Source organism: Choloepus didactylus, chromosome 27 (assembly GCF_015220235.1).
Source record: "Choloepus didactylus isolate mChoDid1 chromosome 27, mChoDid1.pri, whole genome shotgun sequence".
NCBI lineage: Eukaryota > Metazoa > Chordata > Mammalia > Pilosa > Megalonychidae > Choloepus > Choloepus didactylus.
The window spans coordinates 15,685,485-15,824,393 of NC_051333.1; the positions used below are offsets into that span (position 1 = coordinate 15,685,485).

Sequence of the window (138,909 nt, forward strand, 5' to 3'; positions counted from 1 at the left end):
CCCTCAGAACGTGACTGTTGACTGGCCTCGTCCCCAGTTCTGGGGAGACCCCCTCTAAATCTTTGGAATTTCCCATGACGGGAGAGTCTTTTGTTATTCCTGGAGGGCCTGGACCACGCCTGAGGGGTTATGCTGAGGAGATGACTCAGGGTTAGGGGGTTTGGGGGATTAGGGAGTTAGGACTTTGAGCCACATCAAGTGTCACATCAGCCAGACCGGCAGGGAGGGGAGCCGCTGATCCATCAATCGTCCCTACATAATAAAGCCCCATAAAAACCCTGGACGCCAAAGCTCAAGAGAGCATCCCCAGTTGGTGACACACCTTGGTGTGGCAGGAGACCGACCCATCCTGATGCCACGGGGTGAGAACGTGGCAGCGTTACATTTGTGGCCCTCCCTGACCTCACCCTACGTGCCTCTTCTGAGCTGTATCCTTTTTACCATAAGACAAATCTAAAAGTAAGTACAGCACATTCCTGAGTTCGGCGGGTTATTCTAGTCAATTATCAAACCTGTGGGGGTGGTGGGAATCCCCAAATCTGTAGCCAGTTGGTCAGAAGTGCAGGGGATCAGGATCCCCTGAACTTGGAGCTGGGGTCTAAGGTAAGGGCAGTTTGTGGGGGCCATGCCCTTGAACCGGAGAGTCTAAACTAACACGGGGTGGTTAGTGTCAGCATTGCAGTGCAGCTGTGACAGAAGTCACTGTAGTGACCTTACTTGGAAATAGGGTCATTGCAGATAGAATTGGTTAAATTAAGATGGAGGAGGGCAGGCCTTAATCCGACACATCTGGTGTCGTTAGAAGACAGGGGAGAGCAGACTCACACATTCACAGAAAGAAAAAGCCATGTGACAACAGAGGCCAGGATTGAAGCAGTGCAGCTGCAGCCAAGGAAAGCCAAGGAGTGCTGGCTAACCAGAGCCAGGGAGAGCTGGGAAGGGCGTGTCGCTACAGGTTTCGAGGGGAGCATGCGCCTGCCAACTCCTTGATTTCAGACTTCTGGGCTCCCAAACTGTGAGATGATAACTTCTGTTGTTTGAAGCCACCCCATTTGTGGTACTTTGTGTGGTCGCCCTTGGTGAAGGGCTAACACCAACCAAGCGGGACAGGGCTGGCGTGGAGGGAAGGTCGGGGGCAGCAGCCACAGGTGACCTGGGTGCAGTGGCCCCAGGTCAGTGGACAGCGACGAGGCTGAGCCGCTTGTGATGCTGTCCACGGGCTCAGGCCCCAGATCCTGCTCCAGGGGGTCCCCCAGCTCCCTCTCGAAGCTCCCACTGGGAAGAGAGGCCAGGAATGAGGGAAGGAGGTAGAGGGAGGGGAGATTTCATTCCAAGTCCTGGAACCTCGGGCTGGGGTGGTGGGGGGCACACACAGTCATAGCAAGTCACAAAGCAGGTCCAGGAGGTGGCGGGGGTCCATTCTTTCCCACCTGCCATTCCCTCAGAGCCACTGCGCCCAGCCGTCTCCTGCAGGAGTGGGGCGTAAGGCAGGGGCCCACTGCTGACCACTCCTGGGCCCCCTCACCCCTGCACCCCAGCTGGCCCCACAGTGCTGTCCCTGCCATTGTGCCCTGCTGAGTAAGCCACCTGGTTTTTAGGAAGATCCTTGAATTCTTCATAAGGCTGGAGGGGTCCTCAGGAGCCAATGGCCTCCCCTACCATCATCATCCCCCCTCCAGCCACCCCACTATCCCTGACTGCCCCGTGGCCATCCCAGCCCACACGCCCTGACTCCTCTAGGGCAATAATAAACCCAGTCTAAGTTTTGAGGATGTAGAACCCAGAACAGGGTGTTCCAAATTTTAGTTTGTGACCCATTGATAAGTCACGACCAGCACTAGTTTTTTTTTTAATGAAATACAATAAAAACATCAGAGGACACCACACATGGTAGGGGTAAATATTGCTTCAGGAAATTTCTGTCTACCTGTAGGTACTGGAGCACTATGTGAAATGTATTTCTTACTCAGGTTGTGGTTACAAAATTTAGAAACACATTGGCCTTGAAGTTCATAGCCCATGCTTTAGCATCAGATACCATGTGGAGTTCTAGTCCACTTCTACCATTTACTTGCTGCATGACCTTGGTCCAGACTGTCTCCTCTCTGAGCCTCAGTTTCATCATCCATGAAATGGGGATAATAAGAGTAATTACTATAAAGGATCATGTGAAGATTCAGTCAGAATGAGTGTGCCATGAGCTAATTACAAAGCAACCCCTGAAGCCTTCAGCCGCTCTGGAGGCATCTGTAGCCCCCAGTGGCCTAGAACTTCAAAGGCAGATGACAGTCTTGGGCTCACACGGGGTCTGATGTCAGAAGGGCAGTTCCTGGGAGGTGAAAAGTCAACCCAGAGAAATGCTGATCACATAGTGACAGATGATAAGTCCGGGAAACGTGTCTTGGATGTATTAAGTGTTCAAGGAGCATGAGGTATAAAACCTACTCTTGAATGTTTAGAAAATAGAAAGATAGGCAGACAGACAGATAGATGAATGTTGGATAGACAGACGGATGGATGGATAGATAAAATGATATGGCCAATGTGGTGGAATGTTAACACTGGTGGATCTGGGTATTTGGGTGGGAGGGCTTTGTTGAAGTTCTCTGTACGGGTTTTGTATTATTTTTACAATTGTCCCATAAGTTAGAAACTACTTCAAAATATAAAAGCCTCATCAGAGGAATTCCTAGGTATTAAAAGATTCCCACACCCTCTCTTTCTAGCTAAGCCAACTTAGCAGGTGAAATCACTGCCCTCCCTCCACGTGGGATCAGACACCCAGGGGAGTGAATCTCCCTGGCAACGTGGAATATGACTCCCGGGGAGGAATGTAGACCTGGCATCGTGGGATGGAGAACATCTTCTTTTTTTGTGGTTGTTGGGTTTTTTTGTTTTGTTTTTTGTTTTGTTTTAAAATTTCCTTTATTTCCTTAGATCTTAAAGAAACATTTCATCTTTTGCAGATCATAGTGCTTTATAACAGATTCATGGGTTCTTTTCCCATTCCCTTAATACAAAAAGTTTATTCAATCATCAGTTATTTTCATCTGACATTTCACTAAGTACAGGATTCACAATGTCAACATTATTAGATCAGTCATTCAGGTGGGTCACACAAGTATATCCTCACTGTGCCAAATACCTACTCAAAATAAGCTGAATAACAAATGCCTCCAGGTATATACAACAACCTTAGTTTCTTGAAGTGAATTAGTCCTGTTTAACAGGTCAAATTGCTAGTCTACGTAAATAAACCAGAAGACTCAAGTGTGCAGCTGTACACATCAAACGGCAAATTCATTTCAATAGGAACTTCTATAGTTAACCATACATTTGTACAGTACTCTGCAATCATTGCAAAAGCCCCTCCTGAACAAAGGTATAGTTTAGAATTCAAAACAAACTTGATGAGATAAAATATAACAGGTGGTTTTTCTGCAGCAGAAATTAATTACAACCATTTTTACTCAGGCAATTTTAAAGACAAGCAAAGTTGAAAATAAATATGTAAGCAAACAGTAAACTGAAGTCTACACTTAGAAATTCAGGTACAGAGCACAGCAGAGCCTATGACTGTAGAAGATAAATTAGAAATATAAACCAGCAGTGAAGCAATAATCTCTTCCAAATAGCAGGAATCAGGTTCTCCATACCACTATTTAGTGTTCATCTATTATTTGGGTTTTTTTTTAATCCTTTTTGCTAATGGTGGCATTTGACCGGATATACCAGCGAATACCTTAAATCATACTATATGAAACAAATGATCATTTAATTACTGATGAAATGGACAAACTCCTTGATGACTTTTCAGTTTTGAACACAGTAGGAAGATTCAAAACCTTTGTGGCTTTCTTTAAAATCCTTGTTCATATTTATGAAGCCTTTCACAATTAAGTTATATTATCTATTTGCTGATCCAAATTATTAATGTAAATCCCTTAGTGGTTTACAAACATTTATGCTTCAGGTGTTGGAGGGATCTGTTTCAAGTTCTCCGGGAAACTGTTTTGACTTATTTACTGCATGATATCACCCCCTCTCACTCCCCCCGCTACTGAAAAACCCACCTCTGTAATGAAGGCAAATTTCCGGAAGAAAACTCCTGAGGTTTTTCAGGCTCGATTTTTAACCCTTTGTGAAGAGGAATACCAAATAGAAATATGCCAGTTGTTAAATATTTATGAAAAAAAAGCAAAAAAAAATGAATTCCAGCTAAGCCGTACTGAGAATGAATGGAACATGATGAGACAGGTTAAGATATGACACATTTATCATCCATAATGAGAGACTTCAATTCCCTGTCTGAAATTGACTTGAAAAGATGGTACAAAGTCTACAGCTGCTTTTAAGAACTGTAAGATAACTTAAAAGCCCTTATAAACCTTTTGAGCCCATTTAATTAAATTTAAAACAATCCTCACATATTTTGTGGTTGCTTTTATCATGTTTTTAAAAAAGGATAAAGCAAATAATTTAAACCATTCTTGAGATAAAATAGGTGTGAAGAATCTGTTTTTTTTTATCTTAGATGTGTTCAGTAATTCTTAAGAACTTAAAATTATTTATTAAATATTTGTTCCTCAATGTGAAACTCTTCCAGCATAACTGATGAACAAAGAAATGTTCCTTAGGCACTGTAAGGAGCATGAAACCAGGCTGAAGAGTACAATTTGACTGAAGAGTACAATTTGATTATAACTACAGCAGTTAATAAGTGCTATCCTACCTGCTGACAGCAAGAAACGCCTTTACCCCAACCACACCTGAGATTCTTATCTAAAGAGGGAAAATTTATTTCAGAGAATCTTTAAAAGAATCCATAGATAATTCTAAGACTTGCACATATTTAGGGTATTAGAAAAGATGTTTTCTTTTGTAAGGCATCAATGATTACATGAATAGAATGTATATCTAACAAAAGATTAACACGGGATCATAAAACCATTTATCTTTTCTTTTAAACCTTTCTAGCTCCTGCTACTTTTACCAGCTTAAATTAAAAAAAAAAAAAAAGCCTCTTGGCCTAATCAACTATGGTTATAAAAAACTAAGACATCTGAAACTATCAGGCACATCAAAGATACAGTTTATGTAGTTCAAGTTTCCCTTCTTAAGGGGCATATGAGTTACCTGGCACATCATACAAATGGAACCATGAAGATCATCCACTAAATTCAATGTTCACATTTTTAGTCAAACTGAAACAGACATATAGTAATATTCAAACATACCATATCTTCAGTTAGAACTGAATAAGTGTAACATTTTACAGATAGAAGCTGGAATTTAAGTATGAGAAACCTTTGTATACTGTGCTAGTATTGGTCTCTTCCGTTTAGACGAAAGCCAGTCATCAATACTTTCAACACAGCAGATTAGAAGATAAACATCCAAAATAGGTGACTTGGTTGTAGTCCATAATTAAGCAATTCAATGCCACTGGCATCATAATGCTGTGGAGATCAAGGGTATCTCCATATTTTAGTCAGATTTGTCCTTTTTCTTTCCTGTGAAGGGCACTTTGTTTACAACAGCAGACCCAACAGCTGTAACACCTCCAGCCACAGCAGACACTCCCCCTTTCACCAGCCCTATTCCCAGGGAAGGCACAGTTGCAACAGCTGTTTTGGTCACCTCCAGACTCTTTCCACCAATCCGAGCCACACCACCAATGGTGGCACCAACAGCTCCCTTTGCAACACTGAAGACACCCCCAGTCACACGCGACAGCACGCCTGGTTGCTGCTGTGGCTGATCTTTCAGTGAACCTGCCGGTGGTTCCTCACTAAGGTATGACGGCATTTCTTGTTGGTTTTCATCTGCCTGATTCATGATCTCCGTCGGGGCCGGGCGGGGGGAACGGGCAGCACAGAGGAGAGCTGAGGGCGCCTGGGGCGGCAACGGCGACTGAGACAGCCCCCGGCGGGTGCGCGCTCCGGCGCCTCCGCAAGCTGCAGAGCGAAGAGACTCCGCGGGCGGAGGCGGCGGCGGCTGCAGCAGCGGTGGCTGCGGCCTCTGGCTGCGTATGTGGCGCCCCACGCCGGAGAGCATCTTCTTGACCAAAAGGGGGAAGTGAAAGGAAATGGAATAAGCTTCAGTGGCAGAGAGATTCCAAAAGGAGCCGAGAGGTCACTCTGGTGGGCACTCTTACGCACACTTTAGACAACCCTTTTTAGGTTCTAAAGAATTGGGGTAGCTGGTGGTGGATACCTGAAACTATCAAACTACAACCCAGAACCCATGAATCTCGAATATGTATAAAATGTAGCTTATGAGGGGTGACAATGGGATTGGGAAAGCCATAAGGACCACACTCCACTTTGTCTAGTTTATGGATGGATGAGTAGAAAAATAGGGGAAGGAAACAGACAAACAGACAAAGGTACCCACTGTTCTTTTTTACTTCAATTGCTCTTTTTCACTTTTAATTATTATTCTTGTTATTTTTGTGTGTGTGCTAATGAAGGTATCAGGGATTGATTTAGGTGATGAATGTACAACTATGTAATGGTAGTGTGAACAATCGAATGTCCGATTTGTTTTGTATGACTGCGTGGTATGTGAATATATCTCAATAAAATGAATATTAAAAAAAAAAGATTCCCACAGGAAAAAAAAAAAAAATCCAGTTAGGAGCATACACAAACAAAAACATGCACATGGAGTGGGTAGGAACAGGCCAAGAAGGGGACATGAGGGAGCTATCTGGGGTGATGGTAGTATCTTGATAAGGGTTTGGGTTGCACAGGTAAATGGATTTGTCAAAAGTTAAGATGTATGCTTTTCTTGGTATATTAATTTCACATAAAATTTTTTTAAAATGTAGACGAATATTGAACTCTAGTTCATAAGATGCTTGCTGAAGTATTTAGGAGGGAGGGAAGTGCAACTTAATTTGAAATGCATTTTTTTTTTAAAAAGCAAAGCTGGATGGATAGATGGAGGGAGGGAGGGAGGGAGGGATGATAAAGCAAGATGCTGGGGATAGACTCTGGGTGCTGGGTCCACTGGTGTTCACTGTACAATTGCTTCATCTTTGCTGGATGCTAGAAGTTGTCTTGATAAAACGTGGGAAACGCATGGAAGCAAAGTGGAGGTGCACCGGCTGATTCAGCAGTCCCATGCTGGGATTGGCCGGGCTAAAGACCCAAGTAACCCCAGGGGCAAGAGGTTCTGGGGACACAGCTCAGACACGAGTGAGTCCTGTCACCCTGCTGCTGACGCTGTGACCTCTCCCCACAGCTGAGGGGCTGGTGGGTGCCCCGGGCCTTGGACACCCAGTTGCAGCTTGGCCAGGCCTTCGTCAGCTGAGCCTCAGCAGGGCTGGGCACGGAGGGAGGGCCAGGGTGGGTGTAGCTCTTAAGTAAGCTCCTTGGCTTTGGGGTCAGATGCCTGGGTCCAAATCCTGGCTGTCCCCCTGCCATGCGGTGTGGCCTTGGGCAGTTCATTTCCACCCTTTGAGCCTCAGTTTTACTATCTGTGAAATGGGAAACACAACACTCCCTGCCTTCCAAGGTTGAATAGCTACAATCAATGTAACTGATACTACAATCTGACCTTCTCGGAGTGAGGCGCTGTGCCCAGGAGGCTGGAAGGCAGGGAGCACGGTGGGGAGAGCCTGGGCTCCCGAGCCCCCACCCACCCATCCTAGCTGGTACCTTGGGCAAGTCACTCCGGCTCTCTGAGCCTCAATTTCCTTGCCAGGAACATGGCAGAGGAGGGTAGATTCCAGTCGAGAGGTTATCAGCAACTTTAGAGGGCTGTCAGTAGGAACACATGCATGAAAGGATGTTTGTGGTTCTTTTTTCTTTTTTTTTTCTATTTTATTTATTTCTTTAGTCAGATTTTTTTATAACGAACATGTTATTTTAATCATCATAAAAATAGATTTTTTCACTTTGGGAAAAATAAACAATAGCACTCTGTACATTCCTCTGTCACATGTTTTTTTTTTTATGTTACCATAAGAATTATTTTGATGTAAAAGCATTTGGAAGGAAAAATCAGATACCTGTGCTCAAGGCACAATTAAGAAAGGCAGAAGAATAAGTTTAGTTCTCAACGAGGCTATAAAATCAGCCTCATCAAAAAGTTTTCGGTTATGCAATTTTTAACATGTTTATAAGAAAATTAAAGTATATTGTTTTGTTTTATTTTGGTGGTTTTTTTTTAACAGTTTTATTCCCACACTACACAATCCATCCTAAGTGTACAATCAATGGCTCCTGGTATAATCACATAGTTATGCATTCACCACCACAATCTGTATGAGAACATTCCCATTTCTTCCGAAAATAAATAAATATGTATCCCATGCCCCTCCCTTATATCCTCCTATTATTGACATTTAGCTTTGGTATAGTGCCTCTGTTACAATTAATGAAAGAATATTACCATGTTACTGTTAACTAGAGACCTTAGTTTGCATTAATTGTTCTTTTTCCAATACATGTCTGTGGTTCTTTTTAGGCTGCCTGGCCATTTTCCTGTCATCCCCCGCCAGGTGAGCCTTCCACAGGAGGCTGAGGCCGGACGCTCCCACTTCCTGCAGCCCGGGCGTGGACACACAACCTGGGTCCTGCCCACAGATGCACCTGTCCTGCTGGACAGTTAGGAGCAGGGACTCGGGGGTGGGGTGGAGAGGACGACATTGGACAATGGAAGCGGCCGGACAGCCAGGTACCCAGAGGTGGTGGCAAACAAATCAGAAGAGATGCAGGAGACGAGGTCTGGGAGGGCCTCAGGTGCAATTGTCCTCTCGTCTCCCCGTGGAGTCAGAATAAAACACCCTCCTGGCGCAGCAGTGTGAATTAGCAATCATTGGAAGCTCTTGAGCTTTGGCGTCTGGAATTTTTATGGGGTTATGTTAAGTAGGCAGGATTGAATGAATCAGGGCCACGTGGTTGAAATCCACCTCCAGCCCCCTCCCTTTCCCAGAACTGATATTAAGTGATATCAAGGCTGGTATTAAGTGGCTCACACCCCAATCCCCTGATCACATGCTCGGTCTTCCGGGTGTGCCCAGCCTCCACCCTAACCCTACAGGGGTGGCTGAGGCCACCCACTCCCGCTCCCCTGCCCTCTTCTCAGGGTTGTGGTTATCAGGTGTGGTCTAGGGGTTCTGCCAAAAAGAACAAAAGACGTTCCTATCACATAAAATTCCTGTTTAGCCCTAGGAGCCAGGACAGAGGCCAGACCTTCTTTTGGAGGCCAAATTCATTATGATAAACCAGGTCTGCTGAGCTAACAGTTTATTGAAAATTGCAACCTTGCACTCCAGCTGGCACCCACAAGCTTCGCCTGTTTGATTTTTCTCCACAGCACTTATCTCCAACCAATGCACTATGTATGCATTTTATTCATTATCTGTTTATCGATCTCGCCTTTGGAATGTGAGCCCCATAAGGGCAGAGAATCTTTCCTCTCTGCTCCTTGCTACAGCCCCAGTGTGCTTGGTGAATATTGGCTGAGAAAGTGAGCGCTCAGGGTTCGAAACATGGTGATGACTCCAGGCACAGGTTGGGTCTAAGGCTTGGTGGTGACTGCAGAGCCCCCACGGAACCTGACTGTGGCACCCAGAATCTTGGTTCGAGCAGTCAGGCCCCAAAAACAGAGTCTAACATATAGAAGGAATGTCTGAGCCACGGGCCCTGCTGCTTATCTCATAAATACCAGGTGTGCCATAAACTAAGGGTTAAAGGCTGTTTTAGGAATCCCAGTCACAGTGGCACCTAGACTCCAGGGGGCAGACAAGGCAAGATCAGATATCCCCATAAAGATGAATGACCGCAAACAAGCCAAAAGGCCTGCTTCCTCCACATAGATAATCTAGTGCACATCAAAGAAGAGTAGTGTGTTAGAACCCTGGTAACCAGTCAGCAGAAACTGATAAGCACTCACCCAGTCGAGGCCCAGAACACACTCAGCAGGGCCCTTCCCCCCCAACACCCAACGTGGGTTTTTCCTTTAAAAAATGCTGCTCTCAGAAAGAGGGCCGGAAACATTTTTCCTTTCTTTCTTTTCTGATGGCTCCCACTTGCTTTCTTCTGCTTTCTTCCTCTAATAAACCTTAAACTCTCTACTTAAACCATGACTCGCTGCGTTTGTGTGGATTCTTGAATGGCTCTGAACCTAACACGAGCCTGTATGGCAAGTCCGTGAGCTGCTCTGCATTTCCCTTCTAATGAAGTGCTTCTCTGCTTAAATCAGGCAGAGTGGGTTTCTTATTCTTGGAACTCAGACCCTGACCGAGTCACTGTGTGCAAAGTGCCAGGCCCACAGTAGGCACTCGGCCCCGTCGGCCTTCCGGAACAGGTCGCGTGTGGCTCACTCCAGGAGCAGGACACTCTGCACACGGAGGCTGCTGGTGTCACTGCTGTGACCGCAGAAAAGTCCCACAAAAACAGACACGCAGACAACAGAATATTATTCTGCTGTAAACAAGAATGAAGTACTGATGCTTGCTAAACATGCATAAACCTTGAAAGCATGATGTTGAATGAAAGAGGCCAAATATAAAAGACCACATGTTGCATGATTCCATTCATATGAAATGTCCAGAAGAGGCAAATCTCTAGAGACAGAAAATAGATTCTTGTTTGCCTAGGGCTGGGGGCGGGGAGGGGTTGGGCGGAAATGCAGGGGAGGGTAACTACCAAAGGGTCTGGGGTTTCTTTTAGGGGGGACAAAAATGTTCTAAAACGAGATTGTGGTGATGGTTGCAAAGTTCTGTGAATATACTAAAAACCACTGAATTGTACTCTTTAAATAGGTAAATTGTGTATGCGAATTATATCTCCATAACGCTGTTTAAAAAAAAGCAAGCAAACAAGGCTTCATGCTTTGAAGTACTGGGTGCGTTCGGTGCATAGTAGGTGCTGCACATAGTAGGTTCTCCATCTCTAGGCTGAGTGGACTGTCTCCCCAGACCCCTCTCTGTGCAGGGCTTGGTCCACCCCCTTCCCGTCTCCCTCCAGCGGCCCAGATCCCCCTCCCCAACGTGGGTCTCTTACCTCTTCTCCCCCAGCTCCAGGGGGCCTCTGAGGTTTTTAACAAGTTGAGTCCAGCAGGCCCATGCCCTGCCACCCTGGGCTGATCCCATCGTGGGAGCTGATAGATCTCCAAGGGACCCTCCAAAACCTGCCTTTTCATCTCTGGGTCACCACCCAGACATCAGCCTGGAGGGCAAGGAGCAGAGCCAAGCAAATGGTTGAGATAAACACAACTGGACGTCTTTTAACTATTTCTAGGGGTTGCTGCCAGGCCAGAATGCAGAATGGAGCCAGGCAGCAAACAGAAGGAGCTGATGCCAGTCCAGCCATGCAGCCTCCAGGGGCGCTGCAGGTTCCCTCTGATGTATTTCGCTGGCTGGAAAAGTCAGGTGAGGGTCTGATCTGAATCAGGGATGTGGGCCAGAGAACCAAATCTGTAGCTGATGAAGCCTCTTTTTAAGGTAACTACTTAAAATGGTTCAGCAGGCTTTTTTTTTTAATTGTATGATTCCATTTATATGAAATGTCTAGAATGGACAAATCTGTAGAAGCAGAAGTAGTTAGTGTTTTCTAGGGGCTGGGGGGAGAGCAGAATGGGGAGTGACTGCCAGTGGGTACAGGGTTTCTTTCTGGGGTGATGAAAATATTCTGACATTAGATCATGATGATGCTTGTACAACTATGTGAATATACTAAAAACCACTGAATTTAACACTTTAAAAGGGTATATACCTTTAAAAGGGTGTACACCTTTAAATGGTGAATTTTATGGGATGCGAAATATATCTCAATTTTTTAAGTTGGGTTTGCTGAGAACTATTGTTTTAACATAGTTGCAGAAATTTATAATTTATTTTTCTTTTGATTGGAAGTCTTCTCCCAGGACTTCAGCCCACACAGCTGAGGAACTGGGAGCCCATTTCTGGTTTTAGACATGAGCCTCAATATGATCTCAGTTATGGGCCCACCGGTGGGTGGGTGAAGGGTGCAGCATTGCCCTCCTTCTGTTCTAGGGGACTTTTCCTGCCTTTGATTGGGATTGGCAAGGATGAGTCAGTCTGTATGGTGTGAGGGATGTGGGATTTGAAGAATGAGCTGTCATCTCTGTCCTGATAACATCTTGAGTATCATGCAGTTGTAGGCCAAATATTGGTGCTGAACCATTTTGGAGAATTCCCTGGAAACCAGTTGAAGACATGAAGAGAGAAAGAGAGCAAACCTAAGCTAGAACAGCCAAGTGAGAGAGGCCACTGATAGTTATTCTTGAAATCATGAGCGAAATGGACTTTTTTTCCCACTATCTAACAATTATCAGTGGACTTCCTCATGGCTGGTATTGAGCTGCAAGAATAAAGACATGGGCCCTGTCCTCAGGGGGCTCCCAAACACACCCAGGAGGTGAAACAGACCTCTGTGATGCCAAGATCCAGGAAATAGCTCATAGGACTGTGCACAGTCAGAGGAAGGAGAGATGGCTATGAGCTTGGTGATAGGAGAGGAAGCCTGGGAAACCCAGCCTGAACCCAGGGGCAGAGGGTAGCATGCACCAGGCGGGGGACTCCAGGTTGAGCAAAGCAGGATACATTCCTGTCCTTTTTCTGCACCTGCTCACTTTTGCTCTTTGAGCATCTGCTCTGGCCTGGTTCTGCAATGGGCAAAACTGGAGACACAGATCTGATGAGACTTGAGCCCTACGTCTGGCATTACTTAATGTTCTGGGGGAGGCAGATCCAGAAACAGTTGACTCTAACGGCATGACTCAAGGTGTGTTGGCATCTGAGGCTACAGACTGATTGTGTCTTCTTTGGCTGCCCTTAAATAGCCATTGAGATAAGGTCTTGATGGAGGAGCATGTTAAGGTCATTGCCAGAAGATGACTCAGAGTTCCAGAATGCTTCTTTTGGAGTATGGGTTGTTTTGGGGCCTTTCATTTCATCCTCAGATTTGATGAGGGACTAAGGGGTCTGTGTCCAGGAATAGGTCTCTCTCTCTCACACTCCTTCCAAGCTGTGTTGGGAAGACTGCAAAAGGCCCTTCCCTAGTCTTCACATGTTCTATTGCTGTTTTGGAAAGATGAAACCCCAAAGTGACGCCAGTTGCTATGGCGCCAGAAAGAGGCGAGGCTTATAGCCTCAGCAGCCTTTTTCCCAGCACCCAGCCCAGCCCCACATCTCCAGCCAACAATTTCCCTCATCTCACCAGTAAAATCGTTTCCCTAAGGGTGTTTTTTTTAACCCCGAGAAGGCATAGAATCGAATAGAGATGAAATAAATCAAACCTAGAGAATTAATACTTTTGTGTTCTAGTTAACAAATCACCTGATACATTCAATATTTAAAATATTTGTAATTTTCCAGAGAATTTGGCCTATTAGAAAATGCAACTAGTTAGCCTTGTAAAATATATAATGGAGTGATTTATTATTTTAGACTTGTGATTTTTTCCTGCTGAAATGCAAAAGAGAATTTTACTAAGTTAATAAATAGTACCGGAATGTTTAAAAGATCTTGATAACTTTAATTTATTATATTTATAAGAGATAAGTACTTGGGAAGGTTTTGCTTCTTAGAAGCTTCTGTTGAGCTTTCAAAGAAAATCGAACAGTCTAAATTTATGAAAGCAGAACATTTAAGGAATTTAATTAACTAAGATTCTAAATGGGATGTTTGGCTGTTGAACTGGAGTTAATTGAACATTAATCAAGGATCTTCCTGAAAGAGCCTTAAAATTTTCTAGATTTATAAATAGAATAATATTTGAAAGTAGAACTTCAAAGCTTAAGGACAACAATGTTTTTAATTTGCAGTTTTAAAATATTGAAAATTAACTTAAAACATGAATTAATCAGTCTTTTCAGTGAAAAAAAAAAAAAATTCCATCTCCAATGATACCAGAAAGCTCACAGGGACATTCTGTCCCCCGTTGGTGGCTAGAAGCAATCATCCTCACTAGTATAATTTTACCCAACTTTCCCTGTACAGAAAGAGTGCTGGACACAGCTAGTTATCCCAACATCCAGCTCCTCATCTTCGGCAGCAAAGACCCAAGGCCTGTCAACAACCAGACACATAAACGTGGAGGAAGGTCCTCCCCCACAGTGGTCTTGAGATGACTGCAGCCCGGCGGACCCTTTTCTAGTAGCTTTGAGGGAGACCCTGAGCCAGAGTCCAGCACCCCAGACTCCTGGACATGGAAACTGTAAGATAATAAATGTTTGTTGTCTTTAGTCACATTTGGAGGCCATTTATTACACAGTGATAGCTAACTAATACAGCAGTCATAGAATCTTAATGGACAGAAGGTGCCCAGAAGAAAACATTACATTTCCCAGTCTTCCTTGCAGACAGGTGTGGCATATGAAGTGTGATGGTTATGACAAGGATCTCCAACCACACAGACAAAACCAACAATGAGAAGGAACCCAGGTCCCTGACTGTTGTGAAGCAGAGTCACTGTATAGGCCTGGAGAGAAAAGAGGAATAGGGAGCTAGAAATAAACTTCTGACTTGTTAGCCTGGACCTTTATTATAGCAGTTGAATCTCAGCTTTTCCCAACCCTCCCCCCATTGTCACATTTTAATCTTTTAATCAGTGCACTCTGTTGTGTCTTTTGTTGTTGTTGCTGTTTTTAGTTAGCCCCACTTTGATCAGTGATAACAGAATTCTTAAAGGTTTGGTGTGTTCAGTACATGTTTTTCATATTCCCCACTGTTGTGGTTTGCTAAAGTTGCCAGAATGCAATATACCAAAAATGGATTGGCTTTTACAATGGGGATTTATTAGTGCACAAATTTACAGTTGTAAGGCCATAAAAGTGTCCAAACTAAGGCATCAACAAGAGGATACCTTCACTGAAGAAAAGCCGATGGCGTCTGGAATACTTCTGTCAGCTGGGAAGGCACATGGCTGGTGTCTGCTGGTCCTTTACGTTGCTTTCAGCTTCTGATTCCAGTGGCTTTCTCTTTAAGTGTCTGTGGGTTCTCACTTAGCTTCTCTGGGGCAAACTCTGGGCTTCATCTCTTAGTGTAGCATCTCCAAATGTCTTTCCAAGAATCTGGGTCTGTGTCGGCTCTGAGGTCTCTCTCTCTCCCTGAGCTTTTTTAAGAACTCCAGTAAACTAAAGCCCACCTTGAATGGGCAGGGTCACATCTCCATGGAAACAACCTAATCAAAAGATCTCACCCACAACAGGCCTGCCCCCCCCCCCACAAGCATGGATTAAAAGAACATAGGCTTTTATGGGGTATGTAACAGATTCAAACCAGCACACCCCTGGTTCTGGTTTGCTAATGCTGCCTTTTTGCAAAATACCAGAAATGGATTGGCTTTTATAAAGGGAGTTTATTTGGTTACAAAGTACAGTCTTAAGGCCATAAAGTGTCCAAAGTAAGGCATCAACGTTAGGGTACCTTCACTGGAGGATGGCCAATGGCATCTGGAAAACCTCTGTTAGTTGGCAAGGCATATGGCTGGTGTCTGTTCTGGAGTTCTGGTTTCAAAATGGCTTTCTCCCAGGACATTCCTCTCCAGGCTGCAGTTCCTCAAAAGTGTCACTCTTAGTTGCTCTTGGTCTATTTGTCCTCTCTTAGCTTTTCTGGAGCAAGAGTCTGCTTTCAACGGCCATCTTCAAAATGTCTTTCTCATCTTCTCTCTCTCAGCTCCTGTGTGTTCTTCAAAATGTCCCTCTTGGCTGTAGCAAGCTTGCTCCTTCTGCCTGAGCTTATATTGCTCTAGTAAACTAATCAAGGCCCATGCCAATCAGAGTCATCACCCGCAGTTGGGTGGGTCACGTCTCCATGGAAACAACCTAATCCAAACGTTCCAACTTAATCTCCACTAATATGTCTGCCCCACAAGATTGCATCAAAGAATATGGTTTTTTCTGGGGGACAGTCAAACCGGCACAATCGACTTATCAAAATTAAAAACCATTGTGCATCAAAGGACTTAATCAAAAAAGTGAAAAGACAACCTACAGAATGGGAGAAAAATATTTGGCAACCATATAACTAATAAGGGTTTAGTATCCAGAATATATAAAGAATGCCTACAACTCAACAACAAAAAGGACAAACAATCCAATTTAAAAACGGTCCAAGGAATTGAATAGACAATTCTCCAAAGAAGATATACAAATGGCCGATAAGCACGTGAAACTATGCTCAACATAATTAGCCATTAGGGAAATTCCAATCAAAACCACAATTAGATATGCTTTCACACCCATTAGAATGGCTATTATTTAAAAAGCAGAAAAATAACAAGTGTTGGTGAGGATGTGGAGAAATAGAAACACTCATGAATTGTTGGGATTGTAAAAAATAGTGCAACCACTGTGGAAAACAGTTTGGTGATTCTTCAGAAAGTTAAGTACAGAATTGCAGTATGAACTGGCAATCCCACTTCTAGGTATGTACCCAAAGCAATTGGAAGCATGGACTAGAACAGATATTTGTACACCTACGTTCATTGGCTATTCACAATAGCCAAAAGGTGGAAATAACCCAAGTATCCATCACCAGGTGGATATAATGAGTTCTATCAATACAGCAGAATATTAATCAGCCATAAAAATGTATGAAATAGTGATACATGCCACAACATGGATGAACTTTGAAGACATCAGGTTGAGTGAAATAAGCCAGACACAAAAGAACAAATATTATATGATCTCACTTATATGAAATAACTAGAATATGTGAATTCATCATATATTAGAATACAGGTTACCAGGAGCAGGGGTGAGGTGGGGAAAGGGGAATTAATGGTTGATGGGTACAATGTTTCTGTCTGGGGCAAAGGAAAATTTTTGGAAAATGATGGCCACACAACACTGTGAATGTAATTAACGCCACTGAACTGTATACTTGAAAGTGGTTGAAATGGGAAACTTTAGGTTCTATATATGTGACCACAATAAAAAAAATATTTAAACTCCATAGATCCACATAACACAAAGAGTGAAACTTAATGTAAACTATGGACTTTGGTTAATAATATAATTATAATACTACTAGTTCATCAATTGTAACAAATGCACCACACTAATACAAACTGTTAATAATAGGGAAAACTATGTGTCAGGGGGGTGGAGATAATAAAACTCTGTACTTTCTGCATGATTTTTCTGTACACCTATGACTGCTCTAAAAAATAAAAAATAAATGTAAAAAATCTACTGGCTGCCTTTCTTCCTAAACCTGGAGCTTCAAAGCTTCAAGGAAGATCCAAGTTTAAACACTTAATATCTGGGAAACACTGCCTTAGAGACAGGCAGTGCCCAATCTTCCCCCGGAGGAATTATTTGCACAAGTATGACATCAGCCAATGGTTTTCAGACATTTCCCCTATTTTCCTGGCACCAACAGGAAACTCCTCAGTCTTTAGTTTTCTAGAATCAGATGTGCTGGGGCAGGCCCACTTCACAGAATGATGTCAGGAGCAGTTTCTAGAGGGGCCGAGACCTTTCGATAGGGTTCAATTTACAGGACTCGTGTATACACAGCCTTGGGAAGCCTCTGTCAGGGAAAGTCGCCTCTGGAGATACCTGTGGGGACCAGACAGCCTCGAGTGGGGGCTGAGGGCTCCAGGGTCAGTTCAGGGAACCTCCTCTTTCCAGCTTTATTGTCCTCACCTCTGTCTTTGGGATAAGAATGGTTCCCACCTCACAGCATGGCTGTGAGGACTAAATGAGATCCTGTACCTCTCACGATCATATATCACTAATGCATAATAACTTCTAAGTTGATGACTAGCAACTATTCCTATAAAAGAATTATGGCCTGGATAGGCTGAATGGTCTACCCCAAAGATTCCCAGGTCCTAATCTCTAGAAGTCATGGATATTACTTTACAAGGTGTTCTGGTTTGCTAATGCTGCCTGTTTGCAAAACACCAGAAACGGATTGGCTTTTATAAAAGGGGGTTTATTTGGTTACACAATTACAGTCTTAAGGCCATAAAGCGTCCAAGGTAAGGCATCAACAATCAGGTACCTTCACTGGAGGATGGCCAATGGGGTCCAGAAAACCTCTGTTAGCTGGGAAATCATGTGGCTGGCATCTGTTCCAGAGTTCTTTTTTCAAAATGGCTTTCTCCCAGGACATTCGTCTCTCAGCTCCTGTGCATTCTTCAAAGTGTCCCTCTTGGCTGTAGCAAGCTCGCTCCTTCTGTCTGAGCTTATATAGTGCTCTAGTAAACTAATCAAGGCCCACGCTGAATGGCGGGGCCACGCCTCCGTGGAAATTATCCAATCAGAGTTAACACCCACAGTTGGGAGGGTCACATCTCCATGGAAACACTCAATCAAAGAATTACAATCTAATCAACACCAATATGTCTGCCCACAGAAGATTGCATCAAAGATAATGGCGTTTCGGGGGACACAATACATTCAAACTGGCACACATGGCCAAAAGGATTTGCAGGTATGATTACAGATCTTGAGCTGGGGAGAGTACCCTGAATTATCCAGATGAGGCCTAAATATAATCAGGGGTCCTTATAAGCAGGAGAAGGAGGGAGAGTTAACTAGAGATGTGACACTAGAAGCGAGAGGTTGGAGAGGCGTGAGGAGGGGGTCACAAGGACAGTGGCCTCCCTCCCGGGCAGTCGTTGCCCTGTGAAAGTGCAGGCCCAGGGCTGCCAGGCCCTTCCGTTTCTCAGGAGAAGCTGGAAGATTAGAATTTTATATGGCATTGCCCCATTTTTCAGTCTTTGCAACCAATAAAACCCTTTAGAGAACATAGCATGTGACCGGTCACCACAGAAAAGTGGGCAACGTGATCGCAGTCCTAAATCATGCGGAAGGAAATGCAAATGGCTCTTAACCACATGAAAAGTCAGTTGCCTCCTCGCCAGGAGGGAAATGCAAAGCAAGACCACAGCAAGTTACCATTTTCCACTTCTTAGAGAAGCAAAGATCGAAAATGTCAGATGACACACGGTATCGGCAGACGTGTGGGGGCCTGAAGTTTCAGATCTTACTGGTTGATGAGAATAGAAGTTGGGGTTTTATTAAGTCACACCGAGGACAGGCTGTTGATATAATTGGATAGAAACAGGCTCTGCTCAAGACAAAGAGCTGCAGAGTGGGTGTGTCAGCCTAGGCTTTGTGGGAAGACATCAGAACAGGCGTGACTCTGAGGGGAAAGCATGACAGGTCATTAAAATAATAATAATAATAATAAAAGCCCTGTCTTCTGTTCAGAGCTAATCAAGTGGTGTCTCTGAGAAACAGACCAAGTTCAGTGCGTGGGCTGCAGAGTTGTATGCTCCCCGGTCCTGGGCCATTAACCATCCGAAAGTGGCTCTCATCTACGCCCAGAACCTCAGCGGATCTGCAAAAGTTACCATGACTCTAAGTTGGGCAAGTAAAATCCTACTCCCAACAGGAAAGAAGATAAAAATTGAGATAGCAAAAATAAACAGGTTCAAATCCATGGTAGCAGCACATTTGTGACAGGTTTCAGTGTAAGTATGCATGAATGCTGTCATTATTACACTCTCCCATGAGTGCCTCATCTGTTTTTCTAAGGTATTTAAATCACCTGCAAACATCTGATATTAGATTTCTGAAGGTGTGAAAGGCCACACAAAGACCCTCACTTCTGACACCAGCTACAGAGTTTGGGGGCTCCCAAGACTACTCTCACTTCTGACACCAATTGCAAGATCGAGGGTCCCTAAGACCCCTTCAGCTTCAGTAATTCACTAGAAGGACTCATAGAACTCCCTGGAAGCTATTATTCTCACAGTTATAGTTTATTACAGTGAAGGGATATAGATTAAAATCAACCAAGGGAAGAGACGCCTGAGGTAAGTATGGGAAAGTCCCAAAACAAAGCTTCCAATTGTCCTCTCCTAGTGGAGTTGTTGACAGGACTAAATTTCTTAGCAATAATGTGTGACAATTCACATGTAGTATTGCTGTGTTAGTCACTGTTCTCCAGAGAGATATATATGTAAATACATACATATGTAAATATCAAGAGATTAATTAAAGGAATTGGCTCACACAACCATGGGGATTGGCAAGTCCAAAATCTGTAGTGCAGCCCACAAATTGGAAATTCTAGTGAAGGTGGAGTTTAATTCCCCAAGAGAAGCTGGCTGGCTGGTGCAGTGGAAGCAGGAATTCTCCTTTTTGTCTTCTGAAATTCTCAGCTCTGGCTTGAGGACCTCCAAGTCTCATTGCTGAGAGCCATCTCCTTTGTTGATTATAGATGCAATCAGCTGTAGATGCAATCAACTGACTATAGTTGCAAATTCATCTATGAAATACCCTCAGAGTAACAATCAGGCCAGAACGTACTTGCCCAAACGACTGGACCCCATAACCTAGCCAAGTTGACGCATGCAATTAACCATCACAACTGCCAACCAGGAAAGCCCACCTGAGCCTCCAGAGTTTCACTTGGGGCTCAGAACATGGATCTGCTTGGCTGCCCACATGGGTGACCTTGGTCTCCAGCCCGTCTGGTGACTGCATGACTGAAAGCCCCCACCCTAAACCACAGTGTTGGACTATCTGGTATGGCCCAAGATCCCCAGACAAACCAAGACACTGTTATCTCAGGACATTCCAAGGACTTAGAGATCAACTCACAGGAGCCAAAGGTCAGATCCCTCTTTGGGTAAGGTTAACTCTTTACTATTCAGAACAGTTTAAGTGAGTACATTTGGAAGGAGTGTTGAAATAGTTATAGAAGTCTGGTGTAAAGGAATATTTGGAGGAACAGCTGTTTAACAAATTTACCAAAGGACAAAGATTAGTTAGTATTCCTGTCCATTCACAAGCCTTATGGATGTTAAAGAATCTAATAATGTGGGGAAATGTCTGCTTGCCCACATTACTGGTGAGTAATGAATAATTTTTCAATAGCTGTTGAAGTTTTTAGTGCACATACTTTTTTCTTTCAGCGTCACTTTTTATTGCTGTGTAGAACATGTAACATAAATTCGCCATTTTAAAGTGCATAATTCAGTGGTTTTCAGTATATTCACTATGACATGCAACCGTCAACACTATCTAATTCCAGAACACTTCAAAAAGAAGCTCTGTTCCTATTAGCAGTCATTTGACACTTCCCCTATTCTCCAGTCCCTGGAAGCCAATAATCTATGTATTATTTCTCTATGGACTTGTTTATTCTAGATATTTCATATAAATGGAACCGTAAAATACATGGCATTTTGTGGCTGGCTTCTTTCATGAAGCATGATGTTTTCAAGGTTCATCCATAATGTAGCATGTATCAGTTCTTCATTCCTTTTTATGGCTGAATAATATTCCACTGTATGGATATACCATGTTTTGTTTATCCTTTCATCAGTTGATGGACATATGGGTTGTTTCCACTTTGGGCTATTATGAATAATGCTGCCATGAACATTCATGTACAAGTTTTTGTGTGGACATATGTTTTCAATGTTTTGGGGCATAGACCTGGTAGTGGAATTGCTGGGAATTCTATGTTTGACCATACGAGGAAGTGCCAGACTGCCTTCCAAAGCAGTTGCACCATTTTATGTTCCCACCGGCAGTACATAAGATTCCAATTTCTCCACAACCTCACCAATACTTTTTATTGTCCATTTTAAAAATTGTAATCATGCTAATACCTTTTAACCCAGCAGTTCCACACTTCTGGAAATGTATACCAAGATTACAGACACTATCATGCAAAATGATGTATGCATGAGGCTATTTATACCAACACTGCCTATAATAACAAAATATTGGAAATACCTTATATTTCCATCCATAAAGTACAAAAGAAAAGCATTATGGTACCTCCATAAAGAAAAAAAAAAAAAAAAAAAAAAGAATGAGGAAGCTCTCTGTGCAGTGATATGGGAAAATTCCAAAAATATATTAATGATAAAAGCCAAGTGTTGAACAGGGAGCTTGGTGTGCTACTGTTTGTTTAAAATGTGTGTGTATATGTTGTATGAATGTCCTTGAATATGTATAGAAAATCACTGCAAGAATACATCAGAATCCAGGGGAAAACTGGGGTGGCTGAGGGCAAGGGTGGAAGAGGGATTAATTTTTCACTGGAAACCTTTTTTGTAGTTTTTCAATTTTCTGCAATGTAAATATATTACTTATTCAAAATAAATACAACCAAAAATAAATAAATATAATGACAAACTTTAAAACACTGAAAGAGAAACAACATATCTGTGGGCCTCATATAAACTGGAGACTGCCAGACTGTGACCCCCCACATCGTCCAATTTGACCTTCATATCATAAGGAAATTGTTGCTGACAGGGCGACACTGAAATGAGACACAGACACAAAGTTAAGATTTAAGGGAGCAGGGGACCCACTGCATCTCGTGCTAAGTGGGTGCTGATGCACCACCTGTGCTCCAGTTATTTATTCGTTTGTTACACAAAGCAAGACTACACTACATGATCAAAAGCATTCAGGGTCTCTCAGATATTAATCTTTACATCCTGCTGCAGATAAGAAGGAACAATCTGGGGTCAATGGTTAACGCTGCTGTCATAGTCACAAGACACACATCTTTACAAGGCGTGCCTACACGGCTTTCCATGCAGGCTTGTGGCCCAGCATTCCAGGCCACCACCCCGGACATGGTCTAAGTGACATGAAAGGCTTGGTTCCCCACAGGAAATTGGCATACGATAAGGCAAAATGACTCACCTTAGGTGATCAGGAATCAGAGGTGTCACTGTCACCAGGGGTCTAATTATGACTCTAGAGCCCACAGTTTTAGTACAGTAAACACATCCTCATTGATATAAAGTAATGAATAAAAAAGGCAATCAACTTTGTGATGATGAATGCACAACAATATGATGATACTGTGAACAACTGATTGTACACTTTGGATGACTTGTATGGTATGTGAACATATCTCAATAAAACTGCATTAAAAAAAAGGCAATCCACCTTCACTAGCTGTTAGGGAGATGCAAATTAAGACCACAGTGAGATACCATCTCACACCAATTAGAATGGCTGCCATTAAACAAAGAGGTCACTACGAATGCTGGAGAGGATGTGGAGAAACTGGAACTCTTATTTATTGTTGGTGAGACTGTATAATGGTTCAGCCACTCTGGAAGATAGTCTGGCAGTTCCTTAGAAAATTAGATATAGAGTTACCCTTCAATCCAGCAATCACTCTTCTTGGTATATCCCAGAAGATCTGAAAGCAATGATACGAACGGATATCTGCAGGCCAATGTTCACAGCAGCAATATTCACGATTGCCAAGAGAAGGAAACAACCCAAATGTCCTTCAACAGATGAGTGGATAAATAACATGTGGTATATACACACGATGGAATCCTACGCAGCTGTAAGAAGGAACGATGCCGTGAAACATATGACAACTTGGATGAACCTTGAAGACATAATGTTGAGTGAAATAAGCCAGGCACAAAAAGAGAAATACTATATGTTACCACTCATGTGAACACTGAAAAATGTAAAATAAATGATTTATAATGTAGAATGTAGGGGACCTAGCGAAGGATAGCAATTAGTGATGGGGGGATGATAATCTAATAAGAATAGATAAGTTATTGTGGATAAATTTAACGTTCTGGAAACACTCACGAATGATTATGGTTTGTTAATTTCTTGTGGGTATGGTAGGAACAAGTTCACATAAATGTAGTTATCTTAGGTTATCTGTTTTTTTTTTAATTCCTTTTCTGGGTTATAGTCTGTATATTTTCTTGGGGCAGAATAGGAACATGATGGAAGTAATTCTAGGATGTTTGTTTTTTCTTATTCCTTTGTTTTGGTTTTTTAATTCTAGGATATTTGTTTATTCTTATTTCTTTGTTTTGGTTTTGTTTGAAATGGTTTTTTATTGTCTGTTTTTTTAATTTTTTGAGCAAGTTAATTTAAAAAAAAGAAACAGAACCCCCCTGAGGAGCTGGGGGAAAATGCAGAGGCGTTGGGCTTCCTTATCCAGATGGTTGCTGATGTTCTCACAAACATTGAGGACTGGCGGGTTAATGTGCCAAACCCTCTATCACAGGACTTGCCTTTTAGAAAACTGTTACTGCAAAGGAGAAGATAGGCCTGCTTATAACTGTGCCTAAGAGTCTCCCCCTGCGTGCCTCTTTGTTGCTCAGATGTGGCCCCCTCTCTCTGATTGAGCCACCCCAGCAGGTGATCTCAGTGCCCTCCCTACTATGTGGGATCTGACTCCCAGGGGTGTAAATCTCCCTGGCAACACAGGATATGACCCCCGGGGATGAATCTGGACCCAGCATTGTGGGACTGAGAACATTTTCTCCACCAAAATGGGGATGAGAAATGAAATGAAATAAAGCTTCAGTGGCTGAGAGATTTCAAATGGAGTTGCGAGGTTACTCTGATGGACATTCTTACACACAGTAAGTTTAGTTTCCTGTTGCCACTGCAACAAATTACCACAAATTTAGTGGCTTAATACAACACAAATTTATTCTCTTATAGTTCTGGAGGTCACTCGTCAGAAATCCATTTTGCTCAGCTGAAGTCAAGGTGACATCAGGGCTGGTGCCTCTGGAGCCTAGAGGGGTTTCCAGTCTGCTAAAGCTGCTGGAGTGCAATATACCAGAAATGGATTGGCTTTTACAATGGGGGTTTATTAGTTCACAATTAACAGTTCTAAGGCCATGAAAATGTCCCAATTAAGGCATCGACAGGACAATAGCTTGTCTGAAGAAATCTGCTGGCATCTGGTGCTCCTCTGTCATATAACAAGGCACATGGCTGGAGTCTGTTGGTCCTGTCCCAGGTTTAGCTTCTGGTTTCTGGGGCTTTCTGCAAAGTACCTCTGGGATTCTCTCAGCTCCTGTGTGTCCTCCTTGCTTCACCTGGGGGCAAACTCTGGATTACTTATTTTAGCTTCTCTCCAAAATGTCTCTCTCAGCCTCTCTGAGCTCTCTCTCCGTGAGCTCTCTTAAAGGACTCCAGTAAAGGATTAGGGCCCGCCTTGAATGGGCAGAGACACAGCTCCACGGAAACAACCTAATCAAAAGGTCCCACCTACAATAAGTCTGCTCCCATGAGATTAGATTAAAAGAACATGGCCTTTTATGGGGTACATAATAGATTCGAACCAGCACAAGGGGAGAATCCATTTTGTTGCATTTTTCAGCTTCCAGCGGCCGCCTCTATTCCTTGGTTTGTGGCCCCTTCTTCCATCTTCAAAGCTCATCCCGCCATCTCTGCCTCCGTCTCACATGGCCTTCTCCTCTCCTCTCCTCAGCTCTCCCTCTGCCTTCTTCTTATGGGGACACATTTAGGTCCTACTCAGACAGTCCAGGATCCTCTCCCCATCTCAAGACCCTTAACTTAATCACATCTGCAAAGTTCCTTTTTCCACATAAGGGAACTTCCACAGGTCCCAGGGATTAGGAACTGGATATCTTTGGGGGCCACCATTCAGCTTACCACAGAGACCAGCCACAAATCAGATTCCAACATGTTTTGGAAGACAAATCAGGTGAGGATGTAGGGACAGGGATAGAGCAGAGAAGGCCCCAGTGCTCAGGAGGGGCTGGTAAGAAAGGGAGCCCAGACACCCAGGCCGTCAGGTATAGGCTGGCAGGACAAAGAGTAATGGGCTCCTCAGAGAACATTCCTGGGCCCTGACCTCCCCCTGTCTCTCCACCCATCCCCACCCCGGGGCAAAGGAACCCAACAATCATGTGCAGGGAAAAGGCACTTTTCTGGCACTGGAAGCACCAGGGAGGGGCAGCCAGGAGCCTCAATCTGGCCTCTCACCCATCCTCAAGTGAGGCCAGGCTGTCTGCACCCCCGCTCCTGGACACAAAGCTCCCATTCATTTTCCAACCCAGGGCAGAGACCTGGAGGAAAACAGTCCATCATTTATAACAAGAGCACATTCCCCATCACCTACAGATACCAGCTCTTCTGGTTTGCTAAAACTGCTGGAATGCAATATACCAGAAATGGGTTGCTTTTTCAATAGGGTTTTATCAGGTTACAAATTTAAGTAAGGACATTAAAATGTCCCAATTAAGGCATCAACAGGACGAAACCTTCTCTGAAGAAAAGCCGATGGCATCCGGGGCTCCTCCGTCACGTGGGAAGGCACATGGTCACATCTGCTGATCCTTCTCTCCTGGCTTCTATTTTCAATGACTCACCAAATGTCTCTGGGTGTTTCTGGTTTCAAAATGGCTCTCTCAGTTTCTGTGGGTTCTTCTTGCTTCTCCCGGGGTGTTTTCTTTTCTAAGCTCTCTCTCTCTGTGAGCTCTCTTAAAGGACTCCAGTAAGATCCACCTTGACTTGGGTGAGTCACATCTCCACGGAAACAACCTAATCAAAAGGTCCCACCCACAACAGGTCTGCACCCACAAGAATGGATTAAAAGAACATGGCATTTTCTGGGGTACATAACAGTTTCAAATCAGCACACTTTGTCCCTCATTCAAGAACATTAAGGTATGAGCAAGGATCACCAGGTAGGAAAAGAAAGCCAGCACTGAGCAAGACAGAGACCAAAGTAAACACGCAATTCAGGACCTTAGCTTGCCAGAGCTGCTGACATATACCATGCAATGAATTGGTTTAAACAAGAATTTATGGCTTCTCAGTTTGGGAGGCTAAAAGCCCTAAATCAAGGCATCAGCAAGGCCACGTTTTCTCCTTGGAAGTCTGTGGCATTCTGGTGCTGGCTTGCTGTGTTCCTTGAGGTTACTTGGCTTGTATTTCTATCCCCCTTCACATGGCAAATCTCTCTCCTTGGGTCTGTTTTTCCAGTTTTGGCTTCAGTAACATGGCTTAGGGCCCACCCTGATTCAATGGGGACACACCTGAACTAGTAGTATATCTTCAAAGGGTCCTGTGTACACATAGGTTCACACCTCCAGGAACGCGCAGAGTAAGATGAAGAACATGCCTGTTTTGGGGGGTACATAATTCAGTCTACCACAGGGCACAGTCGAGATCTGCAAACTGCATTTGGTTATGTCTCTTTGGTCTCATTTCTGGTTTTTCATACCTTGACTTTTTTGAAGAATTCAGGTCAGTTATCTCACGGATGCCCCACATTCTGAATCTGTCCCATCGTTTCCTCATTATTAGATTTGGGTTAAACATTTTTGGCAAGAATCCTACAAGGGTGATTTTGTGTGTTCATTGGGTCACATCAAGAGACAACCTCGAAAAGAAGAAGTAAAACTGTCATTGTTTGCAGATGATATGATCTTACATCTGGAAAACCCTGAGAAATCGACGATACAGCTACTAGAGCTAATAAACAAATTTAGCAAAGTAGCGGGATACAAGATCAATGCACATAAGTCAGTAATGTTTCTATATGCTAGAAATGAACAAACTGAAGAGACACTCAAGAAAAAGATACCATTTTCAATAGCAACTAAAAAAATCAAGTACCTAGGAATAAACTTAACCAAAGATGTAAAAGACCTATACAAAGAAAACTACATAACTCTACTAAAAGAAATAGAAGGGGACCTTAGAAGATGGAAAAATATTCCATGTTCATGGATAGGAAGGCTAAATGTCATTAAGATGTCAATTCTACCCAAACTCATCTACAGATTAAATGCAATCCCAAGCAAAATTCCAACAACCTACTTTGCAGACTTGGAAAAGCTAGTTATCAAATTTATTTGGAAAGGGAAGATGCCTCGAATTGCTAAAGACACTCTAAAAAAGAAAAACGAAGTGGGAGGACTTACACTCCCTGACTTTGAAGCTTATTATAAAGCCACAGTTGTCAAAACAGCATGGTACTGGCACAAAGATAGACATATAGATCAATGGAATGGAATTGAGAATTCAGAGATAGACCCTCAGATCTATGGCTGACTGATCTTTGATAAGGCCTCCAAAGTCACTGAACTGAGTCATAATGGTCTTTTCAACAAATGGGGCTGGGAGAGTTGGATATCCATATCCAAAAGAATGAAAGAGGACCCCTACCTCACACCCTACACAAAAATTAACTCAAAATGGACCAAAGATCTCAGTATAAAAGAAAGTACCATAAAACTCCTAGAAGATAATGTAGGAAAACATCTTCAAGACCTTGTATTAGGCGGCCACTTCCTAGACTTTACACCCAAAGCACAAGCAACAAAAGAAAAAATAGATAAATGGGAACTCCTCAAGCTTAGAAGTTTCTGCACCTCAAAGGAATTTCTCAAAAAGGTAAAGAGGCAGCCAACTCAATGGGAAAAAATTTTTGGAAACCATGTATCTGACAAAACACTGATATCTTGCATATATAAAGAAATCCTACAACTCAATGATGTTAGTACAGACAGCCCAATTATAAAATGGGCAAAAGATATGAAAAGACAGCTCTCTGAAGAGGAAATACAAATTGCCAAGAAACACATGAAAAAATGTTCAGCTTCACTAGCTATTAGAGAGATGCAAATTAAGACCACAATGAGATACCATCTCACACCGATTAGAATGGCTGCCATGAAACAAACAGGAAACTACAAATGCTGGAGGGGATGTGGAGAAATTGGAACTCTTATTCATTGTTGGTGGGACTGTATAATGGTTCAGCCACTCTGGAAGTCAGTCTGGCAGTTCCTTAGAAAACTAGATATAGAGTTACCATTCGATACAGCGATTACACTTCTCGGTATATACCCGGAAGATCAGAAAGCAGTGACACGAACAGATATCCGCACGCCAATGTTCATAGCAGCATTATTCACAATTGCCAAGAGATGGAAACAACCCAAATGTCCTTCAACAGATGAGTGGATAAATAAAATGTGGTATATACACACGATGGAATACTACACGGCAGTAAGAAGGAACGATCTCATGAAACATATGACAACATGGATGAACCTTGAAGACATAATACTGAGCGAAATAAGCCAGGCACAAAAAGAGAAATATTATATGCTACCACTAATGTGAACTTTGAAAAATGTAAAATAAATGGTTTATAATGTAGAATGTAGGGGAACTAGCAATAGAGAGCAATTAAGGAAGGGGGAACAATAATCCAAGAAGAACAGATAAGCTATTTAACGTTCTGGGAATGCCCAGGAATGACTATGGTCTGTTAATTTCTGATGGATATAGTAGGAACAAGTTCACAGAAAAGTTGCTATATTAGATAACTTTCTTGGGGTAAAGTAGGAACATGTTGGAAGTAAAGCAGTTATCTCAGTTGATTTAAAAAAAAAAAAAAAAAAAACAAGGAAAAAAATATGTAGAGCACCCTTGAGGAGCCGGTGGAGAATGCAGGGGTATTGGCCTACCCCACCTCGATGGTTGCTAACATGACCACAGACATAGGGGACTGGTGGTTTGATGGGTTGAGCCCTCTACCATAGGTTTTACCCTTGGGAAGACGGTTGCTGCACAGGAAAGGCTAGGCCTCCCTATAATTGTGCCTAAGAGCCTCCTCCCGAATGCCTCTTTGTTGCTCAGATGTGGCCCTCTCTCTCTAGCTAAGCCAACTTGAAAGGTGAAATCACTGCCCTCCCCCCTACGTGGGATCAGACACCCAGGGGAGTGAATCTCCCTGGCAACGTGGAATATGACTCCCGGGGAGGAATGTAGACCAGGCATCATGGGACGGAGAACATCTTCTTGACCAAAAGGGGGATGTGAAAGGAAATGAAATAAGCTTCAGTGGCAGAGAGATTCCAAAAGGAGCCGAAAGGTCACTCTGGTGGGCACTCTTACGCACAATTAAGACAACCCTTTTTAGGTTCTAAAGAATTGGGGTAGCTGGTGGTGGATACCTGAAACTATCAAACTACAACCCAGAACCCATGAATCTCGAATATGTATAAAATGTAGCTTATGAGGGGTGACAATGGGATTGGGAAAGCCATAAGGACCACACTCCACTTTGTCTAGTTTATGGATGGATGAGTAGAAAAATAGGGGAAGGAAACAAACAAACAGACAAAGGTACCCACTGTTCTTTTTTACTTCAATTGCTCTTTTTCACTTTTAATTATTATTCTTGTTATTTTTGTGTGTGTGCTAATGAAGGTGTCAGGGATTGATTTAGGTGATGAATGTACAACTATGTAATGGTGGTGTGAACAATCGAATGTCCAATTTGTTTTGTATGACTGCGTGGTATGTGAATATATCTCAATAAAATGAAGATTAAAAAAAAAAAAAAAAAGAGACAACCAATGTCTGGTCATCCCACATACTGGTGATGCTGTTTGATCCCTTGGTTGGGAGGGTGTGTGCCAGGCCCTCCTCCCTGGGAGGGACATTTTCCCCTTTGTAATGATAAATCATCTGCTGGGTCATCATTTTGGACTGTGTGAATATCCTGTTCCCCAACCACATTTTACCAATGTCTTTAAGCATCCTTTGATAATCCAGGTATTTTACTGAGACCATCTATGGTTTTTTTTCTAATTTATCTGTAATAAACAGGTGTTCATTGTTGAAAAATTGCTTAATGCCCATAGAAATATATGGTTCTGTATAGTCTGTATCTAGTTCACAGAGGTACTTAAAAAATAGCAATAAATATATATATATATCATCTCAGTGTCACATCACAATCTCTTATCTGCAAACCTATGAAAAACAAAGTTTCTTCATAAATTAGATTCCCAAACCCTTTAAGCAGTAAGGCTGGACTGAACTGGCTTTCATCTATTTATGACCTAAGCATGTACTCTTCTTTACATGCACTTTTTTTAAAAGCACATTTTTCCACTGGTACTATTAACTGTAGTTCATGGTTGAACTCAGGGTTCACTGTTGGTGTTATGCAGTTCCATGGATTTTTAAAAATTTTATTCTAGTAACATATGTACAAGCTAAAATTTCCCCTCTTTAACCATTCAAATAGATAATTCCGTGCTGTTAAGGTCAAAATATTGTGCCACATCTATGCACATTTTGAAGCTAAATTATCATGTGATTGTGGAGTTCTGTCCCCTCCCTGCCCGACAGATGGCAAAACCCTGTACATGTTATACACATTCTAATACGTCCTAAAATCCAAAAAAAAAAAAAAAAATCCGGAATGCAAAATAAGAAAGTCCTGAGTCTTTTGGATAAGGGACTGTTTATAGACGGTTATTTTTCAACCCACAGCAGAGAAGGCTTCCAAAGGCGGTTGGTACACACAGCGCCGTCCTCACGATGGCGCTGTGGTGCCAGGCCGAGGCTTCCACCGCCCAGGAGGCCCGGGGGGATCTGAGCTCACCCCCAAACCCGCGCCGAGCGAGCGACTCCACGCAGAGACTCCGCGTCTCTGGGCCTCAGTTTCTCGGAAGAGGAGCCCGTGGGGTCGCGCGTATCAGGCGTTCGGCGCAGAGCCTGATGTGAGCGAGTGCTTCGGGGTAACTTCCACTGTGACAGTGATTTACTCGTGCGCGGGAGACCTGGCGTCCTGGGACTGGCCCTGGGGTGTCTTAGGGTCAGTCAACGCCAAGACCCCAAGAGCAGAGATTAAGGTCCTGACCCAAACCCCAAACCTTACTAGTATGGAACCTCCAGATTAATTAATTCAGTGGTCTACAGCTATTGGGGAGTGGAGAGAGAATTTCTAAAACTAGAGAGCACAGTTTTATCCTGGCTGCCTAGATATGTGGTAAAAGGGTTCAACCCAAGAACCGGCCTGGACTTCTGAGACTCTACCCGTGGGGCTCAAGGTAAATAAGAGAAAGTCCCTGCGAGTAGAGACTTTTATCCAAGTGTTTCTAAGCAGACCCTGGGTTCCGGCAGAGGGACGCCACCCACCGGCTGGACAGACTGCACGGAGGTTAGGGATGGAAGAGACAGCTTTAGACAGGAGGCGGAATGGGAAGGAAACAGGATAGGGGCTGGCGGGGAGGCGAAGGGGCGCTAGGACCTTCCCAGCGCGGGAGGCTCTCGGGTAGGTGGAGCTCGCGGCGAGGGGATGCCGGGGCCGTGCGCCCCGGGGACCCGGGGCTCTGAGCGCGGGGCGGGAAGGGAAGGGTCGTCAGGCACGGGCCTCCGGAGACAGAGAGGGCGGGGGCCGGGTCCTCTCCCCGCCGGCCTCCCGGCAGCTGGGCGCCTCCCACCCCACTCCCCCGGCGCCTGCAGCCCTCCCAGCTCCGGCCCCCTCCCTGGCCCCCGCCCCGCCAGCCGCCTGATCTCTGGGCCGCCACCCCCCGGAGGAGACCGACTGCCCAGACCGCGGGTCCCGGGGCTCCCTGCGCTGGCCAATCCTGGGGGACCCCCCGACTGTCTCCCAGAGCGGGGTGGGGAAGGGGAACCCTATCCGCTGCCGTCTCCAAGAGGGCTGCCAGGTGAGCGCCGGAACAGGTAAGGCTTGAGGTCCAGGACCCGAGTGTCCCTTCCCCACCCGCAGCTGTGACGCCCCGGGAGGATTCTCTCCTCCCCAGATCCTGCCGGGAGGGGGTGGGTCCCCGGGAGTCCGGTACCCCATTGCCCCTTCCCGCCCCGCCCTCAGCCCGAGGCTGCCCCCAGCCAACTTCTGCTCCTTTAAACTCCGAGTAAAACAAAGACATGCTTGAAAGCCCCAAATCCTAGAGCCAGAGTTTTGCTTTTCAAACAGGGCCTCTAGCGCCCCGCCTCCCACCCCTCTACTCGACCGCAAAGGCCACCGTTAACCCCCATTTGCAATCCTACCAGACCAACGTGTTCACATCACAGCGGCGGGTGGAAGGCCGGGCCACTTTTTACCCGTTACTCGTTTTTATTTCTTCTTCTATGGCTCCTCCCAAATCCGTGAATCAGAAGTTTTAGGGAGCAGATTCTTGGCTTAGCAACTTGGACCCGTGATGTATTTAGCTGTGGCTGCTCCTCTCAAATTAAACTGTGTTCTTCTAAGTTACTTCTGTGAACTTTAAATATATTTAACGCTCTGTATCTTGGTCCTTCAACTTTAGACAGTATCTGTTTACTCCTGTTTTGAAAGACTGGAATATTCCAAACCTACATGTCCCAGTAACACACACAAGAATAAAAGATAAACACCACAGAGCTTTGGAGGAAAAACGACAGTCCGTTAAACACCGCCCCCCTCACCAGGTCAGCCAATTTTTGTAATTTTTTGGTACATTGTTTTAAACGTTTTTTGCTCTTTATTCTGCTGGAAGTTACTTCCACATCTTTAAAATAAATTCTTGGATTGTTATTTCTTAATTTATCAACTTTTAGACAATATCCATTGACCCCTTGCTGAAAAGAGATGGAGATCTGGACTCCTTTCATCATCTCCAGTTTCCCTCCTCCTTGTAAAATCACAGCAGAGCTTTTAGTTTCTCTGTTGCATAGTTTTGTAACATAAAATAATTCGTTTAAACTTGTATTTCTTGTTCCATCAAATATTTACAGTATCTCTTGACTCCCCTTTTTATACAGCCTAGATAAGGAGCCTGCTTCAAACATATATATATATATATATATATATATATATATATATATATATGAATAAATTTTTTGTATTTATTTAAATATTATTTGTATTTTTACCTTTATTTATATTTATATTATATTTCTTCAAATGTTCAACAAATCAAATAGGAATGAGTCTGCCTCAATTTTTTTTCCAAAATAAAAATAATAGAATCTGTTTAAGAAAAATGGAAAAGACAGGGGCAATGTTTTAGATGAAAAAAGATTAAGGAGACATAACCACCCCAAGCAGTGTGTGAGTCTTGGTGGGGATCTTGTTAGAAAGCAGCAGCTACAAAAGACCTTCTTGGAGCAATGGGGGGACTTGTTTGTGGACTGCATATTACATGGTAGAACGGATTTCTCTTAGTGGTGGTGAGTGGATGCCCTCATTCTTTCTTAAAGATGGCTGTTGAAGTATTTAAAGTTTCAGCCAAATATATATAGAGAGACAGAAAGCAAACATCACAAAATGTGGATCCTATGGGGATGTTCATTCTACTATTCTTTCTATCTTTCTAAGCAGTGAAATTTTTTTATATAATAAAAATCAGGGAAAAATAAAGTAAGACTTTTTTTAAAAAACTCACAGAGATGAAGAGATGTGCGAGTTCATGAGCCCGGGAGACCTACACACCCCGGATCAAATCCCGCCCTGCCACTTCCTTGCCTGGTCAGGTCGATTCTCTTCTCCAAACCTCAGTTTCCCCGCTTGAAATATAATGCCCACGTCCTGGGGTTGTTGTGGAGGATTCTGTGCGATTCTGTAAAGCACTTCCCACATGCCCAGAGCAGAGTAAGTGCCCACTTTAATAGCAGCTGTCAGTGTTTTGTGAGGGATTTTTTTAAAAAACTATCATAGTCTGTTCACTTTATTCTAGGGATGGATTTTGAACTTGACTATTCCTTCCTTTTTAAAATCCACGGAATGGCTGCAATCCTACGGTCGTAGTTGTTTGTTCTGCTTTGTTGCGTGGCTTATTTGCGCAGCGCCTCCCTCACCCCGCGATTCTGCGAGTCTCCATTCAGCAGCTGCGGGATCCGCCCTGCGGGAGGCGGCGCGCGCGGACCCCGCCCAGCCCCCAGCGGGCCGCCGCTGCTAATCATAGTAACAGAGTCACCGCCGCAGCTAACGCTTGTCCAGGCCCGACCCTGAGCTCACTGAATTTCTCCAGCACCCTGAGAAGTTGGAGCTGTTAGAATCCCTGATCCAAAATGCTTGAGCCCCGATGTGTTTGGGAATCTAGACTTTTTGAACATTAGACAAGTCATGCGGAGCCTGTACGACACATTACCTAAACCCCGCAGTGGGGCTGAGGGAGCCTGCTGGAATCCCACACGATTACTCGGTGTATCCACCCATCAGTGAACTGCATCTTCCGTCACTTGGAGTCAGCTTCTGCCAGAGAAGGGGTCTGGGAACCACATTGGGTTTTCAGAGCTTTCGGATTTTGAAATTGTGGACCTGCACGGGTATACCATTTTACAGAAAGGAAATTTCACTCTCAGAGAGCTGAAGTCCTGTGCCTGCGATCACAAAAAAAAAAGTTTGTTGGGGGAGGGACAGTGTGTTAGAACCCAGGGCTGGCTGATTGTAGAACCCACCATTTAACATCCACCCATGCCACTTCCCCTTGGAGCCACCACTAGTGATTCCCAAAAATGCTGTCCCCTTGCTAGCCCTGAGATTCCCTCTCAGAAATGTCAGTGCTGCCTCCTGGGAGTCAGATGATGTGTATAAAGAATTTACCAGGGCACAAAGAAAGCACTCAGCAAATGTTAATTAGTATTATTTGCACTAAGATACAGTTAGACTGTTTCCTTCACTGGTTTATGGAATTATGGTGTTCATTCATAGCATTATTTTTTTTAATTATGAGATATAGCATGCATACAGAAAAATACCTAAAACTTGTAGATACGGTTTAAGCGATAATTATAAAGCAAACACCCATGGAACCAGTACCCAGCTCAATTGCTATAATATTGCCAGCCCCCAGTGTTTCCCAGTGTATGTCTTTTGGTTAATAACCCTCTCTCTCCCCCTAAAGGGAACCACCACCTGACTTTTATGATACTTATCTCCCTGCCTTGCTTTCTTTGATAGTTTTAGAACTATCAAAAACGATATTCATTAGTTTAGTCTGTGAATTTTACAAGAGTGTAACCATTAGGGTGAATGTAAAACTTATCACCCAAACCCAGAAATTTTTTTTTAATTCAGTTTTATTGAGATATACCATACAGTCATCCATGGTGTACAATCACCTGTTCATAGTACCTTCATATAGCCCCAGTCTATTCTTGAACATTTTCCTTGCACCAGAAAGAATCAGAATAAGAATAAAAAATAAAAAAGAACACTGAAATCACCCTCCCCATCCCACCCTGATTTTCATTTAGGTTTTGTCCCCATTTTTCTACTCATCCATTCATGCACTGGATAAAGGGAGTGCGATCCACAAGGTTTTCACAATTGTACTGTCACCCCTTGTAAGCTACATTGTTTTACAATCATCTTCAAGAGTCAAGGCTACTGGGTTGGAGTTTGGTAGTTTCAGGTATTTACTTCTAGCTATTATAATATATTAAAACCTAAAAAGTGTTATCTATATAGTGCGTAAGAATGTCCACCAGAGTGACCTCTCGACTCCATTTGAAATCTCTCAGCCGCTGAAACTTTATTTCGTTTCATTTCACATCCCTCTTTTGGTCAAGAAGATATTCTCAATCCCACTATGCCGGGTCCAGATTCATCCCTGGGAGTCATATCCTGCATTGCCAGGAAGATTTACACCCCTGGGAGTCAGGTCTCACGTAGAGGGTAGGGCAGCAAGATACCCCACCAAGGTCGTTTAGTTAGAGAGAGGGGGCCACATCTGAGCAACAAAGAGGGACTCAGGGGGAGACTCTTAGGTACAATTATAAGCAGGTTTAGCCTCTCCTTGCAGCAACAAGCTTCATAGGGGCAAGCCCCAAGACAGAGGGCTCAGCACATCAAGCCATCAATCCCCAATGCCAAACCCAGAAATTTTGGAAAATTTCCTCCGATTGTCCTGGTACAATAGGTTCAACCCACACTGCCCCAGGCAAGCCAGGTCATATGATCATCCTGGGAATCAGACTCTAGGTGCCTTTTTGTGTCTGGCTTTTGTGATTTGTCTGTGCTGCGTTGTTACAGTACTTGTTTTTTCCTTTTTGTTACTACATAGTTTTCCATTCTAAGACCAGACCTTAATTTGCTTATACATCCTATTGTAGATAGGCCTCTGGGTCATTTCCAGTCTGGAGCTGTTAGGAACACTGCTAACATGAATAGTCTTGAAACTGTTTCCTGGCTTAATTGCTGGGTCATGGAGCAAAAAAAAAAAAAAAAGTCCAACTGTTTTCCAAAATTGTACCAATTTATACTCCCACCAGGAACATATGGGAATTCTTGTTGATAGCATTTTTAGTAAATTACGGTGACATTGCACTGTTTAGTTTGTTCATTTTTTAAAAAGCCTGTTTAAAATTGTGGTTGTTTTGTGTGTAACTCAAAATTTCCCATTTTAACTGTTTTTAAGTATATATGCAAGTAGTATTAATTACATTCACAATGTTGTGCTACCAATCACCACCATCTAGCAGCAAGATTTTTCATGACCCCCAAATAGGATCTCTGTTCCTATTAAGCAATAACTCCCACTTGTCCCTCCCCTCAGCCCCTGGTAACCTCTAATCTACTTTCTCTCTCTATTAATTTGCTTATTTTGGATATTTTATATAAGTGGAAAAAGACAATATTTGTCCTTTTGTGCCTGGCTTATTTCACTCAACATAATGTTTTCAAGGCTCATCCAATTTGTAACATGTATCAGAGCTTCATTCTTTACTATGTCTGAATAATATTCTATTGTGGGTATAGATCATATTTTACTTATCCTTATGTCTGGTGATGGACACTTCGGTTGTTTCCACCTTTTGGCTGTTGTGAATAATGTTGCTATGAACCTTGGTGTACAAGTATCTGTTTGAATCCCTGCTTTCAAGGCTCCTAGGTATATACCTAGAAGTGGGATTGCCAGGTCATATGGTAGTTTTGTATTTACTTTTTTGAGGAACCACCTAACAGTTTTCCACAGTGGTTGCACCATTTTACAATCCCACCAGCAATGTACAGGGGCCCAATTTCTCTGCATCCTCACCAACCCTCCTTATTTTCAGTTTTTTAAATAGTAATGAATAGTAACAACCATCCTAGTGGGAGTTAATTTTGTGATGTGGTCTCATTGTGGTTTTGATTTGTATTTTCCTGATGACTAATGATTCTGAGCATCTTTTCATGTGCTTACTGACCATTTGTATATCCTTTTTAGAGAAATCTTTATTCAAGTTCTTCACCCATATTTTAATTGGTTTGTCTTTTCGTTGTTGCATTGTAAAAGTTCTTTATATTTTCTGGACACTAAATCTTTATCAGATATACGTCTTGCAACTATTTCTCCCGTTTTGTAGGTTGTCTTTTCACTTTCTTGATAATGTCCTTTGATGCACAAAAGTTTTTCGTTCTGAAGTCCTTTTTATCTATTTTTTTCTTGCATTGTTCTTGCTTTTGATGTCATATCTAAGAAATCATTGCCAAATCCAAGGTCATAGAGGTTTTCCCTTATGTTTTCTTCTAAGAGTTCTATGTTTTTAGCTCTTATAATTAAGTCCATGATCCATTTTGAGTTAATTTTTCTATGTGGTGTGAGGTAGGGGTCCAACTTCATTCTCTTGAATGTAGCTCTCCACTTTTCCCAAGGACATTTGCTAAAGAGACTATTCTTTCTCCATTTAGTGTACCTGACACCCTTGTTGAAAATCAGTTGGCCATAGATGTGTGGGTTCATTTCTGGACTCTCAGTTCTTTTCCATGTCTTTCCTTATGCCAGTACCACACTACTGTTTTGATTATTGTGGTTTGTAGTAAGTTTTCAAATCGGAAAGTATAAGACCTCCAATTTTGTTCTTTTTCACTATTGATTTGGCTATTTGGGGCTTTTGCAATTCCATATGAATTTGAGGACTCCCTTTTCCATTTCTGCAAAAAAAAAGCTTTGGGGATTTTTATAGGCATTGTGCTGAATCTCCAGATCACTTTGGATAGTACTGACATCTTAACAATATTGAATCTTCTAATCCCTGAACACAGGATGTCTTGCCATTTGTTTAGGTCTTCTTTAATTTCTTTCAGCAATGCTTTACAGTTTTCAGTGTACAAGTCTTTCACCTCCTTGGTTAAATTTTTTCCTAGATATTTTATTCTTTTAGATGCTGTTATAAATGGAATTGTTTTCTTAATTTCAATTTTGGATTGATTATTGCTGGTATATAGAAATGCATCTGATTTTTGCATGTCAGTCTTGCATCCAAAAACTTTGCTGAATTCATTAATTCACTCTACTAGTTTTCTTAGGAAGTCTGGGATTTTTTAATAAAACTATTCTTATTATATATGATGTTCATTACATTTAAATTTAATATACTAAAAAGCAGGTAAGTGAGTTTGCCTCCCACTTCACCTACCCCATTACCCGTCCGGCAGCTGGGTAATTGAGAAGGAGATGACAGTGAAATTAGAGAGAAATAGAGAGAGAGAAATTCAGAATCATGGGGTACTCTCTGCTATGAGAGATGGTATGTAGCTCATTGCATATTCCTCTACTCCACTGTGCGACCAATTTTTAATATTTATACAATGTTTTTAATTACCTTTTGTTTACCTGTAACATTAAATTTTATGCTTTACCTCTTATTTTTGTTTCTGGCAAGTTTTTTATTCCCACTATGGGAAGTGGATGAGCTAAGCCCCCCCTCTCCACCTTTTATTTCTCATCTTTTTTTAGTTGTACATTTGCTTTTACATTGTCAAGACCAATGACATCTACAGTCTACTCTCTTACCATATTTAAGTCTTAAGTGGTTTAACTGCAAAGTTTGCAGATTTTGTTTTAAACAGTTTTATTGAGGTATGCTTTCCATTCCATAAAATTCAGCCCTTCTCAGTGCACAATTCAGCGATTTTTAGTGAATTGGCAGTGTTGTGTAACCATCACAGGTTGCACATGTGCAAATGTACAGAGTTTTGGTACATTTTCATCACCCCCAAAATCTCCCTCATTGATCATTCCCATGCCCACCCCCAGGCAACCACTAATCTATTTTCTGTCTTGATAGATTTGCCTTTTCCTGACGTTTCGTATAAATACAATCATATAATATGTTTTGTGTCTGGCCTCTTTACTTAGCCTACCGTTTACAGGTTCATTCAAATCATCGCATGTATCCGTGGTTCATTCCTTTTTTATTGCTGAACAACATTCCCTTGTAAACATTTTGTTTTTCCATTCAGCAGTTGCTGAACATTTGGATTGTTTACAGCTGTATAGTGCTACTATGAACTTTCCAATACAAGTCTTTGTTTTCAAATAAAAGTCTGTAATTTCACTTGGGTGGATACCTAGGAGTAGAATTGCTGGGTTGTATGGTAAGTTTCTGTTTAATTTTTCTTTTAATGTTCACCATTTTAATAAATTGCCAAACTGCTTTCCAAAGTGGCTGTACCATTTTGCATTCCCACCAGCAACATCTGAGGGCTCTAGTTTCTCCATATCCTCACCAACACTTAGCAGGGTCTTTTTGATACTAGCCACCCTAGAGAGTGTGATTTTAATTTAGATTTCCCTAATGACTTACAGTGTTGAGCATCTTTTTATGTGTTTACAAATCATTTGTATGTCTTCTTTGGTGAAATGTCTATATAAATCTTTTGTCCATTTTTTAATTGATATGTTTGTCTTCTTAAACTGTTAAATGTTATTTCTGAATACAAATCCTTCGTCAGATATATGATTTTTAAATATTTTCTCTTGGTCTGTAGCTTTTCATTTTCTTTATGGTGTCTTTTGAAATGCAAACGTTTTTAATTTTGATGCATATTTCATCAAAATTCTCTTTTATGGATCTGGCTTTTGGTGTCGTATGTAAGAAATCTTTGCCTGAATCAATGTCATGAAAATTGTCTCCTATGTTTTATTATAAAAGTTGTATAGTCCAAACTCTTATACTTAGATCTATGATCCATTTTGAGTTAATATTTGTGTGTGGTATGAGGTAAAAGTCTAAATTCATGTTTTTTAATGTAGATTACCAATTGTCCCATCCCCTTTTGTTGAAAAGACAATCCTTTTCCCATGAAAACCAATAAACAGAATTCCTATTCTGTTTCATATACATAACACTTACTACTACTTATTTAATTTGTAGAGCTCCATGGTGTGCTGGATTCTGTGGTCTTTTCTGTGGATCTAGCATTGATATCTCTGAGCCACTGGAAGGAGAGTGTCCCTAGCCACTGGGTCAAATGGATTTTCTTTTCTTATGCTTCATCAGATGACCATAATTTGGGCATAGTTTATGTGTATCATATTTGGGCTGTGACTTTCTTAAACATTTTTTGTTTTTCTTAAGAGTTGCTTATAGCTTTATTATTATTATTATTTTTTCTTTTGAGAGAAGCATCTTCCTCTTTCTAACTCATCCGATCTATTTCCTGGAGTTCATTTTACTTTCTTTCTTCTTAAAGACTTTCTTCTTTTTGTAGAATCCTGTTCTTGTTTTGTTTGGAACATCTTTTGAATCTAAGCATACCCAAGACGAGCTACAGAATTTGTGGAGCCCAGGGCAAAGTGAAATGTGCGCCCCTTCTTTAAAAATGACTAAGAATCCCAAGACAGAGACAGCAGAGCACTAAAACGTGTGCAGGCCCTTCCAAGAATGGGGCCCTGGGGACTGTAGGCCCAGGAAGCCTGCGCTGAGTGTACCAGGTAGGGTCTTTCCGCTTTCTACTAGCCTCTAAATTGTCCGTTTTCTCTCAGGTCAGTTCACCTCAGTTCTGCTTGTTCATCTTGGTGTTTTTCTTTCGGGCTGCTGGTTTTCAAATATCTGGTGATCCTTCCCTGTCTAATCACATTTTCAAATGAGGGCTGGGTGGCGGGTTTATAGGTCACCGGGATGAGACTTTAGGCTGCTGTAACTAGAGTCCTGCTTTCCCAGTGGTTCTTTCTCTTGATTTGAAGAGATGACTGAGCAGCCTGTGCTTTGGGGACAGTGCTTGTTAGTGTTTGCCTGTAGGACGCCAGTCTGGCCAGAAGCCCACTTCCAGATGCCAGAAGGGGCAGCCTTTACTCAGGAACTCCACAGCCTGGAACCTTCCAGATGCAACTTTTTTAGAGAACAGTTGTCCAGTATTGTTTTGTTTTTCCTTTGTGTGGCTGTTGGGAGGAAGGAGAGGAACAGGGAGCCAACTGGCCTGGTTTGTTCAAAGATGGCCTAGCCCCTCTCATCACTGTGCCCGCTCACTCCTGACCTGGATGCCCACCCCAGCCCACCAACCCCGGGTCCAGAGCCTCAGGGGGCCCTGGAGGCTCCACTGGCCCCATCTTGAGTTCAGTCCTATCCCCAGACTTCCATCTGCTTTCTGTCTTTCAGAAATATATTGACGTTTCTTTTGTGGTGATGGCCTCCTGCCTATTTGCTTTGCTTTTTAATGTCTTTGCTTGCCTTTCTAGAGGAATGGTGAGAGGGAGATCAGACTGCCCAGATTCTCATCCCCGCTCCACCACTGACTGCTACGTGGCCTCACCTGAGTCCTTACCCCTCTCGGGGCCTCAGTTTCCTCACGATGTGAAGATCAATTGGGATAATAACAAAAGCCACAGAGTGGCTGTTACTGGAGCTGCAGATAGGTTTTACCTGTCCTGCATTGTGCTTTAATTCTTTAAAAAGGTCCTTGTTAACATTTTAAAATCGGAGGATTTCATACAAAAACTGGGATTTCTGGCCTCTTTTGAAAAACTGGAATATGTGGCCAACCCAGGCCCACTTTCCCACTTGGCAACAAATCAGCCGGTGTGAGGCCTGGCTGCGGCCTTCAGATGGTGCGCTCCGTGGTTTGCCTGAAGTTCCCCCACTCCCAGTTTCCTTCTACTCAGTCAGCCTCACGTAGGACACTGCTCGTCTTCCACAGGACTTTGAACTTGGGATCCCTGGTCAGTGCTTGAAAAACTCGTAGCACAGAGCCAGGCACTTGTGAACTATTATTATGAGGCCAGCCAGGGGCTGGTGAGAGCGGGGCTCAAATCCAGCCCTGCCTCTGATCACCAGGTCCTGCCACCCCAGGGGTACATTCACCCAGAGGGGGTGTCTTTGGAAAAATCCACCCAAAGGCATCATATGGGCTAGCACAGTCCCCAGTTACCAGTAGCTCAGTTTGGCTTCTTGAAGGGGATGCTGCACTGAATCTTTGAACACACAGGTAATTCTGAAGAGTAAAGAATTTGAATCTTACCTTATTGATGTTTTTTATGTAATCATTTGTTGCAGGTTAGAAATGACACTGGCCCTGTAGTTCAAGAGCAAAAAGTTAAAATTCCTAAGGGAGATGTGAGGTAGAGGGAAGTTGCCAGAAGTCACGAAAGGGAACCCATTCTGTCTAAAATTTAAAAGACAAATGCAATTGGGAGTCTCACCAGTACATTGTTGATGGGAATGTAAAATGGCACAGTCATGCTGAAAAACTATCGGGCCTTTTCTCGTAAAGTTAAATATATACTTACCATAAGACCCAAGAATTCCACTCTAGGTATTTACCCAGGAGAAATGAAACCACGTGCTCGCACAAAGACTTGTTATGAATATTTACAATAGCCCCAAACTGGAAACATCCCAAGTGTTCATCATGGTGAATGGATAAACAGATTGTGGTTTATGTGTGTTCAACGGAATACGACTCAGCAAGAAAAAGGAATGAATCACTGATACATGTAAGAGCACAAATGAATTGCACAGATATTCTGCTGACACAAAGAAGCAAGGCATGCTTTTTATATCAGTCAAGGTCCAATCAGGAGACTGACACCACACAGTAATTTAAACAGGGAATGTTTAATGTAAAGAATTATTGACTGTAACAGACTATCAGGGGGTTTGGAGTAATGAAGGATTGGCTACTGAGAGGGTAAGAGAAGTCTACGGAATATAGAAATAGGAGATTTAAGGAGCAGCTGAGATGGGAGCCCAAGAAAGGTGACCATCCCAGGCTTGTAGGAGAGGGCATAGCTGCGGCTCAGCAAAGGGCAATTAAGTCCCGTGCCCTTTGGTGCTCTGCCGGCAGAACTTGCTAGAAACCCACCCTTTGTCGCTTGCCAGAAATCTGTCCTCTAGGACACTGGGGAAAGCAGTTCGAGCGGAGATGTCTTGCCAGAGGCACTCTGCTAGGAAACCAGCAATGGGGTCCGGGGTGTCGGGGGCAGTTGCTGGCCGCTGGGTGCTACTGATCCCGGAACACTGCAGGAGCCGGGTGCTGGGAAAGCTGCCCCTGCAGGGTGTGGGTGCTGAGAAGCTGCCTGCCCTACAGGAGCCGAGTGCCAGAAGCCGTGGGCACTGCAGGAGACTGCCTGAGGGAACACTCTGGAACCCCAACCGGGGAAGTCTTGTTTCCTGAAAATGTCTCTCCAGCGCCCTCTGCTGAAAAACTTAACACCCTGGCAAAGGAAAAAGAATTCAAGGTCCAAGCTCCAATTTCACAGCCTGGGGCTGCGAGGCAGGAAACTGACTAATTGGCACACTATGGTTCCATTTATATGAAATTATAGGAAAGAAAAGTTGAATCTATAGGGGCAGAGAATAGAGCAGTGGTTGCCTAGGAGTGGGGGTGGGGTTGAAAGGGAAACTTGGGGTGATGGAAATGTTTCATCTCTTGATTGTGGTGATGGTTACATGGTTGTATACAGTTGTTAAAAATCAAATGGTACACTTGAAAAGTGTACATTTTGTCAGATGTAAATTATACCTCAAGAAAGGTAGTTTTTTTACAAAGGTACCCATTTTGGGAAACACAGGGCTCGTGTGCAAATATAGATGGAGAGACGTGCACACACATACACACAGCAAGGTGCACCCCAAGTCCCACCCCCCCCCCCGAGACATCCTAGCTTACATGAAGGTGCTTATCTCTTGATGGGGTGTTGATGGAGGTGGTTTTGGTTTGGCTGAGTTGCTTGTTCTCCCAGTCAAATTCAACACTGGGGTCATAGGTAGCTGGCAGCAGAGTTTGGAGGGGGCAGTGAGGTAGATGTGTGCCCACTGCCCTCTGTCTCTCTCCCCCTCCCCAAGGGAACCCACAGAGGGCACATCACTTTCAGTTCATAATTCTTCCAGATTCTCAAATCATCCTAAGAGCTAAAACCTATTAGTTGTCTTATTACTGTTGGGTCTTATTCCTTGAGTCCCAGGCAAGGCTTTGGGATATTAGTCCTCCAGTACTCACAACAAGTCTTTGGGGTAGGAAACAGTAACTATCCCCATATCACAGATGAGAAAACAGAGGTTCAGAGAAGGTTAGCAACGTCTAAGAATCTTCCTCCCCAGAATTTAAACCCAAATCCTCCTTATTCCGTGGTGGAAGCTCCTTGTCACCACCTATCCCGATGTGCACAGCAGCCTGGGAGCCTCAAAACCCTCAGATACCCCCTTCCCTCGGCAGAGGGGTCCTAAAAGGCGTTTCAGATACCGAGTTTTCCTCAATTGGATCTCCTCCCCTGCCCCGTCCCATGATTCTATTAGGAAAGTTTTCAAACATAGAGGAACGTTGAAATCATTATACCATGAACGAACACCCATATACCCACCACCTAGATTCCACCCTTGTCTTTTTACTAAGCTTGCTTGAGCACGTATTTATCCATCTTTCCCTCTGTCCATCCATCAGTCCTTCTGACTTTTTGGATGCATTTCAATGCGAGCTGCAAGTATTAGTACACATCACCCTGGAGTTGCAACGCTCGTTTCAAGTGTACAATTTTGGCTCCTTGGTGAAATCACCTTTGTTCTTTTCATGAAGTTGTAACTGTACATGGCCAGAGGGCCCCTGACTCTTAAGAAGGGGAGACAACACCCATATATGTATGTATTTTTGACTGATAGTGAAATACTGCTGTTCAGAGTAACCATTATTAGTGAAATTAAAAGTTAGTGAAATGACAGTTCAAGTACGACAATGTATCAATATTATAGGTAAAAACATAAATTTATAAATACATAAAGTTACATTTAAGTTATTCCAATATAGTCTTAACTGATAAAATTAATAAAATAATTTAAAATTAATTAAAATCTATAAAATCCATAAAAGTGAAATTATTTAAAATTTAATGAAAATAAAAATCAAGTAATAAAGAAAACACTGTATAAAACAAAGTCAGTTTAATGAGTCACAAACCTTGAAAATGAAATTATATTACTTCATCTTTTTTCAAAAGTGGACTCTGAATAAACAAACCATGTCAATGATATCATCCCTGAGTTAAAGGAGTATTTGGGGGCAAAATTTTCTAATCACTAAAAAAAAGGTCACCAGGGATACCTGAAACTATTAAACTACAACCCAGAACCCATGAATCTCGAAGACAGTTGTATAAAAATGTAGCTTATGAGGGGTGACAGTGGGATTGGGAATGCCATAAGGACCAAACTCCACTTTGTCTAGTTTATGGATCGATGTGTAGAAAAGTAGGGGAAGCAAACAAACAGACAAAGGTACCTAGTGTTCTTTTTTACTTCAATTGCTCTTTTTCACTCTAATTATTATTCTTGTTATTTTTGTGTGTGTGCTAATGAAGGTGTCAGGGATTGATTTAGGTGATGAATGTACAACTATGTAATGGTACTGTAAACAATCGAAAGTACAATTTGTTTTGTATGACTGCGTGGTATGTGAATATATCTCAATAAAATGATGATTAAAAAAAAAAAAAAAAAAAAAAAAAAAAAAAAAAAGGTCACCAGCCCCGTATGATTTGGGGAACTGCTGAAAAGATACTTATAGGCTAACTCTAAATGGTTTCTATGGACTCCTTCATTTTAGAAGAGTTCCATTTATAGTTCAGTAACTTTAGAGAGAGCTTTTGGACTTTTTTGTTTCTGTTCACAGCCTACCATCTCTTGTGTTTTACTGTTATTGTTTTTGGTAAACCTTCTATGGAAGAATGCACAAATTATAATACCCAATGAATTTTTACAAATGAACACGCACATGTAGCCACCCTCCAGGTCAAGAGACAGACCCTTTCCTAGCCACAGGTCCCGCACTGTCACTCCCCCACCACTAAGTGTAGCCATTGCCCTGACTTCTATTCCCATAGATTAGTTTTGCCTGTTTTTGTACTTTATATAAATGAAACCATGCAGTCACGCATGTTCCAGTTAGCTGATGCTGCGTAAAAATTTCCCCCAAACTTAGTGGTTTAAGACAAATGCCATTTTATTATAACTCAAGATTTTGGAGAACAGGACTTCAGCCAGGCTCCATCAGCTGATTCTCTTGCTGAATGACAGGGGTTGGCAACCCATCGCCATCCACTGCCTGACTTTATAGGGCCCTCTAGCTAAGGATGGTTTTTATATTTTTTAAATGGTTGGGAAAAATCCAGAAGAGGATAATATTTTGTGACACGTGAAAATGATATGAAATTCAAATTTCAATGTCGGTAAATAAGGTTTTGTTGGAACACGGTCACACCCATTTGTTTACATATAGGGTATGGCTGCCCTCACACCACAACAGCAGAGTTGAATAGTTGTGACAGAGACCGAGCGGCCCCACAAAGCCTGAAATATTTACCATCTGGACCTTTGCAGAAAAAGTTTGCCAGCCCCTGCTCTGTATGATGTCAAGAGACATCACCTGGTGGGATTTGGCTGGTGCTGGGCTCCTCTCCCTCGCTCTGTGTAATCTCTGGAACTTTCCATGGGTCTCTGCACAAGGAGGTTGGACTTTGCAAGAGTTAGAACAGTCCACAAGGTTGCCCTTACTTCTGATACCAACTGTAAAACGGGGTGCACTGTCCTCTTTGAAAGCTGTTTTACTCACAGTTATGGTTTATTACAGTGAAAGGAAATGATTAAAATCAGCCAAGGGAAGAGGTGCATGGAGCAGGGTCCAGGAAAGTTCTAAACATGGAAACCACCCAGATTCAAGGGCAAGAGGAAACAGACCCCTCTTCTCTCAATGGGGAACTGTTGAAGAATCTGACCATCTTCAATTCACCACATTCTCTTTTGTACCTAGCTTCTTCCTCTTAGTATTATGTTTGTGAGATCCAGTCATGTTGTTGCACACAGCAACGGCTGATTTATTTTTATTGCTTATAGTGTCCTATTGGATGAATATACTACAATTTATCTATCTACTGTTCATGGGCATTTGGTTTGTTTTGGTTTGGGCAATGACAAAAAGTGCTTCTGAGAACCTTCTTGTTCATATCTTTGGGTGGACATATGTTTACATTTCTGTTGGGTATATGCTGACTTCTTTCTAAGCAGTTTTATTGAGATATATTCACATACCATACAATCCATCCAAAATACACAATCAGTGGTTCACAGTATCATCACATAATTGAGCATTTATCACCAGGATCAATTTTAGAACATTTTCATTAAATTGAAATTAAAAAAAAAAAAAAAAATCCCATACCTCTTATCCCAACCCTCCATTATTGACCCTTAGCACTGGTGTGGTATATTTGTTATTGCTGATGAAAGAATATTAAAATATTATTGCTAACTATTGTCCATAGTTTGCAATATGTGCATTTTCCCCATATACCTCTCTATTGTTAACTCCTTGTAAAAGTGACGTTATGTTTGTTCTGGTTCATGAAAGAACATTTTTTATTTGTACTATTACTCACAGCCATCATCCACCACGGGATTCACTGTTATACGATCCCGTTTTATCCTCTAGCTTTCCTTCTAGTGACATACACGACCCTAAACTTCCCCTTTTAACCACAATCACACACATAATTCAGTGCTATTAATTACACTCACCACCACCTCTGTCCATTTCCAAACATTTAAATTCAACCTGGCTAAAAATTCTGCATCTCCATTCTCTACCCTCATTCTATCTCCTGGTAACCTATAGTCTAGATTTTAATTCTATGAGTTTACTTACTATAATTAGTTCATATTAGAGAGATCATAAAATATTTGTCCTTTTGTGTCTGACTTATTTCACATAACATAGTATCTTCAAGGTTCATCCACTTTGTCACGTGTTTGAGGACTTCATTCTTCCTTACTGCTGAATAATATTCCATCGTAATATATACCACATTTTGGTTACCCATTCATTGGTTGATGGACGCTTGAGTTGTTTCAGTGTTTTGGCAATTGTGAATAATGCCACTATGAATATCGGTGTATATGTTGACTTTTTATTAGTAGCAAACTCTTGTTTTTGTTTCTAGTTTGTCATCCTTAATTTCATCAACTATAGATAGAGATTCCAAGGGTGAGTTGAAATTATATCAATTTCAACATATTTCACTTGACAAGTAAGCCTTTGACAGGAGTAAGGATTATTTTGACAATGCAGCTTTGCCTTGTGAATTGTCATTTTCTTCATCTTCTTGATGATTAGAGAGGTTTAAAAAAAAAGCACTTTCTAAATGAGTCTATATTTCTCCCCACTTTGAAATATTTATTTATTTTTATTGTTTTTCTTGTGGCAACATATATACAACATAAAAGTTCCCATTGTAACCACTTTCAAGCATACAGTTTGGTGGCATTAATTACATTCCCTGGTGTGAAATGTTAATGCCTGAAATTCTCTTGGCAGAATCGCAAAATGAATCGTTGGTTTAACGCTCACAGACTCAGATAACAAAATTTAAAATAAGATCAAATAAAGCTATTACACCATCAAAAGTACCAGTATTTCAGCATTAAAAAAAAAAAAAAAAAGCATAGTTTGAAGAAGAAAAAAAAATCATGGTACTCCTGAATTATAATTACTAGGCTCAGAGGAGATGACTCTTTTTTGCTGCAAATCACAGACAGGAAGAGAGTAGACCCAAAATTTGAACCCAGATCTTTCTGTGTCTACAGTCAGGGCCCCCAGGATCTCTTAATGGGAACCCCCTTGGCATCAGGGGCAGGACAGTTCTCTATCGGTGGTAACTGTTCTAGCAGGGCAGGTCGCTGGGCTGTGTTCCATTTAGCTGGTGCTGAGTAACAAACCGCTCAAAATGGAGTGGCTTTACCCAATAACCCTTAAAGTCTTATCTTCTATGAATCCGGGGTTGACCAGGCTCAGCTGAGTGATTCTCACTTAGGGGCAGCTGTGCGGTTGCAAGTTGGGTCACCTGAAGGCTTGGTCACCCCCATGTCTAGCAGGTGGGATGGGAGACTCAAAACAGCCGGGGCTCCCCAAGCACGTCTCCCCATCGTTACATGGGCTCTCCACGTGGGCTCTCCGGCAGAGGCGTCTGGCGGGGCCAGAGTTCTCCCGTGGTGTGCTGGAGCTGGCTCACATCAGCTCGTGGGTGTCGATCGTGCATGTCTATTTGCAGCTCCACAGTTCAGGGCCTTTACGTTGGTAACTGGAAACCAGCCATGATGGGTGAATTTGCCCCAGGAAATCAGCAAATGCCATAAACCTGGACTCCACCACCCTCCCCACTTAGAGAATTGGTTAAATATTTAGCAGCACACCACACAGGGCTGCAAAGGCACAGGCCCCCGCAGAAGCTGTGTCCCCTTTTATGACCCAGCCCCAGAAAACCCTCAGCAGAGCCCCTTCTGCAGTGCCCGGAAAGTTGAGGCAGTCATAAAGGCCCGTCCAGGGCCAAGGGAGGGGGTGTGAGTCCATCCTGGGTGGGAGAGGCAAAGTTCTGGACAAGCATGTGAGACGGGAAACGTCACAGCCGTTTTGGGAAAATAGTCTGCCATGGCATCCCGGGGCCCTGGAGACTGAATGCCAGTAGCATCCCCAGCCACCCTGACACCAATTTAAAACTGTCCCCGCCCCCAGCACACACACTCCACATGCAGCCCGGTGCCTCACTTACCCACGCCGACCAGCCAGTGGGGGGTGGGGACGGACGTTCAGCCACGAGGACGTGGTGGATACAAAGTAACTCTTGGCCCTCAGCAGAACACCCCAAACAATACTTGTGCATACTGGGTGCTCACAAGGCACATCTTTTTAAGGTCCTGGCTCCTTGGTGAATTCTGGCTGCCTTCATTGTGTGAAAGGGGGCTCCCTCCAGCTCCAGAGATCTCACATTGGCTTGAGACTGACAGGTTCCTCAGAAGAGCAGACCCACGGGACTGGGCACCGGTGAGTCTCACGTCCACACCAGGCCCACTGGCGGACCCACTTATGAATCACTTATGAATTACTGCAATGAATAACCGCATGGGGAGAAGCATAAGTGGGTCTCTCCAAAACTTGTCTCTGCAACTTCATTCACTGAGAGTGAAGGAGTGACAGCATTTATGCCATACCCACTGATGACTTGCCCAGCACAGGCTTATTTCCTTTTTTTAAAAAGAACTTTAATCAATTTGTTTAAAAATAATAACAGCTGTCATGAATTGATCACTTGCTGGGTGCATGCATGTAATAAACATTAGATCACTGAATCCTCATAACCCAGGGCAACCTCCAAGAATGGTTTTGCCCATTAAATGAATTGATGGGATTCTGTGAGCTGATCCAGCTTAAGTGCTCAGCACGGTGGCTTAATAAGGGCCCAATAAATGTCAACAAAAGAAAATATCACAGCTAAATAGTCACTAGTCCGTTTTATATGTCGTGTAGTAATAATAATAGCAACTAATATAATTCAGTGTTTAATACTAAATGAAGATCACTGTTATTTACTAGACACCAGGGGCTTTTCTTAATTGCTTTACAAATATTAATTCATTTAATCCTCACAGAAAACCTGTGAAGTAGGTACTGTCATCAATCCCATGTTCAGAAAAAGAAACTGAGGCACGGAAAGGTTGAGTGACTTGTCCTCGGTCATGTAACTAGCTAGTAGCAAAGCTGGGGTTTGCCCCAGGCAGGCTGGGGTCAGGAACTAGACGTTAACTATTAGGCTACTCCGCCTCTCAGAGTGAAAGGAAATGAGTTTCTCAGTCTGTCTGGAGCTAGCTGCTGAGTTCTTGTTAAATAAAGTTGTTTTGCCTTACTGTGCATCAGTTTTCTCATCTGTGAACTGGGTTTTTGATGTGATGGTTCATTCATTAGTTCATTTAACAACTATTTATTGAGCATTTACTATGGCTCAGGCACTGTTGCTGACTCTGAGGATACAGCAGTATGCCCCCAAAATAAATAAATAAACCAACCAACCTACAAAAAACCCAAAACACACAATAATCTCTGGCCCTATGGAGATTACAATGTGGCTGGGGAGTCACACTAAAGAAAAGAAAAAAGTGAATTATATATACTTTGTGTGTGGGTTAGAAAGCAATAAGAGCTTCAGAGAACTATAAAGTAGGGAAAATGGAGGAGAATGTGGTTGGTGGTGGGGAGGCCCTGAAACTGTAAAGAAGGTGACATCTGAGCAAAGACTTGAAAGGAGAAGGGAGGTGAGAAAAGAAATTACCTGGATCTGCACAGAGGGAAGGGTCAGGGTAAAGGCCGTGAGGTGTGGGGGCCGGTGCGACTGGGCAGGTGACCAGAGGGAGAGTAGTGGGAGAGGAGCGCAGGGAGGGGACAGGGGCAGATTATGTGGGGGCTTTGTGGGCCACAGGTAGGGCTCTGTCCTTCATCATGAGTGAGACAGGGCCGCCATAGGGCTCTGGGGGGCGGGGCGTGATCTGATTCAGGTGTTCGCAGGCTCCCTGTGGCTGCCTGTGGGGAACAGGGGAGAGGCAGCGGGATCAGGGAGTGTTAACACAGAAGAGAGGAGCTCCAGAGCCCGAGCTCTGACATGGCAAGACCAAAGCGTGGAGGAAAACCCGGCCTGGAGCCCGCCCGGGAGCCTCCGGGGAGGCTGGAAGGGTCCAGAGCACTGTAGTGTCCGCGAGGCCAAGTGAAGAGGGGGTGGCCCGCATGGGGCTGCTGCTGGTGGGTCCAGCAAGGTGAGGACTGAGCGGTGGCCACTGGCTTAGCACCATGGAGGTCATCATGACTCTGACGCTTGGGGGTGGGGTGAGGGTGGAGAGGCCAGGCCTAATTAGAGAAGGTTTAATAGGAAGAGAAAATAGAGAGGCAGCCAGCATAAACAACTTTTTTGAGGAGTTTTACTATAAAGAGAAGCAAAGAAATGGGCTGGAGCTGGAAGGGGAGGTGGGATCAAGAGAGGGTTGGTTTTAAGATGGGAGGATTGACACTGGGTGGGGGCTGATGGGAACAATCCAGCCCAGAGGGGGAACTGAGGGCACAGTGGAGAGAAGAGGGGGTTGGGGGGCCCTGGCCTGGAGGAGGCAGGAGGGGTGGGGGCAGGGCACGAGTGGGCGTGACACAGGGCCATCACAGTGGGAAAGCGAGCGGGTGGGCACAGGCACGGGTGGGTGGCAGACGGCAGGGCTGTGGAAGTTCACTTCTTATCGCTTGTATTTTCTCTGCAAAATAAGAAGCAAGTTCATCAGGTGAGAGTGAAAGGGGGAAGGACAGGTAAGGGGTTAGGGGACGGGGGAAGGTGTGAAACAGGAAAGCAAGTGGACAAGGGAATAGCTGTGATACGATTGCCAGGCAGCGTTAGGGACCTGCCTGAGGGGCGCGGTCACAAACCTGAAGTGGCACAAGCCAGCGGGGTTGTGTGTTGTGCTCCAGCCACCTTGAGCTATGTGTGTATATGTGCCGGCTCAGAGAAGGAGGAGGGTAACATTTAACCAGGATCAGTGCAGGAGGAAGCCAAAGGGGACTGGGGCATTGAGGGTATGTGCCAAGAGTGTTTATAATGATTAAGCTCCTAAAATTTAAGTTGGGAAGGGAAGAAATGAGGGGTGAGGGGCAGAGAAAAGGAGGTAGGGACAAAGGATGGGAGATTGTAGTGGGTTGAGGATCGCAGGGACCTGAGTACAGAAGGATGATGGACAGACAGTGAGACACATGAGGTGGAGATTCCGAGGAGGCTGTGGTTATGGAGATAAGGTTTAGGTGTGGCTCTGGGAGGGAGGGTGTGGAGGGAGGACAGGATCACTTGAGAGGAGGCCCAGGAGCCCAGAGGCCGGGAGGTTGAAGGATCATCTACCTGGATGTGGGACCCACCAAGGATAATGGGAGGAGCAGCAGGAAGCAGGGCACTGATGGGAAAGCGAGCAGGTAGGCACAGGGACGGGTGGGTGGCACACAAGGCCAGGCAGTGAAGGGTCTACTCTGAAGACAAGGGATCCCCAGCTGGGGGTTTGGGGAAGGTGGAGAGAGAAGGGTCTGGAAGCAGCACAGAGGAGCAAGGAGACCTATCCACTTGAAGGGCCGCAAGAGAAGGCATGTCCTCAGGGCAGAGCCGGGTCAGGTTAGAGCCAGAAGGCGGAGAAAACGCTCAGAGAAGAGATGGGGGAAAGATGTTCCAGGGGCCCCAGGAGTTGGGACAGGTGGAGAGGTGGGGTGAGGCTGCCTTTCTCTGGTGGGTTCCTCTCGTGGGTTCTTCAGTACACCCCGGGCACATGGCCTGACACAGATGCGCTCCCTGGAGGTGGAAGCTGTGTTTAGCAGCCCGGGTGGGGTCATGGGCAGGCCAGGGATCTTTTGCCCCTAGGGACCGGTTGGAGGTGGCCGGGATAAGTTGACCCCACTCTTTCCTGCGGAGCCAGGCGGCAGGAGGTGTCCGCTTGCCCACGAGCCTGGTGGGAACTGTCAAGCCAGAAGGGCCTTGCATCCTGGGAAGCGAGGCGACCAGGCTGCGCTGACTCGCCGACCCTCTCCACCTGCAGGGCGCCGGCGACGGGAGATGGGCGGCCGGCCCTCGCGGCAGCGGCGGCCCGCGGACCCGCCCTTGGCCCTGGACGCGCTGCCCCCAGAGCTGCTGGTGCAGGTGCTGAGCCACGTGCCGCCGCACGCGTTAGTGACGCGCTGCCGCCCGGTGTGCCGCGCCTGGCGCGACGTGGTGGACGGGCCCACCGTGTGGCTGCTGCAGCTGGCCCGCGACCGCAGCGCCGAGGGCCGCGCACTCTACGCGGTGGCCCAGCGCTGCCCGCCCAGCAGCGAGGACGACGAAGAGCTCCCGCTCTGCGCCCTGGCGCGCTACTGTCTGCGCACGCCCCTCGGCCGCAACCTCATCTACAACTCCTGCGGCGAGAGTGGGTGCCGGGGGGCGGGGCCTGGGCGGGCCGAGGCGCCCAACGGGGTGGGCGGGACGGGGACTCTGGCGGGGCTGTGGGAGGTGGGGCCAGGATGAGGGCGGGTCGGGGGTGGGGCCAAGACAGGAGGAGCCAGGAGGCGTGGTAGAGGGAAGAGGCCAGGGCGGGGCTGGGCGGGGCTACAGGGAGAGCCTGGTCCAGTGGGAGGAGCCAGGGGCTGTGGGTGGAGCAGGAGAGCGGGAAAGCGTGGGCGAGACAGAGTAGTCAGGGCCGGAGGCGGGGCCGTGATTGGAGATGCGCAGAGCAGAAAAGCCAGTGGGCGTGGCTAAGGAGGGAGGTTCAGGAACGGGCTGGGAGCAATAGGCTGGGTGCTGATGGGGGAGGCTTTGAGAGTCCGTGGTGGGGGTGAGGGAAACCTGGCTGAGTGGGCGGGGTCAAGGCAAGGAGGAACCAGGGGGCGTGGTGAAAGCAGGGCGGGCGAGGTGGGAGTCTTTGCCGATGGGCGGGGCCAGGGAGAGCCCGAATGGGTGGGCAGGGCTGAGTGATGCGGACGTGGGTGAGACCAGGAGTGCCGGCAGCTGAGGGGCGGAGCCGGGGAGGAGCCAGTGGGCGGGTCTGTGGCTAGGCAGCTCATGGGCGGGGCAAGTTGGGTGGTGATGAGGACTTTTCTGGGCGAGCTGGTGGGCGAATCCCTTCTGTTGAATCCTCTTGTATCCCACAGAGGGCTTCAGAGGCTGGGAGGTGGAGCACGGTGGGAATGGCTGGGCCGTGGAAAAGAACGTAACACTGGTGCCGGGGGCCCCTTCCCAGACCTGCTTCGTGACTTCTTTCGAGTGAGTGGCCCTTGATCCCTGGGGCAACAGTCCGGAGATGGAAGGCGGACCCCACCCTACTGTCCTCATTCTCACCCTCACCCACCTTCACTCTCTTCCTCCTTCCTTCCCTCCTTCATTCATTCGTTCAGTGAACAAATATTTGTTGAGAGCCCGTCAGGTACTAGGCACTGTTTTATAAGCCAGAGATACAAGGAAGAATCAGAAAGACCATGAACCTGCTCTGTTTTCATTTACATTTTAGACGTAAGGTTGGAGAATGACATTAAGGACATTAACAGTAAAATAAGAATAATAATGACAACAACACAGCACTTATATAGGGCTTACTCTACACCAGAGCTGTTCTGAATGCTTTATACATAACTCTTTTAATTCTTGTACCAACCCTGAGAGTCAGGTAATATCACTCCCTATATATAGAAGAGGGTGAGAGTACCCTGTGTCTAGTAAACAGTGGAGCCTGGACTTGAACCTGGGTAGCCTGGCTCCAGAGATTCTGACCGTGATCAGTGCTATGAAGAACCAAAACAATCTGATTGGTGGATTGACCCTTTTATCCTCACACCTAGTCTCCTTGTTCCCTCCCCCAATAGGCAATCATTCTAATACATTATCCAGCTTTCTAGTAATCGCAGTATATTAGGGGTGAAGCAATATCGCAATATTTTGATTTGCATTTTCCTATTTACTAATAATGAAGCTTGTTCACATTGTTTTTAAGAGATTTCCTGTTTTGTAAAATTCGTTTGAAAACTGTTCAGATTTTCTATTAGGGTTGATGTCTTTTTCTTGATGATATGCAAGAATTCCTTTCTTATTCTAGATGTCGGTCTGTTGTCCATTCTGAACATTGAGGAAATCTCCCACTTTGCCATCTGAATTAACTGTGACCATGGTGTTCTTTGTTGGATAGAAATCTTTCATTTTTAATGTGTTCAAATTCAGCTTTTTCTTTTCTTTGTGCTTTAGAAGTTGTGTTTTTGAAATTTTGTTTTAAAAGCCCTTTCCCATCCCTAGATCAAAACAATATTTTTTTGTATTCTCTCTTCTAGTAATCTCATTTCTTCTATTAATCTCATAGATTAATCTTTCACATTTAGGTCCTTAATCCACCTTTGGATGTGGTATTAGGTAAGGATTCAATTTTTTCCCCTCCATATATTGAGCCAATTTTGCCAACATCATCTACTAAAGAATCTATGCATTCTATGGAAGGTGATACCATCTCTGTCATTAATGAAGTTCCCATACATAACTAGGTCTGTTCTCTGAGCCCTCTGTTCTATTCCATTGTCATTTTTTCTGTACTTGCACTGACACTATGCTATTTCTATCACTATGGCTTTGTTATATGTTTCAGTCACAGTCCCAGCAGGCAAAAGATGGCACATCCAGATTAGGAGAAAGGGACTTTTTACAGAGGTATACACAGACCATAAGGGATACTGCAGGACCCCTGGCTGGTAACAGTAGGGAGAAGGGACCCTGCCACCCCTGGGCCTGTAAGGGCCAAGGGAGGAAGCAGTTACTGAAACCTGAAGACAGAGAGGATGAGAAGAGAATGCTGACGGAGCTGGGATACAGCAGTCCTGCAGTGATCCCACAGAAGGGAGCCAGGACAGTAAACACTGTAATTTGACCCTCTTCCCTCCTTTCCATCTCCTACTGGCACTTCCCAATGGCTGACCCAACCTAGTAAGGGAGACCAGTCCACACAAGCAGAACAACCTTAGGCCTTGGGCCCAGGTACTTTCGCAGGCCCCAGAATTCCCTGCTCAGACATCCAGTGGGTGAGCCTCCAGTTTTCTCATATTCTGAGCAGGATGGAGAATGGTGGAGAGCATCTGAGAGGCAAACAGAAAGTGTCCAGCCCATCATACCTCTTCAGATCTTGTAGAGCAAACTCTGAGGGGCTACTTTAGACAGGGTTACCAGGGGAGGCTTCCTGGAGGAGGTGGTTTCTAGGCTGTGACTTGAATGAATGATGAGGGGCAGCCACAGCACTGTCTACCCCACCCCCCACCATCCTCCCTTCCCAGCTGGTGCTTCAAGAGGCAGCTTGTGGACCTGGTGATGGAGGGGGTGTGGCAGGAGCTGCTGGACAGTGCCCAGATCGAGATCTGCGTGGCCGACTGGTGAGTGGCGAGTGGCAACCTGCTCTCTAGCATCAACTGCGGAGGTCACTGTTCGGCCAAAGGGACTCATTTTGAGCCCCCATCAACCCCATGGGGTCGCTGCTGTTAGACTCAGAAGTGAGGCTCTCAGAGCTACAGAGCCAGCGAGGGGCAGAGCCTCGGTGAGCCCAGAGTCCCACTCTGTGCTCCCCAGCCACTTCCCCGTTGGACGGGGAGTTGTTGCCATGACCCCACAGATGGGCTTGGCTTGGTCTGAACTAAGGAGTCCTCATCCCCGCCCTCATTACCCCCACCCCAGTGCTGACCCTAAGGGCTTGTGGATGCCCAAGGCTTCAGAAGGCCTAGGAGCATTGCCCTGGGCACCGGGGCTGCGACAGGGGCATTGGCTGGCTTCAGAGCCTGTGGGCTTACAGTGAGCTCCCTCCTTCCCAGAGCACCCAGCTCTGCCCCAAAAAGTTCAGGCTCCTCTCTGGGGCTCTGGTCCTCACTGAAGTCCCCAGAGCAGCTAGACACCTGTGTCCTTCAGGCTCCTCTACAGAGCACCCAGGGTCTGGCTCTTCCACAGAATCCAGTCCCTTCTTGAGCACTGGCTCCTCCCCACCCCCGTGGGTTCTGGTTCCTCTCACCGGGATTCTCCTCCCACATCTGGTGACCCAAAGCCTCAAGAATCCACCCAAGAGCACCCAGGCCCCACCCCAGGAGCACCCAGGCTCCTCCTCTAGGTTCTGATTTCACCCTGGGAGCACCACCACTCCTTCCCAGAGGGTCTCAGGCTGGGACCTCCCTGGCTGCAGTGCGGGTGTGTGGGCCCCTCATCTAGAGGCAGGGAGGCCCTGCCCTCAGCCTCCCCCCACCTCGACCCAGAGAGCCGAGTGGGTGACGGGGGCATCGAGGCTCACTGCCTCCTGGCAGGTGGGGTGCCCGAGAGAACTGCGGCTGCATCTACCGGCTCAGGGTGCGCCTCCTGGATGTGTACGAAAACGAAGTGGTCAAGTTCTCGGCCTCGCCCAACCCAGTCCTTCAGTGGACTGAGAGGGGCTGCCGCCAGGTGGGTCCAGCCTGCCCTCCTGATCACCCCTGACCCGCTTAGAGGCACAGCACCCCCCAGCCTCTCTTTCTGCTCACTTTCCCTTGTCAGCTCTCATCACTGCTGGTTATCCTATAATAACAGCTAACAATTTCTCACTACACTCTAAGCCTTGTTCCAAGAGTTTTACATATTAATTCATTTCTTTAACACAACAGCCTAGTTGTTGAACACACATTTATTGAGCACCTACTGTGTGCCAGGCACTGCTCTAGGGGCTAGGATTGCAGCAGTGAACCAAAGTCCTGGCCCTATTTCCACTCCAAAGTCAAGGAGACTGAGGCACAGGGCAGTTAAGTGACCCCAAGTCTCACTAAGGTGTGCAGGGCCTGATCCCAGGCCAGGCTGCCTCCTGGACCTGTGCTGTCACAGTCACTGCATCACTATGTAACCTTAAGTAACCTTAGACGGCCTTCCTGCTCCTGCCTTCACCCCAGACGCAGCATCCAGAAAGATTCCATTGAAAGGGAATTCAGATCACAACTCTCCCCTTTTCATGGCCTCCTGTGGTTCCATCTTGGAAGAAAAGCCCAAGTCTTCCCATGGCCTAAAGCCCTGCAGGGTCTACCCTGTTACCTCCCTGACCCCACCTCCTACTTCTCTTCCCCTCAGTTACCTGCTCTGGCACCCTCCCGCCTCAGGGCCTTTGCATGGCTGTACCCTCTGCCTGGAACACCCTTCCTCCAGATCCCCATATGGCTTCCTCCCCTCCTGCAGGTCTTTGCTCAAATGTCACCTTCTCAGTGGGCTCTCCCTGGCTCATTTCGCAATGCCCACCTCCTCGCAGGATGCTCTCTGCCCCTGACCCCCCTCGATCCTGTTCAGCATCTGGGTCCCCACCAGCATGTCGGCTCCACCAGGGCTGTCCTTACTGCTTATCCCCAGCGCCTAGAGCAGGGCCTGGTGCTGACTCGGTCCTTGACGAAGTTTCCGTGGAGAGTACGGAGGGAGGGGGTTGCGTCCACGCCCTCACCCCAAACCTCTCCTTCCCCCACAGGTCTCCCACATCTTCACCAACTTTGGCAAGGGCATCCGCTACGTGTCTTTTGAGCAGTATGGGAGAGACACACGCTCCTGGGTGGGGCACTACGGCGCCCTGGTGACCCACTCCAGCGTGCGGGTCAGGATCCGCCTGTCCTAGCTGACCAGCCGGCCGGACGCCACCGTCAATCCAGGGCTTTGTGGCCAGGAACCAGGGGCTGCCCAGGCTCGGTGGGGTGGGCACATCTGGCACATTCTGGTTATGCCCCCACTTGCTGCTGCTTCTGCATGGGGCCCAGCAGCGATCACAAGCCAGAGATCTACCCAGGCTGTGTGGAGAGGACTTCCTTGGCTCCCCAGGTGGGCACATCGAGGACTGACCCAGAGGCAGTTAGTTGTTTGTTTGCCCCCAAAGTGTTTTCTCACGTGTGACAGTATCAATTGGGTCAAGAAACCAGGGTCAAACCAGGGTTTATGAGGGGGAGAAGCTGCTGAGTCTGGGAACAGGAAATCTTGCCTGCACATTTTTGGAGTAAGCTGATTAGGGAGCAGAGAGGTCAATCAGAGCAGTGAGACCACACGGGCCTCAGAAGAAACACTGGCCATTATGTTGGGGTCCCCAGGATTCAACTATGGGGCACATATAACCTGCCTTCCCTTACAACGACTGCCCGCATCATCCCATCAGCAACACGAGCCTGTTCGCGCCCAGTTGGCACTGGTTCTATCAGAATTCCTCAAAGGCCAGGTCCCCTGCATTTCTCTGCTGAACTTGAGCTGTGTCTCCCACTCCAACCTCGGGCCCCTGCTTCAGGGGCAGCTCGCCTCCTGCTGGGCCACCCCCCTTTTCTCGGTACTTCAGCCTGCTTCTCCTGTACACGGACTCCTGGTGCAAGGTCTATAGGGAAGGAAAGCTCCCTGTTCCCCAACTCCGCTGGTTTCTCCCATTTTCCCAGCTGCGCACAGCCAACAAACTAGCTCAATAAAATTGGTGCTAAATGGGAGGTGATGGGTGATTTGGGTCTGTAATGCATGAGCTTGTCTGCCCCTGGCTTGGATCCTAAAAAGGTTTGTGGGGGGGGAGGGTATTTCCAGTTGTGAGAACTCTAGAAGCGTGTGTGCTAAGGGCTGGGTAGGAAACAGAGGCAGGCTTAGGAAACCCTGAGATGGTCTGTGATACCATTTAAAGGCTCCCATGCCAGTTCTCAGAGGTCCTCCCAGTAGCTCTCAGGCAGGTTCTGGTACCAATGCCATTTAGGCCAGGAGGAAACAGCCTCAGAGTTTAAACGACCTGCCCATGGTTACACAGCCAGTAAGTGGAGTATGTGGGACTTGAGCCAGAGTGTCGGGCTCCAGGCCCAGTGATATAAGTACAGCTCTTAAAATCAACAGTGGCTGGGCACACGATCCTGTCATTCAGTCCTCACAAGAACCAGCATGACCATCAGCACCGATTTCCAGGGGAGGTAACTGAGGCCAAGAGTGGGGATGGACTATACCTGAGGTCACAGGGTAATTAAGAGGTGGAGGTGGGATCGAACCCTGGTCTGTCAGCCTGATGATAACACAGAACAGTTCCCAGGGATGAGGCAGTGCACCTGTTTTATCCTTTCCACACCCCTTCAATGCCAGCATTACAATTCCCATCATTTTCCAGATGAGGAAGCTTCTGAGGGCTTTACTTGCCCAGGTCCCACAGCCTGTAAGAAGTGGAAGTGGGACTCGGTGCCACCTTCCTGTCTCCAAAGTGTAAAACTAAATAACCATCCTCATGCACATAGATCATCCAATTTAATCTCCAAGAAACCGAACAAAGCAGGTATTGAGAGTAGGGCCGATTTCCAGGGGGTAAACCGAGGCCCAGAGGGGCTGTTGGTTGCCAAGCCCACAGGGAGAGCACATACATCCGGGGATACCATTCACATCACAACCAAGCTGGGTCTGTTTATTACAACCCCTTCCCAGCTGATGGCAGTGCAGTCTCAGTACCTCATGCCAACGCTCTACACCAGCCCAGGGGCTTAACAGAAAGGGGCGCCTTTTTCTAATTCACACCCAGGACACTATGGGCTAATGATGATCCCCATGGAAGAGGCAGAGCCACAACGTGAATCTAGGATTGGGGGGGCTTTAGAGGTTGAATAGCCTTCCAAGGACCCTGGTGGATCCTGGGGAGAGAGGAAGGTTCTAGTTCTGCAGGGACACCCAGTCCACCGTGCCCCCGGTGGTCACTTCTTCTTCTGCACATGGCCACAGTCGTACTTGCCGCGCACAATAGTGAGCTTGACGCCGGGCAGGTCCTGGGTGCGGCCGCCCTGCACCAGGACGACGTGGTGCTCCTGCAGGCTATGACCCTCTCCGGGAATAAAGCAGACGGCCTCACGGCCCGTGCTGAGCCGCACCCGGCAGCACTTGCGGTTGGCTGAGTTGGGCTTCTTGGGCTTGCGGATGAACGTGCGCAGAACGACGCCCTTCAGCTGCGGATGGCCCTCCATGGGGCCCAGTTTCCGGGGCGGCCGCTTCGGAGGTCCCAGGCGGTGCATCTGGTTCAGGGTGGCCATGGGGCGAAAGGTCTGGAGCCGGGGGGCCAGGGCTAGGCCTGGGGGGACACAGCCAGGAGGACGGGAGTTAGGATCCCAATGAACACACAATAATGTAAGCTCAATTTTGGTGTTCCAGGCACTGCCCCCAGCATTTTACAAGGATGCACCTGTTTACATCTAAGGGTATTGGCACATATTAGCAATGAGAGCTAATGTTTATTGGACAACCACTGTATGTCAGGTTCTATTGTAAGCATTTTACCTGAATTCACTCATTTTATTTGTACTGTTCTGTACATTTTACACCTAGTAACTCATGCAATCCCCACAGCAAGCCTGTGGGGTGTTCCTGGGAGATATCACCAACCCCTCTCACACCCACATCCAACCCATTAGCAGATGCTGTCAGCTCAACCTTCAACTGATAAGAATCCATCCCCTTTCTCCCTCTTCTGCTGCCCCTTTCCGCCCCCGTCTTGTCCATCCTTGTCTCCTGCTGGACCATTTCCTCCTCCTCCCCACTGGTCTCTTGGCTCCTGCCCCCGTCCAGAGGGAGCCTGTGTCCCTCCCCTGCTCAGAGCCTTCCTGTGGCTCCATATCAGAGGGCAAAGGACTAAGCCCACCACAGTCCACCAGATCAGCTCCCATCACCTCTCTAACATCTCCTCACTTGCCACCAGCCTGTGTCCCCAAACACCAACAGAGAGGAAAACTATGGCTGTGGGGTAGTAAGCAAAACCAGAAAGGCGAGGAGGGAATGGGGGTATAGATTTTCCAGGCAGAGCCAACAGGATTTGCTAATGCATTGAACATGGGGTATAAAAAGACTCAAAGACAACTGGATTCTCTTTAGCAAATATTCACTGAGCACCTATTGTGTCTTGGCCCCAATAATGGGTCACAGTGGGGTCTGACACAGCCCTCCTGGAGCCCTCTTGGAGCTCACAGTGCAGGGCTTTGAGGTCACAGCTTCATCCATCTATCCAGCTCCTACTCCTCGCTCTGTCACCAGCATGGATGCCCTTTCAGCACCAAAACTTCACAGACACCCCCCAATCCAGGGCAGGTCCTGGCCCCATGGTCCATTCCCCATGTCACCTTGTCTAGTGTTACAGCAATAGCCTCAAAGGGAATGACACCTTCTGAGAAGTCTCCTCTTTCTTAGTGGAATGTCTTTGGGCAAGACTTCATCTCCCATTGCCTCAGTTTCCTCACCTGTACTGCAGGCAGCATAAGCACATCCCCCTCCTGAGCACTCACTGCTCATGGGGCTATCATGAGAGACCCATCAAGCTAGCCCAGATGCCCGATGGCAGGGACCAGGCTCCCCTTGCTCACCGCTGTGATCCTAACAGAAGGGGCTTAAGAAAGGTTTGCAGAGTGAATATGCGAATGAAATACACACAGGGCATAGTCCATGGGAAGCGATCGTTTGCAGAAGGAATAACTGCATAAATGAAGCACTCCTCTGTGTGTGAGACACATACTAAACTCCTGCAAAACATCAGCTGAAAGAACTAAAACACCTTGCTTGGGTGTTTCACCCAGTGGAAGCAATTAATATTAGCGGAAGAAATAAATGACTGACCCAAACTCCTAGCACCCACCTGATGCACAGGCCTTCAATGCAACCATTTAACAAATGTTCGCTGAGCATCTTCCCACCTCGCAGCCCGAGCTCTGCCAAAACCTACCATATCTATGCTTGATTTAAAGAACCCTGATGGTCTCTGGCTGAGGCAGAGGCAGTCAAGTTCTAGCGGGGATAACCCTCATCCACCCCGTCTCTGTACCTGGAGCCTTCCACTTACCGCCGCTCAGGAACGCACTGAGGCCACGGAAAAGGCCGGACCACGACATCCCACCGCCTGGAGCTCCCTGTGTTAGGGGATGAGAGACTCAAAAAGGAGGAAGGGTCGAGCCAGGATTGAAATTTTCCCCTTCCCGCTCAAAGCCTTCTGGTTAACTCAAAGGAAGTTCCTCTAAAGGTCTAGCCACAACCCTTCATGCAGCTAACAGTAAACCCCTCCGTGAATTTAGCCTCGTTCTGATTAGGCTCCCGAGGACCCAACTGCCCCCGCCCGTATACAGGAGGGAAGGGGAAATCTGAAAGATCCGGGGAGGTTCGGAGGACTTGACCTCACCGACCCCAGCAGGCTCCGCAGACACGCGAAAACCCGCCTCTAGCCCTTTCCGGGTTACCTTAGCTAGTTGTGCCGCTGGCAGAAAGCGAAGGGGCGGGGCACAGGCAGATTGGTCAACGACAGAGTCAATCTCGGTCTACTTTCCTCATTGAACTGTTTGAAGCACAGCGTGGAAGGCTTTCTCTATCGGGGGACTCGTCCCTTCCAGGGTCTGATTGGCTCGTCCCGAGCTGTTTTGCAATTGGTCGCAACGCGGAGTGGGCGGGACCAAGGGTGCGTGATCGGTTGTCCCACGCGCAAGATGGTGGCGTCCATGGCGCGGCGCTTGTGGCCTTTGCTGGCTGGTCGGTGGCTCCGGTCCCGGGACCGCTGCGTCTGCAACCAGAACCCAAGCAGAAATTTCGCTACGGAGAGACGGGACCGGAACCTCCTGTATGAACACGCGCGCGAGGGCTACAGCGCCCTTCCTCAGTTGGATGTGGAACCTCTGTGCGCATGCCCAGAAGAGGCCGCGCGCTCCCTGGAGCTCCGCAAGGGGGAGCTGCGACCAGCTGACCTGCCTGCGATCGTGAGTGCGCTTGCGCCAGCGGGCGGGGGCGGGTCCGGAGCCGCTTTACGTATTTGCTGTTCTCTTGTGGGAATGACTGGACTTGCAAGATGCTCTCCAGCAGGGGGCGGGCTTACTTCAAGAAGTTTAGTTCTTTCCCAAGTTTACCAACTTGTGCTGGGCGGGTAACCCCCTGGGCGCTAAGGCCCTACTATATATATGCTAAGGGTGCCTGTTGTGTCTTGGACACTCATTATGCACCTTTTACACAATGCATGCTGCGTACCTACGTACGCTAGGAATTTACTATGTGCCAAGCTTATCTAAGACCGCAAAGGAAAATGGGAGGTCAGGGAGTGGAGCAGACCAGGGAAGGGAGAGGGGAGATCTTGCCTTTGAACAGTGAGGGGTAGAATCCCACCACTCCACAAGTAGCAGGCAGTTAAATGGGTGTATTTGATGAATGCATGATTCCACTGAGGGACATTTATGGGGCACACACTGTGTTCCAGGTACTGAGTGAAAATAAGGCAGTGAATAATAAAGATAAAACAGTTAGCGCTTATATAATTCTACTTGCTGTGGGGTGGTCATATCTCTGGACCCCCCTGGGGTGCTGAGGATGGTGGGAACCCCAAGTCCTCCCATCCCTATCCTGAACTCCACTACCTCCCTGTTTGAAGTACTTTATATGTACTAGCCTCAATTAATTTTCACAACAATCCTAGAAGGTAGGTGCCATTGTTTTCCCCCATTTTATCAAAGGGGAAACCAAGGCACAGAGAAGTTAACTTGCCCAAGATCACACTACTGGTAAGTGGCAGAATGGGCATTTGAATCTATGTTGTCTGGCTCCAGAGTCCACAGTCTTAACTACCCCACTGTGTTTACTTGTAAAATCACAGTCCAGTGAAAGAGACAGATGTTTAACATACAGTTTTAAACATATAACTATCATCTCTATTATGTGCTGTGAAGGAAAAGTAGATGACAGTGTGGGAGGACTTCCTGGAGGAGGTGGCATTAGGCAAAGGTCTATAGAATGAATGCAGGTTAGCCAGAGGAAGCAGGAAGAAGTGTGTTCCAAATGGAGGGGCCAGAATGTACAAAAGCTTAGAGGTAGGATGAAATATGGCGTTTGGTGGACCTGGAGGTAATTTGGAATGTTACACCCTTAGGAAGGTTTTTCAAACTTAGCAACCACGAGTAGAAAAATACATTACGCATCCTGCTCAGGTACACACAATTGAAACAAGTTTCATCGGCTGTTCTTGCTCTCAACATGTATGATACATTCTATTTTAAATTATTTGTATATCCTACCTAATATCATTTTTAAAATGCTGATTTAGAGATCCTAAACTAATTTTATAACCCACTAATGGTTCACACCCCCAGCCTAGAGACTAAAGTGTTAAGAAGTATATGACTGGGTTATAACTTTGTAGGCCATGGTAAGGTGTGATTTATTCCTGGGGACACTGGCAGCTGTGAGTGCCTTAAGCAGGAGACATTGTAAAAGTGCTCTCTGGCTGGATCAGAGGCGTGAGTCTGAAGGTCGGGTGGGTAGGACAGGGATTTTAGTGGGAAATGACAAGGCCCCGAGTGGGGCAGAGCCGGGGGAGGGGGTGCAGATTTGATGGTTGTTCATGAGGCAGAATGGACAAGACAGGGTGCCTGGCTGAGGGGGTGGAGCATCCCCGAGAGGCCCCCTGGGCTCCGGACTGGGAGATTGGGATTCCTAAGGAGGAGGAGCAGATTTGGAGGCAGGTGCTTCCCCATGAGTCACTTTTGGACATGCCCAGTATCCTAGGGAACCTCCAGGGGGAGCCACCAAGTGGGTAGCAAACCAGCTGGGGCCCACTGTCCCCTTCTGCTTTCCAGCCCCACAACGGCACCATGGTGCTGAAAGGAAAACTGAAGCCAGAGGGTGCAAAGGGGTTTTCCAGGGGATCTGGGCTTGCAGGGAAGGAATCCATGGCAGTAGGTGTCTTCAAGGAAATGAGCGCTGGTGGGTGCCCAGCTCTCTCTCAACCTTCCTTACTCCACTGTGTTGTTGAGTGTGGTTGCTTTTGGAACAGCCCCACAGCTAGGAGCTCTCAGATAATATCAAGAGATGAGTGGTCCAGGCTGGCAGGAGACTGCTACGTTTTGTCCATCAGGGGCCCAGGTTCCTTTCATCTCCTTGCTCTACACCCCTTCTCAGGGTCAGTCAGGGAAGTAGGAAGAGAAAGGCCAGAACGGGGGCTTAGATTTAAAGACATGACCCAAGACTCACTCTTACCACTCCCATTCTTGTCCGTTGGCTGGTCTCGGTTACAAGACCGAGAGGCAAGCTGGGAAACATGTCTTAATTCTAGGCAGCTGTGTGCCCAGCTGAACATCAGAGAGTTCTAGTACTGAAGACAGGAGGGGGAAAGGGCTACTGGGGCACAGGAGGGGTCTCTGCCTCACCCCATGGCAGGTCCAGCAAGGAGTAGGGGCAGCGGCTGCTTCCCCATCTTCCCCTCCCATTTCTACCTCTAGATCTCAACATGGCAGGAGCTGAGGCAGCTGCGGAAGCAGATCTGGAGCCTGGAGGAAGAGAAGGGGGCAGTGGCTGAGGCAGTGAAGGCCCTGCTGGTGAGCATGGAGGTCCTAGGGGGTGGGGGTGACAGCAAGAGTGCCCCTGGCTGCAGGTAACAGGAAACCCAGTCTAAGGAGCTTACACAACGTGGACATATATTACCTGACAACAAGCCACCCAGGGCCCAGCAGTTTTAGGGTTGATTGATTATCAGCTCTCCCAGCATCTCAGCCCAGCTTCGCCCCCTTGGTTGATCTGCCCTCACTTGCCCCTCTCATGGTTCCACAACGGCTGTTGTGGTGCTGCAGCCCCTCACACAGCTCTGCAGAGGCAGGAAAGGGGCCTTCCCTGGCCAAAGTGCCATTTCCAAGCACAAGGAGACCCTTCCGGAAGCATCCTGCAGTGTCCTCGTGGTTCATGGACCTGGCGACCCACCCCTGCTGCTACACTAGTCATCGGCCAGAGAAATGGAGTCACAGTGACCAGCTTAACCTCCTCAGGGTCCTGCTTTGGGCTGGATCCACTTTTCCTGAGTTTCAGGCTCCCTGGGGAGGGTAAACTGAGTCAGGGTCTATTAGGAAGAAGGAAGGAGGGTGACGGATCCTGGGTTAGACAGTCAGTGGCATCTGCCCTAGAGGCCTGAAACCGAATCAAAGAAATAAGAGCAGACCAGGCACCGGTCAAGGCCCTTTGCACAGTCATTTAACTCTCACGACAACTTGGTTTTACCTAAGAGGGTAAAACTTGCCCAAGTCACACAGCCAGGAAGTGGGAGAGACAGAATCCCCCTCCCCCCGCCCCGGTCCTCGGGGCTGCTCTTAGCCACTATGCGCAAAGGCCCTTCCTGCCACGAATTCTATGTCCCAGCGACCGACTGAGTGCCAGGCCAGGGGCTGCCTGCAACCCAGGTGGGCAGCAAATAAAACGGTTATGTGATCTGACCTCCTGGCAACTTTACAAATAGGGAAACTGAGGCACAGGCAGAGAGCCAGCTGGGCTCACACAGCCAGTCACTGGCGGAACAGGAGATTCAAATCCCTTGACCGTGCTTGACCTTTCACCCCTCTTTTTCCCTCCTCCCACGTCAACTTAATTACCCCCCTTCATCTCTTTTCTACCAGGAAAGCCAGGACAAGAATCAAGTACAGCAGGTACTACTGGGAGTTGCTGTCTCATCCATGGTGGAGGGGCTGGGGGTGGCAGAAAGATACCCTATCAGTAATGATTCCTCAGTTGTAAGTGACAGAAATACAACTCAAACAAGTTTACAAAAGTTGGGGGGGGGGTGCTTTATTAGTCATGGAATTGGAAAATGCCAACTTCAGGTACAGCTGGATCCAGGTTCTGGATCTCTTGGTTCTGCTTTCCTCTCATTGTCAGACCAGCTTTCTCCCCATAGAGATCTAGGGTGGGCGGCATAGGTGGGCCATTCAGGCACAAAAATGACCACTTATGTGTTATTTGTAGCCCAAGTCCTGGGGCTGATTACTGTTATTTGTCCTGGGGCCATGTCCTTGTCTCTGAGCCAGTCACTGTGGCCAGAGCAGTGGAATGCTTCAGTTGGCCAGGCCTGAGTCCGGTCCCCATGGATGTGCGCATGGTGGTGAGGGGAGGGTCCCAAAAGAAAATTCAGGGTCCTAGGCCAGAAGAAGAGGAAACGAATGTCCACCTCAGATGTTTTACCAGCAGGGATCCAGGTCAAACTGCTTGAGAGACAGCCCCACCCTTTCCTGGACTGACCCTGTTTTCCCTGCCCCCAGGACCCTAAATATCAGGGTCTGCGCACACGTGGCCGGGAGATCCGGAAGGAGCTCACATCCCTGTACCCCAAGGAGACCCAGCTCGAGGAGCAGTTCTACCTGCGGGCGCTGAAGCTGCCCAACCAGACCCACCCAGACGTGGTGAGTGCAGGGCTGTGTGGTAGGGGAGGTCAGGGGTCCACCCAGTGCCACCTCCCCAGTGACATCTGCTGTGTCCCTGCAGCCCATCGGGGACGAGAGCCAGGCCCGAGTGCTCCATGTGGTTGGAGAGAAGCCAGGTGGGCCACATCCCAGGGCCTGGGAGCCAAAAGGCCTGTGACCCCAGGCTGGGGGTATGGGGGTGGGCAGGTTGGCTGCTGGGGTCCCAGCGCTGTGGGAGGCAGTTCCATCTGTCTGCCTCAGCTGGGCTCTGGCTATCCCTGAGGGGCAGCTCTTGGGTTTTCGTTCTCTGTGTCTCTCCTAGCACTTCTTTCAGCTTTATTGCCCTGTCTCCTTTCCTGGATGTGTGCACGTCTGTGCACGTGCATGTGTCAGCTGTCTGTCTGTCTGGCTCTCTGACCCCTGTTTTAGTCCCCATCTTGCTCGGATTCCTCCTCCCTGACTGTGTCACCCTCTTTCTATCTCCTTCCCTCTCCCTTCCTCACCGTGTTTCCTTCTCTTTTCCATCTGCCTCCCTCCCCTTTCTTGACCCTGCCTTGCCTTCCTCCTTGTTCCCATCTCTCTGTCTCTCTCGTCCTCCCTGTTTCCCTCTCTCTTTTTCTTTGTCTCTGTTTCTACCTTCCTGTCTCTCCCCTATCTTTCTCCCCCTTTCCCCTCCCTTGTCTCTCTTCCTCTCTCTCCTCTCTCCGTTTCTCTCTGTTTTCCTCTTTCCTCTGCTCTGTCTTACCGTCTCTCCTTTTTGTCCCTATCTCCTGTCCCCTGTCTCTCTCTCTCTTTGCCTCTCACCCCATTGCTTTTCACCCACATCCAGCTTTTTCCTTCCAACCCCGGGGCCACCTGGAAATCGGCGAGAAACTGGACATCATCCGTCAGAAGTGAGCCCCGCCCCTGGCCCCCGGCCCCTTCTGCCCACCCACCACCACCCCAGCAGCTGGCAGGCAGCTCCTGCCTCTCGGGCTTGGCATGGGATGTGAAACTGCCACATGAATATTTGATGCTCCAGCCCCACCTGGCATCTGGGCCTCTGTCCCTGGGTGCTTGAGCTCCCCACCCCCCCCCCAGCCCTGGCCCCCATTCACCCTCCTGTCTGCACATCTGTCTCCCAGGCGCCTATCTCACGTGTCTGGCCACCGCTCCTATTACCTGCGCGGGGCTGGGGCCCTCCTGCAGCACAGCCTGGTCAACTTCACACTCAGCAAGCTCATCCGCCGGGTATGGGCCAGGATCGGAGGGCTGCCTGGAAGGGGTGGCACAGAAGCTGAGCTCAGAGGGCACAGGGGTGGGGGGGTGACCTGCTCCGCTCCCGTCACGGTTCTTGGAGCTTTATGTGTATTGTTGGCACGTTTAATTCTTATGACAATTTTATGAGGTGTGTGCACTTTAGAGGTGGGGAAATTGGGGCCTGGAGAAGGGAGGTGACTGCCCAAGGTCTCACAGCAGCACATGGAGCTGGTTCTAGAGCCTGCACTCATAGCCCTCATAACCACTGTACCACTGTGCCTGTCTGCAACACACTGAGTGCATGGGGCCTCATGGGCCATGTCAGGGGCTCAGTCATTTCCTGAGGGCACTGGGGAGCCATGGATGGTTTTAAGCAGGGGAGGAACATGATCAGAGCTGTACTTCACAACTGTACCTCCGGCTACCTGGTGTGGGATGAACTGAGAAGAGGGATGGAGGACATCAGGGAGGGTGCAGCAGAGAGCTTTCGAGTGACAGGGACACAGGGGTCCTGGGGCACAGCTCCACCCCCACGGCTCAGGTCTTTCCCGGTTTTCCCTGAGGTAGAATAGACTTTGGAACGACAGGGGGGTCCGTTGCCTTACTCTGCAGGGTTCCTTTTTCAGGCCTGAGCTTGGGGTCTTGTTGGGGGGCCTGGCTCTGTCCCTCATCCATCCTCTCCCCTTCATAGGGCTTCATCCCCATGACGGTACCAGACCTTCTCCGGGGAGCTGTGTTTGTGAGTGAGGCCCCTCATCTCCCTATGCCCAGCTGGTGCCTGGTCCTGTTCTGGCAGCCCCAGCCAGGCCTCCAGGACCAGGCAGAGAGACTAGCCTGCCCCCCTAAAAGAGACCATCCTAGCCCTGGGTTGAGGGGGCCAAGGCAGTAACAGGGAGGCCAGAGCAAGTCCAGATGTTTCCAGGGGAGTGGTGGGGGTTGTGATTGCAAAGAGGGGAGGCCAGTGTTACCCATCCCCTGAGCCCTGCTGACTGGCTTCCTCCCCAGGAAGGCTGTGGGATGACACCAAATGCCAACCCCTCCCAGATTTACAACATTGACCCCTCCCGCTTTGAAGATCTCAATCTGGCAGGGACGGCAGAGGTAGGCCTTGCAGGTGAGTGTGTCTGGGTGGTGAAAACACCTCCTGTGTCCTTAGAGCAGGAAGGATTGTGGGTAGACAACTGGGAGAATCCCAGGAGGTGTTGGCTACCAGCCCATGACAGCACACCAATATGTACAGGTGTGTAAGCTGTACTATTATGCAGTTAGCAAGTGCTGTACTGTTATGCAGTTAGCAACTTATATAACTGTACATGTTCATATGCAGTTAGCAATCTGCACAACTGTACATGTTGATACGTAGTTAGCAACCTACACAACTGCACATATTGATTGGTATGCAGGGCTGTCAGCCATGTCCCTTGACATGGGGTGTTATCCACCAGAGTGGATCCCTTTTCAAATTCTCACCAAGGCTTCCTGTGGACTGGTGACAGCCCTGACTGACCCTGTCTTGCCCCCTTCTCCTCCTCCTAGGCTACTTCATGGACCACGCCGTGGCCTTCAGAGATCTGCCAATCAGGTGACATCCAGTTCCTTAAGACTTTGTCCCCACCTGTGACATTCTCCCCCCCTCCCTGACCTCACCTGCTGCCCCCCAGGATGGTATGTTCCAGCACTTGCTACCGGGCAGAGACAGACACAGCGAAGGAACCATGGGGGCTGTATCGAGTGCATCACTTCACCAAGGTTGATATAATCCGGGACTGGGGTGGGGGGTCACCCCAACAGCCCGCGGCCTCCTAATCCTTAGGCCTTCTGCCCTGCTCTAGGTGGAGATGTTTGGGGTGACAGGCCCTGGGCTGGAGCAGAGCTCACAGCTGCTGGAGGAGTTCCTGTCCCTTCAGATGGAGATCTTGACGGAGCTGGGCTTGCACTTCCGGTGTGGAGAGGGGCCAGGCGCTGAGGAGGGTGGTAGAGGGGTGGGAGTGAGTGGGGCCTGGGTGGCGAGAATACCTCCTGTGTCCGCAAGCAGGAAGGATTATGGGTAGATAACTGGGAGAATCCTCAGGAGGTGTTAGCTACTGGCCCATGACAGTTCCACTTACCAATATGTACAGTTGTGTAAGTTGCTAACTGCACACCAACATGTATGGTTGCACAGGCTGCTAACTGCATACCAACATGTACAGTTGTGCAGGTTGCTAACTGCATACCAACAGGCATGGCCAGGTGCTGCCTGGGGGAGTCCGAGTCCTTCTCCCCCATCTTGAATCTCATCATCACCTTCTCCCCCTTTTCCTATATTAGCATTATAAGTGTATCTAGATCTATATCTGTGATTCTATATGGGATTATAGGATGATAACAGAAGTAGGAGCGGTGCAGGCCCCTTTCCTCTTGCTGCTCACCGTCCCTAGGTGTTGCCTTCACATGTGGGGTCCAAGATGGCGAGTCTCCATCCAGGGGGAAAGGGGGCTGGGGAATGGTAGGGCACTCCCCTTCTCTTTAACGGGATGACCCAGATGTTACAAGCCTCACTTCCTCTCCCACTGCCAGCCACAGCTCGCTTTCAAGAGAGGCTGAGAAGTGTGGACTTTATCTGAGTGACCCATTACAAAAAAACTAGGTAGTGCTGTCAATACAGAAGGGGAGAGTGGAGTCCATCATATTTTCCACCTTCTGCCCCTTGCACCACCTTCTCCATCACCTCTTCCTCCGGCTTCATCACTTCCTCTTTGCCACTGTCATTTCCTCCGTCTTCTTCACTTCCATTTGCCTCCTTTCTCACTGTCTTCTCTTCCATCATCTCCATTTCTTCTCCTCTTCTGCCCCCTCCTTCACTTCTGCCCTGCCACCCACCGCCATGCCATCCTCCTGGGCTTCAGGGTCCTGGACATGCCCACCCAGGAGCTGGGCCTCCCCGCCTACCGCAAGTTCGATATCGAGGCCTGGATGCCCGGCCGTGGCCGCTTTGGAGAGGTGAGCCCCGCCCCGGCGGATGCAGGATGGGGAGAGAGGACACGACTGTCCCCCAGGCTGAGCCTCCAGCCACCCCTCTCCCCACCCCCAGGTGACCAGTGCTTCCAACTGCACAGACTTCCAGAGCCGCCGCCTGCACATCATGTTCCAGATGGAAGCTGGGGAGCTGCAGTTTGCCCACACGGTAAGGAGCTGCACCGTCCCCCTCCGTCCCCAGAGGCCTCCTCTCCCCAGGACCCCCACCACACCAGCTCCTGGTTCTGAGCACCCTCCCTCCCAGGTGAACGCCACGGCCTGTGCTGTGCCTCGCCTCCTCATCGCCCTCCTGGAGAGCAACCAGCAAAAGGTACGGGGGACAGAGGATCCCACCCAGAGTGGAGGGCGGGGGGCTGGGGCAGGGGCAGCACTCTGAGGCCTACTGTGTTCCCCAGGATGGCTCGGTCCTCGTGCCCCCTGCCCTCCAGCCCTACCTCAGCACCGACCGGATCACGGCCCCTGACCACGTGCCTCTCCAGTACATTGGTCCCAACCAGCCCCAGAAGCCCCAGCTCCCAGGCCAGCCTGGCCTGAGCTGAGAACCCGTCCACATCAACTGGTGGGATTGTTGCTGCCTTCTGGAGCTCAGGGGACCCCGGATGCCTGGGATTTGTATTCCTGGGCCCATCCTGACATCTGCATCCCTCATGTCTGCATCACTCCTGGGGGCCCCTGAACTCCAGGATCTGCCTCACCTCCTTCCCTATCTCAGGGCCTCTGAACCAGTCAGTGATTCCGTGGTCACTGGGACTCCCAGCCTGCACTGGGAAACAGGCCATCGGATGACTTGAAGACCCTGGGGATGGGGAAAGAGAGGCAAGAGGCCTCCTTTCCTCCCTCCTTCTTCCCTTCCTCTTGCCCCAGTAGTGCTGAGTGGAAAGTCCCAATAAATGGTCAGACCACAGGGCTTGGTGACTCCCTGAGTGAGGAAGATGCTCCTGTCTCACCTTCCGGGAGGTGCTGGGTGATTGCTCAGAGGTGCTCTGTCATCAAAGGGGCCCAGCTGCAAGGCCCAGGCCTGGAAGAGCCCAGCACCCCCAGAGGACCTGGAGGGTGGCTTCAGGGTCCCCAGGGGAGCTGGATTCCGAGTCCTCTCCCCTTCCTCTGGGACGAGGCCGGGCAGGGTCACCAGTGGCTCCCTCTCCCTGGCCCCTGAACCCCCGCTCCTCTCCCTGCCTTCCCTTCCCCTGCTCCAGGTGGGGCCTGATAGGATCACGAACTCGGCAAGCAAAGCTCATCCTCTGGTATTTTTGCCAGAACTGACTCTTCCCCTAGGCATCCCCCGCTCAGTGAGGGTGGCCGTTTCCCAGCAGGCCACAACCCTCCGAGCCATCCTCAGCTTCTCTTTCCTCTCATGCCCACATCCAGTCCATCAGCAAATCCCGGCAGCTCCATCTTCCAACATCTGCCCACTTCTCTCTCCTCCATGGCCCCCACCCCGGCCCTCTCCACTGCTCTCTCCCATTTGTACCTTCACAGCAGCCTCCCCCCACCCCACCCCATCCCCAGTCTCCCTGCTCAGAGCCCTCCCGTGGCTCCATCTCCTTCAGCGGAAAGGCCAGCGTCCCAGAGGCCCCGTGCGGTCTGCCCCTGGCCTTCCTCTTCTCTCTTGTTCTGGCCACTGCTCCACCCCCCAGCCACCTTTGGTGTTCCAACTCCAAATTCGGCCCTGACCCAAGCCTTGGCACTTGTGAGCCCCACTCCTGGGCTGCCCTTGTCTGGATCTTCTGGGATTGCCTCCCTTTGATCAGTGATGAGCCCACGTCACCTCCTCAGAGAGGCCCACCCTGCCCACCCTGCCCGAGGTAAACCCCTTCTCTATCTGCACCAGACTCAGGCACCGCAGCCAGGGCTCCTCCCTTCACAACGTGTGGGTTTGAGAACTGTCCATCTCCTACCTGAAGGGCCGGGGTGTTTCCCAGTTTGTTCACTGCTCAGCCTCAGAGTGGAGAGGAGAGACTGGCAGATAGTAGGTGCTCAATAAAAATTACTGGAATGAAGATGTTTGGGACTCTGCAGTTCCCAAGTGCCAGGCTCTGCCCTAAGCTCTAGACACGCAGGAACTCATTTAACCCTCGCCGCCACCAAGCCTTAGAGTAGGTTGTCAAAAGTACCATTTGACAAAGGAGGAAACAGGTCTTGGGGAAGTTAAGCAACTGTCCCAGGGCTCCACGGTGGCGGCGGGGTCGGGTGGGGACTCAGGTCGGAAGGCCATGGCTGCCTGTGAGGACGCAGGCTGCTGAGGCCCACTTCCAGAGGAGGCCCGAGGGGAGAGGCATTGCCTGAAGTCGTCCAGGAGGTGACTGGAACCCAAACGGGGCTGTTGAGCTGGATCAGACCCCGTTTCTCTGGGAAGAGAAACCTCCACCCTCCTTGCTGGCGCCCACGGGCCGGAAGCCTGGAGGGGCAGCGGGTGCAAGGCGTGGGTTCCCCATGCATAATTGAGGGTCTCAGGCAGGTCGGCCGCCCCGCAGCTGTCGTGCCGCTGCGGGAGGGGTGGGGGCGGCGGTGACGTCATCTCCTCCCCGCGGGGTGGCAGCGCGGGTTATAAGGGGCTGCCCGGCCTGGTCGGCACAGCGCCGGGGACCCCGAGTCCGGACGCCGCACCATGCCGCACCGCTGGCCGGTCTCCGCGCCGACGCTGCTGCTGCTGCTGCTGGGGGCAGGTGGGTGCGAGAAATCGGGAGGGGCCTTGGTGTCCAGCCCGGGGCGGAGGGTCTCGGGTGGCCGGGTGGGGACGGTGCATCCTGCAGGAGGGTTGAGGAGAAGATGTGTGGGTGCCGGAAGCTGGGCTCAGCACCGGGGACAGCGCCTGGGGTGGCAGAGCCCTGGCGCCCACCTCCTCCTTCCTCCACAGCCACCGCTGCACCCCTGGGGCCGAGACCCTCCAAGGAGGAGGTGAGGAGCATGGAGCCCCTGACCTACGGCATCCCACCCGGGCCTCGGCCCTCCCTGCCCAGCCTCCTCCATGAGCTCCATCTCCCCACATCTCCCCTGCCCTCAGCTTCCCCTCTGACCCTTCACCCTCGCTCCCCAGCTGACCCGCTGCCTGGCAGAGGTGGTCACGGAGGTGCTGACACGGGGCCGGGCCCAGAGAGGGCCCTGCATGGCTCTCCTGCACAGAGGTAAGAAGGGCTGGGTTCCTCTCCAGAGCCCCGGCCCCAGTTGAGCCCAGGATGGCTCCAGAAGCCACGTGCCCTGCCCCAGGGCTGCCTGGAGGAAGGGGTGTCCTCTTCTTATTCCCAGGGGGGTGCCCTGTGGGCTAGCGCGGCCCTGCCAGGCATTCTCAGCTTGACAGGGCCTGGCCCCCCACCCACCCTTGGGGCCCCTGCAGAGACGGGGGGGGGGGGTGGAGGCAGAGAATGCCCCCCAGCACCTGACCCTCCCCTCCCAGTTCTGGGCAGTCCCTCTGTGGGGGCCTCGGGCAGGCCCCAGCACTCTCTAGGGTCTCTGTTTCCCAACCTGATGCACAGAGAGCAGCTTCTCTTTCTGCCAGAGATGTGTGAGACAGAGCCCTACGGCTGCGTGCCTGCCGAGGAGAAAGGCCTGCTGGTCGGGGATTTCAAGAAGCGGGAGGCCGGGAAGACAAGGTCCAGCCAGGAAGTGAGGGACAAGGAAGAGGAGGAAGAGGAGGAGGCAGCAGAGAAGACCCACAAGTCTGAGGTGCGGGAACAGGCCATCCACGAGCAGCTCCACAGCCGGCTCCGCCAGGAGGAGGAGGAGGAGGAGGAGGAAAAGAGGAGGAGGGGCCCCGAGGAGTCCTTTGAGGACCTGTGGAAGCGGCATCGAGAGGGTGGAGGGGGCCTCCAGAAGCGGGTGGCAGAGAAGGCCAGTGACGAGGAGACAGCCCAGTTTGAGGCAGAGGAGAAGGGTGTGCGGGTGCTAGGTGGGGGCCACGGCCTGTGGCAGGGGGCGGAGAGGGCCGGAGGAGAGAGGCACCAGGAGTCCCTGCACCACCGTCGCCGCCAGCCAGAAGCTGAACCCAAGGAGGAGGAGGAGGAAGAGGCTGCTGAGAGGGAGGTGAGTGAAGGAGGGAAGACAGCAGCCACCTGCCATCGCCCTAAGGCAATGCAGGAATGGGGTCAACCAGATGGCCAGTGGCATTATACCAAACAGCTGTGGGTGATGGGCTATAAATGGTGAGATCCACCGTGAATGGATCTTGGTAAATCCAAGCAAGACCCTCATCTAACCAAGACTGTCTCCAAACCCAGGTTATAGTAACCAAGACGGCCATCATTATTGCACAGAAACGTCTAAGTGAGCCATGTTGCTAGTTCGTAATGAGCAAGTAGGCCGCCATGAACAGTGATCACTAGGCCTGGTTCACTGGGGTATAGATGGACACCACTGCTGGGTCATGGAAAGTAAGAGGTCACCATAATTGGCCGTCACATCACAAACGGGCCATGGCAGTCAACATGGACCTCAGTGCGGGGTTATGTGGCTGTGATTCTTGCAGGGTCATGACGCATCAATAAATCATCATCGCAGGTCCCTGTAACTAGGATGGCCACTGCTGGCTGCCACTGTGAGACCCACCATGGCCCACGTTCATGGGCACCCACTGAGGTGGTCTGCCTTTGGAGGTGGGTGCCAACCACCCCATTTTTTATCCTACCAGGAACATGATGTGGAACGGCTGGAACACGTGAGAGATGAGCTGAAGAAGGTGACAGAGATCCTGGGGGAGGAGCTCAGGAGGGAGGGCTGACCTCTGACCTCATGTCCTTTCTTCCCAACACACCCTACAGCTTAGGACTGTTGACCCCATAAGCCCCCTCCTCACTTGGCACCTGCCCCAACCTTGCAGCAGTAGGGAGAAGGGTGTGCCTTGAATCCAGGCTTGAGGGGACAAGTCTCAGCTGGATAGGGGGCCCGGGCTCAGACCTAACTCAGGAAAAGGGACCACCCCACCCAATACCCCATCCCCTCCAAATGAATAAAGCACAAAGAAAACCATCAATGCTTATCATGTAGCACTTGATTTGGGAGGGACAAGGGCCCAGGAAGGCTGGGAAGGAGACTTCAGTCTAATCTCTCATTGTCAGAACTGTTGTTTTATTAAATTGGAAATTATATTAACAATTAAACAAATTAGATGAGGTCTTCAGAGAGAGGATTTGAGGCTGGGGTGGGAGGTAGCTGGCTTTGGCTTCGGACACTGTGGACCACGATGTCATCGTATTCATCCTGGGGGCAGAGGGGACCAGGCAGAGGGGCTGAGGCAGCTGCCATTGTGCCCGCTGCCCAAGTTCGTCCACCCCCCACCCTAAGAATTGGGTCTTTCCTTGAAGACCAAGGTCCCGTGCTTCTAGGTCAACTTCCCTGCTCCTAGTTCTCAAACCACCATTTTCAAGGTCATATCTTCCACTGCCCAAGTTCTCCCACCAATGCTGTCTGAGTTCAATCCCTGCTGTTTTCAACAACCACTGCCACTTGAGCCCTGTTCTCCACCCCTTCCCTCTGCCTTTATCCCAGTTCCCCAACCCCACCATTCAACATCTTCCCCTGCCCACGGTAGTGTCTCTCCTTCCCAAGTTCTCAGCCAAACCTCTCTTCACCGCTGGCTAAGGTCTTTCCCCATCCATTGCTGGCAGTTTTCACATCACTGCTGCCTAAGCTCATCTTCCCACAGCCTCAGTTCTCCAACTCTTGTGCCTCAAAACTCACTCCCCGTGTTGCCACCCGCTCTTGCCGAGGTTTACCAGTGACCATGTCCAAAGTCTTTTGCTCCATCTCCGCCTGAGTTCTACTTCTGCCATTGCCTTTTTTCAGTAATCACTGCCCAGGTTCTTCCAGCCACCCCGGGCCAGGCCTCTTCTGACTGCTGCCCAATGTCACTTGCACTGCTGCCTGTGTTCTCCAATCATGGCAGCCTAAGGTCGGTCTCCGTGCACTGGCTAATTTCTCTTTTCTCCCTTCCTACCTGCCAATTTACCCTGACCAACCCCTCCTCCTCCAGCGGGGCCCAGTCTTTCCTCCTGACTCACGCCCTCATCCCCGCTGTCACTGTCACTGCTGCTGCTGCTGCTGCAGTGGCCAGGCTTGTCATCCTCGTCCTCAGGGGCTCCATGTGCACGGAGGAGGCGGGTGAGTATGGGGTTGGGCCGGAGTGAGGCACTGCCCAGTGGGGTGCGGCCACCGTACATGCGGGCAGCAGGGTCTGCACCCCCTCTCAGGAGAAGCTCCAGCACATCAGCAGCTTGTGCCTCCACCGCCAAGTGTAGGGGGCTCCGGCCACACGTGGGCTCCTGGCAGGGATGCAGGAGAGAGGTCAGAAGGCCCGAGGAGGTGAAAGACAGGGCTTGGAGGCCATGCCCCACTCTGGGGGACAACGCCCTCTCCCCTTAGGGTGGCTCACCGGTTTGTTGAGGTCAGCTCCAGCCTCCCGGAGCAGCTGGATCATCTCAGCATCCTTGTGGATGACAGCCACATGTAGTGGGGTGTGGCCTGGGGACAGAGTGATTACTGTCAGGCAGTGGTGGTGAGGGAGGAGCCAGGGCCCCAAAAGCCATGACTGTCGGGGAGGGCCTGGTGGCCTGAGAGTGAGTAGGTATGCCAAAGAGGAACCTGGGTCCCGAGTGCCTAAGTCTCGGGTGGTCTGGGCTTGCAGGCAGGTCCCAGTGCCCGGGCTGTGGGATGTCTGGGAACTGTGGGTGAAAATTATAGGGTCTGTGGTTGGGAGGTCTGGAACCTGAGGCCAGGGGACCTGGGTCTCTGGTCTTATTTCACAAGGGACCTGCGTAGCTGAAGGGGCTGTGACCTTGGGGAGGGGCTGGGCCCTGAGGAGTGGATTCTGGCTAATCTCAGTACATTTGTGGAAGGAAGGGCCTGACCCCAGGTGGTGGGCTTATCAGTGGGGGGCCTGCGACTTACATACCAGGACACTGGATATTCAGGGTCTTTTGTCCCAGGAGGCCTGGCTGAGGAGGGCTGCCTATCTCTGGGATCCTGAGTTGCACAATTTGGGCTTTGAATTCCTCAGTTCTGGGAGGGATGGGCCCTGCAGTTTGTAGGTGGGGGTAGGGGTCCTGGGTGGGAGGCACCTTGCAGGTGGAGAGCCTGGGTCCCCATAACTGGTTCCTAGTAGCTCTGGGCCTTTGGATGACAGATCGTGGTCCCAAGTGGTCTGGGCTCTCCAGGTGGGGGTCCTGGGTCCCACCAATCCAGTTCTCAATAATGTGGGATGTGGGTCAAGGTCCTTGGTCCCAAGGCCTGGGTCCCTGAAGCCTAGATTTTATTTCCCAATGGGGCTGGGTCTTGAGTACGGGAAGGAGAGCCCAGCGCCAGGTGCTGGGGCCCTGCCGGGGAGCCTGAGTCCTTCCCAGTCACTGAGGACCCTCACCCTCGTAGTTCTCAGCCTCCAGCTGTAGCTTCCAGTCCTCCTCACTCTCCTCCTCTTCCTTTTCCACGTCGGGTTCAGGGTACAAGGCCACAAGGGCTTGGTCAGTGTCAGGGGTGTGGTCGGGGTCCCGGATGTGGCAGGTGTCGGCGGCTCCCCGGACGTGCCGGGGGCGGGGCTGTAGCAGCGCGCGTGCGCAGGCGTGCGCCCCCGTGCGGCAGGCCAGGTGCAGCGCCGTTTGGCCCCTGCGTTCCGCCATCTGCAACCCGGCGCCCGCCGCGTACAACTTCTCCACTGTTGACGCCTCTCCCAGGATGGCTGCCAGGTGCAGGGCTGTCTGCGGGAATGGAAGGCGGGGGTCAGGGGTTGCACTGAGTACCCCAGCACCCCACCCCTTTCCTGGCCCCTGGGAGCTCACCTGGCCCAGGTCATTCTGTAGGTCCAGGTACTCAGTGCCAGCGGCGAAGCTCAGGAGGAAATCCAAGAAGGGCTCGTGCTGATGAATCACGGCCAAGTGCAGTGCCCTGGGGACACAGGTAGGGGTCAGAGGGCAGAGGCCAAGTACTCTTGCCTTCCTTCATTCCACAAACAGGGAGCACCTACTGTGTACTAAGCATTGTGAGCACAGTTCTAGAACCAGTTGTCAGGTTATCTGAGAGGGTCAGAGATCAGAATCAATTCAACAGATTTGTCAAATGAGTGTTTATTAAGTGGGACTTTTGCTTCCACCCAAGATGAAGAAACATGGACCAGATTTCTCTCCCATCTGATACAGCTGAAAAAAAACTCAGGCAAAATATATGAAACAACAGTTTTAAAGAGCACTGGACATCACTGAATGAATGACAGTGATAGATGAGAGATGGGAAACAAGTGAGGTGAGCCCTACTATTGACCACCACAACTTATTGCCCTAGAGTTTCCAAGCCATGGTGCAGGGAGGGAAACCAGGCAGAGTCTAGAAAACTGGCTAAGGGGAGGAGATGGAGCTCAGAGTCTGGGGAGACCAAGGAAGCCCGAGTTTGCAAGACAGAGGACCGAGGAGAGAGTGCACAGAGAGAGAGAACTGCAGAAATCTGCAGGGGTCCCCCTTGGGTGTGCAGCAGAGCACTGATCATTGCATGTGTGTGAGGAAGCTGCCCAAGTCTAGGGGCAGAACTCTATCCAAATAGATGAGGGGAAAATGTCCCTGTCATTCACACAGAGCCAGGAATGGCGTCTGTTCATAACGAGCCAGACCAGAAAACTCACAAGCCATCGGTCACTGGGGAGAACACTCAGGAAGGTCTTGCCTCAGTAGTGGGGAAAAATTAGCCCTAGACTGAGCACTGCTCCAGAGCCACCCAGCAAACCATAAAAGCAAAAAACTAAAAGGGTCAAACTGCTTCCAAGTAACTTAATGGCATCCCAGAACAAAACCCAAGAGTAGTTATAGAAATACAAAAATATGCAGCACCTAACAAGGTAAAATTAACATCTGGCATCCAGTCAAAGATTACCAGGCCTGCAAAGAAACTAGAAAACAACCCATAATGAGAATAATCAATCAACTGACACTGACCCAGAACTGACCGAGATGTTAGAAGCAGTGAACAAAAACATTAAAACCCTTATTAAAACTGTATTACATGTTTGATAAGTAAGATAGAAGCATGGAAGATGACAGAAAAAGCCCACACCGAATTCCCAGATATGACACTATAGCATCTGAGATGAAAACACATTGGATGAGATTGACAATGGATTAGACTGCAGGAGAAAAGACAACAATAGAAACGATCTAGAATATAATACAGAAGGAAAAAAATTTTTAAATGAAAAGGAGATCAAAGACCTGTGGGACAATTTTAAGTGGCCTAATACAGTTGTAACTGAAGTTCCTAAAGTGGAAGAAGACAAAAAAAATTTTTTTTGAAGAAATAATGGCCAAAAAAAATGTCCAGATTTCATGAAAACCAGGAACACACAGATCCAAAAAGTTCAATGGACTCCAGGCATAAGAAACATGAAGAAAACCACACTAAGGTGCCTTATAATAAAATTTTTTGAAACCAGTGTTAAAGACAAAATCTCAAAGGCAGCCAGAGGAAAAATGTGACATCTTAAGTAAAGAGGAAGATAAGGATGACAGCAGATTTCACGTAAGAAATAAATGCAAGACAGAAGACAGTGCAGCAACATCTTTAAAGTATTGAAAGGAAAAGACTGTCAATCTAGAATTCTTTATCCAGTTTTCAAAATCCAGGGCAAGGCCTCCCCCCCTACCTGGGATCTGCCAGGAGTGTAAATCTCCCTGGCAATGTGGGATATGACTTCCGGAGATGAATCTGGACGCAACACTGTGGGATTGAGAACATCTTCTTGACCAAAAGGGGGATGTGAAATGAAATGAAACCAAGTTCCAGTGGCTGAGAGATTCCAAACAGAGTCGAGAAGTCACTCCGGTGGCCATTCTTATGCACTATATAGATAACTCTTTTTAGGTTTTAGTTCAGAGAAATAGCTAGAAATAAATACCCGAAACTATCAAACTACAAACCAGTAGGCTTGATTCTTGAAGACGATTGTACAGCAATGCAGCTTACAAGGGGTGACAGCGTGAATGTGAAAGCCTTGTGGGTCACAGTCCTTTTATCCAGTGTATGGATGGATGAGTAGAAAAATGGGGACAAAAAACTAAATGAAAAATAGGGTGGGAGGGAGGGGATGATTGGGGTGTTCTTTTTTACTTTTATTTTTTATTCTTATTTTCACTTTTCTGGTACAAAAAATAGATTGGGGTGATGAAGGTACAACTACATGATGGTAGTGTGAACACTCTGGGTGATTGTACGGTATGTGAATATATCTCAATAAAATTGAGTTTAAAAAAAAAAATCAAGGGCAAGGCATCAGACCTCTGGCTACTGAATTTGTTTTTCCTCTCACCTAAGCTCTCACATGGAAGGGCAACTGGGAGGACTTTGAGGGAAGAGAAAATACATTATAGTAAGTGGTATTCACAATGTTTTAAATATTTTTCAAAATAGAACAATACATTTAAAAAAAATCAAGGACAATCTCTCTCTCAGTCAACTCTGCAAATAAACTCACTACCAACCTCCCTACATGGGACATGACTCTCAGGGGTTTAAGTCTCCCTGGCAATGTGGGACTTGACTCCCAGGGATGAGCCTGGTCCTGGCATCATGGGACTGAGAAGGCCTTCTTGACCAAAAGTGGAAAAGAAATGAAACAAAATAAAGTTTCAGTGGCTAAGAGATTTCAAATAGTCAAGAGGTCATTCTGGAAGGTATTCTTATGCATTATATAGACATTCCTTTTTAGCTTCTAGTATATTAGAACAGCCAGAAGGAAATAACTGAATCTGTTGAACTGTAATCCAGTAAACTTGATTCTTGATGATGATTGTATAAGCTTTTAGCTTTTAGTGAGTAACTGTGTGATTGTGAAAACCTTGTGACTGAAACTCCCTTTATCCAGTGTATGGGCAGCTAAGTAATAAAATAAAGACTATATATATATATATATATATATATACATAATGGGGGGGGGATAAAGGGTATGGGATGTTTTTGGGTGTTCTTTTTTATTTTTACTTTTTTCTTTATTTTGGAGTAATGAAAATGTTCTAAAATTGTGGTGATGCATGCACAACTATATGATGATACTATGAACCACTGATTGTATATTTTGGATGAATTATATGGTATATAGCTCATTAAAATTCCTTTAAAAAAATCAGTGGCAAAATAAAGACTTTTCAGACACAGCAAAGATGAAAAAAACCCATCACCAGCAGATCCACAATACAAGAAACGGTTAAAGGAAAATGATATCAAATGGAAACATAGATCTATACAAAGTAATGAAAAGAGCACTGAAAACATTAACTACATGGGTAAGTGTGTAAGTGTCACAAAAACGTTCTGACACCCAACTGCAAATACTGCAGTAACTCAACCTACTCACTTCTGACACTACCCAGAGTTAGAACAGACTCCACAGGTTCAGGGTCATCCTCTACAAAATTGCCCTTCAGATACCAGTTGCAAGTTCAGGGGCCCAGGCCAGCCACACTTCTGACCAACTGGCTACAAATTCAGGGGTTCCTACCAGGCCCTCAGGTTCCATAATTTACTAGAACGACTCACCTAACTCACTGAGAGCACTAGATTTATGATCATAGTTTTATAATCATGAAATGATACAAATAAGAAGCCAAAAGAAGAGACACATGGGGGAGGTCTAGGAGGGTCTCAAATATTAAGCTTCTGTGTCCTCTCCATGCAGAGTCAGAATGCACAGTCCTCCTGGCACAGTGGTGTCTCTTGCAATCACTGAAGCTCTTCGAGGATTCGAATGTCCTGAATTTATATGGGGTCTCATTATACAGGCATGATTGACAGAATCAATGTCCATGTGGTTGAACTCAAACTGCAGCCCCCCTCTGCTCTAGAGGTCAGCGAAGTAGGCTGAGGCTGTTACAGGCTGATACGGTGTGGCTCAAAGCCCCTATTCACACGGTTGGTCTTTCTGGTGCCAGTCCCCCTAAGACTGCAGGTGTGGATGGCCCCACCCTGTCATCTCATTAGCATATGGATTATCAGGTATGGTCCCGGGCCCACCATAAATAATAACAGATATTCCTATCACAGGAAATCCCAAAGATTCAGAGGTTACCTCCCCAGGAATTGGGGACAAAGGCCAGCCAAGTTTTTATTATGCTACAGTAAGTATATATAAGACATTTTGTTATGTGCATAAGTATGTATGCATAAGTAAAATGAATGACAACGAAAGTATAATTTCCAGGAGGGAGAAAATAGAAATATACTCCTGTAAGTTTCCTTTACTATGCATGAGACACCATAACATCACTTGAAGGTAGATGATAAATTCGAGTTGTATAAGGTAAAATTGTATACTATAAACCCTAAGCAAACTTTCTCTGCAAAGTTTCCAGATAGTAAATATTGGAGGCTCTGTGGTCCACGTGGTCTCTGTCATAATTATTCAACTCTGCTGTTGTGATACAAAAGCAGCTATGGATAAAACGTAAATCATGAGCATAGCTGTGTTCCAATAAAACTTTATTTACAGATACTGACATTTGAATTTCGTATCATTTTCACTTGTCACAAAATCTATGTTAAATATTTTTTAACCATTTAAAAACAAAAATTGAAATTTTTATGAATCAGTTTGTCAATTTCTGGTATTGAGTTTTTTTGCAATATTTGTGAAAAGCATTATTGATTTAAATAATGCTAATAAGTATTCTTTAATAAGCACTCTTTAACCCAAGCTACCAAACTTTTTAAGTTTTAAAAATAGGGTTTTCTCTGTTGTGGCTTTAGCACTTTAAGAAATCTATTGTTTGCATAATTTTTCATTTAGTGCTTCTAAGTGTTTCATTTAGTGCTTCTAAGTGTTTTCTGGCTTATGGTATGCCATGTGACAGGAGAAAACTAAGCAATCCATGCTTAGATTTTGGAGGAGAAAGAAATGAATTAATGTCAGGTGTTTGAAAAACAAAAATCCTTTTAGAGAGAACCTTTTGGGAACCAAAGTAAATCTTTAATAATTGTAAATCTTTAAATAATTGAATTCAGTGCTCTGTCGTCATTTATAAGTGCAGTCCAGATTTTCCACAAGGTTACACTTGGTTAATACTAATTTTCAAAAAGTTTAGTTTCTTACTGACATTAATCCAAAACTATTTCAAGGTTTTCATTGAATAAATGTTTATTGTTAAAAACAAAAGAGTAGTTTTATAATCGTGTATATTTTGTAGTCATATGTCTCAGTAGAATAAATCACTGTTCAATTTTATTTGGGAATAAGATTTTTGGACTGAAAATTCTTAGTAAAATAGGATTTTTATCTACTGTTAATCCATTGCTTATTTGTATCACAATTCTGTTGTCTGTTTACTTTGCTTAAATCTTGACTAAGAATGATTGGAGTCAATAAATTTGCACTGTACTTTGCTATGAAAAAAAAACAAAAAAAATAAAATAAAATAAAAACATAAAAACTATTCTTAGCTCACAACCTACAAAAACAGGAGGTTGGCTGGATTTTGCCCACAGGGTCATAATACGGAGACCCCTGCCTTAAAAAGCAACCACTAAAATAACAGAACAAAAAGTTATAGCTAATAAGCCAACAAAGGAAATAAAAAGGAGTTCCAAAAAATACTTGGTTACTCCAGAGGAAAGCAGAAAAAAAGAGAGAAAAGGAAACAAACAACAGGTGGGACAAGCAGAAAATGAATAGCAAGATGACAAATTTAAAGATGACCACATCAACAGTTACATTAAATGTGAAGAGTGTAAGCACTTTAATTAATAGGCAGAGATTGCCAGATTGAATAAAAAGCAAAACCCAACTACACGTTGCCTATAAGAAATGCCCTTTAAATATAAAAACACAAATAGGTTAAAAATAAAAGGATGGAAAAAGATATATCATGCTGACACTGGACAAAAGAAAGCTGGAGGATGGTTTCTATGCTGTGTGAATATATCTCAATAAAATTGCATTAAAAAAAGCTGGAATGAGTACTTTAAAATCAAAGTAGATTTCAGCACAGAGAATATTACAAGGGGCAAAGAAGGTAATTTCATAATGGCAAAGGTGTCGATTAGACATAAAAATCTAGCTTTGTTCCCTAAAACAGAACTTCAAAATACATGAAGCAAAAACTGAGAAAATTGCAAGGAGAAATAGACAAATGCACAATTACACTTGGGGATTCAATACCCCTCTCTCAGTAATTGTTAGAACAAGTAGACAGAAAACTAGCAAAGATTAGTAGACTTGCACAACCCTATAAATCAACTAAACCTAAAACTGACATTTAGAGAACGCTCCACCCAATAACACCACAATGTGCATTCTTCTCAAGTGCACACACATTTACTAAGCTACACCGTATTCTGGGTCATAAAACAGTATCAACACATTTTAAAGGATTTAATTCATACTAAGTATGTTCTCTGCCTACATGGAACTAAATTTAAAATCAATATCAGAAAGATAGCTGCAAAATCTTTCAAATGTTTGGAAACTAAATAACAATAGAGAAAATTAATGAAACCAAAAACTGGATCTTTGATAAGATCACTATTTATGAAACACCCACCATGTGTCAGGCATTGTTCGAGTCACTGGGGAAGCAACAAACATAACAGACAAAAATCCCCGGGTATAATCCCTCACTGGGGCCTTTTCAACTGCTGTTCCTTCTGCTGGAATGCTCTTCTCCCCTGATATCCACTTGTTTCATTTTCCATCTTTTTCTCCATTACACTTTCCATTTTCTGACATACATAGTCTCTCTATCTATCTCTTTCTTTCTTTCTTCCTGTCCTTCTGTCTCTCCTTTCCATCTACCCCTACTAGAATGTATGCTCCACAAGCTCATATATTTGTCTATTGTCTTCACTGTTTTATAACCAGCACCTAAAACAGTTCAATGAGTATTTGTTGAAGGGATGAATCCCTGTTTTCAAGATTACATTCTCTCTTTGAATGTGAGATTTGAAAATTAGGGCTCAGAAGGCAGGATCTTAGAGTCAGAGGCCGAGCATTACTTTTGGAAAACAAAGCATAAGGCTCATAAGTCACCAGCTAAGGATTAAAGATCATCTTGGAGGTTGGAGGTCAGGAGGAGCTGGAGTCAGAGTTCTAACAAAGGTCTCAGGACTGGAGTCAAAAAGTTCAAATCCGGTTTTCAGATCAGTGGGAAAGGATGTGGATTCCAGGAGCTGAGAATCAGATTCAAGAAAGGAGAGTCAGAAATTACCGAGTTAGAATCAAAGTTGAATAAGAGAATGATGTTATCAAGAGGTTAGGATTTGGGGATTATAAATTAGGAAGCGAAGGATTAGAGGTCAGATTTAGTGGTAAGAGTTTAGGGAGTCAGGATCAGACATCATTGGGGAATCAGGTAAAGATGATCTTTGGGCTAGACTTGGGAGTCTAAGGTCCACTCACGTGTCCCCATCTTCAGTGACGTAGCCGAAGACGAGGGGCGCCCACGACAGCCCCGGGCCCAACTCCGCGCCCAGCCCTGGTCCTCCGGGGGCTGCTGCGTCCGGACCCAGTGAGCCCAGGCCGCTGTCACACCACTCATCCGCGTCTGCAGCCTTCCCCAGGCACGCGACCCCGGCCATAGCCCCCGCAGCCTCCGGAGTCCCCCGCGGCTGCCCGCCCGCCTGCCGCTGGGCTCTGCTGGGACCCTGGCGCTTCCGCCCTGCGGGAATTCCCCACCACTCCCCCCCTGCTTCGTCCAATCAGAGTAGGCCAAATCTCTCTCGCCCCGCCCCATCCCGCTCCACGACCAATCAGAATGTTCTTCTGTACTCCAGCTCTCGACTCGTTCCAACATTTTCCGGGCGCCCTTTACCAACATGGCTGCCGACGCCAGGCCCTCTGGAACTCGTAGTTCCGCCCTCTTATATTTTCGTTATAGGAGGGGACGCGCTCGAGGCGTAGTGTGAATCGCTTGTGTGCGGCCGCCGTGGCTGCTGGGAGTTGTAGTTCTTTGCCTCGTCCCTGCCCCTCTCGTTTCCGGTGCCGTCACTGGACGGAGAGATCGGTGACAGCCCCGAGGGCGCCGGCCTCGCGCCCATGGCCGAACCGGACCGTGAGTCAGGGCCCCGGTGGGAGGATCGGGCCACGCCGGGGCCTGGCTGCGGGCTGCAGGCCCCGGGGCCCGAGAGTAGGCGCGGTGGGGCGGGAGATAGGGGCTACCAGGGGGCTGCCTGTGGGGAGTGGGATTTGAAGGGCCGTTGCTAAGTGGTCCATATTGTTAGGTTGGCGAGTCTGTGGGTCGCGAGAGTTTTAAGGGCCCGTTTGCCTAGTGTCCCAAATTACTAATGATCGCATGTTTCTCGCACTTCGGTTGCTAAAGACCCTCGTTGCTAAGGACATGGGTTGCAGCGGTCCTGGTTGCTAAGGGTACCTGGTTGTTAGGGGCAACTCTAGGATGCCAGGGGACCCCTTTGGTGTCCCCCTCTATCTCTTCCCTCTAGTTCCTATGCCTCTCCTGAACTTACCACCCATAACCCATCCCCACCCTTGCACCTCCTCTCCCAAACCCGGCTCCCAGCCGGGTATCCCTTCCTACCTTCTCTCCTCCTTTCTAAACTTCCCTCTGCCTTATAAACCTATCCCTTTCCCCCTCCACACACTATTAGGCCTTCCTAACTCTCCTCCGGAGTCTTCCTCCCTACCCTGTATCCCTTCCTTTCCCCTCCCCAGCGCAGCCTCTCTTTAAGATCTGCTTTCTCCCTCCCTCCCTCAGTTCCATTTTTACCACTTTCTTCTCCATTATAACTAGGTCTTCTTGGCCCTCCACTTTGAACCCCTTCATTCCCCCTTAACCATTCCCTCCACTGTAACCACGTCTGCTCCCCCTCCTCCCCCAGCCTCTGACCCTCTGGAGACCCAGGCAGGGAAGGTGCAGGAGGCTCAGGTGAGATGGGGGGAAAGGGTGGACTGGAGGGAAGGAGAGAGACGGACTTGTTCCCGCATCCCACCCTGGGCCCTCAGCTCCCTGCCCCAGTCCCCCACCCCACCCCAGGGTGCATACTCCTGGGGGATGGTGGATTCTGGGGCCTGTCAGAGAAGAGTACGCTGCCTCCGTCCCAGGCCTGCCCTTCCAAGCTTCCGTCTTTTCTGTCCCCTCCCCACCAATCCTTCTGAACCCCATTTGTGCTGGGCCCGGAAGAGACAACCATGGGATTTGGTCCCTGAACTTACGGATCTCACAGACAAGTATCTAGAAAATGACCCTCCAGGGTGACTGTGGAGGTAGCTCAGGGTGCTTTGGGGGCCAGAATAAATGTGGGATCACAGAAGAGACCACACGGGCCCTTCCCTGAAGGAATCCACAGACTGATCTAGGTAAGACTGAGCTGTGGGCCCAGCATAGTAAGTGAAGAGTTACTGGACGAGATGAGAAACGGTGTTCCAGGCAGAGGTATATAGCTTGCATGAAGACCTGGAGGCAGAAAAGTACTGGGTAGCTTGGTGGCTGTGGATGGTCAGACGATTACGTTAACACTTAACATTTACTGAGTACCTATTCTGTGCCAGACGTTTTGTTTAGTGCTTTGTGTGCATCGTCTTATTTAATCTTCACAACATCCCTGTGAGGGGGAAGGCCTGACAATCACCATTTTACAGATGAGGATTTCAGAGCAAGTTGTGAAGCAACTTATCCCCTGTCCCTTGCCTGGAGAAATAGGGACATCACACCCATGACACCTGGCACACGGCCTCCCAGGTGCTGAGTGGGAGGGTGGTCAGGGTTTCCTCCCAAAAGCTGGAAGGCCTCGGCCAACACCTCCACCTCCCGTGCAGGCAGAGTTGCCCCATGAGCTCGGCAGGGCCTGCCGTCCTCCCAGAGAGCCTCACTGTCTGCACCTGAGAGGATCCCAACCTGCCACCCCTGCTTTTCAGATGTAGGTCAGGGCAGAAGCTGTGATTGCAGTTCCTTGCAAATGCCCAGCAGAGGGGCACTGAGGGCAGAAGAGCATCCTGTCAAGCCGGGGTTTCTCCCTCACCCAGCTGCCAGAATGTGGCCGCTGTCACATGCAGCTCCGAGAAGAAGGTTCAATATTAAGAAGGGACCCTCAGTCCCAAAGAGAGAGACACGAGGTTGTAAATTGCAGTGTTGTCTGTAACAGGGCAAAACTGAATGCGGCCCAAAGGGCTGTCAGTGGATGGGATAAGGGAAGGCTGGTGCACCCACACAATGGAATCCTATGCAGCTGCGTAACAGAGTGAGGTGGGTCTGTAGGAGATTATTCTGTGAAAAACTGCAAGGTGCAGCAGCCTGCTCTGGTGGGACCCGTTTCTGTGAAGATAATGAGGTTTTATTTGCAGAGAAAAAAATCTGAATCAAAAGCTGAATAGTGATTATCTCGGTAGGGGGTGGGCAAGGGAACTGCGAGGCAAGTGCCCCAAGTTATACATTTTCTAATGTTCAACGTTTTTGCCAAGCTTGAGTAATCTTAAAAAGCAATACAAATTTCAGAATATGGTTGGAGGCGGAGGTTCCTATTAAAAAGGCTCAGAACCAGGTAGTGGGTGTGGGGGAAGGGGAGAGTGATCTGACAGATTTTTAGCAGGAGAGTGAGGTAGTGAGACCACTGCCCGTCCCTGGCCTAGTAGGCAGCAGGCGCTGGTCCAGGGTGGAAAATTCTGGAGCTCCTGCTGGGTCAGACACTGCTCCAGGCATTGGAGACTCAGGGATGAACATGGCAAAGTCCCTGCCCTCGTGGAGCTAACACCGTGGGAACTCCACAGATATTCCTGATTGAATGCTTAGGCTGGAGAAGCCAACGAGAAGGGCCTGTGAAGGAGAGGAGCATGGGCTGGGTCCCAGAGGGTGGATGGGAGGCGGAGAACCAGGACCAGAGCCCAGGAAGGAGGCTGGGGCTGGAGGGTGCTCAGCTTGAGCGGACATCTTGGGGCTGATGGGCTGTGGTGGGAAGGCGAGGGTGCAGGAGGTGTCCAGCACGAGGCTAGGACACTAGCAGGGAGCCTGGGGGACAATGAGGCCGCCCTGAGATGGGGCCAAAGAGGAGGAACAGATTTAGGGGAGACAGAGGCTAGATTGGGACACATGGGAGTGAGGGTCCTGGGGGTCACCTAGAGGGAGAAGTCCAGGAGGCCACAGGACCCCGGGATCTGGAGACAGAGAGCTGGGCATCCTCAGTGTCTAGGTTTAGGCCACAGTGTGGATGAGAGGGGTAGCCCGGGGTACAGGGGTGTTATGAGAAAGCAAAGAGGGCCCAGGATGGTGTCCCAGAGACCAGCAATTTGGGAGCCTGGCCGAGGGGAGGAGTTAGTAAAGGAGATGGAAGGATCAGAGGTGGGGGCTGTCTGGGGCTTCAGGGAGGGGCCAACAGGGCCCTGCAGGGTGAGGACTAAGGCGTGTGACTTTAGTGAGGATGGCTGCAAGGCCAAGACGGAGCGAGGCAAGGACCAGGGCAAGTGATGAGGGCAAAGCATTTCCTGAGCACTAACCCTGCAGGGCTCTGCTCTAAGCACCTCACCTCCCAGCTGCCCTCGGAGGCGGGCTCCATTTCAAAGACAAGGCCCACTGAGACTCAGGACAACCAAGCCACTGGCACGCAGTTGACATCTACGGAGCTGCAGGGCCAGGTTTCCCACCCAGAGCCCACGTGCCAACCCCAGCACTGTCCTTCCATTACCCTCACCTCCCAAGGCCCATCTCCCCCACCAGAACCTTCTCCCCAAACCCGGATGTCACCCGCACCCTCTTCCCTCCCTCCCTGACCCTCCTCTCGGGCCTGGCCACCCCATCCCACCCCTTCCAGGAGTCAGGTTCAGACACTGAGGAAGGCGCGACTGGAGGAGAAGCAGAGAGTGAGTATCTTCGCAGCAGGGTAGGGTGGGCTGGGGTCTGGGTGACAGCCCCTCACTTCCACCAGGAGCAACATTCAAACGGGCTCGGTGGTGCCAGCGCCAGAGCAGGGTCCTGGGGATGACTGGCTAGGCCGGGCATCGTGCCTTTAGTTGTGGGGAGGCCGGAGCATCCCGGGGCTGGGGTCGGGGGTACTCAGGACATCTGTCCACCCCTGACTAAATGCCCTCCCTGCTGGAATATCTCTCCTTTTTGGCCAGTGGACTTCCTGCGGAATTTCTTCACCCAGACACTGGGCCTGGGCACCAAGAAGGAGCGACTGCTGGACGAGCTCACCCTGGAAGGGGTGACCCGCTACATGCAGAGCGAGCACTGTGAGTCCCCTGCCTGCGTCGGGCCGCTACCCCCCGAATGACTTCTCAGGCCCAGCCACCTGAATCCCTCACCCCCAACTCAAACTGGTATTGGCTCTGTAACTAAAGACAGCTGTAGGCATGGCTGGATCCAGGTGCTTCCATGTTGTTGCCGAGATTCTAACTCTCTGTGTCTCTTGGCTCTGCTTTTCTCCGTGTTGGGGTAAAGATAACTCCTGGCACCTCCGAATGAAAGCTTCACCAGCCTAGCAGCTGCAGTGGAAAGAGAACGGCTCTTTCCCAGTGGTTCAAGCCAAAGAGCAGAGAGCAACTCCCATTGGCCCAGGTTGGGTCACATACCTGGCCCTGAGCTAATCATGATGTCTCCTGATTTGCCAGTCCTGTGCCACAGAATGAGGATAATAATAGTATCTGCCTCATAGGTTTTGGGGGTTAAATTAGTTAGTACAGCTATAAAATGCTTCAAACAGGGCCTGGAATGGCGGGAGAGCCCTGTAAGTGTTTGCTGCGATGGTTATTACAGGAAACTGGCTTCAGGTGTGTGTGCATATGTGCATAGTGACTGGGTCACCCTGTAATTTGTATTTCTTGCTGTGAGTTGAGGTCACCAAAGTCTGAGAAATCAGGCCTCGGCTGTCCTCCATTGGAGAAATTGACCCTTTGAGGGTTCTGAACAGCCTTTTGTTGAAGATGTCTCCTCCAGTTTCCCTGTCCTCTAGCTGCTGCCCTGTCCCTCCTCAGGCAGCCAGGCCTAGTGCCCTGAGCCTCCCTCTCCCCAGGCAGGCTGGTAACTGTCTGCAGCCATGCTCTGACCTGGGTGGGCCCCAAAGGAACACAAGCAGGAGGCTGCAAAGCTTTCGTTCCCTCTGTCCCCCTGTCCCTGGGTGTCAGGGTAATTGACTCATGGGGGTCCCAAGACAGGATAATAATAAATAATAGCAGTGCACTGGGTGCCAAGCACTGGGCTACGCCCTCAACAGACATCCTCTTGTTTGATCCTCACATTATACCTGTGAGGTCATTACAGGCGTGATCTGCACAGAGGAGGAAACTGAGGCACAGAGCAGTTGTAACAGAGTGTAGGGTCACACAGCTGGCAAGTGGCAAAGTCAGGATTTGGCCACAGGCCACCTGAAGCCAGAGCACATTTTCCCACCCATGTATCTGCTGCTGGGGTCCCACCAGGCCGTATCTGATGGCGCCCCAGAGACAAGGCCCAGGGCCGAGGCTGCAAAATGCCTCGACCTTCGTTCACCTCTGCTGTCCTCCCTTGCTCACGTCTCCCAGTTCCTGGGGCATCTGGGCTTGTATCTGTCCATCAGCTGATGGGCAGGTGCCAGAGAATCACATGGTGGTGCGGCCTCCCAGCCAGCGGCTATTTCTGCAAGGCCGATGGTGCTTGTGAAATGATTTGCCCTCCCCCCCCCCCACATCTTCCCACCCTCTTTTATAAAAACTGGTAAAACTGGGGGAACAAGGGGACTAAAGCAATAATAGCAAATACGTTCTTATTGTTTGCTCAGTGCAGGGCACTGTTCTAAGCTCTACATGTATTAATTCAGTCTGTTCTCAACAGCCGTAGGAGGCCAGTTCTGTAATTGTGCCCATTTTTCAGAGCAGGAAACTGAAGCCCAGAGTGGGAGAGCTAAGGTCCCTCACTGGGGAGCCGAGATCTGAATGCTGGGTGTCAGCCCCAGAGCCCTTCATCCCTGCTCCTGTCCACTGGGGAGTGCTCCAAGTGGCAAGTCCGCAGTCTTAACCTGAAAAGTCTCAGGCTTCAGTGGCTGGTGTGCTTGATTACCGAGACAGTGATACAGTAATGGAATGTCTGTCATGTGGTAGAGACACATGGTCATCCCAGGTGGTGTCTAAAAGATGACACATGGACAGGGATTTTTATAATAACCTGCAGCTCTTCTAGGGAATGCCCCTTCCCCTCTTCTCACTGAACTCTCATACTTGCTTTGGGGTTTTGTTTATTTTTTTTTTTAACCTCTTTATTTTGAAATACTTTCAAATGTACAGGACAGTTACAAAAATAATAAAAACCCTCTGCAGAGAATCCAAACATACCGTTATCCCCCCAGACACTCAGATCCACCAATTTTAATATTTTTGCCATATTTGCCATAGCAGTCTATGTCTCCATCTATCTATCTATCTGTCCATCTATCTGTCTGTCTGTCAATCCATTTATCGAGCACTTGAGTGTGGATTGTTTACATTGTGCTCCTTATTGCTGCATGTACATTTCCTAAGAACAGGGACATTCACTTATGTCACCACCTCAAGTGCAGTTACAAAGTTCAAGAAATTTAACATGGACATAAAGCTTACAGTCTCTATTCTCATTTTTTCATATGTTTAATAATGTCCTTTTCAGCCTTTTCTCCATTATTTGATCCCATCTAGGATCACATATTGCATTTAATTGTCATAATCTCTTTAGTTGCTCTTTTTTTTTTTTTTTTTAATCATGGAAATGTACACACAACATAAACTTTCCCATCTCAACCCTGCCAAGCACACCATGGGGATTAATTGCATTCCCATCCCCCATGTCGCAGCAGCCTCACCACCTTCCATTACTAGAACTTTCCCATCACCCCAACCAGAAGCCCTGCACACATGATGCATTAACTCCCCATTCCTCCTGCCCACCCCCCACCCCACCCCCAGCAACCTGTACTCTAATTTCTCTGTGAGTTTGCATATTCTCTAATGCTTCATTTGTAGCTACCATGGGGTTAAATTTAACATCCTAAATCTATAGCAATTTTGTTTGTGCTGATATCAACTTCAATAGTATACACAAACTACATTCTCTCTGCCCCATTCTCTCTCTTCTACTGGGATTCCCACAGTGAATATACTGGTACGCTTGATGGTATCCCACAGGTCTCTGAGGCTCTGTTCACTTTTCTTCATTCTTTTTTATTTCTGCTCCACAGACTGAATCAAAGTCATTGATTCTTTCTGCTGCCGGCTCCAATCTGCTATTGAACCCCTCTAGGGAATTTTTTTTTTTTTTCTGTTACTGTGGTCTTTGGCTCCATTTAGTTCCTTTTCATAATTTCTATCTCTTTATTGATCTCTCTTTGTGTTCATCTGTCATTTTCCTAATATCCTTTAGTTCTTTGTCTATGTTTTCCTTTAGCTCTTTGAGTATATTTAGGACCATTTTTTAAAAGTCTGTCTGGAATGTCCTAGATCTGATCCTCCTCACTGATGGTTTCTAATGCTTTAATCTTCTCCATTGCCTGGGCCATTGCATCCTATTTCTTTGTATGTTTTGTAACCTTTTGTTGAAACCTGGACATTTTGATATTTTAATGTGCTACCACTGGAATTTAGACTTTGAGGTGTATGTTTCTTAAGCTTGTATTGAGCTAGAGTTATGACAGAGATTTCCTTGAATTCCAGGAACTAACAAAAAAAAAAAGACAAAGAAAACTTTCTCAGTCTTTGCAAATTGGCCCGAGGCACATACATGCTCTCCTTCAGGGCTTATCCATTTGATGAGTTTAGAGACTAGCTAGAGGCCAAAGCACAATGTCCTCCCCAGTCCTTTCTGCTCACGTGTCTTGTCCTGGGTATGCGTACATGGCCCTAGGAATTCCCCCGATTACATGGGTGCAAATGTCCCCTCTTCGCTAGGAAACAGCTTTTCCTCACAGTTCCAGGCGGTGCACTGTATGTCCCACAGCCAGCAAACCTTTGCCCCAGGCAGGCACAACTCAACTGCTCTCCCACAGCTTTCCGTAGGCGAGCTCTGCGAGTTGCCTTTACACTCAGAGCAAATTCTGAAACAGTCTATCAGACTGCCCCCAGACAGATGGGGCCAGACCTACACACCCCCAGTGTGTGCACACGGGTCCCTCCGCCTCCTCTGGAGCCAGGGCCAGGGATCTGCACTGGGAGCTTGGGCCGGCTCCGTGCCAAGAGGTGAGGGATGGGGGGAGGGCCAGCCCAGGCTCCACGAGATTCTACCACCTGTAAGTTGCCTTTTTCTTAATTTTGCACTTGTCCTTTTACTGCCAGCTTTTAACTGTTTCCTAAGCTTTGAGAAAGGTGTTTCTGCCAGTTCTTGCTGGTTGTTTGGAGCTTCTGTAGGGAGAAGAAGCCCTGAAGCATCTAACTCTGCCATCTTGATCAGGCAGGGCCTTTCTCATGCGTTTCTGTCTACCTCTAGTTGGGAGGAGAAACTTCTCCCCACATGGCCTTTTCCTGAGTCTTCCTAAGTTGGTATCATGTCAAACAGTGGTTTCTTTGTCCCCATGCTGGTCTCTTTGAATTGACTGTGATCCCTGCTCCCATCTGAGCCTCGGTTTCCTCATCTGTAAAATGGACTTGCCACAGGTGTCCTCAGGCCTGGTGTGGAGCAAACAGCATCAGGGCCGTGATGGGCGCAGGATTGTAGAGGCTGGACAGACTGTGTCACCTGATGCACTATCTTCTCTCCTCCAGGTCGCAAGGTCATCTGTTTGGTAGGAGCTGGAATCTCCACGTGTAAGTGCACCCCAGACGCAGCAATGGGGGCACCCCTCCCCGGGGCTGGGGAGGCATCTGGGCCTGTCTGGGACCTCCTCAGGGTAGGGTTGGTGCGGTCTATAGATGGGGCAGCCAACCCTTATTGCTTGCCCCTGGCCCCCTGCCCCCAGCCGCTGGCATCCCCGACTTCCGCTCGCCATCCACGGGCCTCTACGCCAACCTGGAGAAGTACCATCTGCCCTACCCGGAGGCCATCTTTGAGATTGGCTACTTCAAGGTATGCACACCCCCAGGGAAGAGTGTCCCCAGCACTGAAGGGGGGGTGTCACCGGCCCCAGCCCTCACCCCACTACGGGTATCTGGATGCCCATTTACCCTCTGGCTCTCTCTCCTTCAGAAACACCCAGAGCCCTTCTTCGCCCTCGCCAAAGAGCTCTATCCTGGGCAATTTAAGGTGAGATCTTTTGTGGGGGATTGGGAAAGGTTGGGGGAGAGCGAGCATTGGAAGGCCCCCCTCTAGGGCCCTTTGGACGAGTATAGCATAGACAATAAGTACTTGGGCTCTGGGTCCAGTCCACCTGCATTCATCTCCCATCCCCTCATTTCCTGGTCTTATGACTTTGAGCCTCAGTTTCCCCATCTGTAAGGTGGGACCAGTAATAGTACTACTAATCTCCGAGGGTGTTAGGAGGTTTAATGAGTTGATAATACAGTCTCTGGGGCAGGGTATAAATCCTAGCTCTACAAATCACCAGCTGTGTGATCCTGGCAAGACAATCAACCTCCCTGTGCCTCAGTTTCCTCATCTGGGAAATGGGGATAATGAAGGTCTGTCTCTCACGAGGTGCTTGTGATGATTCTGTGAGCTAAAGCATATGTAGGGCCTAGAAGAGCTCCTGACACATGGCCATCGTGCAGTCAGTGTCCTCAGATTATCAGCATTGTCATGCACACTCTCCTCCAGCCAACCATCTGTCACTACTTCATCCGCCTGTTGAAGGAGAAGGGGCTGTTGCTGCGTTGCTACACACAGGTAGGTGGGGCGACGGGTATCCTGGAAGAAGAGAGTGGGCTGGGTGTGGCCTGGAGCCTTCTCCCAGGGGAAGAGCTGCATGGTCAAGAGCTCGGGCCGCCACGCAAGCTGGCAAGGCTTGCCCCCTGCCCCCTTGCCATGTAACTTGGTATGAGTCACTTTCCCTCTCTCAGCCTCAGTTTTCCCTTCACTAAATTGGGCCAAAACAGCTTCACCCTCTCAGATCTGTAGGGGGGTGGCAGCAAGCCCCTCTCGGGGCCTTGCCATGTACCCATAGACATCCAGAGTTCATATTTTTTGTAATGATTTTCCAGCAGATGACACCAAAATGACTTGAGCTATCAAAATCAGTAGATGATGACAGTTTTCCATTGGCTGTAGTGTCTTAAGGAAAGGGCGTGGCGTGCTTCAGCAGATGCACAGCTCATTTGTTTCAAGGGCTTGGTCGCGGGCCTCACCCAGGGCACTCAGGCAAGGATGGCTCACCCTGTTGGCTTCTGAACTAGTCAGCGAGACTTTTGGGGTCTCACACCTCTCTCAGTAAAAAACATTTGTGCCTCGACTTTTGTTAGATGAATGGGTATTGCAGTTACATGATGTGCTATTGCAGTGCTATTGCTATAAATCATGCCTCAGAACCCAAAATTATAAAACAGGGCGCTAACACATGAATAGGAGTTCTAACAGGGCGCTTTGGAGCCTGCAGATTCTGAAGCTGCCACCAGGGGGAGGATAAATCCTTTCCAGGCCTGGATTTTTCAACCTGAGGGCAGGTGTTCCTGCCTGGGTGTGAGAGGGGTTGGTGGGGGGTGGGGGTCGGGGAGAGGGAGGAGCTCCTTGTTCCAGGAGCTGAATCTGACTGACCCCTCCTCCCAGAGGGTGCGTTTTACTCACAGGACATATCTGACCGTGATAATGACAGCGCACTTGAAGCTAGGAGCTTGCCCCTGTGTGATGTCAGGGGACCCTCTCCACTGCCCTGTGGGATCCACACAGCTCTTATGACAGCACACGTTCACTCAGTGCCGGCCCCGTGCCAGCCCCGTGCCGGCCCTGCCAGCAGGGAGCAGAGCCGACAGACTGCCCCTGCCCTCCTGGAGCTGACACGCTCATGTGGGGAGAGAGACAGTGAATAGGCTGATGGGCACAATTAAGTAGGAAAGGGGACTCAGAAGTGCTGGGGGCTGGGGGGAAGCATTTGGAAATTTCATAGAGGGTGGTGAGATGAGGCCTCACTGAGAAGGGGCATTTCAGCCCAGACCTGCAGGAAGAGAGGGTGGGGGCCATGGGGTTATCTGGGGGAAGAGTTTGTTCCCAGCAGAGGGAACAGCCAGTGCGAAGGCCCCGGGGTGAGACTGGAGCATGCTCAAAGAAGCCTGAGAAGCTGGGGCTGAGTGAGTGAGGAGGAGAGTGGAGGAGATGAAGCCAGGGAGGTGATGGGGGCAGAGCCCATGGGGCCTTTTGGGCCCTGGGGTGGATTCCCGTTCTCCTGAGGTATGGAGCCACGGGAGGGCTTGGAGCAGGGGAGGGCCATGACCCGACTCAGGTGTTCACAGGCTCCCCCGGCTGTGTGTGGGGAACAGTGTTGGGGGGGCAGGGAGAGAGAGAGGGGCTGCTGCAATGGTCCCAGTGGAAGAGGAGGGGGGACAGGACCAGGGTGGGGTGCCAGGAGAAGTGGGCAGGTCCTGAATCTCCTGACAGTGGAGCCGACGGAACTTGCTGGCGCACGGTTGTGGCTGTGGGAGAGAGAGAGGAGTCGGGGCCGAGGCATCAGTTTTCAGCCTGAGCACGTGCTGCTTTCGCTGGGGTGGTGGGAAGTGGCGATGAGGGTGAGGGGCAGATGAGGAGTTGGGTGGAGGCATGTGGAATCTGAGATGCAGGGAGACAGTTGGATAAGGCAGTCTGGACTTGAGAGCAAGGTCTGGGCTGGAGAACAGCATGTAGATGGTATTTAGATTCAAGACGAGATGAGATGGCAACTACGTCACTCACCAGGGCTACTTCCTTCACCACGACACCATCAACTGCCTGCTATTTTTATGTTAAAGCGAACAAAGGTACATTCTGGAGTCGATCCGGAAATATGCAGGCATTTCTCCCCTTATTTGCCACATTTAATGCATGGATTTAACTATACATACATAGTTAAAATGGCATATTACATTAAATATACAAACACGGAATTTTTTTCCACTCTCACATTTCATGAAACTGTTTTATTCAAATTCTTCACCCATTTCTTCAACACCAGCCGCTTTTTGAATCTCTGGCCTAGTATTCGGGAACGCAGCGTCTTCACTTCTTTGTGATTTGTGACGACGCAGCACTTTTGAATCCAGGTCCGATGCCATTTTTATCTCAAGACACAAGTGTCCATTCAAACAGACAATCGTCTCGTTCATTCAAGTGTCTGTGATCTCCACAGCAATGCGGCTTTTAGTTCTTTTAAAGATATATGTATACACAAAACACAAATACATGTTTCAAAAATATCTATATGTATGGTGTCTACACCATAAATGGGGTTCTATACTTGGCTTTTTTTCACTTACCCTCTTGTCTGGAAGGCCCCTCCACATCCACAGCCACAGAGCAGCTTCATACTTTTTAAAGGAGGTGGTTTATTCCGTTACAAGCGCTTTGCCTTCATTTCCAAAAAGGTTTAATTCAATGTCCCGGTTGGGCCCCTGCGCTGCCCCCACCCCCGCCTCAGCCCACTCAGCCTGAAGATAATTCAGGGAAGAACAGTGGAGAGTAAGCATTGTTTGAGGGGAACATGCAGGCTTTAAAAACATTTAAAATAAAAAAACATGAAAACATTTGAAGCGCCCCTCCTCTGGGGGTTGCGCGGGCAGCTTGTGAGCTGGGTGGCTGTGCAGGCGGGCACCCCAGGCAGCACCCCAGCCCAGGCCCGGCCGCCCCTGGGGTGCAGGGATGGGGGCGCCTCTCGCACTTGGCACCGCGCAGGCCGCCGCCAGTGGTGTTTCCACATGGCAACGGGAGGTTTTGAGAAAGAAAAAAAAAAGTGAGCCACGGTTTAAAACTCAGATGTCACAGGCAAGTCTGTCTTCTGGCCGCCTTCCCCGGGGTGTCATCTGCCCAGGCGCCGCCTCCCGGCCTTGCTCCGTGGGGACTCCGAGGCCAATGCCGCCGCCCTCCTCCTGCACTCACTGCTGCTTTTCTTTTCGTCGAGAACTTCCTGGCACCGTCTTTCCCAGCTGCCCTCCCTGGAGGCCACTGCTGTCACCTATTTCTTGTGTCTCCTTCCCAACAGGTTCTATACCCAGGCAAGCAAATGCACAAATTCACATATAAATATTTTTTTCCACATCCAAAGACACACTTGCCTTTGTTCTTTTATACCTTTTGACATCTTGGAGAGATCATTTGATATCAGTACCCACATCTGCCCTCATTCCTTTTTGTTTGTTTTGTGGTTTTTCTGCCAAAAGTGGTGTCAAGGAAGATCAGAAGGGTGTTTGGGTCGTTTTCATGCCGTTTGGTTTGTGCAAATTGCTGCCTTGTGTGCGAGGGAGCACTTGGTAGACTGAGGCAAGTGACAAAGGCAAAAACAGGATTTGGAATGGGGAAGTAGGAGGTAGGGAGCTGCCCGAGAGTCTGGGAACAGTGGGCCTTGGCTGCATGTTTGGGGGAAAAGCTGGCAGGGAGTAGATAGGTCAGTCTGGACAGTTTGTCCATGGAAGGAAGTGCTTTCCACTGTGTATGGAGTCTCCGGGAAACCTTGCAAGTTCAGCTGGGTGCCTTGTGTGACAGCCATCTCTGTGACATGTCTGCCAATGTCCTCTGCAAGCACCTGCCTCAGCAGCATTCCTCAGGCGGCAAACGAAAGCTGCTCCCAAGAGGGCTGGGGGCTTTAAGAATAGGAGAGCACGTTTTTCTGTGGGGAAGAGAAAAACAATTCTTAATCTGTTTAATATGGGAAGTGTCTGAGTCTTAAAAGAATTCAAGTTAATATGTCATCTATGAAACAGACCACAGTAAGAACTCTGACCAGTAAGTGGGAAAATGGTGTGATAAAACCAAATAAACCCTCCTGGTTTATTTATTTATGTTAATGCTTGGCCAGGACTGCTACATATAGCAGTGCAGGTTGGGTACTGCACAAGGGTGTCATATCTAAGGAGCCCCCATTAACAAGGAAACCGCGTAACTTTGTACATCTATTTCAATGTACTCCTTCCAGCAGGTATCAGTAAGGTTTTGGTTCCAAGAAAACAAATTTTCTGAAAAATGGAAACAAAGTGCCCTGAATTTGCAGAAAGATGCCATACAGGCTGATGGTGGGTGTGAGCCTGGCCTCCAAGACATTCGAGTTTGGGCCCCTGCCTTCAAGGGATCATGATTTTTACCCCTTCAGTGGCACCATTGCAATGGAACAGGGCAGTTTTCAGACACTCCTGCCCCCACAGTCCCACTTGCTTCTCGTGGTCTCAGCTCCCTGCTCTGCCTCCTGGTCCCCGAGGAGTGTGGTTCACTCCTGACCCCTCCTCCTTCCATCTCCCCTTCCAGAACATAGACACACTGGAGCGGGTGGCAGGACTGGAGCCTGAGGACCTGGTGGAGGCCCATGGCACCTTCTACACGTCTCACTGTGTCAGCCCTGCCTGCCGGCGGGAGTACCCACTCAGCTGGATGAAAGGTGAGGGGCTGGAGGTCAGCCACAAGGGGGATTGTCCGGCTCGCTGTCCACTCCTCGGCCCCAGGAGGCCACAGGAGGCAGTTGTTGCAAGCTGACAAGCCAGTTCGGTTCTGCACAACGCTTTGGTGCTTTTTTGTAGATAATGGTAGCCCCAGAGATCTGAGGTGGCGGGAGGGATCCACTGCTCCCCTCACGACCCTCAACCAGATTATAATGGATGCAAGTTCCAGATCAAATTCAGTCACATGCACAGACATGCCTTAGCACGCAGCCTATTCCAGGAGCTCATGAAACCCCGCTCTTTGTCTTTTTAGGTCCTCTCACCTCATCTTTTTTTTTTAATACAGTTTTATTGAGATACATTCACATACCCTACAATCATCCACAGTATACAATCAGTTGTTCACAGTACCATTATATAGTTGTGCGTTCATCACCCCATCAATTTTTAAACATTTTCCCTACTCCAAAAAAAATTAAAATAAGAATAAAAATAAAAGTAAGAAAGAACATTCCATCCTACCCCCATCCTACCCTATTTTTCATTTAATTTTTGTCTCCTTTTTCTACTCATCTGTCCATACACTGGAAAAATGGAGTGTGAGCCACAAGGTTTTCACAATCACAAGGTCACACCATGTAAACTACATAGTTATACGACCGTTTTCAAGAATCAAGGCCACTGGGTTGCAGTTCAACAGCTTCAGGTATTTCTCTCTAGCCATTCCAACACACTAAGAACTAAAAAGGAATATCTACATAGCACCTAAGAATACCCACCAGAGTGACCTCTCGACTCCATTTGAAATCTCTCAGCCACTGAACCCTTATTTTGTTTCATTTCGCTTCCCCTTTTCAGTCAAGAAGATGTTCTCAGTCCCACAATGCCAGGTCCAGGCTCATCCCCAGGAGTCACGTCCTGTGTTGCCAGGGGGCTTTACACCCCTGGGAGTCATGTCCCACATAGCGGGGGAGTCTCACCCCATCTTGCATGAAGGGTTCATCAAGGCAGACCTAGAGCAGCACTGTCCAATAGAACTTTCCGAGATGATGGAAACGTCCCATGTCTGTATCATCCAGTAGGGGAGCCGCTGTGCTTATTAAGCCCTAGAAACGTGGCTGGGAAAACTGAGGATCTAAATTTTTTAAATTTTACTTCATTGTTATTAATTTAAATTCATAAAGCCACATGGCTACCATATGGGACACCACTCTTCCAGGGATGCGGGCTTCAATTGGATTATTCTTTGGAGTCAGGCAAGCAGAATTTACAGAAAGCAAAGCTGGGTGTGGGCCTGGTTAGGGCTGCAGGCTGGGGACAGTCCCTAGGGGCTTGCTAGAGTCTTATTCCCTATTCAGGGAAGGCTGGAGTGTTGTAAAAAAAAAAAAAAAAAAAGAATTTCAGCCAAGCCACAAATCTTGAATGCCAGCGTGAGCCTCTTTCTGACATCCATTGTGCCAACTAAGAAGCCACTTATTCCCCCCATGGAAACCCATTTCTGACATTCTTTATGCAGATTTAACAAAGCCTCTGGTGTCCATGCGAGATGAGGACAGCTGTGATATTTGTAGTAGGGACTCTGGAGAGTGGCCTTGCTGAGAAAATGCCAGCTGACTACCCCGGGGGGGGGGGTGGGTGAGGATTCCTGAATAGCCCAACCACACACAGCTGGGGTGCTTTACAATGAACATTGCCCCCCTTTATTTTTCCCCTCACAGCAATATCACATACATCACCACAAAATATCATGCTGTCAATGCAGAAATACTGTAAGAAAATTACCCTGAAACAGTGTTCTGTAGGGGTTTGTTGAAAGAATGAATAAACTAACAAATGAGTTAGGATTCTATGGGTTGCAAGTGACAGAAATGCTTTCAAGCCTCCTTAATCAATAGGTATTGAGAAGGATTGTCATAAAGATGGTGGGGGTGGGGTCTGTCGCAGAACCCAAGGGCGGAAAGCAGCTGGGACACACCAGGCCTCTCTGACAGGGTGAAACAGGGTTGTCCCCAGAGACTCACTGGACACTCTTCACTTCCTTGTCTGAATTCCCCAGGTGGGGTGGAGGTTGGTGGAATCTAGATGTCCCCATTAGGGCCAAGTGTCTGCTCATTCATTTATTCATGCATTTATTCTTTCATTCAATGGCCATAGAGCTGGTGCTGGAAGCCAGCACCCCTGGAACCTGGTGGGGTGGAGGGTGGGGTCAGTTCTCTAAGATGAGAGGGCCTTTCTGAGCAGGGCAGACACCCCAGGAATGCCTGGGGACTGGGAGTGGGTTTGGGTTGACCATGAAGGATAGGGTGAGTGGGATGCAGGCAGGAAGGCTGCAGGGCCAGTGCCCTTACAGCCTCCTACAGCCTCCTCTGCCTTCTCCTTCCCATGCCCAGAAAAGATCTTCTCCCAGGTGACTCCCAAGTGTGAGAAATGTCAGAGCCTCGTGAAGCCCGGTGAGCTTTGCTTGGAACCCCCACCTTCTAAGCCCTTCCCAACCAGGCCAGGCTCCCCACCCACCCCCTCTGGCCACCTCTCTCCCTGGCCAAATCCATCCTGGGGAGAGTGGCGTTCCATACACCCCAGGCAACCCCCTCTGCTCGGCAGCTCCCACCCAGCCCTAAGGTCTGCCTTTGATTCCCACCTGTTCTCACTCTGTCTCTGTTTCTGTCTCCCCATTTCTCTCACTATCTCTTATCTCTGTGTCTGTCTGTCCATCTGTCTCTGCCTCAGACGTTGTGTTCTTCGGCGAGAACCTCCCTGCGCGTTTCTTCTCCTGCATGCAGTCAGTAAGTGTCCCCCATACCCCATGCCTGGGCTGTGGGGACAACCTGGGCCTGTGCTGGGGAAGGTCATGCAGGTGGGGGTGTACAGCGGGGCATGGGGGCAGCCGGGACAGGCTGGGGAAGGCCGCCCAGCCTCGATCGAGGGTCCCGGAGCCCTCACTGACCACTCCTCTTCACAGGACTTCCTGAAGGTGGACCTCCTCATCATCATGGGCACCTCCCTGCAGGTGCAGCCTTTTGCGTCCCTCATCAGCAAGTAGGTCAGGGGTCAGGGCTGGGGAAGCCGGGTCTGGGGGAGTGAGCCTGGGCCCTCCCTGCTCAGCTCGCCATCTCCCCAGGGCACCTCTCTCCACCCCGCGCCTACTCATCAACAAGGAGAAGACGGGCCAGGTGAGTCAGTCCTGCAACCCAGGTGCCCCCACCCCCACCCCTCCCGTCCTTCCCGCCTCCTCCTCCTCCCTGGCGTCCTTGGGGTCTAGGGGACAGGTGTCTGAGAGAATCCCACCTCAGGCATCCCACCTGGGAATCGAGAATCCAGAAACTACCTTGACGCTAAGGTTCCACAGGCCTTGGGGCCATTCAGGGCTGTTTTGAGAGAATGCCAGCACCCCAGCCCCAGCCAGCTTCCACCAAAACAAGACAGTAGTGCTTCATGGGACTGAAGGGTCCAGGCCAGTTGGACCCAGGGCCCTCGCCAGTGCCCACAGGAGTCTGCCCTCTCCCTCTCTCGGCTCTCTTCCTCCTGGGGCGGCCTCATGCTCAGGTGGTGCTCCCTCCTGGGGAACCCCTGCTCGCCCCCTGACAGTCCTGTGGAATAGAGAGTCCTGGTACTCATCTAGCCCCAGGTTTCCTCTCTCTGGCTGTGCCAGGGGGCTTGGGGACTATGAGTGGCCAGGCCTGGGTCCCGGCACTGCCCACCCGAACCCAGTGGTCTGGTAGTGGGAGAGGGGTGTTTCCCCCAGAGGGAAACTGAGGCATGGGCGCAGGGCAGACAGAAACATACTACGTGCCAGGCACTGTTCCAGGGGTCTCATACACACCGACTCACTGATACTACAACCCTAGGAGGGAGTTTGATGATTATCCCTATTTGTCAGCTAACGAAACTGAGGCTCAGAGAGGCCAAGACACTTGACCAGAGTCACAGAGCTGGAATACAAACTCAGGCCACAGTCTGCATTCTTAACTGCTCCCCTTTTCTCCCTTCCCCACAGACCGACCCCTTCCTGGGAATGATGATGGGCCTTGGAGGAGGCATGGACTTCGATTCCAAGAAGGCCTACAGGTGAGGCCTGGGTCCAGGATGGGGGTGGAGCCAGGCAGGGGCGGGGCCCAGAAGGGGCGGGGCCAAGGTGGGAGGGAGGGCAGGGAGGCACACGGACTGGGAAGGGCTGGCAGGGGCGCTGGAGAGGGCCGCAGCTCTGACTCTCCCACCCTGCCACAGGGACGTGGCCTGGCTGGGCGACTGTGACCAGGGCTGCCTGGCCCTCGCCGACCTCCTGGGATGGAAGGTGAGGAGCCTGAGGGAGCCCAGCCCACCCTGAGCCCAGCCCCCCAGATCCTTCCCCGGGCCCCACGGGTCCTCTGACCCCATGGTGCCCTGGGACCTCCAACCTCTAAGAACTTTCCCCCCTTGCAGACGGAGCTGGAGGACCTTGTCCGGAAGGAGCACGCCATCATAGATGCTCAGTCAGCATCAGGGGCCCCCAACCCCACCACCTCAGCTTCCCCCAGGAAGTCTCCACCACCCACCAAGGAGGAGGCCCGAACCACCGACGGGGAGAAACTGCAGTGATGGCTGCATCTCCCAGGCAGGACTCCCAGCAACCCTGGGGACAGCTGAGCCCCAACCATTCCCGGCCCCCTCTAACTTACAATTCTTGGAAGCTCAGAACATACGCCCCAATCTCTTAACTACTCCCTCCCCAAACTGGGGTCCCAGCCCCCAGTCCCAGAAAATCTCTAACACCTGTCTCTAACAGCCCCCAATCTCCAACCACTCACAGGGACTAGGGTCAACCTCTTCTCATCTCTAACTGCTCCCGGGGAGCCAGGGGAGCCTCCACACTTCTAACTGTCCCAGGCCAGGGGTTCAGAGCCCCTAGTCTGCTGCCCCCAGAGCCTGTGGCCAAGTGGACCAAATCTAACCTTCCATGGCTGGGGTTTGGGGCCTCCAAATATAACACCCCATGATGGGGGGCTGAGCCTAAAGGGCTCCCAAGTCTCTGTCTCCAACTTCCAAAGTGGATGCTGGGCCCCACGTTCCACACGGGGATGGGCAGAAGATGTTATTTATTGGAGACAAATAAAAAAAAAAAATTTAACAGTCAGCTGTCTGGCCTCCATGTTTCATTCTGTGGGCACACGGAAGCAGCTGGAGGGAGAGGCGTAGATTCTGGGCCACAAAAAAGACTAGAACATCTACAGGGGGTGGGGGCATCGTGGCTCTTATCCCTGGGCACTTAGCGGGCCAAGGTCCCTTCCCCCAAAGCTGGGCCCCTCTCCACCAGTCACCTAAGGCCTGAGCCCCGGAAAGTAAGAGGAAGGTTGATTTCAGATCCCCCCAGCCCCGCCCCTTTCCCCCACTCGCTCAGCTTCCTCTCTTTGCAAGGCACACTTTCACTTCCTGCTACTGCAGGCCTCTCTGCTGAGAACAGGTAGGGCCCCCAAGGACCCAAACATCTGGCCTTTCACTCCCACTACCTCCCTTTTGTCTGAGGCAGCGGCACCCCTTATAGCTGCCCAGCACCACCCATCTCTTTCCGCCCGTCCCGTGGGGCTGGGGCAGGCATCTGCCTCCCTTCCCCCACAGCCTCCTTTTCACCCTTCCCTGGCCGGGGCACCTGCCTACTGTGCTCCCCCTTCCTAATACCCAGGCGTCTGTCCAATGGGCTGATTTATTTGTTCAACTGTTTAAAATTATCCATCTCCCATCCCCCGCCCAAGCAAGACTAGAAGCCTCTGAGAGCAGGGCCTGGCCTGGCCATCACCCTCACCCAAGGCAACAGCTCCTAATTCTGGCCGTGTATTCAACAAATTTGCGGGGGGTGGGGGGATGGGAGGTGGATGGATGGATGGAGGGAGGGAGGATGGATGGATGGACAGAAAGATGGATGAATTCTCCCTTTTAGGACCTAGATTTCCTGTTCCTGGGCCTGCTTCAGGGAAAACATTCAAATATGCCCATCCCAAAGTGATATAACCCACTTTAGGCCGCCTCTGTCCCTGGTGGCAAGTTGGGATCCGATGGATGAATGGATGGATAGAGGGACAGATGTTTGATAAAGAAAAAAGAAAAATGCTAATGGAAGAATCTAGGTGGTGGGCAGACGGGTGTGCCCTGTAAAATTCTTCCAGCTTTTCCCTATGTTTGAAAATGTTTGTAACAAAATACTGGGGGGAAAGGATTCAAGGAACCCTCCATGGTCTGGGAAGGGGAGAAGAGAGGATGTTTATGAAGTGCCTATGGCGGGCTGAGCACCTTTCCAGGCCCCAGGTTTTGGCAAATGTTCATTTGGTGTATTCAATTAGTGTACACCAGAACAGCTGAGCCAGTTGTTAACCTCTTGAAATATTTCCCTGCAACACGGTAAATAGCTGTTGTTTTAAGTACCTCCCTCCCCAAGTCACGCCTTTCTCCTGGGATCTCCAGATCTCCCCAATATCCGGCAACCAAAGAATTAACACTTGGTACAGCAAGGGGCCTCTGGGCTCCATTCTGATTGGTCAGGGTCTTTACTGTATTGATTGTAAATATTTGTAATAACACACCCTGTGTTGGGGCAGCCTTGAGGAAGCCATCTTCCCCACCCAAGACCAGACCATGGCTGACTGGCCTCCTGCAACCTGAGGATGGCCCAGCCAGTGGACAAGGCCACTGCAGCACCCATCAATGGGGAGAGGTGAGGGTCTCTGAGGCTGGGGTCTTCATCTCCTGCTCTTGGATCCAGAAACACCTTCCGCCAGTGTCCTCCCCACCCCCAGGACCTTAAACCCCAGTTTCTGACCCTTCATCCCTGGGCCACCCCTTCCGGTGCCTTTGACCCCTCCTCAGTGTCCAACTGCCCACCTCTGACCCCTGACCTCCTGGATCCTGCATGTCCCAGGCTGACCTCATCACAGGTGAATGGAGCAGGCGAGACCCCCCTAGGGGTCCTCAGGACCTCAGAACCACTCCATCGCCTAAAGAGAACTTGGGGCGTGTGGCAGATCCCAGAGCTGGACGCCCAGAATGCAGAGGCCCTTCTGGAACCGTGGCCACCGGGGGTGAGTACTTATAACGGGGACCTGCTCTGACCCTCCCCAGGACACCTTGTCTCAATCAGGACTTTGTTGGTTGCTAGCCACAAACCCTATGCAAACCGGACAAACCAAAATGCCCAAAACTCCAGAAGTAAAACTAGCTGCAAGAATGTCTGGATCCTGAGTTTCAAATGACTTAGACATTTCTCTTTGTGCCATTTCTTGGCTTTGCTTTCATCTGCACAGAATTTGGTATCAGAAAGCTTTGGGCTGCAAGTAACAAACAGGGGCTTAAACAAACGGGTGTTGATCTTTCCAACCCAACAGAAAAGCAGCTGCTGGCTTAAATTGAGCAGTTCAGTGGCATCAAGGCCAGTTTCTCTGCATTTCTCTTCACCTTCCCTCCTGGTTGCCCAGTGGCTGCCCCTGGCCCAAGCACATATGTTCTTTCTAGGCAGAAAGCAAGGCAGAAAGGAGACAACCGCTGCATTGATTTCTTTTACCAGGAAAAGCAAATGCCTCCACAATTAAATCAGAATATATGAATGGGCCCATGTAGCAATATATTTAAAAGCTCACCTGGGAGTTATAATACACAACAATCATCAAACATTATCCACCTTTTATGGCTGGGTATGTCAACAGTTCTGCAAGGAAAAAAGGGATTGATTTTGATACGGCAACTAAGAGTGTCTACCCCAGCTTTCTCCGTAGGCAGGCTTTCTCCTTGTAGTGGAAAAGATGGCTGTCCCCAGCTCAGGCTACAATCCCTCCAGTTTAGCAACCCTAATGGACAAACAAACCTCTTTCCAGAGAGCTCCAGCAAAACTCCCATGGAAGATTTTCATTGGCTGAGCTTGGGTCACATGCCCATCCCTAAGCCAATCACAGTGGTCAAAGAACACAGTCATCTCATTGGCTAGGTCAGGCCATGGCTCCACCCCTGGGGCTTCAGGGGAGTCAGTCCCACCCACATGGACAGAGAATGGGGTGGGGGGGTTCCCTAAAGGAAATGTGGGGTATGAAACCCAAAATAAGAAAATGGATGCCAAGCAGGCAGAAGTGACAGACATCTGTGTACATCCTCTTAAGCTGACCTTTGCCTCCCTGCCCCCCACCCCCCAGAGTTTCCTGGTCACAGGACATGGCCCCAGCCAGGTCTTGGTGTTGAGGACAGGACACTTACGAGGGGAAGTCAACAGCTACAAGATCCAGAAGCTTTTCGGAGGTGAGGCGCCAACCCCCAAAGTTTCCAGTCCACAGCAAGCTTATCACTAAGAACTGTCAGCTTTCCTTCCAAAATACCTTCTCAATCTTCCCAGTTCTCTCCACCTCCATCACCACCATAGTCCGAGCCACCCAGCACCTCTCACCCAGACTCCCACAGTAGCCTCTTTCCCGGTGTCCCTGTTCCCACTTCCTCCCCCCCAAATCCATTCTGAGCACAGAGGCCAGGGTGGTAATTTCAAACATCAGTCAGATGTTACACCCTTGCCCCAAACCCTGCAAAGGGTTTGCAACATTCTTAGATAAAAACATAAATTATTCACCATGGCCAACAAGGTGCTGCGTGATCTAGCCTGGCCTTGCTCTCCATCTGCTGCCCCACCTTTGTTCTACTCGAGCCACACCCTTCTTTTTGTTCCTTGAGCAGGCTAAATGTGCTCCAGCTGCAGGGTCTTCGGAAGTGCAGTCCCCACTGCGTGAATGCTCATCTTTGAGTTGGGTGGGGGGGGGGTTGTCTCCATCCTTCAAGCCTCTGCTGAAAAGTAACCCCTCCTTAGCCCCCACTTTCGATCAGAAAGCCCCCAGTCACTTCTGATCACTCTATTTCACCTACTGCACTTAAGACAATATGCACTTTTCTTCGTTTATTTGATTATTTGTTAATTTTGTCTCCTTCCACTAAAAGGTAAGCTACAGGAAGGCAATGAATTTGCCTGCCTTTTGACAACTGTATGCCCAGAACCCAGAAATGAATAGGTGCTCAATAACTATCTGTCTGAAGAATGAATCCTATTTGGGGGCATACGTGGGATACAAGAGTAAAGACAGGAAAAGATGGGGACTCCAAGTGGCAGAAACTTCCCTGTCCAGAAGGTCCCTGGGGGATTGCAGGAATGTGGAAGGGGATGTCCCAGGGGAGAGGAGGCTGAAGCTCCTCAGGTTTTCTTCCTCCTCCCTCCCCACCCCCAGGTATATCTCTGGAATCCTCTAACCTCTGCATGCCCGATCTGCCCCATCTCCTGGCCTTCCTATCAGCCAGCAGGTACACGTCACCCATCAAAGGGGCCAAGGCAGAAGCTTCCCTAAGACACCCCATCTACACTGTGGCTCCCCGTTATCTTTTCTCAGAGATGTTTTGCCCAGAACACTGCTCTTACCTCCTCCCACTCTAGGGCCTGAGGAGCAACACAAAGGTAAGGCATGGTTTCCAAGGGAGGGAGAGGCCAACTTTCCAGCCTTCTTGGTCCAGGGGGATGGGACTTGGGGGACCAGACTACTGGGTTTGACGGAGGATAGGGCTGGATGTTGGAGGGAGCTAGGGGCTTGGGCTTTGGGGTCTCTGAGGGATGAGGGGATGGCAGGGCAAAGTCTTGGGTCTGAGGGAGGAGGAGACTAGGGGCCCAGACACTTGGGTCGCAGGGGAAGAGGGGGCTGAGGACCCAGGCCCCTGAGTCTGAGAGAGGAGGGGGCTGCAGGCCTGGACTCTTGGGTCCTGAGTGAGGAAGGGGCCGGGGGGCAAGCCTCAGTGCTTCTAGTAAGGAGGCTGGGAGCTAAGTCTCCTGGTGTCTGGAGGTGATGCCTGCGACACCTCTTCACTTCTGGTGGCCCCCAGACCCTCCGCAGATTGGCAGGGTCCAACTCCACACCTTGGGGAGGGCCCTCTCCGTGGTGAACCAGCTCTACTTGAAGACCCACAGAGGGTGGGGGGTGGAGCAGACTCTCCCAGAGACGGCCCCAGAGACGGCCCCAGAGACGGCCCAGAGACACGGTCCAGGTCAGCTGGGTGCCGCCCTGGGCCCCGGAGGGGTGGGGGAGCTGCTACCGCTGTCCCATGGGACCAAACCCTCTCCTCACGCCCCAGCCCCCAGGAACCGCGCCCCTCACCGCGTCTCCTGGGTGGAAGGCCAGCTCAGCCCGGAAGGGCACCACCCTGGGCCAGCTCTGCCCAACCTGGTGGAGGAGGAGGAGGAGGAGAACGAGGACAAGGACGAGGACGACTTCCAAGATGAAGAGGAGGGCCCTGAAGACGCGCTCACCCTTCACATCCGGGCTCTGGTCAGGGCCCGGAGCAGCTACGTGGCCCGGCAGTTCCGGGGCCTCCGGGCGCGCCTCACCTCAGACGCTAGGGGCCCCCACAGGCCTGGGGACCCGACCACCGAGCTGCTTCAGGATGTGCGGCACCTCCTTACCGACCTTCAGGATTACTTGGCAGAGGACCCCTATGTCCGGGCTGTCTTTGGGAGCAGGGGGCCTGGGGTCCCCCAGAAGGAGGAGGATCTTGGTAATGGGGCGGTGGGGTGGGGGGTGGGGGGGCTGGAAGGGTGGAAGGGGAGTTATGGCCCCTCCGTGCTTCCCCACGGAGCATTTGTTCGGTCCACACGTGAGCGCAGCTCTGTTCCCATTTCCACTCACACGCTTCTGTTTCCACGCGCTCCATCTTGATCACGCGTGTGCACAGTTATTTCTCCACTTGTGCGTGGCAAGAAGCTACGGGGGTGGAGTGGCGGTCTAGGGCGGGAGGATGGGATGAGTGGGTGGGCGCGATCAGCTTGGGGACCCCTGTCTCACCCGCCCCGACCCCCGCAGGCCCCGCGGTGGAGGCGGCCGTGTGCCGGGCGGTGCTGGCGCCCCTGAAGCCTGCCCTGTGGGCCCGACTCCGCACCCTCCGCGCCTCGGAACTGGAAAGACTGCGGCGGCGACAAACAGCCCTGCGGGAGGAGGCGGGGCCTCCGGGAGCTTCGGGGGTGGGGCCTGAGGCGCAGGGCCCCGCCCTGCGGAGCCGCATCCATGCGCGCCTCGCGCACCTCCACGCCGCGTGCGTCCCGCGCCGCAAGGTGGCTGTCCTGCTGGCAGTGTGCCGTGACGTCTACGCCGGCCTGGCGCAAGGCGAAAACCAAGGTAGTAAAGGAGGGGTCGGCTTCTACACAGATGCAGACTGGCTTTAGGGTGGGGGGACGGTGTCCACCTGGCCAAGAGGTGCCTGTGCGCACGTCGGAGGGAGAAGGCAGCACGCTCCAGTGGGAGGTGTCTACGCGGTCCCGGGGATCGGATGGAAGGTGTCTGTGCGCCGCCACCCACCCCAGGGCCTGTCCTCCGGCTTCCCCAGAGCCCCTAGGGGCGGACGCTTTCCTGCCGGCGCTGACAGAGGAACTGATCTGGAGTCCAGACATTGAAGAAACGCAGCTGGACGTGGAGTTTCTTATGGAGCTCTTGGATCCGGACGAGCTGCGGGGAGAGGGTGAAGCCCCCACTGCCAGAAGGCCGTGGTCTAACCGGGAGCGCTTTAGGGCCGCCCGAGACCCCAGACAGCCTCTCTCCGTAACCAGGGGGCGGAGGGGGGGGGTGGTGGTGCCAGACTACAGGGGTCTTAGGGGCTGCGCTGACCTCCCTTTCTTGTCCCCAGCCGGGTACTACCTGACCACATGGTTTGGGGCGCTGTACCACATCGCCCACTACGAGCCGGAGGCAGGCCGCGCGCCGCAGGAGCTCAGCTCCCAGGCCCGCGCCTCCCTGCACCAGTGGCACCGCAGGCGGACGCTGCACAGACAGGACCCTAACGAAGCCCAGGTGACTGCCGGCCTGGGTGGCGTGTGGAGGGAAGGGAGTGACCTGCTGCCCTTTTAACCCGTCCTCTGCCTCTCTCCCCAGGCCGACTTGCCCTTTGATGAGCAGTGGGGAGTGAAGACTGTGCCCGGGGAAAGCTGACGGGTGGGGGTCTCGGATCTCTCTGTTCCTAAAGCAAGACGGGGAAGGATCCTGGGACTACACCGACTTCAGACCCCTGCGGTTTAGGGGCAACACTGGGGTCTCAGAAAAAGGAAATACCCACCCCTGGGCCTTTGCACTGGCTGTTCCTGCTTCCTGGAATGCCCTTCCCTAATATCCACCCCACTCCCTCCCTCCCTTTCTTAAGGTATTTATGCAGGTGTCACCTTCTCAGTGAGCTCCCAGCCCCCCAGTCCACCAACCCCTCTCACTTGGCCCTCCCCCCCACATACAGATGTCTGTGTTCTCAGCCCTGTAACCTCTAAATAAATAGGTTATCTTACATGGAAAAAAGACTTTGCAGATATGATTAAGGATCTTGAGATGGAGAGATTATGTTGTATTATCCAGATGGGCCAAATGGAATCACAAGAGTCCTTGTAAGAGGGAGGCACAAGTATCAGAGTCAGAGGAGATGTGAGGATGGAAGCAGAGGTCAGAGTGGTGGGACCAGTAGCCAAGGAATATAGGTAGCTTCTAGAAGCTGGAAAAGGGAAGGAATGGATTTTCCCCTAGAGCCTCCAGAAGGCAAGTGGCCTTTGATTTTAGCCCCTTTCCAGATTGCTAGAGCTGCTGTTATGCAAAATACCAGAAATGGATTGGCTTTTATAAGGGGAATTTATTAGGTCAAAAATTTACAGTTCTAAGGCCATAAAATTGCCCAAACTCAGGCATCAACATGAGGATACCTTCACTGAAGGAAGGCCTATGACGTCCGGAACACCTGTCAGCTGGGAAGACACGTGGACGGCATCTGCCGGTCCTCTGCTCCTCCAGGTTCTGGTTTCAAAATGGCTTTCTCCAAAATGTCTCTGGGATTCTGTCTCTCTTAGCTTCTCTCTCTCAGCTCTCTGCTTAGTTCTCCTGGGGCATTCCTCTCTAAGCATCTGGGGTTCCTTGCTTAGCTTCTCCGGTGCAAACTCTGGCCTTCATCTCTTAGCTTGGCATCTCCAAATATCTGTCTGCATCTCCAAACTTCTCCAAGTGTCCCCAAGCATCAGCGTCTGTGTTGACCCTGAACACTCTTAAGTACTCCAGTGAACTAATCAAGATCCACCCTGAATGGGCAGGGCCACACCTCCATGGAAATAATCTAATCAAAAGGTGAGTCACATCTCCATGGAAACAATCAAAAGTTTCCATCCAACAAGACTGGATTAAAAGATCATGTCTCTCTCTTGAGCAAAAGGGGGAAGCGAAATGAAACGAAATAAAGCTTCAGTGGCTGAGCGATTTCAAATGGAGTCGAGAGGTCACTCTGGTGGACATTCTTATGCACTATATAGATTACACTTTTTAGGTTTTATTGTATTGGAATACCTAAAAGTAAATACCTGAAACTATCAAACCCCAACCCAGTGGCCTTGACTCTTGAAGACGATTGTATAACAATGTAGATTACAAGGGGTGACAGTGTGATGGTGAAAACCTTGTGGATTGCATTCCCTTTATCCAGTGTATGGATGGATGAGTAGATAAATGGGGACAAAAACTAAATGAAATATAGGGTGTGATGGGGGGGATGATTTGGGTGTTCTTTTTTATTTTTATTTTTTATTCTTATTCTGATTCTTTCTGGTATAAGGAAATTGTTCCAAAATAGATTGGGGTGATGAATGCACAGCTATATGATGGTACTGTGAACAGTAGATTGTACACCATGGATGATTGTATGGTGTGTGAATATATCCCAATAAAACTGAATTTAAAAAAAAGAAAAAGATCATGTCTTTTCTGAGGTCCGTAAGAATTTCAAACCAGCACACCTCTGAAGACCCATTTCAGACTTCTGATCTCCAGAGCTGTAAGGTAGTAAATTTATATTGTTTGAAAACACTAAATTTGTGATAATTTTTTAATATATTTTATTTAACCCAAATATCCCAAATATAAGCATTTCCACGTGTAATCAATATTTTTAAAGTTGAGATATTTTACATTCTTTTTCTTGTATTAAGTCTTCGAAATACAGTGTGCATGTTACACTTCAGCACATGTCAGTTTGGACTGGGCACATTTGAAGTGCTCCGTAGCCACCCAGGGCTCACGGCTACCATACTGGGCAGCAGAGCCTGCAGAGTAAGGATCTCTGTTTCATTCACAGATAAATCCTCAGTACCGAGACCAGTGCCTGGCACACAATAGGTATTCAATAGATACTTTATGAATCAGTGGAGGTTTCTGTTATAAGCTGAAAAATGACACACATACCCCAAAAGATATCCATGTTCTAATCCCTGGAACCTGAGAACGTTCCCTTATTTGGATAAAGGGTCTTTGCAGGTATGAGTAAGGTAAGGATCTTAAAATGGAGAGCTGTCTCGGATGATCTGCATGAGTCTTAAATGCAATCACCTGTAACCTTACAAAAGCAAGGGAGAGGGAGATTTGACACCCAGACGTGGAGGCGGGGTGAAGACAGAGCAGAGATCTGAAGATGACAGCCTGGAAGCCTGGAGCAATGCAGCTTCAAGATAAGAGTGGTGTGGTCTGCCAAGTTCACCACTAGATATCCAGCACCGAGAACAAGGTCTGGCACAGAGTTGAATATTTGTTGAACTAATTAAAATAAGGACTGAATTTTCACCCAGTTCATCACTATTATTCTTAGTGTTTCTATTATGTTGAGGAAATAAGGCACACCATGGTACAACCACTTGGGAAAATAGTTTCTTCAAATATTAAACATTTACCTACCACGTGATCCAGGCATTCCACTCCTAGGTCCACATAACGATTTATACAGCACCTTTATTTGTAGCTGCCTAAACCTGGAAACAAACAACCTTAATATTCTAAATATCCATCTATACAATATCAGAAGAATTGAGGGACAAAATAAGGTGTAAGCCTTACAGAGACCTAATAGCAAAACAGCAGAAGAAAGTCCTACATTATGAGTTACTTTAAATGTTAATGTGTAGAATTGTGACCCATAACATTTTTTGAAATTTGCTCCATACTTGTTAAATTGTACATTGAAAGTTATCAGCTTTCTGTATATATATTATATTCACAATAAGGAAATACCTGAAATTGCAGAACTGTAACCTATAACATTCTTTGAAATTTGCTCTCTAACTACTTGTTAAATCATACTTTGAAAGTTATCACTCTCCTGTATATATGGTATATTTCACAATAAACCATGTAAAAAAAAAGTAAATGGGACGGATGAAACAAGAAGTGTTAATCACAGATAGTAAGTAAACTAAGGAGATATGAGCAAAGCTCACAGGATGTGTGAAGTATAGATAATGAGAAAGCAAGAGATTTGAGATACAGGCAGAATTCATAAGATGTGTTAAATATAGTTAGCCTTTTAGTTAGTAACTTGTAAGACACAGTAAAGATAAATAGAATAAATGGAATATATGATGGAACAAACAAAAGTGTTACTTATAGACAGAAAGGGATGGAAAGACCACATCATAAGGTATCAGTGATGGTTTGGAGTTGCACGTACCCCAGGAAAGATCATGTTCTTAAATTTAATCCAGTCCTGTGGGTGTAGACCTATTGTGGTGGGATCTTTTGGTTAGGTTATGTCAATTGAGATGTGACCCCCCTCAACCAAGGTGGGTCTTAATCCTATTACTGGAGTCCTTTGTAAGAGGATAAAATCAGAAGTTAAAAGAGAGGACACAGAAAACAGAAGCTGGAAGCAACAAAACCTGAGAGAGAAGGGAAAGCCCAGTAGACGTCACCATGTGCCTAGCCATGTGACAGAGCAAATGAGGCCAGTAGCCAGTTTTCAGGGAGGAGGTATCATCCTGCTGATGCCTTAATTTGGATATTTGCATGGCTTTAGACCTGTAAACCTTGTAAGTTAATAAATCTCATTTGTTAAAAGCCAAAAAAAAAAGTTATGGGTTAAACTCTCCAGCCATTGACAGAATGGATAAAAAAGTATGACAACTACGTACTGTTTACAAGAGATCTTAAATTCAAAGACACAAGTAAGTTGAAAGTGAAAGGATGGGGAAAAAATATACCATGCAAATAGAATCCAAGTGAGAGCTGGGGTAGCTAGACAAATATCAAATAAAGTAGATGTGGTGGTTTGAAACTATATGTACCCCAGAAAAGCATGTTCTTAAAGTTAGTCCATTCCTGTGAGTGTGGACCCATTGTAAGTAGGATCTTTTGATGAAGCTACTTCAGTTAAGGTGTGACTCACCTCATTCAGGAGGGGTCTTAATCCTCATGCTGGAGTCCTTTTTAAAAAGAGAATGAAATTCAGACACAGAGAGAGTGCCTCTAAAGCAAGAAGCTGAAAGCAACAAAACTGGGAAGAGAAGGGAGAGACCAGTGGATGACGCCATATGCCATGCAACAGAGGAGTCAAGTTGCCGGCAGCCAGTCTTTGGGAGAAAGCATCGCCTTGATGATGCCTTGATTTGGACATTTTTCTCAGTCTTAAAACTGTAAGTTAATAAAGTCTCATTGCTTAAGCCATTTAACAATGGCTTAAACCCATTTCATGATACCTGCTTTCAGCAGCCAAGCAAACTACAACAGAAGACTTAAGTCAAAAGTTGATACAAGGGTCAAAGAAGATCATTACGTACTGATAAAGGGATCAATTCAACAAGAAGATGTAACAATTATAAATATATTTGCACCTAATGGCAGAGCCCCAAAATACATGAAGCAGATATTGACAGATTTGAAGGGAGAAAAAGACGGTTCCTCATTAATAGTGGGAGACACAATACACTTCCAATAATGGATAGAACATCTAGAGGGAAGATAAATAAGGAAAAAGAAGACTTGAATGATACTGTAAACCAACTAGACCTAACAGACATATATAGACCTTCATGCATCAGCAGCAAAATACACATCCTTCTCTAGTGCACATGGATCATTCTTCAGGAGAGACTATATGTTAGGTAACAAAACAAGTTTTAGTAAACTTAAAAATACTGAAATTATGCAATCTATCTTCTCCAACCATAATGGAATAAAGCTAGATATCAATTACAGAGGGAGAACAGGAAAATTCACAAGTATGTGGAAATTAAACAACACATTTTTTTAAACAAGCAAAGGGACAAAGAAGAAATCACAAGGGAAATTAAGAAATATCTTGAGGCAAATGAAAATGAATACACAACGCACCAAAATGTATGGGATTCTGCAAAGGCAGGGCTGAGAAGGGAATTCACAGCTCTAAATGCTTATATTAAAAAAGAAGATCTCAAGTCACAGACTTAACCTCTCAAATGGAGGATCTAGAAAAAGAAGAGCAAACTAAATGCAAAGCAGGCAGAAGGAAGGAAATTACAAACATTAGAGGAGAGATAAAAGATATAGAAATAAAAAAAAAAAAACAGAAGAGAGAATCAATGAAACCTAAAGTTGGTTCTTTGAAAAGATCAATAAAATCAACAAACTTTTTAGTTGACTGACAAAGAAAAAAAGAGAAGATTCAAATAACTAAAATCAGGGATGAAAAGGGGAGACATTATACCAATCCCATGGAAATAAAAAGGATTATAAGAGGATACTATGAACAACTGTATGCCAACAAACTAACCTAGATGAAATAGACAAATTTCTAGAAACACTTAAACTACCTACAAGGACTCAAGAAGAAATAGATGAAAAACAAGAAAAAGACAATAACAAGAAGAAATAGACAATCTCCAGACAGACTAATAACAAGTAAAGAGACTGAATCAGTACTCAAAAACCTCCTAAAAAAGAAAAGCCCAGGACCAGTGGCTTCACTGGTTGAATTTTACCAAACGTTCCAAGAAGAATTAACACCAATCATGCTCAAACTCTTCCAAAAAAAATTGAAGAGGATGGTTCACTTCCTAACTCACTCTATGAGGCCAAAATTACCCTAATATCAAATCCAAGTAAAGATATCACAAGGAAAGAAAATTAGACACCAATATCCCTTATGAATATAGATGCAAAACTCCTCAACAAAATACTAGGGAACCAAATCCAACAGCATGTTAAAAGAATTATCTGCTATGATCAAGAAGGATTTAGCCCTGGTATGCAAAGGTGCTTCAACATAAGAAAATCGATTAATGTAATACACCACATTAACAGAACAGTGGAAACACATGTGATCATCTCAATTGATGCAGAAAAGGCATTTGACAATATCTGGCACCCTTTCTTGACAAAAAATAAAACATTCAAAAACTATGATAGAAGGAAATTTCCCCAACCTGGTAGAGGGCATAAATGAAAAGCCTATAGCTAACATCACACTCAATGGTGAAAGACTAAAACCTTTCCCCTTTAGATCATGAATAAGACAAAGGTGCCCACCTACACCACTTCTATTCACAATTGTACTGGAAGTTCTAGCCAGAGCAATTAGGCAAAAAAAAAAAAAAAAAGGCATTTATATTGGAAAGGGAAAAGTAAATGATCCTATATTTAGAAAATCCTCAAAAGTCCACATCAAAGCTACTAGAGCTGACAACCGAATTTAGCAAAGTGGCAGTGTACCAGACCAATGTGAAAATCAGTAGTGTTTCTATACACCAGTAATGAACAATCTGAGGAGAAAAATAAAAAAAAAAAAATTCCACCTTGAATAGCAACTACAAAATCAAATCTCTGGGAATAAACTCAACCAAGGATGTCAGGGACATTGTTTTGGTTTGCTATAGCTGCCGGAAAGCAATATACAGAAATGGGTTGGCTTTTACAATGGGGGTTTATTAGCTCACAAGTTTGCGGTTCTAAGGTCATGAAAATGTCCAAATTAAGCATCAACAGGACAACACCTTCTCTGAAGAAAGACTGCTGGCATCTGGGACACCTCTGTCACATCGGAAGGCACGTGGCCGGTGTCTGCTGGTCCTTCTCTCCTGAGTTTCATTGCTTCCAGCTTCTAGCTTCAGTGGCTTCCTCTCTCAGCTCCTCTGAGAAACACCTCTGGGTGTTTCTCTCTGAGCTCTCTGGGCTTTTTCTGTGTCCTTTAGCCTCTCAAAAAGGACTTCAGTAGCAAGATTAAGACCCACTTTGAATGGGCTGGGTCACATCTCAACCGAAATAACCTAACCAAAAGGTCCCACCACAACAGGTCTATACCCACAGGAATGGATTAAAAGAACATGGCCTTTTCTGGGCTACATAACAGCTCCAAACTACTACAGACATGTACACAGAAAACTACACATTGCTAAAAGAAATGAAAGAAGACCTAAATAAATGGAAGTACGTTCCATTTTCATGGATTGAAGACTATTGTTCAGTTGTCAATTCTACCCGAAGCGATTTGCAGATCAAAATTCCAATAGCTGTCTTTGCAGAAATGGAAAAGCCAATCATCAAATTTATGTAAGGCACCCCGAATAGCAAAAAAAATCTCAAAAAAGAACAAAGTTGGAGGACTCAAACTTCCTGATTCTAAAACTTATTACAAAGCTATAATAACCAAAACAGTGTGATCCAGGCACAAAGACAGACATAGAAACCAATGATTCAACTTAATAGTTCAGAAATAAATCCTCACATCTATTGCCAATTGATTTTTTTAAATTCAATTTTATTGAGATATGTTCACATACCATACAATCATCCAAAGTGTACAATTGTTCACAGTACCATCATATAGTTGTGCATTCATCACCCCAATCTATTTTTTTATTAAGATTGATTCAGGGTGATTGAATGATAATCTGAGTACTAAAAGTATATATTTTTTTGTATTGGTATTAATTTTTCCAGTTGTAGCTGGCAAGAGTGTGTTTTGTTTAATTTGGACAGATATATGTTGTTTAGATTGAAGTCCTGAAATAATGTCTGAAATAGCAAATGTCTTATAATAAGACAATTTAGTTTTGTTTTGGGGATACATAATAAACATTTGGTACTTTGTAACTTTTAAAAAAAAAGATTGATTCACACACCATACAATCATGTAAAATATACAATCAATTGATCACATTACCTTCATATAGTTGTTCATTGATCACCCTGATCTATTTTTTTAACGTTTTCCTTGTACCAGAAAAAGTGAAAAGAATAAAAAAATAAAAAATAAACCCAAATCATCCCCCACACCCTATTTTTCATTTAGTTTTTTGTCCCCATTTTTCTACTCATCCATCCATACACTAGATAAAGGGAGTGTGATCCACAAGGCTTTCACCATCACACTGTCACCCCTTGTAAGCTACATTGCTACACAATCATCTTCAACAGTCAAAGCTACTGGGTTGGGGTTTGATAGTTTCAGGTATTTACTTCTAGCTATTCCAATGCATTAAAAGCTAAAAAGTGTTATCTATATAGTACATAAGAGTGCTCACCAGAGTGACCTCTTGGCTCCGTTTGGAATCTCTCACCCACTGAAACTTTATTTCGTTTCATTTCGCATCCCCCTTTTGGTCAAGAAGATGTTCTCAATCCCATGATATCAGGTCCAGATTCATCCCTGGGAGTCATATCCACGTTGCCAGGGAGATTTACACCCCTGGGTGTCAGATCCCACGTAGTGGAGAGGGCAGTGAGTTCATCCACCGAGTTGGCTTAGCTAGAGAGAGAGGGCCACATCTGAGCAACAAAGAGGTACTCAGGGAGAGACTCTTAGGCACAATTATGAGCAGGTTTAGCCTCTCCTTTTCAGTAATGAGCTTCATAAGGGCAAGTCCCGTGATAGAGGGCTCGGCTTATCAAACTGCCAGTCCTCAATGTTTGTGAGAACATCAGCAACAATCCAGGTGAAGAAGCCCAACACCTCTGCATTTTACCCCAGCTCCTCAGGGGGCCCTGCATATATAGTTTTATTCTGTGTCCAAATTACTTTGTGATGTGTCTCTGTTTCACACTAACCGATGCAGACCTACCAGGTCTCACTTCCCATTAAAAGTTCCATGTAATTATGGTATTTGAACAAACTGTATGAATTAAATTGTTTAGGAAATACAGATCTTGTACCAAGTAAACATCTCTTCCCTAGGTCTCACATGGAATTTGAAATTTTAAATGCCCCTGAAACCATGAGACAATAAATTCCCGTTGTTTAACCAACCCATTGTGTTGTATTTGTCACAGCAGCTCTGGCAAACTAAGACAGGCCTCTGTGAACAGCTTAATCATATTTAATGGTGAAAGACTGAATGAATTTCCATTAATATCAGAAACAAGAAAAAGATGTCCATTCTTACTACTTCCATACAACATTGTACTGGAGGTTCTAACTACGGAAATTAGGCAAGAAGTAAAACTATCTTCATTTGCAGATGACAAAATTTTTTATATATAAAATTCAAAGGAATCCACATACACACAAAAAAACTATTAAGACTTATAAACACATTCAACAAGGTTGCAGTATATGATATTGTTATATAAAATTCAAGTGAATTTCCACACACCAGTACTGAACAATCTGAAAATAAAATTAAATTCCATTTATAATAGCATCAAAAAATGAAATACTTAGGAATAAATTTAACAAAAAAAGTGCAAGGCTTGCCTACTGAAAACTACAAAACAAAACATTATTGAAAGAAATTAAAGAGGGCCTAAATAAATGGAAAGGCATCATATGTTCTTGAATTAGAAGACTTAATCTTGTTAAGATGGTAATTCTCTGTAAATTGATCTACAGATTCAATGTAATACCAATCAAAATCCTAGCTGCCTTTTTGCAAAAGTTTACAAGCTGATCCTAAAATTCAAATTGAAATACAACAGACCCAAAATCGCCAGTATAATCTTGAAAAAGAAGAACAAATTTGGACTCAAACTTCCCAATTTTGAAACTTAGTACAAAGCTGTTGTAATCAACACAGTGTGGTAATGGCATAAGGATAGTCACATAGATCAACGGGAAGAGAATTCAGTCCAGAAATAAACCCTTACATTTAGACTCAATTGATATTCAACAAGGATGCCAAGACAATTTCTGGGGGAGGGGGCGGGAATAGTCTTTTCAATGCTGAAACAAGCAGACATGCAAAAGAGTGAAGCTGGACCCCCACCTCAAACCATATATAAAAAGTAACTCCTGCCCTCTCTTCCTCTCTTTGCTCGCCATAGTTGTGGGTGCGTTTGACTGCCATCTTACCATGTCTTCTCATAAGACTTTTAGAATCAAGCGATTCCTGGCCAAGAAACAAAAACAGAATTGCCCCATTCCTCAATGGATTTGAATGAAAGCTGGCAATAAAATCAGGTATAACTCCAAGAGGAGACATTAGAGAAGAACCAAGCTGGGTCTGTAAGGAGTGGCACATGATGGCACAAATGTTGATTCTATACCAAGTTCACTAGCACCTTCTAGTTGAAAAAGTCCCCCTTTCTGAACAGCTGGAACTTATTTTATTGGGGAAAAACCTGGCTTTTCTTTGCTTTTGTGCTTCTGCATAAATAAGTTGGTTCAGTAATAAATATGTGAGGCCTTTTGCTTGGGAAAAAAAAAAAAAGTAACTCCAAATGGATCAGAGACCTAAATGTATGTGCTAAAACTATAGAACTCTTAGAAGAAAACATAGGAATAAATCTTTGTGATCTTGGGTAGGCAGTAGTTTCTTAGATATGAAACCAAAAGCACAGGTGATAAAATAAGAAATAGATAAATTGGATTTCCTCAAAATTCAAAATTTTTGTACTTCGGAGACACCACGAAAAAAATGAAAATTCAATCTATAAAACTAAAGAAAGTATTTGTAAATCATACATCTGATATGGGACTTACTCGGTATATATTAAGAACTCTTACAATTCAACAATAAAAACACAACCCAATTAGAAAACAGGCAAAGGATTTGAATAGACATTTCTCCAAAGAAGATATACACATGAAAAGATGCTCAAAATCGTTATTTATTAGGGAAATGCAAATAAGAACCACAATGAGATCAGTGTAATTAAAAAGAAAATAATATGTTTTGGCGAGGATGTGTTGAAATTGGAACCCTCACATATTGCTAGTAGGAAAGTAAGATGGTGCAGCTGCTTTGGAAAACAGTCTGGCAATTCCTCAAAAAGTTTTAAACATAGAGTTATATGATCCAGAAATTCTACTCCTAGGTATAGACCCGAGAGAATTAAAAGCATGTAAATTACAAGCAAAAACTTGTACATGAATGGCCACAGAAGCATTATCCAAAATAGCCAAAACTGGACACAACCCAGAAGTCCATCAGCTGATTAAGGTAAAAAAATACTTATATCTATACAGTGGGATATTATTCAGCCATTAAAATGATTGAAGTACAAATAATGTTACAACATGGGTATACCTTGAAAACATACTAAGTGAAAGAAGCAAGACACGAAAGGTCACACATTGTATGATCTATTTATATGAAATGTCCAGGATAGGTAAATCCATAGAGACAGAAAGAAGATTAGTGGTTGTCAGATGCTGGAGCAGTGACTGCTAATAGGTACGGGGTTTCTTTTTGAAGTGCTGGAAATATGCCCAGATTAGTGGCGATGGTTGCACAACTTCATAGTTTACTAAAAGCCACTGAATTGTACACTTGAAAAGAATGAACATCATTATGGTTTGTGAATTATATCTCAAAAAAGATGTTATTTTTAAAAATGAGACTCTGAACTTGTCACGCTGGGTTTTAAACCCTCCTGTGGTCTCTTTCTAACTCCATGAAAAAGCCAAAGTCTTCATCTTTACCACTTCCCACAAGGCCCCACACAACCTGCCCCAGTCATGTCTCTGAACTTGTCACTTCTCACTTACCCACTGGTTGTTCTGCCCAGCCACACTGGCCTGCCTTCAGTTCTCACTTCTGTGCTTCTGCATTTGCTGTTTCCACTACCTGAAATGTTTTCTTTCCAGTTATTTCCATGGTATGTGAATATATATACACACTCACACATGCATACAGACAGACACACATGTGTGCCAGGCTTGCTTTCAATAAGTTAACTTAAGGTAAATGTGAATTAAAAGCAGTTTTTACCCCTTAGCATGACAAATGTAAAAAAAAATTTGCAGTGTTTTTGAGCTAGTAGGCAAAATATACAAATTTGCAATTATTGTGGCAATGAACAACAAAAAGATGAAAGAAATTATGATGGAAATTACAAAACATTTAAAGCTGTAGGGTAAAGCCAAATCAATTTGGAAAGGGAAATAAATTTACAGCCGTCAGTGCTTATACTGGAGGAGAAGAAAAAGTTTGAATTAATGAGCACATCCAAATGTAGGAAGTTTTAAAAAAGAACAAAACAAACCCAAAGAAAGAAGGAAAAAAGAAACATAATGAAATAAAATGTACTTACTCTTTCAGAGACCACTTCTAGGTATTTATTCTACAAGTATATTGACATATGTGGAACATAATGTATGTACCAAGTTGGTCCTTGCAGCTCTGTTTATAATAGCAAAAGCCTGGGAACAACCTCAGTGGCCACCCATAATCCAGATCACGGGACATCCACCTGAGGAGAAACTATTCAGACACTTAAAAAGTAAGACCCTCTCATACACTGCCAGTGGGAATGTATGTGCAGATAGTTTGGGTAACAACTTGGCATTGCCGACGATGCTGAAGATGTGATGTGCACAGACCCAGCAATTCCACTCCCAGGTATATGCCTGGAAACCTCACCATGTGCACAAACAGACATCACTAGGAACAGTCAAAGCAGCATTTTTTCCTTCTTACCAAATGATTAGGAAGGGCCCAAATATCTACCATCAATAGATAGTGGATAAATTGTGTTTCAGCCATGCAATGGATTATTAGACAGCAGTGAAGATGAGTGAACTAGAGATGTTCTTACCATTGGATGACTCTCAAAAAAATACAATACAGACAATATGATTCCATTTATTAGGACCCCAAACAAGAAAATGAAACAAAACCTTGTTTGAGGATACAGATAACCAGAAAGAAAAGCAGGGTATTAATAAGATGCAATTCAGGACTGTGGCTATCTCCCGGGGCAGAGATGATGATGCTATTCAAGAGAGACATGGAGAGGACTCCAAAAGAGCTGTGAATATTTTATTTAAGCCGGGTGGTATTTGTGTATTTTATGATAATTTTAAAACAATGCTTTGGCACATGTATGTAATTTACCTAATTAAACTTCTAAGAGCAAAACCGAAAAAGAATAAGACACCCAAGGAATTGGCAGCAGTGATTGCCTTCTGGGAGGGAAATGGGGATGAAGAGGGAGGGAGACTGTTAACCGCAAACTATATGACACTGTTTGAATTTGCACCATTTTCAGGTGTTAATTAAAAAAAAAAAATTTAGATGAAAAAAAAGCTTAGTATTAAAAAAAAAAAAAGGTGCAGGCCAGAGGAGCCCCCCAGAGACACTGGATGGGGCTGCTCCCCAAGGTCACTGATGCGGATGGCTGGTCCTGTGAGGCATCCTTCGCCCGTCTTCAAACTGAAAGGAGTTACTGTGGCTGAATTTAGAGGTGGAGGAACCGGACAGGCCCGCGTCCAAGGGGAATGTGAGGGGATTCTCCTTAAAAATGCGGCATCTTACAGTGGATAGAGCCCCAGGAGCTGGGGACTTTGGCACCACTGTGAGCCTTGCCAGAGAGGTTCTGTATCGTGAGGAGTTTTGACCCCTGGACTAGGTTGGGGTGGTCAGGAGGGTGACATTTGAGCCAAGGTTTGTAGGACGAGAAGGAGCAACACTAGTAGAGGGAACAGCCAGTGCAAAGGCCCCTGAGGCAAAAATGAACATTGGGCTTTCCAGAAGAGGAAGGAAAGCCGGTTTTGGTGCAAGTCTAGCACAAGTGGAAAGGGCAGGCGTAAGTCTTATGGGGTTTGAAGGAGCCAAACATGGCTGGTGGGGGTTGTTAAGGAGGTGAAGGACTAGCTCTTTCAGAGGCAGTGACTTTGGTTTTTCCACTCCCCTGGGCTCCATATGTGGAATGGGGCAGGCCTCTGAAGTCCCTTCTGTCTCCAGGCATTCTGGGCACTCTTCAGGACAATCCTGAGGCAGGTGCTATCACCATCCCTCTTTTGGATGAGGAACAGAGGCCCCACAAGCCTCTGTTGTGACTTTCCCAAAGCCACAGAGCTACTGAGCGCAGATTCCGTTTTTGCACTCAGACAGTCTGGCTCCAGAGCCTGTCCCTAAACCTCCACTACACATTGCCGCCCTCATAACCTTACCCCTAGGAGGCACTGCGTCTGCTTTGACGTCAGAAAACGCCTGCTATTTCCCTCTTACAAGCAGCCGCGGGACCTTGCGTTACTGGCTCGAGTCCCTTGCGCCGCGGCGTCCCTATCTACAGTACATCCCAACATTTGCCCCGACCGACAGACACTTGGCTGGTCTGGAAGAACATTACGCGTGAACCCCAAACAAGTTTCTGACACCACTTTTAAGATGCGAAGGAGGGGGCGGAGAGAGGATGGCTTTGGGGAGAAAAAAGATGGGGAGAGCGAACGCAACGGCTCATCGGCCTCCGTGCAATCGCCGAGCAACTTTCGGTCTTCACCACTCCCCTCGCCGCACCACACACATTTTTCGCGCGCGGGCTGAAAAGAGGTCGTGGTCCCTTTAAGGACCGCCCCTCCCTCCCCCAAAACTTCCCAGCGTCTGCTCCCTTTTTGATCCGGGACGGCCGGCCAGGCTCGCCGCCGAGCTGGTAGGGGCTGGGGGCGAGGGGCCGGGGAGGGGCGCGGGGGACTGGCGGGAGGCGCCACCCGCGGCCCGCAGCGCCGCCCGAGCGAGGGGGTGGGGGAGGGCGGAGGCCGGGCGCGCGGGGCGCAGAGATCGGGGCCGCCGGGTCGCCCGCCGTGGAGGCGCGCGGACCAGCGGCCCTGCAAGGTGGGGCGCGGGAGACGGCCTCCGCGCGTTCGGTGCGCGCACGGCCGGCACGAGGGGCGTCCGGGCCAGGCGCGGGGGCGGGGAGGGGAGGCCCCCTCTCCCCCCTCCCCGCGCCGCATTCCCTCTGACGTCGGGACCCTCGCGACCCCGCCCTTTGGTTGGACCAGCCCCAGCCGTCCGCCCCGTCACTCGGATCACGTGTTTGGGACGTCACGCCGCCCCCCATTTCGGTTCAGATCGCATTTGCAGCACATCCCCGTTGGATTGGGAATTGGCCGAGTCCCCGTTGGCCTCCCTAACGTTCTGATCGCCGGTAAACCGGCAGACCCACGAGGTCTGCCCGCCTTCTTAGTGCTAGTGGCCCCGTTTCAAAACAGTTTCCACGAGGATCCCGATTTCGAGAATTTCCTACCAGAGCAGGGAAATAGGGGCGTCCCCCGTATTTCCCTGGACTTTTTTAAATGCAGTGTTTCCTCAGCGGTAGTAGCACAAGGCATGGGGTCCTCGGTCCACCTCCGCGCCCCTCCTCTAGCGGGAACTGCAGCGGGCCCGCCCCCACAGGGTGCAGCTGTTCTGCTTCGTTGGGTCTGAGACTCTTTGAGGGGAGGCCATTCTCTGCAGGCTGTCCCTGTCCGGCCCCCGAGGGAGGAAGGCCCAATAGGACCACAATAAGGACACACACACCCCGCCCCCCTGCCCCTTGCAGCGCGCTTGCACTCCGCCAGGGTTCCACAGACGGCCGAGGCAGGGACCATTGTCCCCCTTGCCCACACAGGGCTCTTTCCAGACCAAGGGACAGTGATGATCCGTTACGGTCAGGGCAGTCACGTAAAAAACCATCGCTCGGAGCGATCAGGGGTGAGTACGGAGGAAGCCCGGAGGTCTGAACTGGTAGGCGCAAGGCACCTTTTCAGATGAGGAGACTTGTGAACTGAGACCGCACGGACAAGAGAAATTATCCCTTGGTTCGGCAGGAGGGGTGGTCGGGAACGTGTTCCGCCTGAGTATGGACTTAACAGGACAGGGTCCGAAAACAGCCGGCAACAGTGAATGGCTTTAAACTGAGGGAGAGGGTCAAACTTGGGTTAAAAAATTTCCTCGGGCATTGTGAAGGTTGCTTCACGCCCTGCACACAGTAGTCACTCGATAAACACTCCGGTACTCCAGGCCTTGGTTCCCTAGAGGACGGTCCCACCTCCGAAGGCGCCAAAAAGCATGTTCGCGCATGCATTCTCGCTCCCGAACCTTTCCTAGACCTCCAAAGACCGCCTACCAGCCTGGGGGACTCCCTTTTTCCACTCACTCAGAATCCATTAGTAGCCCTACTGTCTGGGGAGAGGTGCTCTACATTCTCCATTGGCCAATCGGGCGGAGCCGCAAAAGATGGGCATCCACAGTAGCCACTAAGAAGAGGCAAAAGGGAGCGTCTTTCATATCTCCTTGCGGAGTGGCGTGGAAAGGTAGTCGACTGGATGCAAAAGATTTCGATTTGATGGATTAGACAGTAATCCAATGAAAGTGGGAAGGAGGCGGAGCTTCTCAAGGATCCTATCAGGTGCTCCTAGGGAGGCCAGCCCTAGGACTCCTAGTGCTAGAAATTTGACCTATCAAATTCGAGTTTATTTTAAGGCGGCGGAGTCGGCGAAATGACTGGCAGGAAGCTCTAACCTATAAGGGGTGTCACAGACAAACGAGGGCGGGTCCTAATGCAGAACGGCGTGGACAGTATCCAATAGGAGCACAAAGCGTGGGGCGGCTTCCCCTCCCCCCGCGGCGGGACCAGTGGCTCCCCCTATCGGGTGGGGGCGGCGTGTGACGGGCATGTCCCTCCCCCAATGAGAGGGGGGGGAGGCGGGTTCTGTGCCGCCATGTCGCGGAGGCTGCTGCCCGGGCGGAGAAGCGGCGGCGGCGACTGGAGCAGAGGCAGCAGCCGGACGAGCAGCGGCGGCGGGCGGGAGCGATGGTGAAGATGGCGGCGGCGGGCGGCGGAGGTGGCGGTGGCCGTTACTACGGCGGCGGCAGTGAGGGCGGCCGGGCCCCTAAGAGGCTCAAGACTGACAACGCCGGCGACCAGCACGGAGGCGGTGGCGGTGGAGGAGCTGGGGCAGCGGGCGGCGGCGGCGGGGTGAGGCCAGGGCCCTAAATGCCGGGACCGCCGGAGAGGGGAGAGAGAATTTCCCACTTTGGGGGTATTCATTTGTGGGGGGGGGGGGTAGTTTGCGCACGCGCCCAGGCGCTCGCGCCGTTGACGGGGTGGGGGAGGGGCAGGCGTTGGGCAAACGGCGGGGTTGGCGCGAGGACAGACGTTTGCGCCTGCGCTCCACCCTGAGTGTGGAGGGAGTATGGAGGAGGTGTCTCGCTCTGCGGAAGGTGCACTGCGCAGGCGCCGCGGGCTGGCGTTTGGGGCAGGGCACGTGGCCGGGCGGGGGTGTTTTTTTTTTTTTGGTTTTTTTTTTTTTTTTTTTTTGGTTTTTTAAATCATTTTCTCTGACCCTCGTGCGCAGGCGCACTTCTCCCGCTAAGCCTCGTGGGCGGTTGAGGGGGTTACCTCGTGAGCTGGTGCGGGTGGCCGGTGGCCTGGTCGGCGCCTGAATAGAGAGTTTCTTCCGGTCATGATTTAATTTCTCTATCGTTACGACGTGTCTGGATGCAAAAAGTGATTTGTTTGAAGATATTCCCCAGCAGTGGAACAGACTATGTTCCCTGGATTTGTGGGCACCAAAAGCGTGAAGAGAGACGTGCCAAAGGTCTTTTTAACCGTTTGGGATTTGAGCCATGCTTTGGAGCCATCAGGAGATCACTTAAAATTGCAGTGGGTTCGGGAACCCTTCCCAAGCCAGAGTTACCCTTAGATATACCCTAGGTTAAGAAACTGGGTGCATGCTGGATGGTAATATTTGAAAGTAGTTAATCAAGTGGGAAATGTTACCTATATATGTTGCCACAGTAGAAATTTAGAAAGGAAAAAACTGGGTGCGGTAGATTTGATAAACTACAATGTTCCCTGTGGGTGGGTTTGGTGGAATGGATTCAGCCTCTTTAGTTGCAGTCCCCTGCCCTCCAAGTTCTGGAAGTTCTCTCCTCTTTAGCTACTTTCAGAGTTTAGCATGATCCATAGCTATGGTTTACTATCATTTTAATCCACAGCAGGCTTTGTTCTATACGTTTTAAGGACATCTTAATTGAATTCTTAGAATCTCTCTATGAGGTAAGGAGGGATTAGGATTCCCCAATTATGGCAGAGGAAAGGGGATTAGGTTTTGTAGCTAGAAAGGGGCAGCAGCGCTGTTAGAACTCCAGACTGTGGAACTCCAAACGGCTGAGCTAGAAGCCACACGGGTGTGCTTCCTGTTTTTGTGTGGTTGGTTCCTGAAGTAGGATCCAGTTCTGCCTCTGTTCCATGGGTTTCCTCTATCTGGTGGCTATCTGACAGGGAGATTGGGCCCAGAGCTCAGGATAGGTAAAGGTACTTTCCTCCTGATTTTCCTTGTACTTCTGTCTGCTTGGTAGGAAGATAATTCCCCTGGGAAGGGGTTTGTCTTGGTTCTTAGTAATATGGGTCAGAAGTTTTTTTTTTTTTTCTATAAGACTCCTTGTTTTTTCTTAGTCTAGCCTGGTCATTAATTTTTCAGAGGAGGTCTTGTGGGGAGAAGTAACTAAAGTCTTGAAGGGGCAAAGACTGGGGGTAGAACTGCTTGGTTAGGTGCTGATGGTAGCAGCTTGCTCATCTTGAGAAAGGGCAGAGAAGCTAGGGTAGATGCAGAGGAGAAGCCCTGATTCAGACTGCAGCAGACAACTGTTTGTTGAGTCTTTCCTGCCAGTGGTGTCCCCTGTCCAAACCACTCTTTTCCTATGTTTCTTTGATTGAAAGAACATTAGGAAGAGTGACAGGCCTCTGGAGGAAATATGATTTGGGACTTCCCTGGTCCTCCATTCTACCTGCCTCAGAAGGTGCAGCAAGAGCCAGTGGGCAAGTGGCCACCCACTCAGGACCTCTATTCTCCTGGCCCAGAATCCTTTTGGGGTGATTGACTTGAATTGCTACCTTTTGTCATCTGCCCTGAGTCCTTCCCAGATGACACCCATCTGTCTTAATTTAAATGGGTTCTCAACAGTACAGAGGCCAGTTGGCCACCATTTTGTTCCACAGAAAATGAAAACCTTGTTTCTGCTTCCTTTGCTCAGGAGAACTACGATGACCCGCACAAGACCCCTGCTTCCCCAGTTGTCCACATCAGGGGCTTGATTGATGGTGTGGTGGAAGCCGACCTTGTGGAGGCCTTGCAGGAGTTTGGACCCATCAGGTACTGGGCTCAGAGGCCAAGGGTAGGGTCTCCAAAAAAGTCAATTCTTGGTTTCTTGTTTGAAGTAGTAACCTGACCATTCTGGGTGGGAATCCTTTGGCTAGGTCCTGGGGTTCTTCTGTGTTGGGTTGGCCATTGGGTCACGTGACAGCAAGTTCTGTGTCCTTTTTTCTCCAACTTGGCCTTGTTGTTTTACTCAATATTTTTTCACTTATCAAGTGTTGAATAATGAGCATGTGTTTGGTACTGGGAACATAGTGGTGGGCAAAACTGTCCTGAATCTCTACAAGATGGTTTCCTGCCCAGAGTGATTAGTGCTGTGATAGGGAAAGCCCAAGAGTGAACAGAAGACTCAAGTGAGAAGGACTCAGGAAGACTTTGCAAAGGGGGCAATGGCTTGTTTTGTCTGTCATTTGTAGCATGGGGCATTCAAGTCAGGAAGCCGTGACAGTATGCAAAGGAGTCAGTTCACAGAAAATTGGAGGGCATCCTCCTGCTCTTGTCTCTATCCCCTAAAGAAGATTGAAATCTGTTTTCTCTTTGCCAGCTATGTGGTGGTAATGCCTAAAAAAAGACAGGCACTGGTGGAATTTGAAGATGTATTGGGGGCTTGCAACGCAGTGAACTACGCAGCTGACAACCAAATCTACATTGCCGGTCACCCAGCTTTTGTCAACTACTCTACCAGCCAGAAGATTTCTCGCCCTGGGGACTCGGATGACTCCCGGAGCGTCAACAGCGTGCTTCTCTTTACCATCCTGAACCCCATCTATTCTATTACCACGGTGTGTACCAGTTCCTTTAGACTGCTTCTGTGGCGGTCCCCTTCCTCCTTCCCTTCTTCCCAGTCCCTTCTCCTGAGCCAGACCCTGTAAGTGCTCCTTTATCTTGCCTGTCTTTGCTTTTGCAGGATGTTCTTTACACTATCTGTAACCCTTGTGGCCCTGTCCAGAGAATTGTCATTTTCCGGAAGAATGGCGTCCAGGCCATGGTGGAATATCCTTTGCTGGGAAATAGGTGTTCGTTAGGGTTGGGAGTTCTCATGGGAATTGTTGGGGGTCCATTTTTTCAGCCAGTATCTACCCACTGAATGCCTGTTATGTGCCAGATGCCTTTACAAAGCCTGTGTTCTGGTGGGAGAAACCGTTAACAGATAAGTAATCAGGCATATAGAATAGAATTGCAGAAGTGTAAACTACAATGAAGGGAAAGAAGAGAGTGTTGTGAGATACAAAGGGAAAGGAATCTAAAAAGGAATTTGGAAAGGTCTCTTGAGGAGGTGATGTCCTATTCCCAGGAGGACCCAGGAGTTAGTTTTCCAAGTAGAAGGAACAGCTTCTGCAAAGACCCTAAGGTGGGAAGGAGCTTAGTTTTGGAGAAACCCAAAAATGTAGGGGCTGAAAAAGAGCTGGCAAGGAGGAGAGGGATTTGTGATAAACATTGGAAGAAGTTAATAGGGCATCCTAGACAGCAGTGTGAAGCTTGGCTTGGGGCTGTAGGAAGCTCGTAGAATTTTCAGACAGGGACATAATTCGGTTGATGTTTCAGATATTGTTAGGTTTAGTCAGACAGCAGCAGCGAGAGTGAGGGAGTTGGGAAAAAGATGATGTTTTGGTCTGGAGTCGGTGGCAGAGGAAGTTGATTGCCAGTGGCACCTCTTGGTCAGTGGGATGGGGTGGGAGTGCAGATGAAGAACTCTGACCAGTGACTTCTCATCCCGGGCAGCACTCAGTCAAATCCAGGCTTGTCTCTCCCCTGAGACGGGTGGCTATGGGCAATGAACTGACCCCAAAGTCCACATGCACCGCAGTCTTTGGGTGTTAATGTTGATTTGGTCTTTTTGTGGGACAACTTGAAGCCCTTTCCAAAGAGCTTTTTTGGCAGGACTTTCCTTAATTTGACTCACATTTGATTCTGTGCAGAGTGCCCAGCGGGCCAAGGCCTCGCTCAATGGGGCTGACATTTATTCTGGCTGTTGTACTCTGAAGATTGAATATGCGAAGGTAAGTCTAGAAAGTGACTGCCCTTGTCAGCTTCCAGACGAGCTAGGGCATGACTGATCTCAAGCTTTGTTTTTTGTTGCTGCAGCCTACACGCCTGAATGTGTTCAAAAATGATCAGGATACTTGGGACTACACAAACCCCAACCTCAGTGGACAAGGTAATCCTGACGGCCGCTTTGTTTTAAACACACCCGCCTTGCCTTCACTCAACTAGTGCACTTCATAGACCTGGGCTCAGGGTTATGTAATGCCATTGGGCTCCCTGTGGACATGGGTGGGCTTTGGGGGTCAGTCACCTCTTAGGAAACCACATCCAGCAGGAGAGGATGAACGAGAGACCTCTGCTGTTTGGAGCCCTTTGATGCAGCTGAGGGTGCAGAATGAGGCATGGGTTTGGAACAGGACATGGGGAGCAGGGCCACTGAGATCAAGGCAGGGTGGTGGCTCATAAACCAGTAGCATCTCCCAAATGGAATCTGCTGCTTCCCTTTTGGGAGCCTGGTTAGGGTCACTGACTCTCCATTCTCGCTGGCCTGGAAATGGCCCTCTTGCTCTCTGCTGTTGAGGGTCTGACTATGGGGCTGAAAGATTGGGGAGGTGACAAGGGCACTCCCTGGGCTCTTGGCAGCAGAGCCTTTGAACAAGTTGATCTTGAACAAGTTGGATTGGGGCAGGGCGGACATGCCCCACCTCATTGGCAGAGGGGACTGAACATCTCTGCAGAGGGCCCAAATGGACAACCCCCTTCCTGGGATTTGTCAAAAGATGGTTTGTCTTTGGTAGGGAGAGGTGGAGGATTGCCTTTGACAAAGAGCAGCACCCCCTTGGCAAGACCCTCCATCTCTGTCTCTCTTGGTCTGATTCGTCGAATTAAGCCGTGGGCTAAGGGAGGAGCTGTTTGTTGACATTGTAAAGGTCCTGGGAGGCCAGAGGCCCCCAGTCCTAGGCAGGCCTATCTCGCTTGCCCTTGGCAGCTGGGAAGCAGTGGCAGGGTGGGCTAGACTCTCCCCAGGACACCCGCAATGGGCCCTGTGGGCCCAGCTGTCCCTTCCAAAGGTCAGAGGCAAATTGGTGACCAAATGAATGTACCAGAGCGGGCAATGGCATTACATGACTGCTAACAGAAACATGGCAACCAACCATTTCTTCTCCAAGGAACATAAGTAGAAGATGTGCAGACCGGCAGGGGCTAGTGGCAGGGGCTGGCTGTGCATTGGTTTTGATGCTTCTCAGCTTTGGCCGCCCCAGGGCTGGGGGCCAAAGAACGAGAGCTGATGAGGTGACCTGGAGTGAGGGCTGTGCTTCGCCACCCCCTCAGGAACCGTACTTCAGCGGCTCTGCCTCTGCACATTGTTCACCAACACACAGGGTAGAAAACCATTAGCTCTTCCTGGAGAGAACAGAACATGCAGCCTCCACCACGTCCCCAGAAACAGCCGCAGACTTGAGCTCACTACATCAAGAACACCACACCGCGCTCCAAGGAACAGCTACAAGCACAGAGGCAGACAGAGACAAAGAGAGAAAGAGACGCAACATGGCAGCAGACACTGCTTTTTTATTAAACATTAAAAAAAAAAAGTCAAAATCCAAGCAAACTTGAACCCAAGAATGTACACAGAAGTAGGAAACACAGAGAACAGAGCTCTCCCAGCCAGCCAGCGGTGCTCTTTTCGGAGAACGTTTCATAGACTGAAGTAGATTCCATGGGCCTCCAAGACAATAGGATCCTCTCTCCATTCCTCGCCATATGGGTGTTTTTTGTGTTTTTTTTTCTTTTTTTTTTTTTTTTTATTTTTTAAGTACTTTGGTTTGGGGAGGGCCTTTTTTTTCTGTTTCAGTGTTTTTATTTTTTCCGCAGTCATCGGCTGCCAACATAATCTGCACCAACTGGAGATCAGAAACAAACCAAAAAAAAAAAAAAAAAAAAACTTAAACCACAACAACAACAAAAAAATCAAAAACCAAACAGACCTAAAACCAGACAGCCAAACAGCTCAGAGGTA

The 138,909-nt window shown here is 47.9% G+C and overlaps 9 protein-coding genes and 1 pseudogene across 15 annotated transcripts in view; 7 read left to right on the forward strand and 3 right to left on the reverse strand.

Moving 5' to 3' along the window:
• Nucleotides 1–5,359: 5,359 nt before the first annotated feature.
• LOC119521106 (transmembrane protein 263-like) lies at nucleotides 5,360–5,838 on the reverse strand. The gene has a single exon (XM_037819158.1). It carries the CDS (start codon nucleotides 5,836–5,838, stop codon nucleotides 5,488–5,490), a length of 351 nt encoding a protein of 116 aa, XP_037675086.1. The 3' UTR covers nucleotides 5,360–5,487.
• A 26,103-nt stretch (nucleotides 5,839–31,941) lies between these two features.
• FBXO17 (F-box protein 17) lies at nucleotides 31,942–60,551 on the forward strand. Its single transcript, XM_037819152.1, has 8 exons — nucleotides 31,942–32,280; nucleotides 32,868–33,009; nucleotides 50,461–50,590; nucleotides 54,148–54,513; nucleotides 55,235–55,346; nucleotides 57,389–57,484; nucleotides 58,397–58,532; nucleotides 59,569–60,551. The coding sequence occupies exons 4-8, from the start codon at nucleotides 54,165–54,167 to the stop codon at nucleotides 59,710–59,712; spliced, it is 837 nt and encodes a 278-aa protein (XP_037675080.1). The 5' UTR covers nucleotides 31,942–32,280; nucleotides 32,868–33,009; nucleotides 50,461–50,590; nucleotides 54,148–54,164; the 3' UTR covers nucleotides 59,713–60,551.
• Nucleotides 60,552–61,326: 775 nt separating this feature from the next.
• MRPS12 (mitochondrial ribosomal protein S12) lies at nucleotides 61,327–64,396 on the reverse strand. 4 transcript variants are annotated; one of them, XM_037819156.1, is made up of 3 exons: nucleotides 64,298–64,396; nucleotides 63,907–63,973; nucleotides 61,327–62,151 (listed from the first exon to the last, which is right to left on the reverse strand). In XM_037819156.1, exons 2-3 carry the CDS (start codon nucleotides 63,953–63,955, stop codon nucleotides 61,781–61,783), a joined length of 420 nt encoding a protein of 139 aa, XP_037675084.1. In that variant the 5' UTR covers nucleotides 63,956–63,973; nucleotides 64,298–64,396; the 3' UTR covers nucleotides 61,327–61,780. The 4 variants fall into 4 exon arrangements, with proteins under 4 accessions (XP_037675084.1, XP_037675082.1, XP_037675083.1 ...); XM_037819154.1 differs by lacking the exon at nucleotides 64,298–64,396 and adding an exon at nucleotides 64,240–64,293; XM_037819155.1 differs by lacking the exon at nucleotides 64,298–64,396 and adding an exon at nucleotides 64,244–64,286.
• A 111-nt stretch (nucleotides 64,397–64,507) lies between these two features.
• On the forward strand, nucleotides 64,508–74,414 carry SARS2 (seryl-tRNA synthetase 2, mitochondrial). Its single transcript, XM_037819148.1, has 16 exons — nucleotides 64,508–64,807; nucleotides 67,313–67,408; nucleotides 68,474–68,503; nucleotides 69,113–69,253; nucleotides 69,336–69,390; nucleotides 70,083–70,146; nucleotides 70,378–70,483; nucleotides 71,184–71,231; nucleotides 71,498–71,606; nucleotides 72,029–72,074; nucleotides 72,154–72,241; nucleotides 72,325–72,434; nucleotides 73,381–73,474; nucleotides 73,566–73,658; nucleotides 73,755–73,820; nucleotides 73,906–74,414. The coding sequence occupies exons 1-16, from the start codon at nucleotides 64,541–64,543 to the stop codon at nucleotides 74,047–74,049; spliced, it is 1,557 nt and encodes a 518-aa protein (XP_037675076.1). The 5' UTR covers nucleotides 64,508–64,540; the 3' UTR covers nucleotides 74,050–74,414.
• A 140-nt stretch (nucleotides 74,415–74,554) lies between these two features.
• On the forward strand, nucleotides 74,555–78,467 carry CCER2 (coiled-coil glutamate rich protein 2). Its single transcript, XM_037819153.1, has 5 exons — nucleotides 74,555–76,176; nucleotides 76,368–76,408; nucleotides 76,548–76,635; nucleotides 77,007–77,530; nucleotides 78,135–78,467. The coding sequence occupies exons 1-5, from the start codon at nucleotides 76,119–76,121 to the stop codon at nucleotides 78,222–78,224; spliced, it is 801 nt and encodes a 266-aa protein (XP_037675081.1). The 5' UTR covers nucleotides 74,555–76,118; the 3' UTR covers nucleotides 78,225–78,467.
• An 82-nt stretch (nucleotides 78,468–78,549) lies between these two features.
• Nucleotides 78,550–89,106, reverse strand: NFKBIB (NFKB inhibitor beta). Its single transcript, XM_037820375.1, has 6 exons — nucleotides 88,860–89,106; nucleotides 81,274–81,379; nucleotides 80,859–81,192; nucleotides 79,875–79,963; nucleotides 79,504–79,764; nucleotides 78,550–78,703 (listed from the first exon to the last, which is right to left on the reverse strand). The coding sequence occupies exons 1-6, from the start codon at nucleotides 89,036–89,038 to the stop codon at nucleotides 78,608–78,610; spliced, it is 1,065 nt and encodes a 354-aa protein (XP_037676303.1). The 5' UTR covers nucleotides 89,039–89,106; the 3' UTR covers nucleotides 78,550–78,607.
• Nucleotides 89,107–89,495: 389 nt separating this feature from the next.
• Nucleotides 89,496–108,927, forward strand: SIRT2 (sirtuin 2). 2 transcript variants are annotated; one of them, XM_037819764.1, is made up of 16 exons: nucleotides 89,496–89,511; nucleotides 90,296–90,342; nucleotides 93,218–93,266; nucleotides 93,525–93,638; nucleotides 98,106–98,147; nucleotides 98,300–98,406; nucleotides 98,527–98,583; nucleotides 99,094–99,162; nucleotides 103,693–103,822; nucleotides 106,214–106,273; nucleotides 106,551–106,606; nucleotides 106,783–106,859; nucleotides 106,942–106,993; nucleotides 107,818–107,888; nucleotides 108,048–108,114; nucleotides 108,243–108,927. In XM_037819764.1, exons 1-16 carry the CDS (start codon nucleotides 89,496–89,498, stop codon nucleotides 108,396–108,398), a joined length of 1,170 nt encoding a protein of 389 aa, XP_037675692.1. In that variant the 3' UTR covers nucleotides 108,399–108,927. The 2 variants fall into 2 exon arrangements, with proteins under 2 accessions (XP_037675692.1, XP_037675693.1); XM_037819765.1 differs by lacking the exons at nucleotides 89,496–89,511; nucleotides 90,296–90,342 and adding an exon at nucleotides 90,371–91,659 and having other exon boundaries at nucleotides 108,243–108,398.
• Nucleotides 108,928–109,230: 303 nt separating this feature from the next.
• On the forward strand, nucleotides 109,231–116,985 carry RINL (Ras and Rab interactor like). 3 transcript variants are annotated; one of them, XR_005214424.1, is made up of 13 exons: nucleotides 109,231–109,260; nucleotides 110,390–110,505; nucleotides 110,710–110,869; nucleotides 111,971–112,073; nucleotides 113,042–113,114; nucleotides 113,201–113,265; nucleotides 113,685–113,846; nucleotides 113,934–114,353; nucleotides 114,659–114,970; nucleotides 115,179–115,310; nucleotides 115,476–115,639; nucleotides 115,721–116,614; nucleotides 116,778–116,985. XR_005214424.1 is itself a non-coding variant. In XM_037820436.1 (12 exons), the coding sequence occupies exons 2-12, from the start codon at nucleotides 110,456–110,458 to the stop codon at nucleotides 115,775–115,777; spliced, it is 1,698 nt and encodes a 565-aa protein (XP_037676364.1). In that variant the 5' UTR covers nucleotides 109,231–109,260; nucleotides 110,390–110,455; the 3' UTR covers nucleotides 115,778–116,985. The 3 variants fall into 3 exon arrangements, 2 of the variants coding, with proteins under 2 accessions (XP_037676364.1, XP_037676365.1); XM_037820436.1 differs by having other exon boundaries at nucleotides 115,721–116,985; XM_037820437.1 differs by lacking the exons at nucleotides 115,721–116,614; nucleotides 116,778–116,985 and having other exon boundaries at nucleotides 115,179–115,390; nucleotides 115,476–115,628.
• An 8,907-nt stretch (nucleotides 116,986–125,892) lies between these two features.
• On the forward strand, nucleotides 125,893–126,048 carry LOC119521892 (annotated as a pseudogene).
• Nucleotides 126,049–132,464: 6,416 nt separating this feature from the next.
• The window catches only part of HNRNPL (heterogeneous nuclear ribonucleoprotein L), an 11,880-nt gene continuing 5,435 nt past the window's right edge, over nucleotides 132,465–138,909 (forward strand). The window contains 7 exon segments of the mRNA XM_037819855.1: nucleotides 132,465–132,483; nucleotides 132,486–132,721; nucleotides 134,782–134,900; nucleotides 135,448–135,685; nucleotides 135,811–135,896; nucleotides 136,807–136,903; nucleotides 136,989–137,061. Of these exon segments, the coding sequence (XP_037675783.1) occupies nucleotides 132,465–132,483; nucleotides 132,486–132,721; nucleotides 134,782–134,900; nucleotides 135,448–135,685; nucleotides 135,811–135,896; nucleotides 136,807–136,903; nucleotides 136,989–137,061 (868 nt within the window).

Excerpts from the sequence above, each read along its gene's own strand:
- LOC119521106 (XM_037819158.1), bottom strand. The coding sequence starts at position 5,838 with ATGAATCAGGCAGATGAAAACCAACAAGAAATGCCGTCATACCTTAGT.
- FBXO17 (XM_037819152.1), top strand. The coding sequence starts at position 54,165 with ATGGGCGGCCGGCCCTCGCGGCAGCGGCGGCCCGCGGACCCGCCCTTG. Across the intron at positions 54,514-55,234 it reads CTACAACTCCTGCGGCGAGA|AGGGCTTCAGAGGCTGGGAG; the intron begins GTGGGTGCCGGG and ends TGTATCCCACAG. Across the intron at positions 57,485-58,396 it reads GAGATCTGCGTGGCCGACTG|GTGGGGTGCCCGAGAGAACT; the intron begins GTGAGTGGCGAG and ends GCCTCCTGGCAG.
- MRPS12 (XM_037819156.1), bottom strand. The coding sequence starts at position 63,955 with ATGTCGTGGTCCGGCCTTTTCCGTGGCCTCAGTGCGTTCCTGAGCGGC. Across the intron at positions 62,152-63,906 it reads CAGTGCGTTCCTGAGCGGCG|GCCTAGCCCTGGCCCCCCGG; the intron begins GTAAGTGGAAGG and ends GTGTCCCCCCAG.
- SARS2 (XM_037819148.1), top strand. The coding sequence starts at position 64,541 with ATGGTGGCGTCCATGGCGCGGCGCTTGTGGCCTTTGCTGGCTGGTCGG. Across the intron at positions 68,504-69,112 it reads ACAAGAATCAAGTACAGCAG|GACCCTAAATATCAGGGTCT; the intron begins GTACTACTGGGA and ends CCCTGCCCCCAG. Across the intron at positions 70,147-70,377 it reads CTGGACATCATCCGTCAGAA|GCGCCTATCTCACGTGTCTG; the intron begins GTGAGCCCCGCC and ends TCTGTCTCCCAG.
- CCER2 (XM_037819153.1), top strand. The coding sequence starts at position 76,119 with ATGCCGCACCGCTGGCCGGTCTCCGCGCCGACGCTGCTGCTGCTGCTG. Across the intron at positions 76,409-76,547 it reads CGAGACCCTCCAAGGAGGAG|CTGACCCGCTGCCTGGCAGA; the intron begins GTGAGGAGCATG and ends CTCGCTCCCCAG. Across the intron at positions 77,531-78,134 it reads AAGAGGCTGCTGAGAGGGAG|GAACATGATGTGGAACGGCT; the intron begins GTGAGTGAAGGA and ends TTATCCTACCAG.
- NFKBIB (XM_037820375.1), bottom strand. The coding sequence starts at position 89,038 with ATGGCCGGGGTCGCGTGCCTGGGGAAGGCTGCAGACGCGGATGAGTGG. Across the intron at positions 81,193-81,273 it reads TACAGAATGACCTGGGCCAG|ACAGCCCTGCACCTGGCAGC; the intron begins GTGAGCTCCCAG and ends CCATTCCCGCAG. Across the intron at positions 78,704-79,503 it reads GTGACAGCGGGGATGAGGGC|GATGAATACGATGACATCGT; the intron begins GTGAGTCAGGAG and ends CTCTGCCCCCAG.
- SIRT2 (XM_037819764.1), top strand. Across the intron at positions 98,584-99,093 it reads TCTATCCTGGGCAATTTAAG|CCAACCATCTGTCACTACTT; the intron begins GTGAGATCTTTT and ends ACTCTCCTCCAG. Across the intron at positions 106,274-106,550 it reads TCAGAGCCTCGTGAAGCCCG|ACGTTGTGTTCTTCGGCGAG; the intron begins GTGAGCTTTGCT and ends TCTCTGCCTCAG.
- RINL (XM_037820436.1), top strand. The coding sequence starts at position 110,456 with ATGGCCCAGCCAGTGGACAAGGCCACTGCAGCACCCATCAATGGGGAG. Across the intron at positions 113,115-113,200 it reads GCCTTCCTATCAGCCAGCAG|AGATGTTTTGCCCAGAACAC; the intron begins GTACACGTCACC and ends ATCTTTTCTCAG. Across the intron at positions 114,354-114,658 it reads CCAGAAGGAGGAGGATCTTG|GCCCCGCGGTGGAGGCGGCC; the intron begins GTAATGGGGCGG and ends CGACCCCCGCAG.